General features: G+C 45.2%; 4 protein-coding genes and 1 non-coding gene across 6 annotated transcripts; 2 read left to right on the forward strand and 3 right to left on the reverse strand.

Annotated features, from left to right (window-relative positions):
* Positions 1 to 825: 825 nt before the first annotated feature.
* Positions 826 to 29854, forward strand: RHOQ (ras homolog family member Q). Its single transcript, XM_033144912.1, has 5 exons — positions 826 to 1091; positions 2061 to 2119; positions 20992 to 21156; positions 24568 to 24663; positions 27824 to 29854. Exons 1-5 carry the CDS (start codon positions 944 to 946, stop codon positions 27977 to 27979), a joined length of 624 nt encoding a protein of 207 aa, XP_033000803.1. The 5' UTR covers positions 826 to 943; the 3' UTR covers positions 27980 to 29854.
* Positions 28169 to 72506, reverse strand: PIGF (phosphatidylinositol glycan anchor biosynthesis class F). 2 transcript variants are annotated; one of them, XM_033144911.1, is made up of 6 exons: positions 72408 to 72506; positions 70402 to 70659; positions 68452 to 68543; positions 66956 to 67072; positions 49802 to 49910; positions 28169 to 28534 (listed from the first exon to the last, which is right to left on the reverse strand). In XM_033144911.1, the coding sequence occupies exons 2-6, from the start codon at positions 70627 to 70629 to the stop codon at positions 28421 to 28423; spliced, it is 660 nt and encodes a 219-aa protein (XP_033000802.1). In that variant the 5' UTR covers positions 70630 to 70659; positions 72408 to 72506; the 3' UTR covers positions 28169 to 28420. The 2 variants fall into 2 exon arrangements, with proteins under 2 accessions (XP_033000802.1, XP_033000801.1); XM_033144910.1 differs by lacking the exon at positions 72408 to 72506 and adding an exon at positions 72135 to 72295.
* Positions 72507 to 72592: 86 nt separating this feature from the next.
* CRIPT (CXXC repeat containing interactor of PDZ3 domain) lies at positions 72593 to 79203 on the forward strand. The gene is made up of 5 exons (XM_033144914.1): positions 72593 to 72737; positions 75811 to 75876; positions 76916 to 76970; positions 78001 to 78104; positions 78203 to 79203. The coding sequence occupies exons 1-5, from the start codon at positions 72722 to 72724 to the stop codon at positions 78265 to 78267; spliced, it is 306 nt and encodes a 101-aa protein (XP_033000805.1). The 5' UTR covers positions 72593 to 72721; the 3' UTR covers positions 78268 to 79203.
* Positions 79204 to 82602: 3399 nt separating this feature from the next.
* Positions 82603 to 96999, reverse strand: LOC117044292 (GTP cyclohydrolase 1-like). Its single transcript, XM_033144909.1, has 6 exons — positions 96047 to 96999; positions 90595 to 90704; positions 89338 to 89393; positions 87892 to 87923; positions 85899 to 85983; positions 82603 to 83452 (listed from the first exon to the last, which is right to left on the reverse strand). Exons 1-6 carry the CDS (start codon positions 96396 to 96398, stop codon positions 83326 to 83328), a joined length of 762 nt encoding a protein of 253 aa, XP_033000800.1. The 5' UTR covers positions 96399 to 96999; the 3' UTR covers positions 82603 to 83325.
* Positions 88975 to 89048, reverse strand: TRNAN-GUU. Its single transcript has one exon. It is a non-coding gene; the product is annotated as a tRNA-Asn (tRNA).
* Positions 97000 to 118918: the final 21919 nt, after the last annotated feature.

The raw sequence follows: 118918 nt of genomic DNA on the forward strand, positions 1-118918 counted from the left end.
TCGGCGCTGTCGGCTCTTTGGAGAGGAACCCTCAGCTGCTCTCCGGCAGCGATTCGGCATCGCTCCTCCTTTCTCCGCTCCAGCTAGTCGGAGGTGGCGGCAGCAGCAATAGGACGGCGGGCGGGCGGGCGGGCTGGCTTGTTCATTTCCCCTTTATTTATTTCTTTTTTTCGGAGAAGTGGCGTTTGCAGCCGGGGGGCGGGGAGGTGTGTGCGCGCAGAGAGCCGGCAGCTCCGGAAAGTCAAAGTGGGCTCGCAGTTGCTCTCTCCGGGAAAGGGGAGAGCGGGCCTTCCCTTAGCCGAAGGAGGCGGGCGGCTCGGCTGTTGTTTCGCCGTTGCGCGTTTTGTTTTACGCGGCGCGGGGGAAGCCACCCCCCCTCGCCCTCGCCCTCGGGGCGCAGTGCCGCGGAGACCCGGCGCCGCGGTGCGGATTGTGCGCGCTCAGCGCCCAACTAGTTCCTCTTTCCGCCGGGCAGCCGCCGCCGCCGGAGACACTCGGTCATCGTGCCCGCCGGAGGAGGAAAATCCCTGCGAGCCAAGTTTGGCACCGGCGGGGAGGGCGACGGCGAGGCGGCGCAGGGGAGGGAAGGAGGGAGGGCGAGCCGAGAAGAAATGCCAGCGCCCGTGATTTGTGGCTGAGCTGCTCCCCGGCGAAAGCTCCCCGCCTGCCAGCCAACCCGCCCGCTTTGCCCACCGCTCGGTCCCCTCGTCTGGCACCGATGCGCCACCCCGACGGTCGTCTCCAGCGCCCTTCGTTGCGCGGCGCCGCGTGATCTCCCCTGCTCCACCACCCCAGACGCCGTCGTTCTTCGCCCCGCTCAACGCACTTTTTATCATTATCGTTGTTATTATTATTGGAAAGGGGGAGTCTCTTTTTTTCCTCGCTGGGTGTTCCCCCTCCTTCCTAAAATGACGATCGGTTTGGGAAGCTCCTTCTCATCATCATGGCCAACGGGACGGGGGCGGCGACGGTCATGCTGAAATGCGTGGTGGTCGGCGACGGGGCGGTGGGCAAAACTTGCCTGCTGATGAGCTACGCCAACGACGCCTTCCCGGAGGAATACGTGCCCACCGTCTTTGACCATTACGCAGGTAAACGCGCGTCTCTCCGAGAAGTGCTGAGTAAGGGCGCTCCGTCTCCGCCACCCTCTTCTCTGCCCCCCCCCCCAGCTTCCAGCACCCCAGAAGCAGCAGCAACAGAGCCTAGCAACTTCAGCAAAAACTTTTCCCTTTCCCCAATTCTGCTCTCCTATCTCCCCCTTCCTTTCCCCCTCTTTTCTCCTGCCTTCTTGTAAAGCAGAGGCTGCGTTTATTTTATTTTTTCTTTGGCGGCGGCGGGGACGTCTCGTGTTTGCAATCCCGGGGATCCCCGACGCCCCCCCTTTTTTGCAAAAGGAAAGCAGCTCAAAATGACTGTTCTAAAGCGCACTCATTCCCCCCCCCCCCCACTCAATTGGAGGGGTCTGGTTATGGAAAGGGGGAAGGGCGGTTTGGGAGTGCAGATGCCTGACCCCACTCCAAAATTGTCGCATTATATATTTAATTGGTGGGGGCGGAATAGGGTGGCGTCGCGAAATGCCGTTATGACGGGAGCAAGGGTTTAATCCATGCCCGATAGGACCTTGATAGACTGCAACTGAAAGTTGGGGAGCAAATGGGACAGGGGTTAAATGGGGGGCACCCAATACCCTATCAGTAGCCTTTGAAGTCCTGTTGTGGGCACATGATGTCTGTACACACACACAACGAGGGCACCTTTTGTAGGCTGCAGGGTGTTAATGGGGAGTCTAGTTCTGTTTTGCTCCATCACAAAAGTGCTTCGAAAGTGTTTATTTGGGCAGAGACAGGGATCATTGCTATTTTTAAAAGGTTGCCTACCCATTTGAGATGTCTGTGCTTTTTTTTTTTTTAATTGAGTTTGGGAGAGTAATTGAATCCACTTGTTTGCTCCTTGGTCTAGAGAGGAAAGAGAGAGCTTGAGTGTGTGTGTGTGTGTGTGTGTGTGTGTTTGTGTGTGTTGCTCTGGGGCCCCTGCTTGATATTCTCTTTCTCTCTTTGCAGTCAGTGTGACAGTCGGTGGCAAGCAGTATCTGCTCGGGCTATATGACACTGCAGGACAGGTAAGGGCTCTCCTCCCCCCCCCCCCCCCCCCCCCGATCCAGCAGCTTCAAAGCAACAGGGTGGGTTGGCTTTTTAAAAAGGGGGGAAATAAAAAAGTGATCGGCATATGGTGTTTTCCAAAGCTTGAGCTCTGTTCATGCTTACTTGCACACACTGAATTATTCAAGGACTGCCGTTTATGTTGAGGTGTCTCAATACAGCAGCTTGTAATAATTGCCTCATTTACTGCCTTGTCACAGACCTTTGGAGAATGGATCACGCTTCCCACCCACCCGCCCCCAGTTTATTATTACTATTATTTCAAAAAACAATAATTTCAAGCAGTCGATTTCGTGATCCCAACTCCTTTCGCCCAGTGAAAAACAACCAGCCTTGTGAGATACTTTATTTTTAGTTCCAAATGGCTGGGTCCTCTTTTGAGTTCTGCCTTGCTTCTCATTGGTGAGCGGGCAACATGAGCCTCTGCCTCTGATTGGAGAATAATGGCATCATCTAATGTTATGGGAAGGCATTTTGTCTGATTGTGTTTATTATGGCCCCAGGGACACATTGCTTCCCATCCTGAAATCATTCCTTTGAGTCAAAACATTTGCAAGGAATGACTGAATAGTTTTGGAGCACAGCAGACAGAGGAGGTTTTCTCCCTCTGTTTCAAATTTGTCTGCACAGGAGAAGGAAAACAACAAGAAGAAATCCCAAACTACAGCTTTTGCATCCAGATCAAACATGAGGAATAGTACTGTTGCCAGTTTGCTAGTGCTTGTTGCTTTTAGCCGTAATGGGCTGGATGAAGACATTCCTGTAATTAAGTCCCATGAGCATGTCCTATTCATTTCATTTCTCCATTCTGGGGCTGGGCAATATATCAGTATATCATCCAAAACTGCTTTGAAGTCCATACTGTGATACTGGTTTCATAATTTTTGACCTGGCAGTATATTGTGAATCATATGTGTGTGTGCTATGCAAAAAACCATGATGCAGGAGAAACCGTGAAGCCGGTCAATGCCCCTACAGTACATAGGTAAAGGGAAAGGGACCCCTGACCATTAGGTCCAGACACGGACAACTCTTGGGTTGCGGCACTCATCTCGCTTTACTGGCCGAGAGAGCCGGCATACAGCTTCCGGGTCATGTGGCCAGCATGATTAAGCCGCTTCTGGCGAACCAGAGCAGCACACGGAAACGCTGTTTACCTTCCCACCGGAGCGGTACCTATTTATCTACTTGCACTTCGATGTGCTTTCGAACTGCTAGGTTGGCTGGAGCTGGGACTGAGCAATGGGAGCTCACCCCGTCACGGGGATTCGAACTGCCGACCTCCTGATCGGCAAGCCCTAGGCTCTGTGGTTTAACCCACAGTGCCACCCACATCCCTACAGTATATAGGTCCATCCTTATTTCATACATCATGATATATTGTGATGTTTAAGCTGGTGATAGATCACAGTGTTGAAAACCAGATATCACCCAACCCTACTCTATTCTCAGCATGACGAAGACTGCAATCCTAACCCATTTACCTGGGTGTTCAGTGGAACTTCTTAGTAGACTTGGTTAAGATAACAGCCTCCTTAATCCAGCCCATAGGTACTCATCTTCTGTGGTATCGAACCAGTAATGTAACTTGATATTGTGCCTTCATGCTTTGAATGCAGATGTTCTGATCGAAAATGTCTCTAGGCCCCAAAAGGGTCTGGCCAAAATGTATTTAGAAATCAGTTATGCTGTCTGTGAGGATCCTCTTTAGTATTTCTGTACATCATTTCGGTATATCCACATCACTGTGCGGCACCATATACAGTTCATAAGAACATAAAATGAAACACTGCTGGATCAGGTCACTGAGGATAACATACAAAGAGGCTGCTGGATCAGGCCAGTCTGGATCATGTGGCCCAGCATCATTTCTCCCAGTGGCCAACCAGATGTCTGGTGGAAACCCACAAGCAGAAACTGAGTACAAGATCATTCTTGGTCCTTGCGGTTTCCAGTAAATGGCATGCAGAAGCATTCTCCCTCCAACAGTGGAGGTAGAGCATAACTTCCACCGTGGCTGGTAGCCACCTCCATAAATTTATCCAATCGTCTTCTAAAGCCATCCAGGTTGGTGGCTATTGCTGCCTCCTGCAGGAGTGAGTTCCACAGTTGTAACTATGCGCTAGGTGAAAAAGACGCCATTTCCCACAGTGGCCAAGCAGATGCCTTGTGGAATCCCATAAGCAGGACATGAGAGCAATTGCTTGCATGCTGTCTTCTCAAGCAGCAGGCATGCTGCCTCTGAACTTGCCCCAAGTGGCTGACTTTGGGCCTTCAAGTTTCAGTGGCGCCTTGTGTGATGCCAAAATTTGGTATCTTCTGTTCAAATACTAATAATTTATTATTTATACCCCACCCATCTGGCTGGGTTTCCCCAGCCACTCTGGGCAGCCTCCAACGGAACATCAAAACACAAGTCTATCAAACATTAAAAGCTTCCCTAAACAGGGCCGTCTTCAGATATCTACTAAAAGTCTGGTAGTTGTTTTTCTCTTTGACATCTGTCGGGAGGGCGTTCCACAGGGCAGGTGCCAATCCCGAGAAGGCCCTCTGCCTGGTTCCCTGTAACTTGGCTTCTCACAGTGAGGGAACCTCCAGAAGGCCCTCTGCGCTGGACCTCAGTGTCCGAGCAGAACGATGGGGGTGCAGATGCTCCTTCAGGTATATTGGACCGAGGCCATTTAGGGCTTTAAAGGTCAGCACCAACACTTTGAATTATGCTCGGAAACGTACAGGGAGCCAATGTAGGTCTTTCAAGACTGATGTTATGTGGTCTCAGTGGCCGCTCCCAGTCACCAGTCACCAGTCTAGCTGCCGCAAAGTGATTGTTGCAGCACCCTCTCGGCTCAGCTCCCAGTATGGGAAAACCGGTTGCACTCCCCTAAATCTGCCTCTGCTGCCACCATGACTAGTAGCCAGAGATAAATGTTTCTGCCACAGATTTGTCTTGATTCCATTTTAATGTTGCCTAAGTGAGCTGCCACGGCCACATATTGGGTCAATTACTCAAATTAATGATTTAATTGTGGAAGCTGCCTTATACTGAGTCAGATGATTGGTTCATTCTAGACCGTCTCCATGCAAAACAGATGTTCTACTACTGATCAACACCATATGAAAGTTCTACCTAGTTTTTCTGAATATCTTGGGAGGTGAGAAAGACAGGTTATCCGAAATGTATGGATAACCAGAAATTTGAATAGTTAGAATTGCTCTGTAGGAGCTGCTGTCGTGCAAAGGTGGACTTGAACTGTCGCAATGTATGGTTTGGATTGATAAGGTTTTTATCTTTTAAAAGGTAGTGGATTAATGTACGTGGAACTGGCATTTGGCTAGAAACTCAGAAGTTATAAAACAATGATGGTGTTGGTTTAAGCCATCTACATTTTAATGGCACACACTGCAGTTATGCCATCAACAACTTTTCTCTAGAGCCGCGCTTGCTATAAAACTTTCACAGTTTCAGCAGCTGGAACATTAAGTAAATGTCTGAAAAAGAACGGAGGGCCCTTCTGTAAAATTGCAAGAGGCTGCGGTTCTTAATTAGGAACTCCAGGGGAGCAATATGAGATGGCAAACCCTTACAAGCTCATTTTTTAAAAAGAAAAGAAAAAAGAAAAAGGGAGAGAAATCGGACAGAACTTCTAAAATGGCATTGGTGCGTCTTCGAAATGTTGTTCAGGGGAGTGGTGGCATAAACAAACATAGAATTGTTAAAAAAAAAGCAAAAAACGGAACAAAACAACAGCAGCTCAACTGCAGAAAGCCCGCCTGACATACATATGACTTCTGTGGCCAAAAATGCACCAAAACAAAACCCAGTGGGATACCATATTGAGTGCTTATGAGAGGGGTTATACTCTGTGGGTATTTAGAGCAGTAATGGGAATCCTGCGGTCCTCCAGGTGTTGAACTACAGCTCCCATAATTCCTTGCCATTGGCCATGATGGTTGGGGTTGATGGGTACTGGAGTCCAACAAGATCTGGAGGGCCACAGGGTCCCCACTCCTGTTTTGGAGGCACAAGTTCCCAGGTTCAGAATCTCCAGTTAAAAAGGAAGTTGGATGGTAGAGACAGAAAAGTCCGAGACCTTCAAGATGTGCTGCTAGTGAGAATAATACAGGGCTTAGATGAGCCATGGGTCTGATTCAGCATGAGACAGCTTCAGATGTTCATCGCTGGGAGAGATCATCAGTTGCGTTGGGCTGGGTGTTCAACAATATGCAAATGATACCCAGCTCTACCTATCGGTTAAATCTGAGCCTGTGAAGGTAGTGAATGTCCTGTGTGAGTGTCTGGAGGCGGTTGGAGGATGGATGGCAGCCAATGGATTGAGGTTGAATCCTGACAAAACCGAAGTGCTGTTTCTGGGGGGCAGGGGTGGGTGTCTCCCTGGTCCTAAATGGGGCAGCTGTGCCCCTGAAGGACCAGGTTCACAGCCTGGGGGTCATTTTGGACTCACAGCTGTCCATGGAGACCCAGGTCAATTCTGTGTCTAGGGCAGCTGTCTACCAGCTCCAGCTGGTACGCAGGCTGAGACCCTACCTGCCTGCAGACTGTCTCTTCAGAATGGTACATGCTCTGGTTATCTCCTGCTTGGACTGCTGCAATGCGCTCTTCGTGTGGCTACCTTTGAAGGTGACTCAGAAACTACAACTAATCCAGAATGCGGCAGCTAGACAGGTGACAGGAAGTGGCCGTCGGGACCATATAACACCGGACCTAAAGGATATTCACTGGCTCCTAGTACATTTCCGAGCACAATCCAAAGTGTCGGTGCTGACTTTTAAAGCCCTAAACGGCCTCGGTCCTGTATACCTGAAGGAGCGTCTCCACCCCCATCATTCAGCCTGGACACTGAGGTCCAGCACCGAGGGCCTTCTGGCGGTTCCCTCACTGCGAGAAGTGAGGTTACAGAGAACCAGGGAGAGGGCCTTCTTGGTAGTGGTGCCCACCCTGTGGAACACCATCCCCGCAGATGTCAAAGAGATAAACAACTATCTGACTTTTAGAAGACACCTGAAGGCAGCCCTGTATCTGGAAGTTTTTAATGTTTGATGTTTTGTTATGTTTTGTTGAAAGCTGCACAGAATAGCTGCAGCAGCCCCGTCAAGATGGGTGGGGTATAAGTAATAAATTATTATTATCATCACAGTTCTTTCCTTAGAAAAAAACAAAAAAGAGGTATGGTGGCATTTGTAGAGTAGACCTGCAGACAAGAATGAAATGGGCTGGAGCTAGCATTGTAGACCCAGGGTCTCATTCCCCTTTGGGGAGCCACATACAATCAGTGGGTGGGGCCAGAGGCAAAGGTGGGTGGAGACAGAACCAAAAGTAGGCGGAGTAATGGATGAGACTCTTAGCTTTTTACAGCAGGCTACATTCCAGCCACACAAAAGTCAGATTTCGACACGGGAACAAACGGAAGAAGACACCTTCACCCCGGTATGGTCCCCCTTCATCACACACACAGCCCAACAAGACAATGACAAAAATCTATCAACAGCATACAAATCAATATGGCTAACCTGACCAAATACGCCCACCCACCCCACTCGCACAGGAGACCAAAGAACACCACAGCCAACCACAAAAGAACAATCACGCCCCACGCCAACCCCGACCTCTCTCACCACCAAAGGAGCACAAGCGAACAACAGAGAACCTGCACAAACGACGCTGACACCAAACCCTACACATATTAAGTAAAACAGAAACATCGTCACCCTACCGCACCCATCTCCCTATCCCACCCACCTCTCTCCCCCTTCTCTCCCTAAGGTCTCGATAACAACAACCGATTTGTAAAAATGTTATATGGAAAAATACGAGAGAGACATTGCATTACCTTTGTAAATCAAGAAAATCTTTAATAAAAATATTTTTTTTTAAAGTCAGATTTCACAAACACACACCTCTCTCTGTCTTCTACCTCTACAAGCAAGAAACGTCATCGCAAGTCAAGGCCGCATCTCAGCCAAGCAGAAGCACTTTAGGAGAGCATGGATCAGGGCCAGCATAGACTCTCTGGGGTCATATCCAGCCTTACTTCATTCTTCCTTTAAAATCTTACCAGTACACAATGAGCAGCAAGGGAGGAAACTGATATTTTCGTTTTTAATAGTGGGGTAGAGAAAGTGATAGGTCTGTTATATCAGCCTTGGCCAATTCCGGCGCCCTGTAGATGGTGTTGGACTATGACTCCCATCATGGGAGCTGATGGGAGTTGTAGCCCAACAACATCTTGAGGGCACCAGATGGTCAAAGGCAGTATGTCCTGAGGTGTTAGGAGCTCCATGCTCCTAAAAGATAATGAAAAATAACAGACAATAGCAGATAATGTGATGTTGTGAAGCTGTACTTGAAGAAATCTGGAGTTGATGGTGGTTGCTCCTGCTGTTGATAATCATACTTACTGTTTTTAAAAGCATATTTCATGTGCAAGGCCTTTAAATGGCTTGTCCTGCAACAGAAAGGAAATCCAAACCTCTGAGGTTAAGTGATCTGTAAGGTCACAAGGCAAGTTGAAATCCTGTCTTTTGACCGTCAGTGCAGGTTTCCTGTACATTTTTGGATTGCTTCTCAGCCGCTGTTTCGTCATAAGGTTCCACTGGCTTGAAGCCAAGCTGAGGCAGGGGACTGCCCCCCCCTCTTCTACCCATATTCTGAGTGTGAGCTGTGAGCACTGGCCTCCCTGCTCCCTTTCACACCAGACCCAGTGATTTTTCCATACAAGCCCGCGGTTGGCGGTTGGCACGAAGTCTGCATCTGCAGTTAATCACATGCCTTGGGGAAGTAGTTCTTCGCTTCAGGGAAGTCACTTGCCAGGCCTTCTGCTAAAGCTGGCCTACACCACACGAGTTTGTGTGGGAAGATGGGCTGGTAACACTTCTTTGTCTGTTGGGCAGGTGTTTGCACTTCTCTGATTAAGTCAAAGCAATTCTGCTGCAGCCTTTGAGCTAAAGTATGTCTGGCGTTTTGAATTTGCACTTTAGTATTGCAACCTGTGCTTATGCTTGGGATTTTCAAACTGAAAACAGGGCTTCCAAGTAACATTTTTTTCTCCCAAACTTCCTTAACTGCTATTTCCCTTTTGTTTTCTCTTTAAGTTGTTGGTGACTGTTGTTTCCCCTACAGTTGTTTCTCTCCCCCTGTCCCAGGCTTGAACACCTTTTTTCTCACTGGAGAGATCCCAGCCAACCAGAGACCATGGACTGAATGTCACAGGTGGATTTAAGGGAGCACAACCGGTTTGTCTGGACTAGGCACCGAGCCGAGAGGGCGCTGCAGGGGGTGCCACAACAATGCCTTAGAACAGAAGGGGACAGGTGGGGACAGGCGCCAAATTTTGGCATTGCACAAAGTGCCGCTGAAAGCCCAATGTGACGGTGCGGGAATGCTGTGTCGCCAACTAGATAGGGCTATGTGCGCCTCAGGCACTCGTCACGGTGTCCCGTTGCGCCAGAAGCGGTTTAGTCCTGCTGGCCACATGACCCGGAAAGCTGTCTGCGGACAGACGCCGGCTGCCTCGGCCTGAAAAGCTAAATGAGCGCCACAACCCCATAGTTGCCTTGGACTGGACTTAACCCGCCCAGGGGTCCTTTTTCACCTTTTACCTTATGCGTTCATCTCACTAATGGCAAACAAAGCCAATGAACAGTGAGGTTCCCATAGTGAACATAATGACGCCATCAAGGACAAGCAAAATCTTGTCAGAACAACACTTCTTGAGTAGGTGGACACTTTCTGTGATTTTTGCAGCAACCCCAAAGAAAAGGGGGACTGAACGTTGGCCCCAAAGTGTTTGTGAAAATCTACACACCCACCCTCTAATTTCAACCTTAGGAAAGAGCATCTCAGCGTTCGTCGACTCAGAAATAGAATTCACATTCTCTCCGTCTGTAGCTCTATCAGATACTTTCAAGAATGCCCTGAATGAGGTTTCCATTTGATTTCTGCCATGTGTCTGAGAAAGCCCTAAAGCAGGAGAGGCCAGCTGGTTTATTCTCAAGAGTCCCTTCCTTCTCCAGGCAGCCATATGGAGCTTTAAAGGTGTATTTTGTCATAATATAGACCCTCCTCATGGAGGATCAGAGAATCCGTAACAGCGTTCCCAAACCAGGTGCCCTCTAGATGTTTTGGATTAAAACTGACATCCCTGTTATCAGCAAGGATACGCTGCTGGTTCCTGTCTTCTAGCCACAGGTTCAGTGCCTTATGTGTCTTCACCAGGGCCTTGTCCCGCACATGGCTTCACATTTGGAGATGTACTCACTACCACAGCTGCCCAAATTGCCTTCTCCTGTATCTTAGTGGCATGTGTGCTAGACTTATTCCTTCCATACTTGCATGCCACAGCTCACACGGCCATGCCATATTGTAAACCATGGGTAGGCAAACTAAGGTCCAGGGGCTGGATCTGGCCCAATTGCCTTCTAAATCCGGCCCGCGGATGGTCCGGGAATCAGTGTGTTTTTATTTGAGTAACAGGTGGGTAGCCGTGTTGGTCTGCCATAGTCGAAACAAAATAGAAAATTCTTTCCAGTAGCACCTTAGAGACCAACTGAGTTTGTTCTTGGTATGAGCTTACGTGTGCATGCACACGAAAGCTCATACCAAGAACAAACTCAGTTGGTCTCTAAGGTGCTACTGGAAAGAATTTTTTATTTGAGTAGAATGTGTCCTTTTATTTAAAATGCATCTCCGTGGGTTATTTGTAGGGCATAGGAATTCGTTCATTATTATTTTTCCAAAATACAGTCCGGCCCCCCACAAGGTCTGAGGGACAGTGGACCGGCCCCCTGCTGAAAAAGTATGCTGACCCCTGTTGTAAACAGTTCAGCAATTCCAGTTTCTCCAGCATGGGCACCACTCGCTCCAGCTGTTTTTGTCTAGCGGGATCAGTGGTCAGGGATACCGTAATGGGAACTGTAGTCCAGAAACAGCTGGAGACCCAAGTTTAGGAAACCCTTTTTTAGTCTTTGACTCAACTCCTTGCCCCTTAGAGGCAGAATAAATTTTGCAAACTGCTTTCTCTCTCCCCCCCCCCACCTTGCTAAAAAGCAGAATGAATTGGTGGTAATTTGCTTGACTTATAATGGCAGCAGGATTAATCTTCCCTTGTCCTAGAATATGTTTAACATTGGCATCATCATTATTATTTTAGCTCGCAGAGCTCTGCCTCGTGTATGTCTTGCTCCCCTCTATGGGGTTTCCTTAGCCTCTGACTTTTCCTTTATTTATGTAGCAGCCTTGGAAGCACTGTGCTATTTTGGTTTTCAAATGCAGAAGATTATACGCTCTCTCTCTCTCTTTTCCCCCCCAAAAGAGAAGCAAACAATCTGTCGCAGGACCTTTCCTCGGCACCTTGAAAGATAACTTTGAAACTCCAGCTTTTTTGGGGGGGGGGGGGGGAGAGAGAGAGAGAAAGAGAAAGAGAGAGAGATTAGGGCGGGCGATTTGTCTTGCCTGGGGATTTTGCAGGCCCTCATTAGTGAGCGCTGTTGTGGAAAGAGATTATAAAGTGGATCTGCAACTGCGACTGCCTTCTCCTGCAGCCAACCTTGAGTACACAGGAACTCTTCCCAGATACCCTTTTTAGCAGCGCTAATGGCTAGCCTTCGCAACATGAAGGTTGGCTTCCTTCGGCAGCTCTGACCGATATCTATTTTTGGTTCCTCTTCTAAAAACAGATGGTTCTGATTGAGAGCCTTCTCTTAGGACTCCTGCCCATAAGCTGCAAAGAGCAACAGATGGTTTGCAATGTGGCGATTACAGAACCCAGAGTGGGTCTTCCAGAACGTTTGATCTCCGGTGATCTCAACTGCATTTCCTTGCCCCAACGTTTAGTTCCCCAGGGCCCCTCCAGACAAACTGTTTACTTTGCCTGTTATGATTGTGTCCGGTCTTCATTGATATTGGATTTTTTTGCTGGGCAGTTGTATGACAAGGAGCATTCATCCTTATTTGCTTTCAGGGTGTTAGTTTCCTGTTAACTGTTTGTTTATCCCACACATTTCAGTGCATTTCTTCGCCATCGTTTTATTTTTATTTTAAAGTGAATTTGTTGCGCTAGGCAACGATGTGCTTCACATTACAGTCAAACCTCGGTTTGTTATTTGATATTGATAAAATGTGGTTGTCATTGGATTTTAATAAATAAAAATAAATAAAAATTATGTACACCCTCCCAAAAAAGACCCTCGGTTTTCGAACGTCTCGACTGCCGAATGTTTCAGAAGCCGAACGTCAAAAATTTGGAAGTGAATGCTTCCGTTTTTGAACACGCCTCGGAAGTCAAATGGCTTCCGAGGCGCTTTTCTCCATTGATCCTCGGTTTTCGAACAGTTCAGAAGTCAAACAGACTTCCGGAACGGATTACGTTCGAAAACCAAGGCTTCACTGTACTTTAATTGCACAAACCTGAATTTTCAGTATGCACATAGAATAATAGAATGCTAGAGTTGGGTGGGACCTCCAAGGGCCATCTAGTCCAACCCCTGCAATACAGGAATCTCAACTAAAGCATCCATGACAGGTGGCCATCCAACCTCTGATTAAAATCCTCCAATGGTAAGCCACAGTAGATCTTGATAAGGCTCAGTGCTCCAAAAATGAGGCTTTCTGGCAGAGCTAAGAATTCCCCTTGGACTATTCAGGCATCTTATGGAATCAAACAATTACATCAGGAATTAAACTCAAGATTCTAGTTTCTGCAGTTTTATCGACAGACACTGAAGTGTGAGATGGGTGTGGGTTGTGCTGTTTTACTCCCAGTCTCAACAGATGCTGAAGCGGGGTGGGGGTGGGGGTGGGGGTGGGATCTGTAGTATCTTCCTTAGCCAAATGAAATGAGTCATTGAGTAGTTTTGTTGTTGTTCAGTCGTGTCCGACTCTTCGTGACCCCATGGACCAGAGCACGCCAGGCACGCCTATCCTTCACTGCCTCTCGTAGTTCGGCCAAACTCATGTTAGTAGCTTCGAGAACACTGTCCAACCATCTCATCCTCTGTCGTCCCCTTCTCCTTGTGCCCTCCATCTTTCCCAACATCAGGGTCTTTTCCAGGGAGTCTTCTCTTCTCATGAGGTGGCCAAAGTACTGGAGCCTCAACTTCAGGATCTGCCCTTCCAGTGAGCACTCAGGGCTGATTTCTTTAAGGGTGGATAAGTTTGATCTTCTTGCAGTCCATGGGACTCTCAAGAGTGTCCTCCAGCACCATAATTCAAAAGCATCAATTCTTCGGCGATCAGTCTTCCTTATGGTCCAGCTCTCACTTCCATACATTACTACTGGGAAAACCATAGCTTTAACTATACGGACCTTTGTCGGCAAAGTAGTTTGGACGAATGGGAGATGTTGCCCTTTTCTCATAGGAATAATCAGAGAAAATCACAGTGGGGTTTGTGTGCGTGTGTTGTTGTTGTTGTTGTTTTAAATGGTATTTGCACAGTGTGTCGAATGTCCATATGGTTGCCTGAACCCCTGTAGCGCCGTGTGTATTTTGTCTAAGCTGACATTTGAAGTTGGGAGGCAGCCTTTAAAAGCAGGCATATAAAACACTTCTGGATGGATCTTCCGTAATTAAAAGGCAAATGTGGACCAAAGAAACCGACCTGTATACTTATAAGACTTACCTGTCATTGCCGTTTGGATGCTATTGAAGGCACTTTATTTAGAAAAGTCTGCTGATCACTTAATCAGCAAACTCTCCAAGCAGTGTACATAATATTTCATCTGTGTTTTATTGATCATTATATTATCAGTAAAACACAGGTAAGCTCAGCAAAGCTTTTAAAAAGTGTACATAAAATAATTATAAATAAAATACACTTGAAGTCAACTGGAAAGAAAAACACAAATATACATAAGTAAATTAGATATCTGAGTAGGGCTTTCTAGGTGGTGGCACCTGCCCTGTGGAACGCCCTCCTTTCAGATGTCAAGGAAATAATACCTGACTTTTAGAAGGCATCTGGAGGCCACCCTATTTAGGGAAGTTTTTAATGTTTGACGTTTTATTGTGCTTTTACTATTCTGTTAGGAACAGCCCAGAGTGGCTGGGGAAACCCAGCCAGATGGGCGGGGTATAAATAAATTATTATTATTATTATTATTATTATTATTATTATAAATTAAAAAAGGCTTCAGCTGGCATCTAAAACAATGTAGTGAAGATGTTTCTCTAATGCCAATAGGCATGGAGTTTCCCAGCTTACTTGCTGCCACACAAAGAGATTCGCAGCTTGCAAATGTGGAACAGACATTATTTGGCACCTGTGAAAGTATAAGTTCTATGGATGCCTTTTCCAGACTACTTAAAGAAATAGGTAGGTAGCCGTGTTGGTCTGCCATAGTCAAAATAAAATAAATTTAAAAATTCCTTCCAGTAGCGCCTTAGAGACCAACTAAGTTTGTTCTTGGTAGGAGCTTTTGTGTGCATGCACACGAAAGCTCATACCAATAACAAACTTAGTTGGTCTCTAAGGTGCTACTGGAAGGAATTTTTAAATTTATTTTGTTTTTACTTAAAGAAATATTACAGTATGATGGACTCGGGAGCAGGATTTGAGCTGTGAGCAACAGAAGTAATTAGATTATAATATTGTGGGTATGATTTAACACAGGTATTCCCAAACTTGGCCCTCCAGATGTTTTGGGACTACAACTCCCATCATCCCTAGCTAACAGGACCAGTGGTCAGGGATGGTGGGAATTGTAGTCCCAAAACATCTGGAGGGCCGAGTTTAGGGGATGCCTGATTTAACAGACAGAAAAGGAGCAGAAGAGGAGAAATAGCAACTCCATAGAAAATGGGGTGGGAAGTCGACAAAAATAAGAGCATGTAGTTGCGTAATGATTGTATATGTTGAAAATGTTGAAACTTATTAAAATATGATTGGGGGGGGGGGAGTCCAAGTTCTGCACAACAAAGCGGTCAAAAAGGCGCATACAGGGCAGAATGGCATCTTAGGAAAGCTGGTTCCAAGCATTTAAGAGTTTTCTATACCAACAGTTAGGGATGTGGGTGGCGCTGTGGTCTAAACCACTGAGTCACTTGGGCTTGCCGATCAGAAGGTCAGTGGTTTGAATCCCCGCGACGGGGTGAGCTCCCGTTGCTTGGTCCCTGCTCCTGCCAACCTAGCAGTTTGAAACCACGCCCCCCCCAAAAGTGCAAGTAGATAAATAGGTACCGCTCCAGCGGGAAGGTAAACGGCGTTTCCGTGCGCTGCTCTGGTTCGCCAGAAGCGGCTTTGTCATGCTGGCCACATGACCCGGAAAAACTGTCTGTGGACAAACGCCGGCTCCCTCGGCCTGTAAAGAGAGATGAGCGCCGCAACCCCAGAGTCGTCCACGACTGGACTTAACTGTCAGGGGTCCTTTACCTTTTATACCAACAGTGAAACCTTACATTTGACCCAGCAGCAAATAGGCAGACAGTGCAGATCTTTGAACACGGGTGCAATTTCTTGAAACCAGCTCACTCCTGTCTGCAGCTGTGCTACAACATTCTGCACTCACTGCAGGGAACTCCAGACCAACTGCAAGGGAAGCCCCACACAGAGTGCATTGCAGCAGTCCAGAAGTGAAAATAATAATAATAATAATAATAATAATAATAATAATAATAATAATAATTCTACCCCGTCCATCTGGAGTACTGTGGTCAAGCTGTACTAGTGCAGCCATGGCCGCAGCTGCCATACCAGCTGAAGCTGATAAAAAGTGCTCCTAGCGACAGAAGCCATCTGGGCGTCCAGAAACAAAAGCTGGATTCAGTAGGCCAGTTTCTCATGCATGAGAACCATTCTTCAACAGAGCCCATTTTTTTTCCACCCAGCCCATCACTGCAACCAGGCACCAGTCCAGGGCCAGCACTGTCCCTCCCGATTTAGATACTGTGAAGAAATAGAGCTGGGCGTCATCAGCATGCTGATGGCAACATGCCCTAAATCTCATGGCCACTCCCAGTGGCTTCATATAGAGGTCAGATAGCACTGAGGGTACAATAGTGCCCTGTTATCACTACCAGGGGGGCTGAAAACATGGGACTTTGGCCTGTAGGTAGGACTGCAACCAACAGCTTTCCAAGTCATGTGGCTAGCAGGACTAAACCGCTTCTGGCGCCACAGAACACCGTGATGGAAACCAGAGCGCACGGAAACACCGTTTACCTTCCCGCTGCAGAGGTACCTATTTATCTACTTGCACTGGTGTGCTTTTGAACTCCTAGGTTGGCAGGAGCTGGGACAGAGCAACGGGAGCAGGGTATAAATAAAATAATAATAATAATAATAATAATAATAATAATAATAATAATAATAATAATAATAATTTTATTTGTATTTTGTACGTAGGAATTGGTGTGAGATCAAGTTAGAAGGCAGCCCTTAGAATAACAAATTTTATTTTTCATGTCATATCCAAGAAGCTAAACCTTTGCCCTTGCCCCTTGCAAATCCATCATCATCATTATTATTATTATTATTATTATTATTATTATTATTATTATTAAACTCTGCCATGTGCATTCCTTTGGCTGCGAATTTCCCTTGACAGAAACCAAGGCTGAATCAGGCCCATTACCAGACTGGAATGAGTCTTCTGTATAAGGTCTGCCGTTGGCACACCAGAATTTTTTCCACGCCATTCCCTAAAAAGGGGGTGTTGTGACCAGCTGCTAGATAGTCCAAACCGATGGGATCAGAGTCTGCTTTTTTTGGAGTAACCATATAACCATCTCCTTTAAGGTTGCAGGGACCACCCCTTCCCTCTGTGAAGCATTATTAGCCGCCCTCTGGTCCGTCAACCCTCCTTCGTTAGATCTTGTAAGCGAATAGGGGAAGGGGTCAACTCAACATGGTCGAGTAGGAAGCTGCAAACACCTTTTGCACATTGCCAGGTTGCATAAACTGAAAGTGATTCACAATAGACTGCAGTTGGAACTGCAACAGGCACAGAACTGAGGTCTCTCTGAAGTTGAGCAATGTCGTCCTGGAAAGGTGCAGCCCAGTTGGTCACAGCAGGTTTTTGAGAGCTCTAGGGGTGCTTCGCCTAGTGGGAGTCATCAGCCTCTTGACCACCGGAAAGAGCTCCGCTGGCTGGTTGTTTGAGGATCCCTTGCAGGATGCAAAGTGTGCCTTCTTAACTCTGCAATCGTCCTGGTTTCCCTGTTGTTTGGTAGTTCAGAGTTCACATAGGTACAGAAGTTCATTACGTAAGTGCCAAACAGCTAGCTGTGACCCTGCTCCCTGCCCTCTTCTAAGCCCTGAGGCTCAAGTTCCCAGCCTCAGCTCCTCTCAGGTTGCCACTGCAGAGCTCAACAATCTCCTTTCTCTCCTGTGTGGTTTTTGGCGGCGTGTGTCCCATTTGACTTCACTGGTACCGCCTGTTTGCAAAACGAAGCAGAAGTAGTTGCTGTGCATCCTAGAATCATAGGATTGCTTTGTTCTTTGTTCCAGCTCTGTTTAGTAGGGTCAGTGGAGGGAAGTGGAGCTCGCGGATGAGGACTCTGGCCTTACAGATGTTGCTGGACTACAACTCCCATCATCCCTGACCATCCCGGATGGGGCTGATGGGATGTGGAGTCCAGCAAAGCACCAGGAGGGCATTCAGGTTGCAGCAGACTGGCCTAGAGTCTGCTCTTGTCTTGCCTAGGTAGAGGGAGGTAGCGGTCTGTAGCCTCCAATCTCTCAGCCAACGTAATTGACACACTTTGCAGCTGCTGGAGGGTGGCAGGAGGGCACATAGTGACACGGAGCCTAACCCACTGGTTGGAAGCTACCGTTTTTATTTTATTTTTTAAAAGACTCCTCACACAGTTACAAACTTGTCACAAAATTTCTAGACAGCTAGCTCTTGGCTTCCGATTGCCTGGATCCAAGCTTTGCATCAACGCGAACATTTCCAGAGATGGCGCTATATTGTGTTTACCTGGGCTCAGGTTTATACAGCAGAAGGGCGCCGATATGCTGTAGTTCCCAGCTGTTTGGGACTATAGCTCTCGGCTGTGCTGGCTGGGTGCTGCTGGGAGTCATTTGGAGAGCAGTGGGTTGGTAGCTGTTCCAGGCTGCGATTCCTTGTGTGCGTATATTTCAGAAATCGCAACTTGATGTGAAGCCATGTGCAAGCTGCTCCTGTCTCTCTCTCTCTCTCTCTCTCTCTCTCTCTCTCTCTCTCTCTCTCTCTCTCTTGCTCCTGCATCCTTTCCAGCCAGTGCAGAAAAGCAACCTTTGAAGCTGTTTCTGTGCCTTGTTTTTGAGAGCTTTTGCTGTCGCTCCTATTTCTAAGGCTGCTGCTCTAGCAGGACCCCTCCGTTTCCCAGCCAAAGGAATACGTGGGTGGGTGATTTAAACATGACTTCATCCCCTTTCGCTTCCGCCCCGTGTGCTCAACATATTCCACTCAAGTTCTTCGAATATTTTTCATGCCTCAAGAAGCCCACTCCCTCCTCCTCCTCCTCCTCCGAGCTAGAAAGTCAGTCGAATGAATCTCTCTCTGTGTGCACATGCCTGCCTGAGCAAATGCGGCTGGGGTTTTATTGGGGATTGTTTCCTGGATCAGGGTCTGGTCTGAACTCCTGAGAACCTGAATGTGTCGGAGGAGTTGTGCGCATTTATTTATCTGTTGGAGCCCATGGTTAACCTCCAGATATTACTGAACTGCAAGTCCCGGCAGCCCAGCCAGCATGGTCAGGGATTATAGGAGTTGTAGTCCAATAGTCGGTAGAGCATGAGACTCTTAATCTCAGGGTCGTGGGTTCGAGCTCCACGTTGGGCCGAAGACTCCTGCATTGTGGGGGGTTGGGCTAGAGGGTGCCTTCCAATGATTCTGTGAACTTCTGGAGGGCACCATGTTGGCCATTCCTGTTGTAGCCTGGCTTGTCCTCCACCCCAGGCTACATGAACACCATGATTATGAGGGAGGTCGGACAATGCAAGGAATCTGGTATTAACTGAGAGCAAGGAGTCTGGTATTAACTGAGAGCCAGTGTTGTGTAGTGGTTAAGAGCGGTAGACTCGTAATCTGGGGAACCGGGTTCGCGTCTCCGCTCTTCCACATGCAGCTGCTGGGTGACCTTGGGCTAGTCACACTTCTCTGAAGTCTCTCAGCCCCACTCACCTCACAGAGTGTTTGTTGTGGGGGAGGAAGGGAAAGGAGAATGTTAGCCGCTTTGAGACTCCTTCGAGTAGTGATAAAGCGGGATATCAAATCCAAACTCTTCTTCTTCTTCTTCTTCTTCTTCTTCTTCTTCTTCTTCTTCTTCTTCTTCTTCTCCAAAATCCAGTGTTCTCAATAGATTGGCTTCCCAGTTTAAAAAGAGAGCGCTGTGTTTGTAGCCCTTATGGCTAAGTCAAGATCTTCTTGAAAGTGTTTGGGCAGCCCTTGCTGAAATCTCCAAAGTCAGAAGGGCAATGGGATAAGATTTTTCAGTGATTTGGGTGGGGTGGGGGGCTTCAGCTAACCCCTTGCCCCTCTCTCTGATTAGCAGCATCGAGATAAATGATGCAAAATGGTTTCGACAGAAAGAATAAAGTACTGTATATATAAAAAGAGAGAGAAAGGTCTTCAGCGAGTGGCCTTGAAAACAAGTTTTTGGGTGACCGGACAACATTTAGCTTGAAATGCTGGAGCTAGAGCAGGCCTCTCTGGACCTCTGAGAGGGCCTGGCCTGATCAAACAGGTTTTGCTCTTGTATTCTTTCAAAAACCTGCCAAACCTATTTGCTCAGAGGTGAAAGAGGGACAAAAGAACGATATATGCATACCCGGTTAGCGCTGCTCCTCTCAAATCACTCTTAGCTCTCTCATAAACCAATGTCTTTGGTCTTACAACAGTCTGAAGACTGTATGTTTTGATAAGAAACCTAATTTGTAGTTGGGAGGTTACTTTTAGATTTTCCTGTGCTCTCCACCCATTATTCTGGCTTTTGCCAGTATAATGACGGGGGGTAGAAAGAACTAAAGAATGCAAAAAATAGGGATTACCACGTGCTGTGTGTCACAAGTTAGTCTTACTGCCTCTTGTACATGAAGTTTGCATCTCTATCTGTTAATGGCCAGTGACCTCCATGAACCAACACTACTAATTTTTTTAAGCCATCATCAGCCATCACGCTATTCCGCAAAATTGAGGTAATTCAGTAGATGACCTCAAAAAGTACTGTATTTCGGAAGAAACGTTAACAGTGTTCTTCCTCAGCTTTGTTCTCTACCAGACATAAAGACGGCAAAAGGTGGAGGCTGAAGGCCTTGTGTCGAAATGAGCAGCCCTTCTGTCTACACACAGCCAAGTGCAAAGCTGTAGAACAGATTAAGGCCAGAAACCTGTCTGAGAGGCAGTGTCGTATAATGGTTAAAGTGTCAGCCTGGGGCTGGGTAAGCCAAGGTTTAAAGACCCACACTGGGCCATAAAGCTCACTGCTGTATTTCAGCCTGCTCCAACTTTAACGCAGGATAAAATGGGGGAAAGAACGCCATAGTTTCGTGAAATGGCTGTAGCTGCATAGTAAACCCATCAGGTTCAATCCCAGGCAACTCCGGGTAGGGCTGGGAGAGATCTCTTGGCTGAAAATCTGAAGAGCAGCTGCCAGTCAGTGTAGACAATATTGAGTTAAAGGGGCCAATGGTCTTGACTCAGTAGAAAGCATCTTACTATATGTTCTTTCTCTCTCTCTCTCTCTCTCTCTCTCTCTCTCTCTCTCTCTCTCTCTCTCTCTCACACACACACACACACACACACACACACACTGCCTTGAGCTGCTTGGAGGAAAGATGTAATCTTTTTTGTATTTAGTTTATGGTGAATTTCTAAAAGCATCCTTCTGTCGTCAGGAAGACTATGATCGCCTGAGGCCGCTGTCGTACCCCATGACTGACGTCTTCCTCATCTGCTTCTCGGTGGTGAATCCAGCTTCCTTTCAGAATGTGAAGGAGGAGTGGGTGCCGGAACTGAAGGAATATGCGCCGAATGTACCCTATTTGTTAGTCGGAACCCAGGTAGGTCTGGATGTTTTGTGTTTTATGTAAATGAATGCAGAAAAACACCCCCATCCTGTTCTACTATACTCAGCCCAAATTCCCCTCTCTCAATCTTTTCCAGACCAGGGTCCACATTTCCTTTGGGGCAACCTTTCAAGGGCTGCATGCCAGTGTGATGGGCAGGGCCAGAGGCAGACGTGGGGCAGAGCACTGATTGTGACTGTTGCCTTTGTGCATAAGACTCGCTTCTGCACACACTGAACCAGCCCTCCCCCCCCATCTCCATTGTCCATCCAGGCAAACAAGAAGCATTACCAGAGTTTGCAGGCACGTTCCAGCCAGGCAAAAACACTCAAGAAGAGGGCAAAGCAGGGCTGGTAACGGGTTTAGCTTGGGAGAGTGCTTGGTCCAGGGAGGGGGAAGGAACAGGCAGGAAGGGTAACCATGTCAGATCACTAACTCCTCGAAATACAATTTATCTTCCGGATAGATTGCCCATACAATGCAGAGGTCTCAGGTTCAATCCTGGGCATCTCCAAGTTGGACCCAGAAATCTTGGGTAGCAGTTGCTAGGCAATGTGGACAGTTCTGAGCTGGCTGGACCAATGGTCTGACCATAGCTGTCAACTTTCGGATTTCAAAATAAGGGATCAGCAGCCTCACCTATGATAGTCACGTGGCAGTGGTGGGCGGAGCCAGAAGCAAAAGTGGGCGGAGCCAATGGGAAAATATGCCGAGGCTCCACTCTGGGCGCAGCAGACCACGGCCACCAGGACCGGAGCGGAGAAGACGCCGAAGATCCTGCCTCGTCCTAAGCCCCACATCCCTCCACTCCGGGCTCGCTTCCCGCAGCAGCAGCAGCAGCCGCCGCCGCAGCCGCATGTGGTTCCGGCTGCCCAAGAGCCGCCAAGGAAGAGGCGGAGCCGGCGACAATCCCCTCGCCTGCCTCTCTCTCTCTCTCCTCTGACGCTCCCCCCGCCCAGCACAGGAGGCTGAGGCGAAGCTCCTGAGGAGAGCGAGCGAGCGAGAGGCTGCTGAGGAGAACTGCTCCCCCAGCACCCCCAGGAGGAGGAGGAAGAAGAAGAAAATACCGGCACCGGCAGCGCCGCTCCCGCCTCAGCCGAGTCCCATGGAGCGCGTGGAGCCTGTGCGCAAAGAAAGAAGCAGGACGGAGCGAGGCTGTGAGTCCCTCCCCTCGGCACTTGCAAGTCCTCCTCCTCCTTTCCCCTCCTCCTCCTCCTCCTTTCTCCCCCTCCTCCTCCTCCTCCCCCCTCCTCTGGCTGCTGCCTGTCTGCAGATAGTCTGGCTCTTAGTGACAGCAGGCAAAGAAAGGGGGAGACGGGGAAGGAAGGGAATATACAGGAATATACGGGTTTTTGATTAACCCGGGATTGCAGCGGGAAACGCGTTTAAAAACGGGGGAATCCCGGCAAATACGTGATACTTGACAGCTATGCGTCTGACTCAGTAGAAAGGCGGATTCCTTTCTTCCAGCCTGGGTCCTCCCACCTCCTGGCTCAAGCCACTCCCCCTTTGACCCAGCCCCTGTGTTCCATTTCATTCATTGATTTCACTTAGTCGCTTGTCACCCGAAGGTCTCCAAGCAACTTGCAGCACATGTGCGCGCACGCACACACACACAAACCTATTACCATAGTTCCTGCCATGTATACAGACTTTCCTTGCTGTATATTTCTAGTTTGCAACAAATAGAGCAGGGGGGTTATTCAAGAATAATCACATTTTGGGGGTGATAGAGTAGTCCTCTATTCCTTGTGTGGCCAGCACACAAAAGTGAAACCAGGGAATGGAGAAACTGCCCTGAGGAGGAATTCAAAATTGTGTTGCAAGCCATGCTCTTGAGTTGGATGAACGTCCTTTGTACATGAGACCCTCCCACGCCCCCAGCGATGCCAAAATTTAGGATGAAAGCAAAGATCCGCATTTTGGATGTGCTCTGCATATTGAACACTGGGTGATAAAAGCAGCAGTTGTGGGACGCAGGCGGGTGACTCTGTATCACATCCTGCGAGAGATGGAAAGAAGATCCTCGTGGTTCATCGGCCAGTCTTTGTTGTTGCTGGGGGAGGGGGGGGGAATCCAAACCTCTTGTGTGAGGTGGACAGAATAAGTTCTGGGCTGCTGGCCTATCAGGCGGAAGGCAGACCTGCCTCTTGGGGGGGGGGGGAGATCTACCTTCTTCTGAGACGCTTTGCATTTATATATACTTGAGTGGTCGCTGCAGCACTGTAAGGTCCAGCCCTTATAAAAGTTATTTTCAGTGGAGGATTGGAAAAAGAAACTGAGTTGCAGGTCTTGCTGTTTTTATTATTTTCCGTGTTGAAAAGGGAAGTGTGAAACTGCTTTTAGAGTCAAGATGGAATGACACAATAGGATGGAAAATACACGTTTCCAAAATATGTGTTTGCTTAATAGTAGCAATGCAGAGGAGAAATGGATGAGGCTCCTACCTCAAGGTGTTTTCCTTCCTAACTTATTTCTAAACTTGGAGCCGGCTGGGATCTCTCTCTCTCTCTCTCTCTCTCTCTCTCTCTCTCTCTCACACACACACACACACGTGTATAAACACACACACAGAGAGAGACCCAGGCAGTTAACCCCCCCCACCTCTCCTCCCACTAATTCTCCCCTACGAATGCATAGGGTTCCCAGGCATTGTCCCATCAGAGAGATGTTTAGATCCAGACCTGCTTAGCTATAACATCATGGGGCCTTCACCCTGCAGCAGACCCTGTCCTGGGCTTAGGAACCCTTATGTTTTCATATGTGTTGGAAGCTGCCCAGAGTGGCTGGGGCAACCCAGCCAGATGGGCAGGGTATAAAATATTATTATTATTATTACTACTACTACTACTACTACTACAACTTCTAGTTCCATCTGCAAAATGGTATGTTCTCCACCCGTTTCCACTCAGAACATAGCATAGCTGTTGCTCTCAGATCTTGCCAATTTAACTCAGAATATGGGTTGGATCCAACCTAAGTAAGTTGCACTTCGGACCCCTAGTATTTAATGTGAAGTTAGTACAGTGGTACTTCGGGTTACATACCCAATCCGTTCTGGGGTGCCGTTCACACCCTGAAAAGTACGTAACCCAAGCGTCCATTTTGCACATGCGCAAAGCGCGATATTGCACTTCTGCGCATGCACAGACCGCACGGACATGCGCAGAAGCGTCCGCGTGCCAAAAAACACTTCCGGGGTACCGGAGTACGTAACCCAAAAATACACAAGCCGAAGCGGACGTAACCGGAGGTACAACTGTAATGACTGACTCAAAGTCCCATTAATTTCCCTGGGACCTAAGTAAATTCAATCCTATGTGCCTGGTTTTTGTTTTGTTTTTAAATATCTGAAGTGGATTCTGAAGTGAACGTAAGAAAGTGTGCACGTTTATTTTCTGACAGATTGATCTCCGAGATGACCCCAAAACTTTAGCGAGGCTGAACGACATGAAGGAGAAACCAATTTGTATGGAGCAGGGACAGAAATTGGCAAAAGAGGTAAGATTTAGAGATTTGGAGGCATCTGGCCTGGAGCTTCCTCCTCTGTTGCGTGCTGTATTCTCTCCTTCCCTCTTCTCTTCACCCTTTCTCTCTCACTTTTTTTTTTAAAAGTATATCAGTCTTTTACATTTATTTTATTCTTGCCGTTGCATCCAAAAGGATCTGCAAGGTGGCTTGACATCAATGTAAAAACAAGACATATCAAAACGTAAGGAAACAGCAGCACCGTCACAACAGCAGCACCACCAGCAGCAAAATAGAGCTGAATAAAGACATGAATACAACTTGTTTTCTTCTTTTCCCCAAATGCCCTCCAAACTGACACGGCTCTCTTAACTCCATTTGTGAGGGAGGCTGGCAGCCCTCATTTAGAAGGTGCCATCACTGAGAAGGCCCTGTAGTCCCGCAAATGCAATGTAATTGTGTGTGCATACCTAGATAGCATTAGATGACAGCAGTGGTCAATACTGCTAACACTTGGAATTTGCATTTTACTTTGAGGTGGGTTATCAGAAACAAACCTCTCAGCGCAATGCCATGGGGGAGTGTCATACAGTAGCCTTATCCCAAGCCTTTGCAGATAGTTGTCTTTTGCCAATCGAGTGATAGAGAGATGCCCTGTCAACCAATTGTTTGCATTTGTCATGTGGCACTGATTGAAAAACTAGAAAAATAATTGTGCCTTTTTTTTTTTAAGAAACTGCTTTGTTTCTGAAACAATTCTAAAAATTGCATCTGAGAATGGGAGTCGAGTTCATGACAGCACAGGCACCAGCCAATCAGCGCTGTAGCATGCCAGTTTCCGCTGTAAGCTTTCTGTTTTTTTTATCCTGGAGAGCAAATGGTTTGGGCAGTAATGTCGCAGAGAGCACATTTTCATGATGACCCCAGTGCTCAACTTCATTCTGGAGCGTGAATTCTCAAATCAAGAAAAATGTCAAATGGCACAATTCTTCTTTTCAGACTTATTTAGTGGTAAACCTTTTTGCAGAAAACAGCAGTGACTGGAGGTTGCTGTATTTGGTGCATATGGAGATAGCTGAATTAGCGAGCACAGCACAATATTAGCCGTTAATGAAGCCGGTTTGCCCATGAATAAAACATAGCCTTAATATTCCTGACGAGGGTGGCCCATTCAATACTTTTCTAATAATTAGAAAACGACTCTTCACGACGGAAAGCAATAAAACACATTAACGAAGCAAGCCATTGAGACTTAAAATGTTTAGCCTTACCTTTAGGGCATTCCAAAATGAATATTACTTAAAATATTGGTCGAGGTGATGCTGGGTTACCACAGCTACTTTTGTTTATCGGCTTATTTCTGCTGGAGAGTTTAATCTCTACAAAATTGCCTCCATGATTTCTTTTGCCCGCTCTGCCTTCCTAAAATGATTCAAGATCACATTGCCAACCGTAAAACACACTAACAGAAACATCACTGCTTGGGTTTTACAGTCCTAAGGTCCCATCCCAGGGGACAGGGGAAGTCCCTCTCTGAGCATGGAGATCTGAGTCAGATGCTTCCTTCCAGCTACTGTGGAAACCACCATGGCCCTTATGCTAAAAAATAATGATGATGATGCTTGGGTGGTTGCTCATGAGTAACCAGGCAAGACTCCAAACCGTCCTTTTAACAGGTTTATTGTGCATGCTATTTACAGTGCAGAGCTACAAGTTCACGTCTGTATCAGTCACTCGCAGAATCCGGGAGTGGCCCCTTCCGGCTGTGACCCCAACATAAGAGTTTCGGTATCCCAAATCTCCGCCTCCCCTCCTTACGTTTCACCCCCCCCTGTGCATTTGGGGCACGGAAACAGTGTGTCTCCCTCCTCACCCGCTGAGCGAGGGGAGTGCAGGGTCTCTGCAACATCCTCAGAGCCTCTGTTCTCAAGACCAGAAACTGTCTTCCACTGCCCGCTGGAAACATTGCTGTTTCCTCCGCTGGAAGAGGAGGTGCTGCTGGTCAGGTGGGACCAGGGCTCTCTGTAGCTTCCCGAGAGCCCTTCCACCACCCTGCGCTGAGCCGGGGACAGTTCCCTGACAATGCTGATGATGATACCCCACCGATCTGACTGGGTGGCTTCCAGCATGTACAGAAACATAATAAAATACCAAAACATTGAAGGGCTGCCTTCAGATGTCTTCTAAAAGTTGCATACAGTGGTACCTTGGTTCTCAAACTTAATCTGTTCCAAGAGTCCATTGGCTGCAGGAGCTTCCTGCACTCAAGCAGAAGCTGCATTGGATGGTCGGCTTCCGAAAAACTTTCGCAAACCAGAACACTTACTTCCGAGTTTGCGGCGTCCGGGAGCCGATTTGTTCTACAACTAAGCCGTTCAGGAACCAAGGTACCACCGTAGTTACTTATCTCTTTGACATCTGACGGGAGGGAGTTCCACAGGGCGGGTGCCACTACCGAGAAGGCCCTTTGCCTGTTTCCTGTAACCTCAGTTCTCGCAGTGAGGGAATTGCCAGAAGACCCTCGGAGCTGGAGCTCAGCGTCCGGACTGAACGCCGGGGGGTGGAGATGCTGCTTCAGGTATACAAGGCTGAGGCTGCTTACATCAGAGCTCCAATGTTGAAAGAGACTAATTGGAGGCATGCCAACGGTTGAATTAGGGGTGTGGGGAAGTGTATCAGAACATGATTCAAACCCTGCCCAGGCCCCCCCTGGCACACTGACAAACCAGGGGGGAAACTATGCTAGCCATGGAGCTTTCCAATGGAAGGGAAATTGTTGAAGAGGGAGAAAAATCCCAGAAAATGACAAAGGGGCGTAAGAGTGCTGTTCTGCCCTTTTTTCTGTTTTGCCTATGCAAGTCCAGCAGGGTGTTGAATGTGGCGAGCTGGCCTCCTTTCGTTCCCTCTCCCTCCTCCTGCCCCCTTTAGGAGTGCAGCCTTAATGTGTTTTCTTCAGAAACTGCACCTAATGAAAAGAATTCTAAATCTGTCACCAAAAGACAAAGTGAAGGAGTAACCTCTTTTCCTGGAGGGTTAAAACAGTAGGATGTTTTTTCACAGGGCAAAGACAAAACAAACCTTGACGTGTTCCATAAAAACGAAGGCGCCCACAAGCTGGCAAATGGAGTTTGGGGAGGAGGTATGTGTCTTTGCGTGCCTGTGCAGCTATTAAAGACATTTGTTTTCTTGACAGATAGGAGCCTACTGCTACGTGGAGTGCTCGGCTTTAACCCAGAAAGGACTGAAGACTGTTTTCGATGAAGCTATCATAGCCATTTTAACTCCAAAGAAACACACGGTGAAAAAAAGAATAGGATCGAGGTGCATTAATTGCTGCCTGATCACGTGAGACCCACCGGGACGATGGCCACACATACTGTGAAATATCCAATACTGTGCAAACATACACTTAAAACAACAGCAACGCTCTATCCACAGATCCGAGATCAATTGGGAAGCTGATTTTAGGAAACTGGCATCGGGCAAAATCCAGAATGTGTGGGAGGGAAATCCCAAATCAGTGAAGGAGCAAGCAGCATCTGTTACAAACACTTTATTCAGGCTGGAAGGAAAAGTACAATCTCTCAGGGGTAACATAATTTAGGACAAGCGACAGATGCATCATCATGTTGCCACAGCATGCAAAACGTGCTGTGAGGAGGAGGAGGAGGAGGGCCTGACGATGCTCCAAAAGTGTTTCGATTGCCTTCTGCTTTGACTGTGGTCTTTGTGCAGTCACGACGCCAGGAATCAGCACAGCAACAAAAAATGCCTTCTCTCTTTGCGCCAGCTATCTGCTTTTGTACGTAAGCTGCTTCCTGTTCCAGTATATCCACAAAGGTGCAATAAGGAGACCGGCCACGTAGCCAAAGGTCGCTCCGAGCGAACAGGAAATGGGCCACACCTGAAGGAAGAGAATTGCCACGTGGAGAGAGGGAGAGAAAGGAAGAGATCAGACCCTCGACGTACTTTTAGGAGCACAAGTTTCCCGTGCAATCGAACGAAGAAACCAAAATGCGGTACAGGATCCATTGCAGAGCTCGACCTGCTTTCTCAGAGAATGCCAAAAGTGTTAGCGGTTCATCACGCATCTATTACGTGAACACTAAATGTTGTACAGTTTTTAAACCTGTGTGCATTAAAATGTAACTAGGCTTTCTGGCTACTGCAGATGATGACACTTGATAATTCCCAGAACTAACGTGGAGCATTTTAACCTGCCAGTTTTGGGGGCTGGGCTGCTGATGTGCTCCTGCTTTGCTATTATTATTATTATTATTATTATTATTATTATTATTATTATTATTTCTTCTGTAATAGTGGATTGTTAATATAGCCTGTACTGCTTCCTCTCTGCTTCCCCCCCCCAAGTCATGGCATATTTTCATTGCCGAAAAGCTGTGACAAAAGCGTTTAGCCACAAAGCACAATTTGAACGAAGCATTACCAAGGAAGACCATAGACCAGGAGTAGACTTAAAGTAGATTGGGATCTACTGGCAGACCTTTGGATAATTTCCAGTAGATCCCCAAGGATTTCTGACTCCCAATTGTTTAACAAGGGCAACAACTCTGCAGCCTAATTAGGTTACTGAAGGGTATGGGGAAAGCCTAGGAATGGATATGTCAGCGCTGTGAGACGAGTTCTGGCCTTGAAATGAATTCTTAAGCTGAGATAGAGCCCTTAATTCTTTGTTCACCTCTTTTTCTGAGCTACTCTTCTTCACTTGGTGCTTGCTGGTGGACACCTGGGGATTCTGGAAGTAGAGGGTGTAATGTATGAAAGACCCCAAAGTAGATCTGCAAGCTTGAACTAACTCCATCTCTGCCATACACCACAAGGAAAGCAAGATTCGGTTGACGACAAATTGTCACGCTCTGCTTGAGAGATTGCTAACAGTTGGGGGAGGAAGTCTCTGCAAAACCGGCCTCTGCCTCCCTGCCAGGAAGCACATTGTCTTCCCAGCATCTTTGGGGTTTGCTAACTCTCCCCTCGCCCCTGTACCCCACAAGTGCTTTTCTCCATTGAAAAGGCTACAAGCACCTGAAAGTTGGTGAATGAGGCCCAACAAAATTAGTCAGGGAGCCAAAAGGGGAAGCTGCTTCAAGGAGATCAGAAGCAGAAATGCAGAAACACACACACAGCCAACAAGCTTAATTCAGGTTTTGAAAACAAAGTAGGAACTGTCTGATTGATCAGACAGGGTTCCATTCTAATCCCAGCATCCTAACTAGTGGCCAAGAAGATGCCACTAGTTAGAAACTGATAAACAGCACTACAAAGTAGTCCTAGTTTTTACTCACAAGTAGCTACTGTCCTGTGATGTTACAAGTCACAACAGGAAGCATTTAAACGAGGGATTCCCTCTGGTGTGAGAGGAGAGAGGCCCCCTTCTAAGATTTTACCTGCTACTTCAGTTTTTATAACGTGTTATATAAAAATTAAATTAACATAGTTGGGGTTTTTTTAAAAAATAAATAAATAAATCATCTTTAAATGCATTGCAAGTAAAGTAATGGCTGACTTAAGTCCCACATTCTACATATCAGCTAACTCTGAACCCAACCCAAAGTAAATATAAGAGATAAATGTATGTGCAAACGTTTAAGAACCCCAAAGTGGTTGGCGTAAACTAACCCTGCTCAAATTTCGACTTCCTAAAGGATCCAACTAATCAAAGATTTAAATATCTGCACAGATACAGAGGAGCAAAACTGAATAAAAAATAGGCTCACAGAAATGTCCCCATGCATTTAAACTCTTTGTAGCTCCTAACAAAAAGACTCTTCGCCTATGATTGCAAACTAGTGACACACTACTTGGTTGTGTTCCCTTGGCAGTCCTCCACAACCATGAAAACTACAAACTTTCTACTTCTAAAGCCTCCTGAGATCATGAAATCTGTGCCAGGGAACCAAATTTGCACTCGCACACTGCTCCTGCAAAAGTGTGGAATACAAATAATCCTGGGTGCAAGACTGGTGTATTCCCTGCCCAAGCAAGCATCAAAGGAACAATTGTATGTAGTAGTGAACAGTGTCCGCCAACCTTGCAGTTATTATGCCGGGGCTGTCATCGCTGTAGATTAAAACATAATGGCGTCGTTGTGTGCACTGATGGCAGACTGATGCCAAATGCTGATACTGTCCCAGTGGTTCAACAGTGGCCCACATTTGTTCTATGAACAAGCGCACTGTCTTGGCTCCCTGCCCTGACAGTCAGGTGCTTGGAGTCACATTCAAATTGGGGCCGTTGCATGAAGAGCCCATTGGGCATTGCTCTGAGCTGCACAACTCGTGCTCCTCACAAGTCGTGTCTGCGCATGCAGCAACCACACAGAGAGCATCTTCATGTGTGGGGCTCTACTGTGTGTTAGTATCAAGCAATGCCCAAGCAGACATCCCAAGGAATGGGACACAGGGTGAGGCTATCCCAATCCATGTAGAGGGACGGCGTTTGAATGAACATTTAAGAACTCTGGCGTGGCGGGAAAGCGGTGCCTTGCAAGTGAATGCTGCAAGCGCCAACATATAGGCAGCTAGCTGGGCAATGAGCAATTATTCTAAGTGATAGGTTAGAAAACGTTCTTGGTGCCAATGATTCATTCCAACCTTGACTTTAATATTCTGGCAAAACAGAAGGCTGACTTTCAACAGTGACAGGTGGGTAGCCGTGTTGGTCTGCCATAGTCCAAACAAAATAAAAAATTCTTTCCAGTAGCACCTTAGAGACCAACTGAGTTTGTTCTTGGTATGAGCTTTCGTGTGCATGCACACGAAAGCTCATACCAAGAACAAACTCAGTTGGTCTCTAAGGTGCTACTGGAAAGAATTTTTTATTTTGTTTCAACAGTGAATGAAAGAAGTAAATGATAAGACCCCCCCCCCCACTTTTGAAACCTGATTGCCTCCACCACAACATAAAAGGCCAACTTTTATTAACTTAAAAGCCGCAACTTGTTGAGGGGTGAGGGAGCAAAATATTGTGCTGCAGTCCAAGTTCTGTTTTTATTATTATTGCGCACTCTGGGTACAGACCATCCTCACTGTGCACTCTGCTGTTCTGAGACGAGTATATGCTACATTTCACTCATCTTTACAACAGGCACGATTTGTTCTCCTTGTTTCTCCCGTTCTCCCATCTCCTGGATGGCAAACGGAGTGCAACCCAGGCATGTGAGAAAATGGGCTTTCGTTCCCCAGCTTTTCGCTTCTGTCCCAAGCTTGCATTGCACAAACTCCAGGACGGAAGTATTTGAGGCGAGGAGGCAGGGGAAAGAGCTGGTGGCTTCCACTTCCGCAATTTTTCTTCTTCTATCCATTAATCTTTTCCTCACGACATGTTAATAAAACTTTTTATTTTTGCTACCCGGAATTGACGGCGATGCGGTCTTCCTGCACTTAAGCATCACATTCCTCGGCTTGTGTGTTAGTATAATGGAGCATTATTTGGAGGTCTTTAGGAGTGTAGCGAAGATGACAGCAATCATCTTTTCATGAGGTGCCTTAGGTACTCTTTATTGACCTTGCTTCTGTTTTTCTAGTCCTGGTTTCAGAAAAAAGCTCATGGGTTCTCTCGCAATTGCTTTTCAAACCAAAGATGTGCTTGCTCCCGTCCGTTAACAATGGTGCCGCGTATTTTTTTGCAAGAGACTTATACGTAAGCCAATGCATATTCAACACTAGTATGTTGTGTTCTGTGGCCTAACGGAGGCTGTAACTCCAGTGGACATTTTCATTCAAAATAAAACTTAATTTAATCAGGAACTGACTAATCGTGATTAGAGGATAATCTGGGGCACGGATATGCTGGGTTTTTTTTTAATGAAATAGTGAGTTATCTTCCGGTGCCATTTATCGTTCAGTGGTCAAGGTGGGGGGGAGACTGTGTATATTTGAACCTAACCATGCATCCTTCTCTTAATATGAGCGATGGCTTGATGCATTCCTAGATATCATCACTACTGGATTAAACCCACTCCTATCTGTCCACCAGGAAAGGCCAGGACAAACAGAACAACTCTGATCTCATAGGCACAACTCAGAGGGCAGATTAAGGCCATGGGCTCATACATTACCTCCACCTGCTGCTATCCATGCTTAAGGGAGATGTTGGCGCATTGGCTAAGGCTGGTCTAGTCCCCTGTTTGACCAGGATTCGTAACCCACTTGGCTAAGTTTGTTTAATGCTCGATTAGGCAAGGAAAGGGAATTTGCTGAAGGTAGAAGAAGCAGGTATAGTTTTTTAGATCATGCCAGGGTGGGTTAGCTAGGTAAATTGGTACCCAGGGGCTAAAAAAAAATTTGCCACCCCCCCCCCCAAGGCATGGGAAGGTCAGGTGGTACCCGGCGCGGAAAATTTCTTGTCAACCCCCCCCATTGACAACCCCCCCCCCCGCAAAAATGGTTTTACGTTATTTCATATTTTCTTACAAATGAATAATAACTATAATAAAAAACCCTTTTATTTATATCCCACCCTCCCTGGCCAAAGTCGGGCTCAGGGTGGCTAACACCAGATGCATAACATTGGTATAAAATCAAACAATAATTAAATTACCTCCTAAAAACCTCTCAAAGTCTAATTAGATGGCTTTCCACAGGGTTAGGGTCGGGAACAGTAAGTGTTCTCTGAACTGAAATTTCAGCCTTCATGACACAGGAAAACAGCCAAGTGAACAGCTATTTTGGGGGAGGAGGGTCAAGATATTAACCGATATGCATGGAATTTCATATATAGCTATATAATCCCTAGTATAGTAAGATAAGACCTTTGGAGCAGGCATTTAAAAAAAATCCTTGCTAATTTGTCACCCCCTCCATTATGGAACCTGGGGCGCCCCCCCTTGCTACGCCCCTGGATCATGCAGCCTTTTCTTAGTCGTGACTTAAGAGATGGAATCCTGTACCTGTGCATTTGTCCAAAGAGCTTAGCGATACACTAGAACAGATGCCGCCAATCCAGTGCCCTCTAGATGTTTTTGGCCTACAACTCCCAGCAGCCCCAGCAAGCACGTACTGGCTGAGGCTGCTGGGAGTTGTAGGCCAAAGCCTCTGGAGGCCACCAGAATGGTGAAGACTGCAGCAGAAGACTAGCAATGCGTAGGACAGTTTTCAGAAAATTGGAATTTTCATGGCTTCTCTTTTATGAATCAATTGTCTTGGGGCATACTTGCTATTTAATCTGTGTGCGCTTCAAAACAAAAACTGGAGCTGCCAAGTGCTACTGTGACAATTTCTTTTTTTTTTTAATTTTTTTATTGTTTTTGCAACTTTAAAACAAAACAAAAGAAAAACATAACACAAATACACTATTGTCATTCTATATGGTTTACAAATTAGCATAAACTCCGCCGAGTTTTTTGACTTCCCTCCATCACTACATTAGTTTTACAAGATACATCATTCGTCCGCTTTTTCTTAATTTTACCTGATCATATCTGTCAAAGTATTTCCTCTAAATTTTTTCTTTTTCCTTCTGTTGCTTTGCAAGAGTTTCGTCACACCTGTAAGTGAATTACACATTTCTACTATCTTTTAAATACTCTAAGAATTTACTCCAATCCACATCTATCTGCTGATCTCTCTGATTTCTTATTCTACTTGTTAATCTCGCCAATTCTAAATATTCCAAGAGCTTCCTTCTCCACTCTCCCACCGTTGGTAAATTTGGTGTTTTCCAATTTTGGGCTAGCAAAATTCTTGCTGCTGTGGTGGCGTATAAGAAGAATCTTTGGTCTCTCTTTTTGATCTCATTTCCCACCATCCCCAGCAAGAAAGCTTCAGGTCTTTTTGGAAATGTGTATTGCAATATTTTTTTCAATTCATTATATATGATCTCCCAAAATATTTTGACTTTGTCACATGTCCACCACATATGGTAGAATTCTCCATCTTTCTTGTCACACTTCCAACACCTCTTATTGTTTTTCCTGTACATTTTTGCTAGCTTCACTGGAGTTAGATACCAGCGATACATCATTTTCATGATGTTTTCTTTTAGTATCGTACATGCAGTGAATTTTAAGTGGTAATTCCATAATTTCTCCCACGTTTCCATCTGAATGTTGTGCCCCACATCTATAGCCCATTTTGTCATAACTTCTTTGATTTCCTCGTCTTTTGTGTACCACTCCACCAAATAATTGTACATTTTGGATAACAATTTCTCGCCTCCCTCCAGAATTTCCACCTGAAATTTAGATTTATTTTTGTCAAAATTTCCTTTTCTTTTCTCTTCATTAAATAGATTATATACTTGGAAATATTGAATCCATCCTGTAAATTTGTCTGCCACTTGTTGGAAAGGTCTTATTCTCCATCCTTGCTCGGTATCTACTAACAGTTCTTCATACGTTATCCAATTGTCTTGTGTATTGATTTTCTTTAACGTCAGAATTTCCGTTGGGGATAGCCATCTGGGCGTTTTTCTTTCTAATAAGCTTTTGTACCTCTCCCATACCTCATATAGTGGCTTCCTAAACACGTGACTTAAAAATTCTTTATGAACTTTTACCTTATTTTGCCACAAATATGAGTGCCACCCGTATCTGTTATTAAATCCTTCCAAATCCAAAATTTCTTTATTTTTTAATAACATCCATTCCCTAATCCAAATCAAGCATGACGCCTCATAATATATTTTCAAATCCGGCATTCCAAAACCGCCTCTCTCCTTTTTGTCTACCAGTAATTTATGCTTTATCCTGGGCGGTTTTCCCTGCCAGATAAATTTTGATAGTATTTTTTGCCACTCCCTGATTTGGCTTGTCCCCTTCACCACGGGCAGCATTTGGAAAAGGAATAATACTCTTGGTAAAATATTCATTTTTATGCTTGCTATCCTTCCCCAAAAAGACAATTTTAATCTATTCCATATTTCTAGATCTTTTTTAATTTCTCTCCAGATCGGGAGGTAATTGTCCCCAAACAGATTTATGTTCTTTGGAGTGAGCCAAATTCCTAGGTACTTGATCTTCTTAGTTGCCATAATGCCATATACTTCTTGTAACTCTTCGATCTCCTCCTTGCTCAAATTCTTTGTCAGCATTTTGGTTTTCCCTTTGTTTATCTTAAGGCCAGCCAGTCTCCCAAACTCTTCTATCACCTTCAATAATCTTTCCATGCTCCTTTGTGGTTCCTCCAATGTAATCACCAGATCATCGGCGAAAGCCTTTAATTTAAATTCTCTTTTTCCAATTTTTATGCCTTTGATATCTTTTTCCCCTCTTATTTTATTTGCCAGGATCTCTAAAACCAAAATAAATATGAGTGGGGATATTGGGCAACCTTGTCTTGTCCCTTTTGTTATCTTAACATCCTCCGTTAATACACTGTTGATGATTAATTTTGCTTATTGTTCCGAATAGATGGCTCTAATTCCATTTATAAACTTTTCCCCGATTTCCATCTTTCCTAATATCTTTAACATAAATTTCCATGAAACATTATCGAACGCCTTTTCTGCGTCGATGAAAATCAGGGTCGCCTTTTTATCTATTCTTAGATCCAAATATTCGATCAAGTCTACTATTGTTCTTATGTTATTTTTCATATAACGGCCTGGTAAGAAACCTGATTGGTCACTGTGTATCAACTTATTCAATGTTTTCTTTAATCTTTGGGCTAAAATATCTGTAAACAATTTATAATCTAGATTTAACAATGAAATTGGCCTGTAATTTTTAACATTTGTCAAGTCAGTATCTTGCTTTGGGATCACCGTAATAAATGCCTCCTTCCATGAATTTGGGATACGTCCATTCGTTAAAATCTTATTCATTACTTCCAACATAGCAGGGATCAAGTGTGGTGCTAGATCTTTGTAGTATTTTGCCGTTAGACCATCGGGGCCCGGAGCTTTTCCAATTTTTAATTTTTTGATTGCTTCCTTCAACTCTTCCTCCGTTATTTCTGCATTTAATTGCTCCTGATCTTCTCTTGATATTTTCTTTGGTTTGTTATCTTCTAAGTATAAATCCATTTCCTCTTCTTCCTCCTGTCCTCTCTTATAAAGTTCTCCATAGAATTCTTGGAATGCTTGCTTAATTTCTTTTGGATTTTCAGTCAATTTATCCTTCCATTTAATTTTGTTTATAATATTCTGATTTAATCTTCTTTTTAACTGCCACGCTAATAATTTCCCGGTCTTATTAGCATATTCAAAATTCTTTTGTTTCAACCATTTTAATTTCCACTCTAATTCTTGATTTATTAGCGCGTCGAATTGCATTTGTAACATTTTTATACCTTGCTTTAAATCCTGATCTTTCGGTTTCATTGCCAATTGTTTTTCTTTATCCTCCAACGCCTTCATAATTTCTTTCTTTTTCTTTTCTCTCTCCTTCTTTCTAATAATATTTTGTGATATCAAAAAGCCCCTCATTACCGCCTTGCTGGCATCCCACACCACATTTGAATCCATTCCTTTATTGGCATTTAATTCAAAGTATTCTGCTACTGCTCTTTTTGCTCTATCCACCACCTTCTGGTCATAAAACAAACTCTCATCCATTCTCCATCTTCTCCTGGCACTTTCTCCCTTTATCTCCATGTATATAGCATTATGGTCTGATATAGTTCTTGGTTGGATTTCGACCTTATTTACTCTTAACATTACAACATTCGATACCCAGATGTAGTCAATTCTGCTTGAACTTTGGTTAGGCTCCGAATAATATGTGTATTGTTTTATATTTGGATGTTTCTCCCTCCAGGCATCTCTTAAGCTTAGATTTTCTACTAATGTGAAAAAGGACTTTGGTAATTTACCTTCAGTGGAACCTAATCTCCTTGTCGTTCTGTCCAGCGTTGGGATCACTACACCATTTAGATCTCCCAAAAGAATAATTTTTTGGTCCGAATATTCCATCAAATTATCCCCTAATTTTTTATAAAATTTTGATTTTTTATTGTTTGGTGCGTATATTCCCACCAACAAGATTTTTTCGCCTTGCCAGATAATTTGTACCATAACCACTCTTCCCTCCTCATCCTTAAAAATCAACTTAGGTTCCAACTTTTGTTTTACATAAAGTACTACCCCACGTTTTTTCTTTTGATCTGCCGTTACAAAATCCAAGCCTAACCTCTTGTTTATCAATACTCTTTTGTGTTTTTTTGAAATGTGTGTTTCTTGCAAACATACAATGTCCAAATTTTTCTTGATCAAGACATGTTCTACTTTATTTCTCTTGTATTTATTATTTAAACCATTTACATTCCAGGACTCAATTCTTAAGTTCATGTCCTTAGAGAAAGTTTTCGGTTAAAACTACTTAAGTGTTTAAGTTGTCTTCCTTGGCTTGTTCCTCGCTTTCTTCTTTTTCTTCCGCCTCCTGGTCGCTTTCCTCTTCTTCTTCTCCTTCTTCTTGTTCCTCTTCCTGTTCCTCTTCCTCTTTCTCTTCTCCTCCCACTGCTCCTTCTTCCAATATTCCCAGTTCCTCCTTGCTGTTCTTCTTTTCTTTCTTTTCTCCCTCCAATCCTAACTCCTTCGGATATCTTCTCGTGAATTTCTTCAGCTCTTGCTCGTTTCTTATCTTGAACTTTTTATTTTTGAAGTAGAAGGTCATTCCTTCTGGGAATTCCCACCTAAAGCTTATTCCTTTTTTATTTAAAATTCCTGCTAGCAGACGGTATGGATCTCTTTTTTGTAAAAATCTCGTTGGGATTTCTTTGTAAATGAAAATTTCCCTTCCGCCAATTATTAGTTTCTGGGAATGACTTAATCTCAAAATTTCATTTCTTATATCTAATGAGTTAAACATCACCAGGCAATCTCCTGGTAGTTTCTTTGCTCTGGCCTTGACCGACTTCACTCCTATTCTAAAAGCATTTAGAATAGAGTATTCCAAATTCTCTTGTTTTACATCCAGCCATCTTGCTAGTTCTGTCACCATTCTTTGCCTGATGTTCTCATTTGCTTCTAAAGGAATTCCCCGAAATTTCAAGTTCAATTGTTTCTGTCTGAGTTCAAGCAAGGCTAACTTATCCAACATCTCCTCCTGTACCTTATTCACATCCACTACTTCCTCTTTTACCTTCTCTGTCTCTTTCTTTGATTGTTTTACCTCTTTTTGTATTCTCTTAACTGTGCTTTCTATTGTTTTGGACTTCGTTGATAACTCTTTCACTTGTTCTGTTAACTCTCCTACCACCTTTTCAAATTTCTGATCCATTGACTCTTTTAAATCTTCCAACCTTTTTTCAATATTCTGTTCACTTTGCCTAATTTCCTTTTTAATCTCCGTTAATAATCCCTCCCAATCTTTCCCTTCCTCCTGTTTCGAAGACCTTCTTTCAGTTGGAGTTGCGCTTCCTTTATGCCCTTTCATCCTGCTATTTTCTGTCTATTATTTATTATTTCTGCACCTGTTTTTTTCCACTAGGGGGCTTTCTTTTTAACACAGTTCCTTTTTTTTTTTTTACTTATTAATGCAACCAATTTTTCCCCCAATAGATGGCGCTTCTCTGCAATATACAGTATACAATAAGGAAAGCCCACCCACACTGCCAGGTTCAATACCCTTTACTCGTTACTTTCAGTTTCTTTGTTCTTCCAGCCCTCCGCTACTTTCGTTTTCTTTGTTTCAACCAGGCTTCCCTTTCTCGATATTATGTAGCCAAAATACAATCTCCACGCTCTAATTTTGAGGTTTTTATCAATCAAAGTCAGAGTCACAGATTCCACCTAACCGTCCAGGAGTTTTTTAAGTCACAGTTCTTTTTTAAATAAGTAAGAAAGCGATGATCCAAACCTGTAAAGGAAAATCCCCCCCCCCAAAGAAAAAGCTGATCCTCTGTCCACGTAGTTCCTTAACTTAACTTCTGTCAGCCTCCTTCTTTCCGTCCCTTTCCTCCCCCGTTCTCGATCTTTCAGGCCACCCAGAAGTTAATAATTAAGCTTTGTAATCCTCAGGGGTCCGCCAATCTTTCTGTTAGGTCTCAACCGATGTTTGTAATCCACGAGGCCGATGCCTCCCCCGCTGGCTCCTCCGCTCGCCCGTCTGGTCCTATTATGTAGGGGGACTTTCTTTCCAACCCAGAAGTTTATAACCGGATTTTTCCCCAATGCGCTATTTCAAGGGGCTCTCAAAATGTTCTCTCTCAGTCCGTAAAGATCTATCCGCTCCTTTTCCCCTCAATTTTGCCTTTGTTTAAAAGCACGATACCGGACGGATGATTAAGTGGGAAGGACACTTTCGTTTTCTCCTCTCCCCCTTCACGAGATCTCCGCAGCTTTTTTACCTTAAAGTTTATATGTTACTGTCAATTTCAATCTTCTCAACCCCCCGTCTTCAATAGTATCTTTCCGAGGAGTTTTATAAAAATTTTACTCACTTTCACAGGAACGTTGTCTTTAGTTCGTCTTGCGCAGTTTTTCCGAGCGCCATTTTTTCACTAATGTAGAGACGGACTCCCTCTTTTCGCCTCATACATTTGTCCCGATCTTTAAAATGCCAAATTATAACTGTGGGTTATCTTTAATTTCCAGACACCCACTAAGTTCTTTATTTCCTCGGTCTTACTTGTTTTGGAAGCGGGCTGCTTTTCATCTGGAGCTCGAGGCTTTGCGTCGTTAGGAGGGTACGATGTCCCCGCCTTGTGTCTGCCCTCCGCTCCCTTCTCCAAAGTCCTTTTTTCCAAAAAACCCTGGCTTTGGGAGCACAGCAAATGACACCGCCGGGTGCACTGGACTTCAAGGTAGCCCCCCTTGAAGTAGTTGGGTCCGCACAGCCTTTGCTCGACCCCCTTTCCTCCTAATTACGCTCGGGGTCCCCAGAGGGGATTCTCCGCGCTCCTTACGATGGCCGCAGCTCCACCGGAAGTCGCTACTGTGACAATTTCTAGAGGGTATAGCTTTTTTCTTTTTGCCCCTCTTGCTGGAAAAAGTGCTTTCTGAACCAGAAAAATAAAAATAACTCCCCCATCTTTTCATATGCTACAGTCATTGTTTTTACATTCACCCACATCTTGCTCAGTTATAAATGCCAAAGGCATTGTAATAGGAACAGAGCCTGGTCTTTGGGCGATAAGCTTAGGAATGTTCTTTGACAAACCAGTTCCAAAAAAAAAAAAAAAAACCAGTGGCATAGCTTGTTCAGTAAATAAACCTTGGCATAAACTACCGCTTCTTTTTGTTTTGCAGTATTTTGGGCAGGGGGAGATGGGATGGCCAGGAGCCACAGACCTACACAACTTTTGTGTGCATGCCCAACATGGATTTAAGCAGGATTTCCCATAGGAGCTTCAGAGGTGGCATGGGGAGAAGACAATTAATTGATAAATGTTTTTAAACCCAGTGGGGGCACACGCAAACCCTTGGGTTCACCTGTAAGTAGCTTTTCGGATCCCGGGCACCAGCTAAGTGGTACCACTAGACCTTTTCTCAGGATTGCTCTGCCCGTTTCAATTATCACAAACTATGCCTATATCATTCACCCATGAATCCCAAACTTTGGCTCCATTTCTCGCTCTGGCTACAGCCACCCCGTACACTCAAAGCATGCTTATACCCTTTAAACAATCACGGCACCCCGCTCCACAAAAATATTGGGATCTGTAGTTAAAGCTGCTGGGAATCGTAGCTCTGCGAGATGCTCTCCTAACAACTCTCAGCACCTTTAACAACCCATAGTTCCCAGGATTCTTTGGGGGAAGCCATGGCAGTTAGAATTGGCAGAATGGGAAGCCATGGCAGAAGAATTGGTGCTTTTGAATTATGGTACTGGAGGAGACTCTTGAGAGTCCCATGGACTGCAAGAAGATCAAACCTATCCATTCTTAAAGAAATCAGCCCTGAGTGCTCACTAGAAGGACAGATCCTGGAGTTGAGGCTCCAGTACTTTGGCCACTTCATGAGAAGAGAAGACTCCCTGGAAAAGACCCTGATGTTGGGAAAGATGGAGGGCACAAGGAGAAGGGGACAACAGAGGATGAGATGGTTGGACAGTGTTCTCGAAGCTACTAACATGAGTTTGGCCAAACTGCGAGAGGCAGTGAAGGATAGGCGTGCCTGGCATGATCTGGTCCATGGGGTCACAAAGAGTCGGACACGACTGAACGACTGAACAACAACAACAAATGGCAGTTAAAGTGCTTTAAAGTATATGCTGTGGTTGGGACTGCAGTCTCATACATGCTCATACACCGATTCCCTGTGGTGTGTTGAACACATATGAATATCAGAACTACAGGAAGTTTTCCTACCAATTGTGTCAGCACTGCTTAGGTGGGAAAACCCCACACAGCCGGCCCCATCCACATCGGGTTGCGAGATTCACACATGTTCCCTGCTACTGTAGGCTCTTTGTTTCCACACCATGGGGGGGGGGTGTTCTTTACCACCAAGCAACGTTAAACCAGAAAAGCTTACTTGGACCGGTATACAACCCTGAGCTATCACTGTTTTATAAGATTCAGGTAGGTAGCCGTGTTGGTCTGACGCAGTGGAAAAAAAAAAATTAAAAATTGTCCAGTAGCACCTTAGAGACGAACTATGTAAGTTTGTTCTGGGTATAAGCTTTTCTGTGCATGCACGAACAAACTTAGTTGGTCTCTAAGGTGCCACTGGACAATTTAACTGTTTTGAATGGTTTCAGAAGCTCTCTCCATCACACAAATAGGTCAGAAAGACTAAATCTGCAATCCCCATTATGGAGAAGTTCAAGTGCTTTCTAGTTGCACTCAGCTGTTTGCCAGGATGTCAAAAGCAGGCGTGGAGCTCTTGAAGATGACATAAAACAGATTTGGTGGGCAACGTCAAACGCATGGCATGCAGGCAGCCTTCACGTTTTACCTTTCATATACTTTGTGTTTATGCAAGACTTGGTAAGCTCTTCTCCTGTAAATGAAGGCAGCTGCTTCAGGCAAATAAGTCAATTTATATTTATTGAACTCTGCGATTTTTAAAGAAAATCTATTGATGCCTTCTTTAACTGTCTGCCCCAAATCACCCTTAATAATGCCATTCTTGGTTCCAACTGAATTCATGTCATATTTTGGGTGCACAATTTTATAAGCTATATTAGCTGAGTCATTAGCTGAGGACTAAGTATGCTAGGGACACGGGTGGTGCTGTGGTCTAAACCACAGAGCCTGGGGCTTGCGAATCAGAAGGTCGGCGATTCGAATACCCGCAACGGGGTGAGCTCCCGTTGCTCGGTCCCTGCTCCTGCCAACCTAGCAGTTCGAAAGCACGTCAAAGTGCAGGTAGATAAATAGGTACCGCTCTGGTGGGAAAGTAAACGGCGTTTCTGTGTGCTGTTCTGGTTCGCCAGAAGCAGCTTAGTCATGCTGGCCACATGACCCAGAAGCTGTACACCGGCTCCTTCGGCCAATAAAGCTAGATGAGGGCCACAACCCCAGAGTCTGCAACTGGACCTAACGGTCAGGGGTCCCTTTACCTTTAAGTACTCTAGTTCCCTTTCAACTCTAGGATCCCAGAGGAGCACACAATAATTTTTACTAAACTTTGCCATCTTTTTTATGTTGTGAACCGCCCCAAGATCGACGGATGAAGGGTGGTATACAAATTTAATTAATTAATAAAAACACATTTTCCCATTTCACGAAACAGAAGAATGGGATTTTTTTGCACTTGCCATCTGCTTACTGAGGTTTTCAAGCATTGCATTCTGTGAAGAGACGTGGTCTCCTTTTCATGGAATGCACTGAAACATTTGTCTAGTTACTGAACAAAATGACAGGAAAAATAAAAATTGTTATTCTAAGGGCTGCCTTCAGACTTGATCCCACACCAGGTCCTCACACAGGTCCTTCACTGCCTTCACTGGTTCTGAATTAAATGAGAGGCAGAGCTGGGTATCATCTGCATACTGGTGGACACCCAGCCCAAACCCCCTGATTATCTCTCCCAGTGGCTTCATATAGTTATTAAAAACGGAACCCTGAGGCACCCCACAAGTGAGAGCCCAGGGGTCTGAACACTCATCCCCCCACACCACTTTCTGGACACGGCCCAGGAGGAAGGATCAGAACCACTGTATAACAGTGCCCCCAGCTCCCAGTCCCTATAGATGGTCCAGAAGGATGTTATGGTCGATGGTACCAAAAGCCGCTGAGAGATCCAGCAGAACTAGGAAACAGCTTTCACCTTAGTCTCTAGCCCGCCAGAGATCATCAACCAGCGCAACCAAGGCAGTTTCAGTCCCATGATGAGACCTGAATCCTGACTGGAAGGGATCCAAATGGTCTGCATCCTCCAGGCATGCCTGGAGTTGTTCAGCAACCGCTCGCTCAATCACCTTGCCCAAGAATGGAAGATTTGAGACTGGGCAATAGTTGGCCATATTGGCTGGGTCTATTCACCACCCCATGGAGCCCATCGCCCAGCCCTTCCCATCTTGCTTTTAAGAGCCAGGGTGGGCAAGGATCAAGGAAACAGGTGGTTGGTTTCACTCGTCCAAGCAGCAAAGACAAATCACAGAAGCACAGAATAATAAAAGGAACCTCAAGGGTCATCTAGTCCAACCCCCTGCAATGCAGGAATCCTGGCTAAAGAATCCCTGACAGGGGGCCACCCAACCTCTTTTTAGTGTGTTTAATAGTGGTTTCCGTTCACATGCATCTTGTAGGTTTAAAAAACTAGCCTTCGGCCATGGATTTCTGAGCGGCGCAATGTATGTATTTTGTACTCAATTTGTTTGTGAGAAAAAAAGATAGCATTTGAGGCAGCCCTGAAATGAAAGCCTTAGAATGTCTGTGAAATAAGAGTTGGTGTAGCACAGTGGCTAAAAGTCTGGGGCTCAGATCTCGCATCTGCCATGAACTTTCTAAGTAGCCTGAAGCAAACTATTCTCCATGAACTGCAGCTGCCTTCATTACAAGAGGAAAAGAGTTTACCAAGAAAGTAATTTTAGGGGCGGGGGGGAGGCAGAATGCTACTGATTATGTAAAAGAGCCACGTCTTTTTAAAAGACGGTAAACATTATTTTAGAAGAAAAAGGAGGGATTCGAGACAGCAATCTATTTTTGGAAAAACATATTAAGCGATACTTAGCACGACACATATTTATGAGGCCTAACTATTTCTATTTTCAGCCCATTTAATTTTATTTCCACTTTAATTTCATAGCTCATATTGCGTTACAAATACTCCCCTCTGCAGGAGCCAAATTTTGCTGAAGGCAGCAGTTTTTCTGTTCGCATTTAAGGAAACAGGCTGTTTTGTGCAGATTTGTGGGCGCGGGAAGTTACCTGACTAACACAAATCTCTCTTTGTTTCGTGAAATTTACTGCTTGGTTGCAGGAAAAGAGAAGAAAAGAAAAAACCCTCAAAAGTGTTGAGGGAAACTCCCAAACAAATCACTAAAGGGGGAAGTGAAAAGTAAGGGTGGATTCAATTTACCAGTCACATCAGTGGAAGTCTTGCAAAAGGACTTCTCTTTGTGCAATGGGGCTTTGCACCTCCCCCTGAAATTGGGGTGGTGGTGGGGAGACCCCCCACTTTCTACTGTACGGTAGAAAGTGTACTAACCTATGGTCTGTGTGTGTGGTTTGGGAGTTGCACAGTTGGGGAAAGAACAGCGCTGTCCAGGGTTGTAAAGACAGCGGAGAGGATACCGTATTTTTCGCTCCATAAGACACACTTTTTTCCTCCCAAAACGTAAGGGGAAATATCTGTGCGTCTTATGGAGTGAATGGTGGTCCCTGGAGCAGAATTGCCCAGGGGCCAAAAGAGGATCATGCTTTTTATTTTACAAAGAGAAAAGGGGGTGTTGAAAGGACCCCGCTCAGCAGCTGATCAGCAAGATCGGGTGAGAGATAAGAGTCCCCAGCTCCCTTTCAGCCCCGCCCCCTTGCCCAGGCCTCCATTGTTGAATGTGCTGCAGAGGGAGGTTGTTTGTTTCCCCAGCGACATGTGACTGGTTGATTAGATTATCTGTCTGGAAACTGTAGAAAAGGCTCCCCTTTCCTTTAGAAGCTGCAGAAATGTGAGTTGAAACCCATAAAAATGGGGCTTTTCCTCTTTGCTTCTCCCCCTTTGCAAAAAAAAGCTGCAAAACTTTTAGCTGATCCTCAAAAAACCCCAGGGCTTTTCCTTTTGCCAAAAAAGCTGCAAAACGTTTAGCTGATCCTCAAAAAAAACAAGGCTTTTAGAGGAGGAAAACCAGAAAAATAACAAGGTGCGCCCTATGGTCCGGTGTGCCCTATGGAGCAAAAAATACGGTAATTGGGTGCACTCTTTCCACTTTGGACCAAATTTATGCCTCTAGGTGCTATAAGAAAGCAACAGACATTGTGCGGGATAGTGTGCACCCCAGAAATGATCTTTTCCAGCTTCTGCCTTCTGGAAGGAGGTATAGGGTCATAAAGACCAGGACTAGCCGCCTGAGAAATAGCTTCTATCCAAGAGCGATTTCTGTTCTGAATGCAATGAAAGGCAGTCTGTGAGGGTCTGTACTCAGATATGGGGTAAATTAGGGGAGGTATCAGAGTTTTTAGGGGGTTATTATGCAGAGGTGGGGTGGGTGAGGATAGCAGGTTGATGGTTGTTGTAAGTTTGATGTAGATGTTCAATTTTGTTGTTCTGCGTTGGACAATGACAATAAAGATTATCCTATCCAGAACAGTGTGCGGGGGGGGGGGGGAGCAGGGGGGGGTCATTCCACCTGGCAAGTTGCAACGCTTGCAGAGATGGAACGGTGAGGAAAATGAGAGATTTCAGTAGCGATTTCAAACTCTTTTATTGCCCCCCTTTTTTGATGAACTGACATCAACTGTTGGGAAGGAAGTATTTAAAAAATGAAGCTGGACAAGCATCTTTGCGAGGGATGGGTGGGGGACCCTTTTTCGGCCAAGGGCCACATTACCCTGGCAGAAAGCAAAGGACATTTTGCAAGGAAGAAGAACAGAGAACAGCAGTGAGCTACCAGCGTTAATTTCTACAGTAGCGTCCCATCTCTCGGAATGGTCTTGCCAGAGAGGACAGTCTGGTGCCCTCTTTGTCATTGTATAGAGCAAAACACATGGGGGCATGCTGCAGTGGGAAACAATGCACGAATCCATTAAAACCTAAACCTTTTCCTGTAACCAAACATGAAGTGCCACAAGTTCGCAAGGAAGCCCTCCAGACCTATGTTATTTGGGCACAGAATGACAACAGAATGGCATTGCTTACCATCTCAAATACGTCTGAGCCATTTAGGGCCATCTCCAAATGTCGTCACAGTTCTCTCTTGATTCACAGACAATGTATTTTTGGGAAGCCTCAGATCTCCCAAGGAGGGAAACTTCCGCAACCAATATTTCTTTTGAGTTCTGAAAGTCCGTCATTGATACAAGTTTGGCTTTTCCCAATAAAATCTTTCTGCTCCAGTGGCTCCCCATCTATTGCATCGCCTTGGTCAGCAACTTTTTGCAGCTGTGGGCCTGTCTACCATCCCTCATACCTTGTGGGGGGGGGCAGACTATATTTTTTTTGGGGGGGGAGGGAATGAACGAATTCCTATACCCCACAAATAACCCAGAGATGCATTTTAAATAAAAGCACACATTCTACTCATGTAAAAACATGCTGATTCCTGGACCGTCCGTGGGCTGGATTGAGAAGGTGATTGGGCCGCATCCGGCCCACAGGCCTTAGGCTGCCTACCCCTGGCCTTGGTCTAGTACAATACCAAGATGAATGCCCATTTACAAGCTGCTTTTGCATCATACAAAAAAAAAGACATTCTTTCTATTTGCTCTATAAAAGTGGATATTAAAGAAAACAAAGCAATAACTTTCACAGGGGGAGCTGTGTTGGGTCTGCTGAAGCAAAACCAGCAGAGTGATGTGGCCCCTTCAAGACTAAGAAATGCTATTACAGTGGTATCTCTGGTTACGTACTTAATTCATTCTGGAGGTCTGTTCTTAACCTGAAACTTTTCTTAACCTGAAGCACCACTTTAGCTAATGGGGCCTCCCACTGCTGCAGCGCCGGCAGAGCGCAGTTTGTGTTGTTATCCTGAAGCAAAGTTCTTAACCTGAAGTGTTATTTCTGGGTTAGCAGAGTCTGTAACCTGAAGTGTATGTAACCTGAGGTACCACTGTATGGAATATGATTTTGTGGACAGAGCCCACTTCACAACTGTATGCGGGGAAGAAACCAGAATTGGTTTTGGTATTGATGAATATGGAGCGATTAAACAGCCCCTTCCAAAAGCTTGGGTGGGGTGGGGGAGAGGGAGCTGGTCTTATAGGAAAATATAAGTGCCATGCAGTTTCCTAAAACAGCAAAGAGTTTTGCAGGACCTCAAAGACTAACCTATTTATTGAGGCATAATCTTTCATGGACTAAACCCCACTTTGTCAGATACACAAAGTGGTATTAAACCAACGACTTCATGTTATGAGAAAGGAGATTCCGACTAAACATCAGGAAAAACTTTCTGACAGCAAGAGCTGTTTGCGACAGTGGAACCGTCTCCCTCGGGAGGTTGTGGACCCTTCTTCCTTGGAGGTTTTTAATCAGAGGCTGGGTAGCCATCAGCCATGGATGCTTTAGTTGAGATTCCTGCATTGCAAGGGGTTGGACTAGATGGCCCTTGGGGTCCCTTCCAACTCTACAATTCTATGATTCTATTACTTTGGTGCCCAAAGGATTACGCCACCAAACTGTTAGCCTTTCAAGTGCCGCAAGACTCGTAAGAGCCCTGCTGGATCAGGCCAAAGGCCTATTGAGTTCAGTGATGAACCAGATGCTTGTGGGAAGCCTGCGAGCCGGACCTGGGTGCAAGAACACTTTCTCCACTTGCGACTGTCATCAGCTGGCATTTGGAGACGTGGGGAGGAGGATGAACGCAGCCATCACAATTGTTCTTGCTGCAATGGACTAACGGGACTAGCTCCCTGGAGACTATTTCCGAGATCCCTAAGGGAGTCTCCCATCTACTTCTATTTGAAGCTGCCCATCAGCAGTGGAAAGGCTTCTCACAGTTCAGCCCCAACGCTGTGCAGACTGTGCCACCCGATTGCCACCCCTTCTGCCTGCAGACCAGGTTTAGTGTCCATTCCAGGTCCTGCTTCCTGCCCATCAGCTGATTCCCAATTTGTTTTGTATTTAGATGCACACGGCCACATGTACATGCATCCTAGTAAGGGCGAAGAGTGCTGGGGTGTAGAATTAGACCTGGGCCTCTTTAAAAGACTTGAAAGCAGTAACCCGATCCTTCTCTACTAGCTACTTTGGAATTTTCTAAAGATACTTGTGTGTGCCCTTTACACTTGGAAGGGTGTGTGTGTGTGTGTGTGTGTGTGTGTGTGTGTGTGTTTGCACGTTCGTGAGCGCACAGTACTTGTGTATTCATAGAAAGGGAGAAATCAGAATCAGCACAGGTTTATTTTAATCTGAAATAAAAGTCTGTGTCAATGCCACTAAGGGATCTAAGTTGCAGTATGGCTAAAATAAATTCCTTCCCTGTGGTTGGAGCTGGGAGAACAGGTTCATCCATTTTCACAGATTATTCCCTCTCCCCTCCGCTTGCGAAAGGAGAAAGAAACTGCTTTAGATTGTTTTTAAATTCAGAAAGCTCTTGAACTGACCTGCAGGGGTTATGCAACTCTGAAAGTGGCATCAATTGCCAGTAGCTGCTCAGCCAGCTGCATTTACAGCTTTCCTGCAAGCGTCACATTTTCCTCACCAGCAGCAAAGCTTGCCAGGGCTCTCTGCTTTTTTCGAAAACTGCAAAGTATTGTTTTTGGGCACAGGGCTTGGCCACGCCACTTTTGCAGATCAATTTGGCGCCAATAGCCCGCTCCAGATGCATCTTGTTAAGTGCTTTTAATGGAAGCTGCAGCAGTGCAGGCCACGTTCTCAGATGGCAGAAAAAGCACGTGGCGCTCCCCCCCCCCCCGAGACATCAAGGGAGCAGCGCTGAGAGGCCACGTGGACTGAACTCCAACAATGACATTCCTGGACCATTAACAAAGCAACCTGGAGGATAAGTCTTATCAATGGCAATTTTTGCAAAAGAGGTAAATCTCCAGGTTCAGGGACAGAATACACCAGGGGCTTGAGGAATAGCAACAGGGAAGGCCAACCACCTTCGTGCCCTGCTTCCAAGTTTCTCAAAGGGGCACGGCCGCTCTTGAAAACAGCACAGAAGACTTAAGAGGCACCTCGGTCTGATCGGCCAACGTTCACTCACATATAAGATGAAGAAACCAACCTGCCACGGCCGATCCCAATCCAGTGGAATAGGAAATGCTCCAAGCCACGCCCCCACAACACTGCACATCGCGGTAATCTGTAGACTGCTATCCCAGATGGACATTGCCCTGGGGGAGAAATGGAAAAGAAGAAAAAAAGCTCAGTAACTTTAGCAGGGGGCGGAGGATGCATGCATTAGCCTGGGAAAGAGGAAACTGAGAGGAGATACGATAGCCATCTTCAAACATCTAAAGGGCTGTTGCGTGGGAGATAGAGCAAGCTGGTTTGTCCTGCTCCCGGAGGGTAGGACCCGAACCAACAGCGTCATGTTATAGCAAGCATGTCCAACAGGTAGATTGTGATCTACCGGTAGATCACTGGACGTCTGTGGTAGATCACCGGTAGATCAGTGGCTCCCCCAAAAGAAGCTAAAAAACTTTGGCTCCCCTAAAAAAAGCTCAACATTTTTGCCCTCCACCCCTAAAATGACCTGAACCACCGAAAATAGGGCTTTCCTTCCTAAAAAAAAGCTCAATGCTGCTTTCCTCTTCCCTAAAGAAGCTCAACAACTTTTACGTGAATCCCCCAAAACAGGGCTTTCCTTCCTAAAAAAAGCTCAACAAAAAGGGGGTAGATCACTGCCAGTTTTTAACTCTGTGAGTAGATCGCAGTCTCTTGGAAGTTGGCCATCCCTGAAAGGAGATTCGAACTAAACACCAGGAAAAACTTTCTGGCAGTAAGAGCTATCCGGCAGTGGAACGCACTGCCTTGGGAGGTTGCAGACTCTCCTTCCTCGGAGGTTTTTAAGCAGAAGTTTGATGGCCATCTGTCATGGAAGCTTTAGTTGAGATTCCTGCATTGCAAGGGGTTGGGCTAGATGACCCATGGGGTCCCTTACAGAGATGTGAAGGCCCGGAAAAAACCCGGAAAAATTAGGAAAAAACTGGGTTTTTTCAGTTTTTTTCCTGAAGCCTTTTTTGTTTTTCCCCGAAAAATTGGAAAAATTGGAGGGAAAAAATTATGGAATGATTTATTTTAACATAATGAATAAAATATTTTAAGATAACGGGTTCAAATATTTTATAAATCATTTCTAAAAAATATGTATGGTATCAGATTATTCTAATTACTGTGAGGACAAGCAAGTCCTAGGTTACAAACTGAACTCTCCAATGCAAGAACAAGATACATTTCTTCCTTTAGGAGGTGCTGTTGTCACCAGAAAAGAAAAAGGTTTCAGTTTTGTTTTTGCATGCCTGTGGTATGCATTGGTTCTGTTCCTCTTCACTAGGCCTCAAAGCACTGGAAGAAAATATAGAGCAACAAAAAGGGCCTGAAAGTATATACTTAATTACAGCTCAGAAAATGATTCTGATTAAATTTCATGCCCATTCATTGAAACTTAGTCCCACTTCCTTCTTCAGTTCTTTTTATGAGAATGTTTTTTTTTAATACTGTGGAGAGGAAATATGAATAATTGTTACTTCTGGATTTTTAAAAATTGTTTTGTGGAGGGTTTTTTTGTCCCACATAAACTAGTGAACAGTTCAGGAGATTGTTGCTTCATTTGTTACAAATACAAATAAATATTATTTTAAAAGTAAATTCTGTTTGTAATAATTGTTTGGATACACTATATTTTTAATATGCTAGTTGTGATAATTTTATGCCCATTAAAATTGTCCATAGTTATATTTTATGTTTCTAAAGTAACAGAATGATTTTCAATCTGGAAAAGAAAAAAGAAGTGCTAATGTAGCATTTTTTCCGAAAATTTTCGTTCCCCCCCCCAAAAAAACGGGGTTTTTTCCGAGCTTAAGAATTTCCAGAAATTTTACATCTCTAGTCCCTTCCAACATTCCAGTTCTATGATTCGCAGCATTGGACCTGCCTAGCCAAGGCTGCAATCCCAAACATAGGATCGCAGAATTGTAGAGATGGAAGGGGTCCAATTGGTCATCTAGTCCAACCCCCTGCTATTCAGGAATCTGTTCGCCCAACGTGGGGCGCGAACATATCACCCAGAGATAGAGTCTGGCTTAGGGAGCTGGGTATGTTTAGCCTGGAGAAGAGAAGGTTGAGAGGTGATATGATAGCCATGTTCAAATATATTAAAGGATGTCATATAGAGGAGGGAGAAAGGTTGTTTTCTGCTGCTCCAGAGAAGCGGACACGGAGCAATGGATTCAAACTACAAGAAAGAAGATTCCACCTAAACATTAGGAAGAACTTCCTGACAGTGAGAGCTGTTCAGCAGTGGAATTTGCTGCCAAGGAGTGTGGTGGAGTCTCCTTCTTTGGAGGTCTTTAAGCAGAAGCTTGACAGCCATCTGTCAGGAATGCTTTGATGGTGTTTCCTGCTTGGCAGGGGGTTGGACTGGATGGCCCTTGTGGTCTCTTCCAACTCTATGATTCTATGATTCTATGAGTTTCATGCTGTACCAGCTGAGCTATCCGAGTGTGCTATCCTAGTAAACCTGTTTCCTAAGAAGCAGGTCCCACCAGCTAAGTGAAATGCACAGGGTCAAGCTGCAAAACTGCAGGTGTACGTACTAAAAAACAATAACAACAGTCACACTCGATTTACACACTACCACTGGTCCCTCTCATATGTCAAGCCATGGGGTTTAAAGTGAATTCCTTTTAAAGCCAGACATGGATCTGGATCCTACATAGCTTAAGAATACTGTGAGTGTCTTCCTGATTATAAAAGTAATCACAGTAGAACTTCTTAAAGGATCCTTTGCCCAAGGGGGGAATCATTCAGTGATTATCTTCTCAGCAGTGCTCTCAACACTGTGGATTTCGCTCTCTTTCTCAAGGCCCATCAGGCTGCATCTTTGCTGCGTTAAAAGCAGCTTATGAAAACACTGCCATTTTGACAGGCATTTGGAACATATGCTTTGCCGACAGTTTCACTTGGTTAATGTTGATTTATATAGCTACTGAGGGTTGTAACCGCAACATTGCTAATACCTACAGAGATCAGTGGCTTTAATATTACCACTGAAGTTCTTCGTTTAAATTTCTGATGTTTAATTTATGCTTAAAATAGTTTGTATACAACCGTACCTCGGCTCCCAAACGCCTTGAGAGTCGAACATTATGGCTCCTGAATGATCGAAAACTAGAATTGAGTGTTCCGGTTTTCAAACGTTATTTTGGAAGCCAAATGTCCGATGGAGCTTCCGATTGGCTGCAGGAGCTTCCCACAGCCAATCACAAGCCGTGCTTTGGTTTCTGAACGTTTTGGAAATCAAACAGACTTCCGGAACGGATTCCATTTGACTTCTGAGGTACGACTGTACTGTACTGTATATGCCTAATGTTGTAAGCATACCCTCCAACATTCCTCCGATGAAAACAGGGCAGTCCAATTCCATAATAAAAAGTAATTTTATTATTTATACGCCGCCCATCAGACTGGCTTGCCCCAGTTGCTCTGAACGGCTTCCAACATATATAAAAACAGAATAAAACATTTTTTAAACTTCCTACACAGGGCTGCCTTCGGATGTTTTATAAAGGTTGCATAGTTACTGATTTCCTTGGCTCAGGGGGTCACATAACTCCATACCCTCCAACATTTCCCTGATGAAAATAGGGAAGTCCTAAGGAAAACTGGGGCATTCTGGAATCAAATCAGAAACCGGGACAGCTTCTGTAAATCTGAGACTGTCCCTGGAAAACAGGGACGCTTGGAGGGTCTGTTGTAAGCTGCTTTGAGACCCAGGTGGTGAAAAGCGGGATACAGGTTTTTAAAATACATAAATATTGGCTGAGCACATCTGCCTCTGCCTCACCTGCAAAGCAGTACAGAAAGCTCATCAGATGGTTAGAGTCCAGAAAGCCCCACAGCTGAAACAGACATGGGGCAACTCTACATCGTGGGATGTGGGCTGAGAGAACTGCAGATCAAAGCAATGGAGGCAAAGCCTCACCCCTTTCAGCAAAGTAATAATAAAATTTCACCAGCGTTGGTACCCTTCTGGGACTCCGTGTGGCACCAGGGGCTTTTCCGAACCCTTACGACTCACTGTTCACATGCTGCCATTCCTCCCACTGTGCAAGCTTTTTAATTAAGTTCAGCGGGGTATCAAAGGCTCCTGGCTTAGGAATACTGGAAATCCAATTCAAATCGTTGACGCTTAATTAGATGTAAATCGAGATCCTTGCATTGTTGTCGTCCCAAGTCCTGATAGAGACTTATGTGCAAGAACCACAAGGGACTGCCACTTCCTGGAGCTAGACCCAGATGTCTATCCACACGAGTCTGATGAGATTTATGTTTACTTACATCGGGAATCGGATTTTACTTAAAATTGGTTTGGTTTCTTTCCGCCCCCGCTGAGGAAATAGCTGCTTATGTAACCATAGGATTTGGGGGGGCGGGGCGGGGATGAGAGAAAGATTGCAAGTTGTCAGCTACCTAGTGTGCATGCACACGAAAGCTCCTACCAAGAACAAACTTAGTTGGTCTCTAAGGTGCTACTGGAAGGATTTTTTTTTTTCCGACTACGGCAGACCAACATGGCTACCTACCTGTAACTGGTGCTGACAAAGGTTCATGGTGTTTCATGCAATGGCATCCCGTTCTAAACTGACATTCTGCGGCCTCTCTTTGCTTGACCATCCACATGTTGGCGGACTCCACCTCCCATCAGGCTCAGCCAGCAGGGCCAATGGGAGGTGGGGTCCAACGACAGCCGGAGAGCCACAGGATTCTCCCACCCTGCCTGACATATGGAAATGCAATGCACTCTTCTATCCTTGCACCCTGAAGCCGGATCATTTGCAAAGATGGACCAGCACCCCCGAAACAGCCTGCCGATTATCTTCAATCAGTTGGCAAAGCTCTTTTGCACATTGCACATTGGAGTGGGGGGGGTGGGAACACATGAAACAGCTTTCTCTGCCCCGGCCCTCAAGCCATCGAACTGCGTGCCCCCGTTTGGACCCCTCCCTGATGGTTAAAAACTTTTGGCTGGCCTATGGTTTCTGCAGTTCTTGATCATTTCCCCCCCAGCTCCCTCAGTTGCTGTCATTGCAGAGGAATGGTGGGAGGCACCAGCTGGGGAACCCCCTAAGGGAACCCCCAGAGAAAGATGCCTCTGAGCCAGGAGACTGGTGGTGGGATGACCATGAGTGGCCAGAGGGAGAGGAGGGAACAGACTGGGAGGAGGAGGTGTCGGAAGCAGAAAAGGGAACAGGGTTTGGTGAGCAGGAAGAGACGGTGGCAGAGGGCAGTTCAGACTCTGAGGCAGAAGAGGAGGAGGGCCAGAAGACAGAGGGGCCGGATGCTGAAAAAGCCATGAAGTCTCCCCCTCCTGCTGTGACCAGTTCCCTTCTTTCCTGGTCTCCTAGAACACGCAGAGAAACGAAGAGGGCAGAGCAGAGGGAGGCGGTGTGCAGGCACAGTTTGCGACTGCTTGGGAAAGACCCTGGAGAGGAGGAGTCTTAGGAAGTAGTGGGAAGATAGGGGACTTCAATTCTCGCAACTTGCTTTGTTAGAGCAAGACCTACAGGGAAGAGTTGATGGGATCACTAGGCCTGCACTGTTTTGGTTCCTTGAATAAAGAATTAACTTGTTTTTCTTTTATTGCTGACCGACGCTTGACTGAAGCTCCAGAGGTTTTATTTACTGCTCCTGTCGATTTTTGTATAATATTGTTTTCAATCATGCTTGTTTTTTAATAATAATAATAATAATAATAATATACCTGTTTCCAACTATGGGCGTTTTGCCAGAAATGGGAAGGAAACAACGTTTTATTTTTAAGCACATAACTCACAGATGAGTGCACATGTGTATGCATACAGAAATGTAGCATAGGGAATGAGCTGCACTTTAGAAAGCCTATGTTTTGGACACATCTCTTACAGAACACTGTAAACCATGGACTGCAGATACCAATTTGGAGGAGGGCCATAGTTCAGAAGCAGAGCATCAGCTCTGCAAGCACAGGTCACCTGGCTCAATCCTGAGCACCTCCGAGTTGGGGATGAAAATGTCCCAAACCCTGGAGGCCTACTGACAGCCAGTGAAGACGATATTGAGCTAGATGGATCAATAGTCTGACTAGGTATAAGGCAACTTCCTATGTTCCTATGTCTGAAAACACAGGGGGATAGATATCCTTAGAAGGCTCTTCAATCCAGCTTGTACCAATTTTAAAGTAGTAAATAAAAGTAACCACAATGACTCTTCGCTGTCACAGAAAGGGCATCGCTGGAGCCTTCAGCGCTCCGTGTTTACAGACACTTTGCCATCTGGTTGCAACGTTATTACCGAGGCTGTACGCACAGAAAGAGGGAACATCCAACTTTTCTCCTACCTCAAAAGCGTTCACGGCAGACACAAAATAAGCCCAAATCACCAGGCTGGAATAACATTTCAAATTCCTTAAGTACAGCGGCGCCTGCAAAATCAGCTCCGGCATAAACAAACACTTCTGCGCAGGCGGCAAGAGAATATCTCCTGCTTAGTCTGTAGCTGAATTTATTGCATTAGAGGCTTTGCTTAGACATGGTATCTGCGCTAACAACCGACTTTGGCCAAGGAAGAGAGAGAAGCAACCTAAGCAAAATGCCTCATTGTTATTTTTTTATATATACTTCAGACGTACACTGCAAAAGCCTTGCAGCATTTATAGCTCAGGTCCTGAAATACTTATTGCTTGCTTAGGTTTATGTACCTTTTTCCATGACTAGACAACTGGCCAAAGCACATTTTCTCTCTCTCTCTCTCTCTCTCTCTCTGTGTGTGTGTGTGTTACACATACGGTCAGTTTCTATAATGGAGAGAACTAGCAACAACATTCTGAGAATCCGAGCTGCAAAAAAAGTGTCAAGGCAGCTAAATGTGCAGATGACACAGAAACAAATCACAACCGTTAAAAATCCGCAACAGATTGTGAGGAGCTGCAGAAAGCTTTCATAACACAGAGTGTGGGCAAGGAAACAGCAGATGATACTCCAGGTGGTAATGTGGTGGTGGTGGGGAGACAAACAAAATACATACACAGATTCCCCACCCCAAGTTTTAGCCTCTGAATTAGCAACTGACACTCAGGAAAGAAATCCTGAAGTCATTGTGAATCACCCTGCACACTAGGGAAAGCCTTCTGGAGCAAAAGAGGGAGAATAACCTGGGATTTAACAGCAAAGAAGACACCACAAAATGTGACTCCGTGGAAATCAGTGACGCATCCTAATTCTAACTACCGCGTCTAAGGCCACATTTACACCATACATTTAAAGCACTAAGATGCCACTTTAGACAGCTGTGGCTTTCTCCCAAAGAATTATGGAAGCTGCAGCTTGTTAAGGGTGCCGAGGGTTGTTTGGAGACAACTATTCCCCACTCACAGAGCTACAACTCACCAGGTCCCTGGGAACAGCATTCAAAATTTGCCAGCCGCATTTTGCACCTGTCTGTCGGTCGCTTGCGACCAAGTGAAGATGCTCAAGAGCCAGGATGATGCCTGACGTCTCCACCACCTGGAGATCATTGGATCTGAACTGTTTTCACACACCAGCAACACATCCCTGTAGAATTCTATCTGTCATATTTTATCTGCACAATCAGAATTAATTTCAGGAACAAAAAAGTCGTGTTGCAAAGCTGGTCCTAGGAAGCTGTCGTATACAGAGTCAGACCCCTGATCCGTACTGTCTGGGCTGAGAGGCAACAACTCTCCAGGGTTTCAGAGTGCAGACATTCTCAGTCTTATCTGGAGAAGCCAGGGATTGAACCCAAGACTATCTACATGCAAAGCAGACACTGCTACTGAGCTGTGCCCATTTCCCGAGCCAAGGAGAAGCAAGGGCAAGCACTCCACTTTTCTCATTTTATTTTTATTTTTTTGGCTCAAGGAGCAGCCAGTCATGCAAGTCCTCCCCTGCAGTCTGGAGGGACAGAGCCCAGACACAGATTTACCACTTCACTGCAAACTAGACCATAATTACAAGGAGGCAAAGAAATACTACAAAAGACCCTAAGGACAAAAAAAAAGAGAAAGGAAGAAATGCAAAAAGAAATATGTCTTACAGAGAAGCAAGAGATATTACAGATTTAGGATCCCAGTCTAGTCTGCACAAGCACACCTGGCATCAACGATGCAACTAAACGCCCCTTTGGAAACGCAAGGCAAGCACCTAGCACAGCCTCTCACCTCCACACAATATTGCTGAATTGGGTCAGGGGAGACTTACTGGGATTTTAAAAGGCCCGGGAGGGAGGCGAAGGGTTGGAAATTGGATGATCAACAATGGTCAACTTTGGTTCAGCTAGCTTCAGCTAAGTCGACTGAGTCACGGCCAAGTCGGGATGAGCAAGTTATTATGCAGCCTTATCTTTGACCAAGACGGGGTTGGGGACTTAAGTTGGGAATCAGCAGGCTGAGCCAGAGATCCACTGCCTCCTAAAGCGCTCATCCTAGTGGATCCCGGCATTTAAGACTGTCTGCTAGCTAAGCGTTTATTGCTTTGAGTCATGCTGCCTGGGTCACCATGGGGAAAGGGGGGGGGTTCTTTAAATGGGGTTGGAGCAGCTGTGCCTTTTCTTTGCTGTATTCCTTTTTAAAAAAAATAAAATTAAAAAATGAAGATTATAAAACAAAATAAAGTCAGCAGCTAGCCCGGGCAGGGGGTTGGAGGGAGGTAAGAGGCGAGAAAGGCAAAGAAGGATTCAAATAGCAGCAGTAAGAAAATCGCCAGTTGTCTGTAAGACAAGCAAGGGCTTTTCGTGCAGGCTGCTATTTTCGCCAACAATGCTTGAGCAGTTTTCCAAAGAGGTTTCCTCTCCTGCCTCCATTAGCCCTGACAATCTCTTCACAGCATTTCTTCCCCGCTCTGGGCTTGTGACAGCTGGCCATTAGCTTAGTGACACCGGTTACAATACAGAGATGTCAGAGCACAAAGCAAAGTCCAGGAGTGGCAAGCTGAAGGCGTCCTGCTCCTCGCAGACAGAACTACAGGAGACAGGAGCCGCGAGGAGCAATTATTTAAAGCACAGGATGTGGCTTATTTATATATAATTCTCTTTGTGTGCGTGCACACCCACTTAGAAAGACTGCACCAAACAATGAAAACTCTTAGAATTCTCTGTGCACATTCCATGCACCCCCTGTAAAAAAAGGGTGGGGGTTTATTTTTAAACGTTTGAGTTCCCTGGGACAGCTGGCGACTTCGATGACATGGAGTATGTGTGCAAAATGTCCTTTCCACACTACCAAACCACCCCCATAATACTTGTGCCAACATGGTGCCCTGCAGGCACTACTGGACTGCAACATCCATCAGCCAGCATGGCAAATGATAGAGTCAGTAATCCAACATCTTCTTTGGGGATCCCTGCCATAATACCTTCTCTCAGCTCCACCCCGATAGCAGGCAGCTCTTCCTACCTGCTCTGCCCATTCTTAGCTGCGATTCCTACACTGCAGGGGGTTGGACGAGAGGACCCTTGGGGTCCCTTCCGACTGTACGTTCCCCATGATAGCGAAGTGAAAGCTCCAGATTTAGAGGCTGTGCACAGTACCTCTCAACAGGAGGTGCTCTGGGAGAAACCACAGGGGAAGTGAGATCGCCTTTGGTCAGTGCTTGAATAGCTAACGTTGGAGGCAGAAAGCTGGACCAGATGGAAGGAAGTAACTTACCTAAGACAACAGTAGGGTCTGAGTCCACAACACAGGTACCCAGTACATACCCCACCACCGTTGGTTTTCCCTCTGCTTTCTCATCCCACAAAAGAGTAAGAATTAGAAGAGTTAGAACTCAGCTGCAGAGCACATACGTTGCAGGCAAAAGATCGCAGGGTCAATCTTTGGCATCTCTAGATAGCGCTAGGAAAGACTCCTTGCTGAAACCCTGGAGAACCACTGCCAGTCAGAGTATGCAGAGTAAGCTAGACTGGCCAAAGATGACTTGGCATATGGTATAAGGCAGCTTCCTATGAGAAAAACCCCAGTTTCTCTCCATCAACCATTAGCGTTATCTCCCCTTAAGACTTATCCCAGTAGCACCTGAATTCTACATATAAAAAAATCAGTGTAAGGAGACAAAAGGTACTCAGATACAGAAAATTGGGTCATTGACTAATCAGCCCATCTACTTAGATTCCACCTAAACATTAGGAAAAACTTCCTGACAGTAAGAGCTGTTCGACAGTGGAATTTGCTGCCAAGGAGTGTGGTGGAGTCTCCTTCTTTGGAGGTCTTTAAGCAGAGGCTTGACAGCCATCTGTCAGGAATGCTTTGATGGTGTTTCCTGCTTGGCAGGGGGTTGGACTGGATGGCCCTTGAGGTCTCTTCCAACTCTATGATTCTACTTCCACCACCACCACCCCTTCCTTACTCCATGCTGCCCAAGCTTATCACCCGTAGAGGCAGGCAAATTCATTTTTACACCTGAAAACATGTGCCAGCACCACCAGTCACGGAGCCTTATTGAGTTCATGCCAACTGTGCAAATGTTTAAGGAAAACCTCGACATTTTTGCCCTTCAAGTGGTGGTCATGCTGAATTGGGATGACGTGGGTGGGTGGGTGCACATTAAGACAGAGTGCTTTAGTACACCGGCGTACGTCCTAACAGGCCAAATCCAAATGCTCAATTGACTGAATAGTTCATCCACTAGTGACTTCCAACAAAATGGCATATTGCTGGCCGGGGAACAGAGAATTCAGATTGTTCAGCATGTTCCGGCCAATGCCTTTTTATGCTTAATAGGGGGTTTCCAAATTGAGTGTTTTTCAGAATGCATTAAAAAGAACACCGCAAAATCATTTCACTCCCCAACTATTATTTGCCACTGAAGCATTATAGACTTTTAAGGGGACAGTGGGAATTAAAGGCAATGGGTTGTACTCCAACAGGTGTTCCATTAGCACGAGGACTTTCACCTGCATAATGGACGTCTCCTCCCTCTCCTCTCCCTGCCCTGACCCAACCTGTTGAGGTCTCCCGCAACCTACTGGAGCAGAGAGGGGTTACACTGGAAAGGGAAGTTTATGGGATGACTTTGTTGAATACAACCCGGAGGAATATTTTATTTTTTTGCAAAGATAACAAAAATCACTTAAAGTCAAAGACTGTCAGCGAAACACTAAATATCTTGGGATAATTAGATTTAGTATAGTAGAATGCTACCTTGGCATAATGCCAACACTTACATAAATGTACAGAAAAATGATAATTATATACAAACTAATTTCTGGGTTCCAGTTCCTGCTCCTCCTTCCTTCTTCGGAATGGCCAAGAGTTTTGCAGACACTTTTGCTTCTGTTTTAAACTAACCAGAACTTGTCATGCCATCTGAAGCTGGACAAATTATGGTTAGTCTTAACTACGGTTACAGAAAACAAGCCAACTTCAAGCCGTACTTTATGAAGCTTGCTTGTTTTCACTAACCACAGTGTAGGGTTGGGATGTAACACTAAACTGGCTAATCTAAATCAGAAAGGGAAGCATCCAAGCTCTTCTTGGCAGCTGCAGTGGAGGGGGGCAGGCACAGCACATGATCCTTGCCCTCCTAACTTTAAACCATAGTTTACCATTATGTGCAAACTGGGACTCTTGAGTCTCACTAATGTCACACTCTAACATGGCCAGGGAATGGAGATGGGGCTATGTATGCAATGGGCAAAGAGCTAGACAGAGAGGCAGAAGCTCAGAGTCACCTTCACCCGAAATAAGTTCTAAGAGACTCAGTGAACAGAGTAAGCTGGGGTCACTAGAATCAGAGGGGGGAAGAAATACAATGTAAGTTAAATTGTTATCTCCCTAGACTGGACTGGGTGGCACATAGTTCCCCTTTGTTAACATTTTCAGACACTAAATAATCACAACCATGTATTGACTTGCTGGAAACATGAGCATGCCTTGCACCACGTCATGTACAAGGTATTATTTCTGGTTGCCTTTAGTAACACAGTTCCTACCTCAGAGCTTTCAGCAGTAGGTAGGTCCCTATTGCTCTTGTAGCACCTTGTACCTGCAAGTTAATTTCCAGCCAACTTCCCTGTAAAGACATAGTCAAGTCTATTGCTAAGCGGTCTTCACTTTGAAGACCACAGAGGCTACACACAATGACTTCTACGTTGCATCTTCTGCCATGGGAGAGTTGAGGGTCTTTGTTATTTGCTATGGGTGTCCTGCAACCAACTAAACATTAAGGTTTTTTTTTAAATCCCTGCCTTTGCCACTGTGGGCAGTTGTTTTTTAGGTATATAGCTTTAATAATATTCTGCTGCTGATTTGAATATTCCTATATTTTAAATGACACAATATTTATTGGAGCAATTTTTCCTAACCTGGAGAGATTCTACTCGTGTCATCTTACCCCACGTGAGTTTGTCCTTTTGGCCAAATTACCAAGGAGCATACCTTACAGAGATGGATGGCCGAAGTGTGGAAGTGGGCAGAGTTATAATTTGATCGGATTTCATATGAAACGGGCATGAACTGGACTCATGACTGGATGGCCAGAGAATGGAAGTTGGCATTAACTTCATAATCCAGGTGGACTGCCAAACTAATGACTCCTCATAGTTACTGAAAGTCCTACAGTTTAGTGAAGAACGATCCATTATAGGGTGGTGAGTGCTAAATCAGATAAAAACGTGTGCTTGTATCCAACTAAATCATACTTGGAGTAGAGACCCATTGAATTTAATAGACACGGCTATCTTAATTCCATGAATGTCAGTGTTTTGCTCTCAATACTTGGATGCAACCCACAATTTTTCATGTGTGATAACATCCACACACACAAACACACACACACACACACACACACACACCCCAGACTGTGGTCAACAGCACAATTTTTGCATCTGCCTTCTAGAACTACTGTACACACTGACCCCAACAGAACAAAGCAAGCGCCTGTTTAGCAGGAGACATGTTAATTGTCACTACTTGAAGATGCGCGAAATAAAAAGGACAACTATTTGTAGCCTCTTATAGGAGGACTTTAGCGAATGTATTCTGTAGAGACGATTCAAGTGGAATAATATGTCACTGAACATATCTACCTGATCCAAACCGAAAGTACACAATGAGACCATTTGCCATTCTGTATCTTCGGTTCTTCCTACTCTTTTTCCAAAAGCAGTGCCTAATGTTAGAGCTGAGCCATAGCAACGCTGGGGTTGGGGGTTGGGGGTAAATGAGAAATCAGAAAGTATTTGTTGCACTCCTTCTGTCACGGAAGAGCCTTCTGCTAGTGTTTCTTGAGATGACAGATGACTTGTTAACAAAAGCACTTGTTAACAGTGATTTTGACAGGACCAAACCACGTGTGAGGCGGGAGACAAGAGGAATATCTCAGCACTTTTCCACCACTCTAATGCAGCTGCCAGGTGGGGCAGTGCGGCGGGGAACCTCCAGATTTTATCACAGCAGCTGTATGAGCAGACAGAGATGATTCCTTCTCCTCAGGCAGTTTGCCCAATCCAAAGCAAGCACTTCGGGGGGTGGGGGGTGGGGCTCCTAGAAAATTGGAAACATTTTCTGGAAAATTATCCCGTGTAAATTTGCTTAGGGCAAATTTTCTTTCTTTCTTTTTCCTAAATTTATTTGATATTTCAGATAAAAAAATTTACAGTTACATATCAAACATAAATAATAAGAACAAGATTCCAAGGAATCTCCTGGGCTTCCATCCTCTCCTTTGTGAGTCCTATTATTAATAATTCCTCCTGCATCTTTTATGATGATCCAAATCTTTTACATCTCCCTTGTGTCCAGAATCCACCATTAAACTACAAGTGATATTCCAATCCTATTAACGATTTTAACTGTTTTACAACGGTCTTTAAGACAAGTTATAAATCAGGAAGACCAAAACTTTAATATAAAGAATGGGGGAAATTGCTTAGGGCAAATTTTCAGCGTGAACTGGATTTTTTTCCTGACGCCCTAGAGCAGAGAGGGGCAACAGGCCTGTGGGCCTCCCCTTTTGACCTGGGAGGGCAAGCTATGCCCACTTTCTCTGCATGTGATGTCATATGTGGTATTAGGTGTAGGGCAGATGAAGACACGGCTGAGCTGAAAGGGGGCTGACAGGAGCCGCCAATCAGGTGAACAGTGGTGCCTGCAAAGCACTGTCTGCCTGGCTTTTTAGAGACCCCGGCAGCCAGCTGATTGTCAGATTTTGCAGAGTGCTACACTCCAGGGCTTTGTTGTTGTTGTTGTTCAGTCGTTCAGTCGTGTCCGACTCTTCGTGACCCCATGGACCAGAGCACGCCAGGCACCCCTATCCTCCACTGCCTCCCGCATTTTGGCCAAACTCATACCAGTCACTTCGAGAACACTGTCCAACCACCTCATCCTCTGTCGTCCCCTTCTCCTTGTGCCCTCCATCTTTCCCAACATCAGGGTCTTTTCCAGGGAGTCTTCTCTTCTCATGAGGTGGCTAAAGTACTGGAGCCTCAACTTCAGGATCTGCCCTTCCAGTGAGCACTCAGGGCTGATTTCTTTACGGATGGATAAGTTTGATCTTTTTGCAGTCCATGGGACTCTCAAGAGTCTCCTCCAGCACCATAATTCAAAAGCATCAATTCTTCGGCGATCAGTCTTCTTTATGGTCCAGCTCCCACTTCCATACATTACTACTGGGAAAACCATAGCTTTAAGGGCTATTTAAAGGGCTTGGCAAGGCCTAATAATGAATTGATTGTCAGCACCCTGTGGGTTGTGCCTTTGCCCGCAGAGTTTGATTTCGAAGTGTGGGAATGAAAGCCGGCCACCTGATGTCATTGTGATATCAGGCAATTGGCAAGTGGGTGGCTCCGCTCACCTGTCAAACATGACTCACGCACAGTGTGGGACATAAGGACCCGGCCCACTGGCAGCATACCCCACCACCACCACACACACACACACCTAAGCATGAAAACTTCCCTGTTTTGCAAAGGCCTTCAGAACTCAGGGAGGAGGGATAAAAGAGGTTTGCAAGATAGGATTTCAAATTGTCTGGGGACAGGTTTTTATTGTATTTTTTGTCCTAAGCTACTGGAAAGTCTGATGGTGCCAATTTAAGCAGGGTGTAATTTAAAACAACAAGAAGAACATCAACAACAAAACCCGGCACGCTCGTGTTCAGTCCCTTTCCACCTGATCAATCATGCGACCAAAGCTGTCTGCAATCTTTCCTAAAAAAACATTTCTTCCAGTCTCTTTCTCCATGCCAATATTGAAACCCTATTCAAATGTAATAGATGGAATCCTTCAGCAAAATAATAACCTGTTATTTCCTTGTATTTGCAGCCTGCCTTACTTCCATCTTGAACCCCAGATGTGGTTCCCAAGCAAGCTGCCCATTCAGGCAATAACCAGACCCCACAGACCTTTCAGACTGAATCAATTTGCTCCCCCCCCAACCTTTCTTAAAGAGCACACAGCATCCAGAAAATAAAGCTAAACATTCACCAAAAGTGTCAAGGCATTAGGGGGGTAGGGGTGAGAACTGCTTTCTTATTGCTCTTTGCCACTTTAAAAATAAGAAAGAGAGGTTGAAATCCTATGCTAAAGTTATACAGGGTATGTCTATGTGTGCATCTCCCTATTAACAACAGAATAAGCACAGGTACAAAACGAAGCAGACTCAGTGGATCACATCTAAGGATGAAAGGCTGTAGCTCAGTGGTAGAGTATCCGATTTGTATGCGGATGGTCCCAGGTTCAATCCCTGGCATCTCAAGGCAGGGCTGGGAGGAACCCTTGTCTGAAACCCCAGAGAGCTGCTGCCGGCCAGTGAAGGCAGTACTGAGCTAGATGAATCCCTGGTCTAGCTTGGTATGTGGCAGGTTCCTATCAGAAATATCACTAATCACAAGACTGCGACGTTCTGCCTGATTCAGCTCAATAGTAAGTCTAGCTTTCCAAAACGATGCGATAATTTTAGCAAGAATTACAGCCCTTTCATTGTTTCGGCCTTCAGGGACGCAAGTACTCCTTTTATCCACGTCAATACACACACTGAAGAACGTATAGGAAACAAGGCAAACTGTGAAAAAAACAAGCTTGATCACACTTTTTGGTTTGATTCCAATCCTTGAATTTCTATTTAAATGTTTCAAGCTGCCCATCCCTGCTCAAAATGAGTTTTCAAACTAACATGTACCACATTTCTCCAGTTTTCCAAACAACAAAAAAATCCAACAATGGACGTTTTAATAAATTTAGACACTGTTTTTACTAAACCGACCACCCTTGGTGAATAATCTGCTGTGCCTTTTCTACCTGTTCACATGTAGTCCTTTCTTCAGAAGGTTATAATCATACGAGACTACTTTGAGGATAATGATTGGGTGTTTAAGAAATGTTAGCTACACTCAGCTTGTTTTAATCTTAGTAGTTAATTGGATTTAGTAGTGTTTCCTAAACGTAAGAGAAATACACTCGTGGCAATGCAAAATTAGGAAACTGCTCATTGGTATTTAACTCCTGCGAAATTATTCAGAACATATAAAGGCATTCCAAATGTTTGCTAGAAGTGTGAAAAATATGAAGGGAGATTTTACCACGCTTGGTGGACATATAAAAAAGCTAAGAAATATTGGATACAAATCATACAGAAGATTTAAAAAGATTTCAACTGAAGCCAGAACTTTTCCTTTTAGGACCAATGGATATACAATTAGAAAAGGATTATGGAAGATTATTTCATTAAATGATTACAGCGGCGAGACGTTTATATGCACAAGGATGGAAAGATTTATCATGACTTACTATGGTTGCTGAAATTACTGGACTTGGCTGACATGGAGAAGTTGACATGTTTAATTAGAGAAAAATCATTGTTGATATTTATTAACGACTGGAAACCCATTATGGAATTTTTGCACGAAAAAGAAAGTGAACTTGTGATATCTGGGTTTGAGGACTGAAGAAAATACTGTTTTATAGAAAGTAGAATAGTTGGGGGTTACCTTGGAGTGAATGTTTTGAATGCTTTTTTATGTGGTTGACAGTCAAAGAATCAGAAGCCTTATCCCCCCCCCCCCAATTCTCTTTCTTTGTTTTTACTTAAGATTGGCTTTCTTTATCTTTTTGTGTTACAAAAGATATGTTGTATTTGATATTAATCTTTGTATATCTTCTTTTAAGCTTTAATAAAATCTATTTGGGGGGGGGAATAGTAAAATTAGGATACGGCATGCAGCTTACCCGTTTTTACTGAACACCCTGAGCCACATGTGAATGTTTGGCCCAAGCAAACACAAGCAGTGCAATGTAGTAAATGTGGACAGAAGAACTGCAAATAGGAAGGTCTCCAGCACTGACCTGGAAAAAAGGGAGGCAACAGCATATGGATCAGTGAAGCTCTCTTGCAAGGTCTGCCTTGGCAAACTCAACAGAAAGGATACTTCAATGTGGATTTCAATTTCCCTAAGTTCTGTAATAGACAAAGGACCACACTCCATCATGGACCACCTTCCAGGGACCATATGTGAGTAGTGAGTGGGTCCAAAGCCAAAAGCAGACAGAGTAACATGTTTCTCTTACCTTTACACAGGAGACTATATACAAACACACACACACACATTCATCTATACAAGCAAGAGGCATCTTCACCCACTCATAAGAACAGCAGTGCTGGATCAGGCCAAGGATCCACCTAGTCCAGCATCCTGTTCCCACAGTGGTCAATGAGAAGATCTCAGCACTAGAGTATTCTGCTCTCCTCCAGTTTCCAGCAACTGGTATTCAGAAGCATATTACCTCTGCCAGTGGAGATGGAACATAGCCATTATGGTTAGTTGCCACTGGTGGCATTGTCCTCCATGCATTTGTCTAATCCTTTTTTTAAAGCCTTCCAAGCTGGTGGCCAAATTCCATAGTCTAATGATGTGCTGTCTGAAGTACTTCCACTCGTTTGTCCTGAATTTTCCAACATTCCGTTTCACTGGGTGTCCACAAGATTTAGTGTTAATGGGGGGGGGGACATTTCCTCTTATCCACTTTCTCCACACCAGGCTATAATTTTGAACACCTCTATAATGTCGCCTCTTACTCCCCTATTTCCAAAACTATGAAGTCCCAAACTCTGTGGCCTTTCCACCTAGGGGAGTTGCTCCATCCCCTCGATCATTTTGTTGGCCTTTTTCTGAACCTTCCCAACTCTCCAAATTCCTTTTTCTTTTTAACAGATTTTATTAAATTTTCAACAATATATCACAACAAAACAATAACAAAATAACAAAGATTACAAAAATACAAAAGAAAAACAACAACAAACACAACTATAACACTATAATCATTCTCTTCCTTAACATTATTAGTTGACTTCTTCCGGTCCCCTCCTTCTGCTTTCATTGTATAACATCATTAGTAAATTCTTAACATTATATAATCATCAATCTATTCTAATCTTATTCTAAATCCAATTTCCTTATCAATCTTCTATCTTTATTTAATCTTATCTGTTTTCCAAAAGTGTAGCCTAATATGTCTTCTAGTTCACTTCCTAAATACTAATCTTAACATGCAACTCTCCAATATCCTTTTTAAGGAGAGGTGACCAGACCTGTACACGATACTCCAAGCAAATGCCTGGGTCTACTATGAAGCATGCAAACTTGGGGAGACCAAATGACTCAATACAGTACAGGGCACTTGGCTTCGTGATTTATGATGTGTGTGTTTTATATAAAGCAACTTACTCTATCAGCGGTGCTCCATAAAGAACAATTATTCCATGAAATAGGATACAAGACATGAAGAAGTATACACAGCATCTTAGAAACCTTGCCACCTTTGAAAGAAAGAAAAGAAAAACTTTATTTATATAGTGCCAATGGCACACATGATACTTTATACAAGCAGAAGAGGACAGGTCCCTGCCTCAAGAAGCTTATAATCTAAAATTTGACATAGGGCACAACAACAGAGGAGGGAGAAGTAGGGGTAAACAATGCCCAGCTGTTTCAGCTGCATGTGCTTAAGCCTGATTATAATAGTTAGGACAAAAAGCCTTGTAGTATTATTGACATCGGGCTGCATTCAGCCAAGTTCTGCTCAGGTTAAATCCACTGAAATTAATGGATGTGGCTAACTTAGGTTCAATAATTCCCAACAGATCCTGCTAGTCATGTCCATTAATTTCAGTGGGTCTTCCCTGAATAGAACTTAGTTAAACAGAACCTTTTCTGGGCATCACAATTTAAGAATGATACTGACAAGCTGAAACATGTTCAGAGGAGAGCGCCCAAGATTATCAAGGGTCTGGAAACCAAGCCTTATGAGGAACAGTTGAGGGAGTTGGGCATGTTTTGCCTGGAAAAGAGGAGACTGAGAGAAGACATGAGAGTCACCTTCAGATATCTAAAGGGCTGCCACACAAAAGATGGAGCAAGCTTGTGTTCTCCTGCTCTGGAAGGTAGGACACAAACCAATGGATTCAAGCTACATGAAAGGAGATCCCAATTCAACATCAGGAAGAACTTTCTAACAGTAAGAGCTGTTCAACAGTAGAACGATCTCCTTCGGGAGGTTGTGGATTCTCTTTCCTTGGAGGTTTTTTAAGCAGAGGTTGGATGACCATCTGTCATGGATGCTTTAGTTAAGATTCCTGCATTGCAGGGAATTGGACTAGATGACCCTTTAGGGTCCATTCCAACTGTATGATTTTATGAATTCTATGAAGATGCACAGCAAATACTTTTGTTCATTTTGCAAACAGGCATGTGCCAGTGAAGTCAAATGGAACACACATCAGCAAAAACCACACAGGAGCGAATGGAAATTATTGAGCTCAAACAGGGATTGGTCCTAGCCTTAGATCAGACATAGGCAAAGTCGGCCCTCCAGATGTTTTGGGACTACAATTCCCATCATCCCTGACCACTGGTCCTGTTAGCTATGGATGGTGGGAGTTGTAGTCCCAAAACATCTGGAGGGCTGAGTTTGCCTATGCCTGCCTTAGATCTACAGTTGTACCTCTGGTTAAGTACTTAATTCGTTCCAGAGGTCCGTTCTTAACCTGAAACTGTTCTTAACCTGAAGCACTACTTTAGCTAATGGGACCTCCTGCTGCCACTGTGCTGCCAGAGCACAATTTCTGTTCTTATCCTGAAGCAAAGTTCTTAACCTGAAGCGTTATTTCTGGGTTAGCGGAGTTTGTAACCTGAAGCGTATGTAACCCAAGGTACCACTGTATAACCTTTTTGACAAGTGAAAAGTCAAAGAACTCAACATGGGACATTATAAAGTAAAAAATCTCAAATATTATCACTGCAGTCCTAGACCTGAGATTAGGACCACGAAGCAAAGAGCCTTGTGTTGTCCTAATCTTGTCAAAGTCCTAACTTAGGGACTTCAAAGTGCCCAATCACCTGATGTCTGTCCATCTGTAAAATTTGGCCCATGAGCTTAGGCCTGCAAAGCCAAAAAGATTCCCCAGAACTACTCAGTTCAAAATCTGATCTCAGCCATGAACCTATCAGGTAGCTGGAAGTAAAGCTCTACTCTCCCATCTGGCATACCTTACAGGACTGTCTGAAAGACTGCAACAAAAAAGTGTATGAGATGCATATTTAAAAGACGTGAAAGATACTAAGTGTTAGTATTATCCGACATTCCAAACAATATGTTTTACCAAGATTAAAACTTACCTTATGGGCAAGTGAAGTTCTTCTATTAGATGGATTTGGTTTAAGAATGAAATACAAGACTATATTTACAGTGCCAACACTTGCTGAACAGATGGATAACCAAGTCAGGTGTGTTCCCAAGACTGAGTAGTTTTCCAGAAACAGAGAAGGAATGACAGTTGCTACAATAATGGAGAATATACAGATAACATTGGCAGACAGCAGTCTTTTTATTTCAGTTTCTTTCATGGTGCCTTTAGTCCTGTCTTCAATTTCCACCTGTTGAGAAGCAAATTAAGGTAGTTATATTCTTGTACAAACAAACGGAAATTCTCTTTTTGCAATAAAATATGGCATTGAAAATGTTGCATCTCATCAAGGTTGTCCCTAAATCTGCAGGCATTTCTACAGGTACCTCTAGCTCAGATTTAGGTTCACACAAGAGTCCTGGAGATAGCAACAGTAGCAGCAACAGTAGATCAGAACCATACAAGATGAAGGAAGGGCTAGGTAGAATAAAAGAAACTACATGCAGGATAAGGAATAATAATCACAGAGGGCTACGGGCTCCACAAAGGAAAGTTGGCTCTGTGGTCCCAGTTAAGCTGATTCACATGAAAAAGATAACACTGGTTCAAAATGATTGGTCACTACTGCTTCTCAGACCCTAAGCATCCACCTGTTATAGAGTAGCTGCCAGAACAGTGACACAACCCATCTCTGACCACCCTATGCTTAAAAGCTAAAGGTAAAGGGACCCCTGATCATTAGGTCCAGTCACAGACAACTCTGGGGTTGCAGCGCTCATCTTGCTTTACTGCCAAGGGAGCCAGCGTACAGCTTCTGGGTCGTGTGGCCAGCATGGGGAACCAGAGCAGCGCACGGAAACACTGTTTAACTTCCTGCTGGAGTGGTACCTATTTATCTACTTGCACTTTGATGTGCTTTCGAACTGCTAGGTTGGCAGGAGCAGGGACCGAGCAACAGGAGCTCACCCCGTCGCGGGGATTCGAACCACTGACCTTCTGATCGGCAAACTCTATGCTTTGGGGTGGGTTAGTTCCAACGTGCCTTTGCCTTGGGCAGGATTGGAGCAGACAACCACTTCAGATGCCAGAGTCACAATAGAGTAGCTTGCTCTTAGGAGGATGCAAGTCACTGGTGCAGGCTATGTGTATGCACATGTTAAGCATTATTATGCCCTGGCTTTGCATTGAGTGTTTTGAGTGTGTCAATGGGGAGGGGGGTTGTTGTTATTTTGATTATATATGTTGTGGCTTTATATTTTCAATTTGTTCTGTGAACCACCTGAGACCTCTGGGCATAGGGGGGGTATATAATTTCAATAGATCATAATCATAATACTCCCCTTACAAAGACTCACCAGCACTACCAGGGGTTCCTTGTGGAAACTTATCAAGGGTTTTCCAACAAGGCAGAGGAACAAACAAGGAGACGCAAGCCTTCCTGGCAGTTCCTTCCTTCACTCCACCCTTCACTGCACATACAACCAAAGGGAAGTAACTGGGTGTGTTCTTGGGCAAGCTTGGGCCGACCTTAATGGCAACCTACTGGCGGATCCCTGGGTGATTTGCAGTTAGATCAGCAAGTCTTACATATTGAATTTTGATGTCAGTAGAAAATTTCTCCGTAGAAAACAAAACACGACTCTCCTACTTGGCTGGCTTTGCATCTCTGGCTGGTTTTTAGAATCGGAATCCTGCACCTGTGGCGGCTCAGGGTGCATGACATACCTGGACCTGTGCACGCAGCTTCATCCCATGACACGGCTCCCAAATCCCGTGTTTCCCATTGGCAGCCCTTGGGATTCTAGCAGGAAGGGAAGCAAAGCCGGTCCTGCAAGCCTTGAGCTCGCCCACGTCTGTTCTCTAGGGAGGGAACTCTCACTACGTAGAATAGGCTAAGGGGGCTCGTCGCCGTCCACCGTCCGCCGGAGACAGGGAACTGGGTTTAGGAGGAGAGGAGCCGGGGTGGGAGTGGGGGGTCGTCACCTGCCTCCACCTTACCTGTCCGTCCCCCCCAGGAGCCAATGGGCGGGGCTTCGTAAAGACGGCCCTCCGTCACCAGGAAACGGGCTCCAGCCTCCTCCATCCAAGCGCCTCCCGTCGTGTTCTCTGTGACGTCACAACAAGCGGCCCGCTCCCTTCATCTATCTCGACCAATAGGCGTGCGAATGGGAGAGCGGCTGTTGAACCCGGAAGAGGAAGTGGCGACGCTGAGGCGGCTGCCGGAAGTTGAAAGGACCCGACTCGGTTTGTTTTGGTGGCAGCTGACGGGGACGGCGCTTCTGTTCCGCAGGCTTCGTCGCGGGTGGTTCGCCATGGTGTGCGAGAAGTGTGAGTTTGTTCGGGGAGGGGGCTAAAGGAACGGTTGGGCGGCGGTTAACGGAGAATGTGACGTCACGGGGGCGACGTTTTAAACGTTGTTTTGAACGGCGGAGCCTCCGCGCGAGAGACCCATAGAGCGACGCTTCTCAGAGAGATGGTATAAGGAGACATTTCTGGAGTCTTGTGTGCCCCTCCTCAAGGCATCGCCCTAGAGGAGGGGGAGGCGTCTCTGTATGAGTCACTGTTCTGGCTTTGCCTCCCTTCCAAACATAAGTTAGAGCCCTGCTGGATCAGGCCCTAAGGCAGGCGTGTCCAAAATCCGTTTCGGGTACCAAATCCGGCCCGCTGGTTGGTTTAATCCGGCCCCTGTGGCAGTTTATTTCCTGGGGTAAAATCCTTAAAAAAAACCTTGACAACTTCAGCCCTAAAAAAAGCTCCACAACTTCAATCCTAAAAGAAGCTCAACAACTTTTGGTTGGCCCTTTGGTCGGCCCTCACGGCCCTTCACTTCATCAAATCTGGCCCTCTTTGAAAAAAGTTTGAACACCACTGCCCTAAGGCCTGCCTGCTCCAGTATCCCATTTCCTTACAGGGGCCAACCTGCTGCCCACAAGCAGCAGGTTTTTAATGTTGGGTTACGTAGTGTATGCTCAAATGAATACAGTACAGTGGTACCCCGCAAGACGAATGCCTCGCTAGACGAAAAACTCGCAAAACGAAAGGGTTTTGCGAGTTTTTAGTTGACTCGCAAGACGAATTCGTCTATGCCTGTTTTTCGCAAGACGAATTCGTCTGGCGAGGTACCACTGTAAGCTGGCTTACCTTTTCGCTCTGGTCGGGAGGGGTGATGTCCGCGTCCGCCATTTTGGATCGACTGTGCATGCGCAGTCGATCCAAAATGGCAGACGCGGACAACATCCCTCCCGACCGCAGCGAAAAGGTAAGCTCCGCTGCCGGTCGGGAGGGGGCCGTGGGATCGTGCCCGATGTCGGGCATGATCCCACGGCCCTCTCCCTCCTTCCCGGAGCCCCGCCGCTGCGTTTTAAGACTGCAACGATCGTTGCAGTCTTAAAACACAGCACCGCGGAGCTCCGGTGCCGGTCGGGAGGGGGCCGTGGGATCGTGCCCGATGTCGGGCATCATCCCACGGCCCCCTCCCTCCCTCCCGGAGCCGCGGAGCTGCGTTTTAAGACTGCAGCGATCGCTGCAGTCTTAAAACACAGCACCGCGGAGCTCCGCTGCCGGTCGGGAGGGGGCCGTGGGATGATGCCCGATGTCGGGCATCATCCCACGGCCCCCTCCCTCCCTCCCGGAGCCGCGGAGCTGCGTCTTAAGACTGCAGCGATCGCTGCAGTCTTAAAACACAGCACCGCGGAGCTCCGCTGCCGGTCGGGAGGGGGCCGTGGGATCATGCCCGATGTCGGGCATGATCCCACGGCCCCCTCCCTCCCTCCCGGAGCCGCGGCGCCGTGTTTTAAGACTGAAGCGAGCGAACAGCAGCGCTGCTGTTCGCTCACTGCAGTCTTAAAACGCGGCTTGGCTTGGCTCCGGTGCCGGTCGGGAGGGCCCCCCGGACTTTTTTCCCCATAGGAACACATTAATTAAATTTTAATGCGTTCCTATGGGAAAAGGTGCCTCGCAAGACGAAATTTCCGCAAGACGAAGAGTCTTGCGGAACGAATTAATTTCGTCTTGCGAGGCACCACTGTAGGTGTGTTGTTGTTCAGAGGCCTGCTTCCTTTGTTCCTGGAGTTTATTGCCATTGTGACCAATAGCCTTATTATCATCCACGCATTTGCCTAGTCGCTTTTAAAAGGCATCCCAAGTTGGTGGCTATCACTACTTTTTGTGTGGAAGTGAATTCCATAGTTTTATCTATACCCTTTGAGAATAAGTACTTTTCTTCCCTGTTCTGAAACTCCTACCAATTAGTTTCATTGAATAGTCCCATATTCCAGTACTGTGAACCCTGGTGTGCCTTTGTCTCAGATGGTGTTGGAACATGGAATTTTCTATATATAGAGTTGCAGCGGAGTAGCCTGTCTATATTTATTCATTCATTTGGGTGTTGGATTTATATGTTGCTTTTCTGCCAAGGCACCTTAGGCACTTTTACACTTTTAAAATATTAATCAGAAATGTCACATAGTATAGAGAATTGGGGTTTCCCTCTGGCTCCTGACAGCATGGGTTCCCTGACCTGGGAGCTCCCCTTCTACCTTCAGATTACATACATCTTCAAGTAGCCCCTGGAAGGGGAGTGGCTGTTGCATCTCTGTATGCATCACTTTTCCAGACTTAACTTGTTCCAAGCAGCCTCCACTTACCTCTCCGTGTGGGAGGGCTCCATAATGTCTCTGCAAGGGTCTGTGCTTGGCCCTCTGCATCAGTAACTCATGCAGAACCACAAGTGGATTGGCTGCTGATGGGCAAGTAGTTTCTTAACTCATTCACACACTGAAGCAAAATATTTTGGGACTAAAGAATGGGGTGTGCCTCCAACTTCTATTCAGTAAAAGCATGCCTTACCACCCAGAAGTTTGCCTGTTGGTAGGGGGTGGGGTGGGGTAGGAGTTAACTGTGAAATCATGATGAGGTGTATCATGCTATTGGTGTTCTGATAGTTAATTGTTCATTTATTAGGCAAACTGGGTGCATTGACATCTAACATGCAAGGTTAAAGCTATCAGTGGCTACTAACAATGAGGTATGTCTCCGAATGCCAGTTGCTGGGGCACAGCACTGAGACAGGGCTCTTGCTTTCATATCCCACTTCCATGGGAAATATAGTGCTGAACTAGTTGGTCTTTGGTTGGATCTGGCAGGGTCCTTTGTATGTTTGTTGATGATGACCACTCAGCCTGGTAGGCCTGCATGAGTTTTGTTTATCAGCTATGAATGTCTACTTTTCAAAGGGAATAGTAATAGTAGTGGATTAATAGAATAAAGTACACTGTATTACCCATGTTCAAATAGTTGAACTGATTTGAAGGTGGGCCTAATTAAATATCTGGTGTGTTCTCAAAAGACTTCCAAAACATAGATTGGAATATCACAGCCTTTGCATTTCTGTTTTCCATAGGTGAGAGAAAACTTGGTACTGTAATTACACCTGATACATGGAAAGATGGTGCAAGAAACACCACAGGTATTTCTAAATACTATCTAATCACTGCAGTAGATATTTTTACTAACATTTATTGGTAAGAAAACCTGGAAATGTGGGTAGATGCCTTCAAGGTGCTTTCTTTTTTGCAATCTTATTTAGATGCTTATATGCAAGTGTTTGTCTCATTTATGTTATAGTCCAGAGATGCAATTTGCTACAGATCTGTTATTTTGAGGCAAGTAGCAATTTCCTTAGGCAGGGTAACAAACAGAAAAAAATGCCTCCCTCATGCACTCATACACCCCACACCTCTGTGAGCACTGCAGACTCTTTTCCAATATATACTGCTTTTTTTGGCTCTTTGGACCAGGAGAGATGGCACATATGGATGCCAAGAGCAGTGCAAGAGTGTGCTTACAAACTGAGATAAGCAGTAGGGCTTGGGAGAGACAACTGGTTTTGTGGTGAGGCTTAGGAAAGAGAGAGAAGGGGATGGTGAGAAATGCAGTTATACTGTATAGGCAGTAGGAAATGGAGAAAAGTGGCACATACTTATGACTTGAAAGTTTTTTTTAAAGTAGCACAGAATTTGGATGATGCTTTAAAGTTCTTTTTAGAACTTCCATCAATTTTCTCATTCATTGGGTATTACTCATTCACTCATTTTATTTTATCAACTCCAGTGGCAGAGATCCCACTGCCCATCTCCAGGCTCAAAAGAAGGGTAGGAAAACTCCTTGTATGCCTGGAGAACCTCAACAGGAATTCTGGGTTTGGTACCAGTAACCTGGGAGTTTAAAAAAAATCTTATCAGTGAAACTTTGATTCAGAACTTTAATTGATCAGTACTAATCAGAACTAAATTTGTGAAATGTTCTGATTGAATCGTCTGTATAAATGCAGCATATTTCTTTGACCATAGTACATTATATAGAAAAACTGGGCACCTTGCACACTTGTATCCCCACCTTTTTTGGTTGTATTCTTGGAAAATAAGGGATGTGTGAGCACGGGTCTTAATTTATAATAGTTTTGCAAATTATGTATATCAAGCAATAAACTTATTTGTTCTTTTTAGAAAGTGGTGGGAGAAAACTAAATGAAAACAAGGCATTGACATCAAAGAAGGCAAGGTAACTGAAGTATTAAATTATTATCATCATCATTACCCACTCTTCACATGCAGTTCCTAGGGCACCTTGCAGAAATTAAAATTCAGAATGAAAACAGTTAAAGCAAATTAGGTTCACAGAAATACAGTGGGTCCAGAAAAAGACACATCTCAGGTGTCCAAAGGCCAGGATAAAAGATGGACTCTGTGAGTTTTATAAGCATTCTCAGCCACTAATCTGGCTGCCGCAATTTATACCAGATGGAAGTTTCCAAGTCATTTTCAAGGGTAGCACCACATGGAGCACATTGCAGTAATTCAGTCTTGAAATTACCAGAGCATGGAGTACAATGGCCAAGTCATTTCTGTCCAAAAGGGGCTATAGCTTCCCCCCGCCCTTCCCTCTACACACATCACCTTACTTTGTGCCACCTTCTTGGCTTGCAGTTATTATGGCTGTCATTGCTTCCTCTTTGTGGGCACCAGAGATGTAGCTAGAACAGCTACCAGAGCAGAGGTGAAATAGATGAATGGTGAAGGTGCCATGAGACACAGGGGAAATTAAAGACAGATTGGGAAAGACCCATTGTGTCCTTTTTAAAACCAGTTTTCAATCTCTTCATCTCTGCCTCATGGTCCTTCAAGGGGGAGTGTGGCAGAAGTGCAGCATTGGCAGTTGACTTTTATCTCAGTTGTGTAGCATTTGACTTTCAGACCATTTTTCAGTATCAATTTTGCAAAAATCCTCTGGGCAGGTTTACTGGGCAAGAGATGTGGTAAGAATTTTTTTGAAAACATGTCAAGTATACTTACATAGTTTTAAGGATGTTGGTGTGCAAACTAGTCTACATTTGATAAAGCTGAAGTGAAGAACTGCGTCTGAACAGCTTTGTAACTGGAAAGTTTCTTTTGAGGATTTTGTTATCAGCCAATTCTGTCTTCTCTCTTGTCTACCTTCCCCCATCCTCATCTGCTCCCAACTGTATGAAAGTATGTAGGAAAACTTTCTATGAATAGGCAATTCAGTTACGGTACTTTTTTTTTCTTCCTAGGTTTGATCCTTATGGTAAAAACAAATTTGCAATATGCCGAATTTGCAAAAGTTCAGTTCATCAGCCAGGCTCCCACTACTGCCAGGGATGTGCCTACAAAAAGGGTGAGACATTTGCCATCAATTCTTCTCTTCTTCAGTTGTTTTTGTAAATTTTGGACTAAAAGAAAATGTTTCATTCTCACTGTTCTTCTCGTTAATAGGCATCTGCGCAATGTGTGGGAAGAAAGTGTTGGATACGAAAAACTACAAGCAAACATCCGTTTAATTATATACTACGAACTTTTTCTTGACCAGCTTTAAAAACAATTATCAACGTTGGGAAAAAATGACAGAGACCTTCAGAATTTGCATGGACCTTTAGTTGCACTGTGTTAGTGCTGATTGTAAACCTGGATAAATGGTCCTATTCACACCTGTATAAATTTATAGTAAGAAAACTCTGGTGTATTAGCAACTTGATATGGTCACAATTGCCATTTGGTGTTTTGATCTAGTGATATTAATAGTGATCTGCTAGTGACACTTAATGGTATAAATAGAAAAAATGTTTCAATTCAACTCATTAGGCTTGTTTTGAGGAAAAACTCAAAAAAGCCAGATCAACTTTTTTCTTCACCCCACTGCTATAACAAGAATTTGTAGATTGCAAGTCTATCAGCAGAGGGACTGATGAAATGGCATAAAATGATTTTTTTATGGTTTACTTGCAAATGTATAAAACGCTGCACAACTTAGAACCCACCAAGCCAACCACCAGGAGCTCTGTAAGCTTCCCGGTTTTGTTGCCTGCGAAAACAAAATGTTCTCAAGAAGCTGACAGGTTAAACTACATGTTTGGTGGGCTTCATTCAACTAGGTGAGTCCAACATTCTTAGAACCTGGTATATAACAAGTGTGCTGTCATTGCCAGCATTATTTCCTTTAATCTGGTTTTGTTGGGATGAAGCTTGAAGTTGAATGAAGAAACCTAGAATAAATTAGCCTTTAACTTCATGATTCAAAATTGGCGTTGTGGCATTACTTGTGCATGGATGAAAGAGGTGCTTAAAAAAAGAGGTGACTACCATATAATCTTGGCTGAGGGTGGTATTAGGGTGTTCTTGTGTTATTTTTGTTTCTTAGTGTGTTATTCTTTGATCTGTTCAATAGTTAATACATCCCTTGCATATTGGTGTTGCCATTTTGTAGAGAATAGAAGCAATCATAACCCAGGATTTGATTCTGAAGGAGGAAACCCACCTTGGTCTGGCTAGATGTCGCAGCAGGGCATACCACTTGCCCTCTTGCCTGCCCATACTTTGGAGCTCACTTCAAAGGCTATTCTCTGGGAGCCATCCACCTGAGGTTCGAGAAGAGGTAGCCGAAGAGAGGGCCTTTTCAGTAGTCCAACTCTGGTATACGGTTACCAGGAAAGCTCGCCTAGTGCCTACTTTCAGCGTCAGGCAAATATATTTTATTTTTCAAGGTTCTTAACGCCTTCTGCATATATATTTATTTTATCTTTCTGCTTTTATAATCCTTGGAACTTCAATTCCTGGTTTAATTTCTGCTTGAGATGAAATGGCTGGAACTCAGATGGCAGAAGACTTGGAGAAAATCCATCCAAACATGATTCAGAGCTCATGTGAAAGTTATTCTGTGGAGCTGGAACAGCAACTTATTTGTAAAATGATTTTAAAATAAGAGCTTTGACCTGAATGCCATGTTGATTAGGGAACCTGGAATCAAAACTCTTACTTGGGTGAATATCAGTTATTTCATGGACAAGGTGCGTAAGTGCACTCTGAACCACAACTTGCTGTCTCAAACTTTGCCCTTCCTGGCTTGTAACACCTAGCAGGAGAAATTGACAGGCCTGGTGAGTATGATAGTCAGTGCACTTTTTGTAGCAGGGTTCATGCTGGTGGTCTCAGAAAGTCATTGGGCCCCTCAATAAATAAAATCCCCTGCTGATCTGGACAAGACTATGTGGCGGGGGTTTATGACCAGAGATTCCTATGTCCCCCCCTCCCTATTACTTTTGAAGACTTTAAATATCTTTATTTTCTTAGGCTTTTGATGGTTGAATTTTGGTTCTTTCTGTCTACTGATTTCACTGGTTATTCCATTTTGTTATTTTATTGACGAAGCAGTTTGTACATTTTTATAAATTTATTTTTAAAATGTAACTGCAAGGCAACATTCCTAAACACTGGATTGAAGTTTAAATGATGTGTCTGTAAAAAATAAATAAATGCTGGCCAAGAAAGCTAAATGTGATTGTAAAGCAGTCTGTGAATTGTGTGAGTTTGTAGCTCCATCCAGTGGTCCAAACAGAATGGCTGCCACAGGTTCTCTGCTTGTACCCATGCAATGCTAGTAGGTTTTCTGTCCAGATTGTGCAGAGATGCTTGCCATCCTTTCCTTTGCTCTTGGCACGGTTACTTTGCCCTTCCTTACAAAGGTGATTCAAGGATTTCTTCACTGATTAGGTTAGTTTGTGCCCAGTGCTGACTCCAAAGCGTACATTACTTGGACCAAAAACTACTATTACGATTCGTTCAATCTTAAATTTGTTGCATGGCATTAAGGGGTAATGCAGATACTAAAATACAAGGAAATACAGTACAATATGCAGACTTAAATATGAAGCATGTAATATGGCTATTTTTAATATTTTCAGTACAATAAAACTCTTCAATCTTTTCAGTACAATAAGAGAGTTGGAATGCCAAACTGTAACTCTGCATTATAAAGAATTTAATAAATCTAGTAGTAACACAACTTTTTCGGTTAGTGTACATTTTAGCACCATTTTTACACAGCTATTTTCTCTTACTAAATATAAAAATCAAACTATTAGTTAAGAGGAAAAGGAGATAGCCTAACACTTCTAGAGAGTTCAAAGTTTCTGCTGGTGTGTGAATGGGCAGGTTCCCAATGTTTTCCTATACAAAGAGCCACGGACAACATACAGGTCAGTGCAACCCTGTTTTCCTCTTATAAACACCTGATTTAAGTGAACTGTGTGTATACACAGTATGTACAGGTATGACATAACAAAGGAATATTCTTCAGGAAATGCCAGCGCTTTTTGTGTTGTCTCAAGTCTCTAGATCACAGGGCACATCTCAAGTTTTGTTGTACAGTACTTCGAAGATGATTTGATTGTGTTTACAATACTTTTTATAACATAAAGAGCCACAGCCCTCAAATGCAGTCATAATGGGCCATGAAACACTTAGCAACAATTCTAGCTAAAGAGAACAGATGGAAAGAATCCCCACTTAAAACAAGCTTTCAAGAACAGCGCAATGCTGTATGTTTTACTCTGAAGGAAGTCCTGCCACAGCAGTTCTCAAACGGTGTGGCAGCAGAGAATGGCAAGCGTGGTAGGAAGTCTCAAGGACAATCAAAGAAACATTTAAACATTTCAGCGTAGTATAATATAGAATCATTTTTTTAAAAAAAAATAGTTGTGTTCTATGTTATAAATCGAGGGTCCCCAAACTAAGGCCCGGGGGCCGGATGCAGCCCAATTGCCTTCTAAATCCGGCCCATGGACAGTCCAGGAATCAGCATGTTTTTACATGAGTAGAATGTGTCCTTTTATTTAAAATGCATCTCTGGGTTATTTGTGGGGCATAGGAATTCGTTCATATTTTTCAAAATATAGTCAGGCCCCTCACAAGGTCTGAGGGACAGTGGACCAGCCCCCTGCTGAAAAAGTTTGCTGACCCCTGTTATAAAATCAAGCACTGCTAGCAGCTGTTTCTTTTTGTTTTCCAATGTATTATCAATAAAAAATTAAGTGTGTTGCAAGCAAATTTTTATTCTGAAAGTGTGGCCCAGAGAAAAATGTTTGAGAACCCTGGTAGGTGTGCACTGGATTGACGTCTCAAGAGTCAAGATTCCTCATCCCCTTTTTATTTGTGCCAAGGCACAAATCCCAGTTAGAAAATTGGCAACAGTAATTGGCATGGTATCACCCACTGGATAGCCTTTTGCAAACAGACGTGATTGGTCAATTAGTTAAGTATTTCTATTGTTTTACTTGATTGGGGAGGGGGCAGCTGCCCCTCTGCCCCCCCCCAATGCAGCACAATCTAATGCACTCAGCCAAATCATTGTGCAAGCGGAACAACTATAGCTTCCACAAGTGCAACAGAATGTCTCTTCTCCCTAGAAACCCCGGGCCAGATTTGGCTGGTGCAAGGGGAAGAGAGGGAGGGGACATTCCATTGCGCCCCTAAAAATCATTCCAGCCATGCAACAATTTAGCAGGATTCAACCCTGGCTCCCAAGCAAGCATGCAAAGGTTTGCCACCTTGAACTAATTAACCAGCAATTTATGCTCCCTGGATAATCCGGGGGGGGGGGTGGATTGACACATTGTCTTTTAGCATAATTCTCAGCACCCTAACCAAACTTATCATTCCCAGGATCCCTTAGAGCAGGCATAGGCAAACTCGGCCCTCCAGATGTTTCGGGACTACAACTCCCATCATCCCTAGCTAACAGGACCGATGGTCAGGGATGATGGGAGTTGTAGTCCCGAAACATCTGGAGGGCCGAGTTTGCCTATGCCTGCCTCAGAGTAAGCCAAAACGAGTCAGTCAATAGTAAACCAATAAAAGTTTGTAAGGTAAATGTATTTTGACTGGTATTTGTGCTTTAAAAAAAAATGTGAGGCTCTCATGCCACAAAGGGGAAAGTACCTAAGGAAGACACCAGTAAGGAGTGGGGCCTGGGGGAAAGGGGCCTGGCAGGCTTTCTAGAACCGGAAATACGAGACCTAGGGGGCTACATTTGGGCCTGAGGTTCCCCTAACCTGCACTAGAATAACAGGCCACACCTGGACCTTCCACTGAGCGTACAGCTGATGAAGAGAACTGCAGTCAATCCTAAGTGCACCTACACAACACACCTTTGCAAACAAGCATTTCTTGCATTCACATTTTATGTGCTTAGATGTGCGGCTCTTGTGGTGCATGAAAACTCACGGGAGAGGATGGATCTCTTGCTTTGTTCTCAAAGGGTTAGAAGATGCAGGGTGCAAAGAGGCCCTTGGCTCAGCATGTGACAAGATGCTGCCATATCAAGGATACCCGATTTCTTTGCTGCAAAATGGGAGTTCAGTGCTTGTGCTACCTAGCTAATGTTTAACAACACTCTAAGGCGTTACCCAGAAGTGAGAACAAAGCTGTGATGTAGTTATTTATTTTCTTCTTCTTCTTCTTTTTGCTTTCACCTTTTTTTCTTGGCTCACAGAAGGCAATTACGTCTTGGCAACTGGTTTCGAGTGTGGGATCCAAACCCACAGAGAGCCGCAAGCTGCTGTCGTTTAATTCTTGATCAAGGCGAGAAATTCCTCCCTGGTTTTGGGATCTTCCCGCAGGACTCCAAGCATGGCGCTGGTGACGGTTTTGCTGCTCATCTTCTGAACTCCCCTCATGATCATGCACATGTGCCTGCCGGGGGACATTCAAAGAGGCATTTTTAGTATCAAATTGGCTGCAGGAATCGCTAACACGCATGCCATTGTTGTTTATTTTTCATGGTGAACGATGTCCAAAGCAGCTGACAACCTCAGAAGGTCAAGTGCTGCATAATAAAATAACAGTCAGATTGCAAAGAATAATTCAGAGCTTGCAACATATTTTTGTAAAAAAATAAATAAATGCTGGGTTACATAAGCTTCAAAATCACATGGCGCTATACCAATCCAGGGGTGTGTATGAATTTTTAAACGTTGCCCACAGACGTACAATGCCTCCCAAGCTACTTTACAGTGCAACCCCATAAATATATACTCAAAAGTCAGTCCAGTTAAGGCTATGTGGTCTAGGACAGTGCTGTGGTCTAAACCACTGAGCCTAGGGCTTGCTGATCGGAAGGTCAGCGGTTTGAATCCCCGTGACGGGGTGAGTTCCCATTGCTCGGTCCCAGCTCCTGCCAACCTAGCAGTTCGAAAGCACGTCAAAGTGCAAGTAGATAAATAGGTACCGCTCCGGCAGGAAGGTAAACGGCGTTTCCGTGCGCTGCGCTGGTTTCACCAGAAGCGGCTTAGTCATGCTGGCCACATGACCCGGAAAAACTGTCTGCGGAGAAACATCGGCTCCCTTGGCCAGTAAAGCGAAATGAGCGCCACAACCCCAGAGTCGTTCGCAACTGGACTTAACTGTCAGGGGTCCTTTACCTTTTTTACACATTCCATACATTACGGAAGTGAGAGCTGGACCATCAAGAAGGCTGATCGCCGAAGAATTGATGCTTTTGAATTATGGTGCTGGAGGAGACTCTTGAGAATCCCATGGACTGCAAGAAGATCAAACCTATCCATTCTTAAAGAAATCAGCCCTGAGTGCTCACTAGAAGGACAGATCCTGAAGTTGAGGCTCCAGTACTTTGGCCACCTCATGAGAAGAGAAGACTCCCTAGAAAAGACTCTGATGTTGAGAAAGATGGAGGGCACAAGGAGAAGGGGACTACAGAGGATGAGATGGTTGGACAGTGTTCTCGAAGCTACTAACATGAGTTTGGCCAAACTGCGAGAGGCAGTGAAGGATAGGCGTGCCTGGCGTGCTCTGGTCCATGGGGTCACGAAGAGTCGGACACGACTGAACGACTGAACAACAACAACACTTGTTTTACATTTTACACTATTTACACTGGCTCTGGTGCAGTACCATCGGTAGTGTTCGATGCTGTGTACATGTGACGTCATCCACAGTCCCTGCCTATCCTGTAGTTTATCTAGAAACTCAGTTGCTTGATGTGTTTCCTCCCCCCAAAGCAGCTTCCACTGGATTTGAAAATAAAAACCACTTCCCCTTCGCAGTTATGTTGAGGTGTGTGCCATTGGGACTGCTGCTGCACAGGCTCAGATGGCAGCTTCACCGACAGGAGTTCAGGCGGGGATGCAGGAGTGGGGAGAATGAACAGGTTGGGTGATAACATCCCTGCCTCCTCTCTGGTGTAGAATCATAGAGTTGGAAGGGATCCCAAGTTTCATCTAGTCCAACCCTCTACAATTCAGGAATCTCAGCTAAAGCATCCAGGACAGACAGCTAAAGAATATTGGGAAATGATATATAATGAGATGGGGGGGAAGTTTAAAACAACTTTACCCCCAAAAAACCCGGAGAAATTTCTGTTAGGAATTGTTAATACAGAGGTTTCCAAGAGTCGGGGGGGGGGGTATTTAGGTATGCAGCAACAGCGGCTCTCATTTTAGCCCAAAAATGGAAAGTGAGTGAAGTCCCTAGTAAGGAAGACTGGCAACTGAAGATGATATAATATGCAGTATTAGCAGGTCTAACAAGTAGAATAAGAGAGCAAGAAGAACAGGCATTTAAAAGAGGAATGGAAAATTCTTGCAGAATATTTTGAAAATAATTGTGTACAGTTGAAAACGCTGGCAGTATTAAAGTAAAATTCAACCGTATAACATATGTTGAAGAGATGCAAGATAGGAAAACAGAATTAGATGGGTATATTAAAATATGCAGGAATGATGGCTATATTAAATGAACCTTGGAAGGGGAGGGAGGAAAGTCAACAAATGTATGGTTTAATAGATTTGAAATGTAAAATTTGAAAAGTAAAATAAAAAATGAAAATGAAAGAAAATAAAAGCATCCATGATAGGTAGTCATTCAACCTGTTTTGTGTACAGCAACGTGCAGCTAAGCAAGATTGTAATCCTATTGCTCACCTTTGAGCGAGCCATACTGAAATCAACGGCACTTCCTGTATAGGGTCGTGCTGGGTTTCTTAAGTTGCTTATAGCGTGTTTTTTTAATAGTGATGATATGCAAACTCACCCGCCCCCAGCAAAAGAGGGAAATGGGGAAAATGCAATGAGGGTGTATGTGATGCAACAGTTCCAAGTTGGACAAGGCATGCTGAACTTACGATGCTTCAATGACCACAGCCACTCCAACAGGCTTCAGGGCTTCAGTAATTGCCAGGGCAATCTGCTTGGTAAGTCGCTCCTGGACTAGAAAAATAATGGTGCTTTATGAAAAAAAAAGGCTATGGCCTTTAATCGGTTGGCAACTTCAAATACATGCTCAATGTTATTTTACGGATATATGCTTTGTTTAACTTTTGAATACATTCTTTTCCTTCATAAATTGCTAACTTTGGAATAAATTAACTTATTGACTTCTGAATCATAGAATCATAGAATCTTAGAGTTGGAAGAGACCCCAACGGCCATCCAGTCCAACGCCCTGCCAAGCAGGAAACACCATCAAAGAATTCCTGACAGAGGGCTGTCAAGCCTCCGCTTAAAGACCTCCAAAGAAGGAGACTCCACCACACTCCTTGGCAGCAAATTCCACTTTCGAACAGCTCTCACTGTCAGGAAGTTCTTCCTAATGTTTAGGTGGAATCTTCTTTCTTGTAGTTTGAATCCATTGCCCCGTGCCCGCTTCTCTGGAGCAGCAGAAAACAACCTTTCTCCCTCCTCTATATGACATCAATTTGGTCCGAGCCAATTGTTCTCAAAAGAGAACTTTCAGCTAAGGTGGGGGGAAGGGGGCTTTCACAGGCCAAGGGGGGAAAGACTGTCTCCCTCCTCACATTCAGGGTGTGTGTGTGAAATATTGAGCGAAAAGGATAAAACTGACTAGCGCTCCCAGAGGCAGAGCTAGCTGCTCCAGCACCTGAAGCGGCGCACATGCTGTGCACCGCGGGGTGGGACTGTGGGGGCGAGGCGAGCATCCCAGGGTGGCGCCGCCCATGACGGGCTGCTTCCTGGGCGAGGGGGGAGCCGCACCACTTTGCCAACAGCCTTCCTCCCTTTCCTCTTCCTTTTGACAGCTTGGGGGAGGCTCCCCCCCCCCCGCCAGGAAGCAGCCTGGGAGAGGGGGCAATAGCGTGCCGCCCGCCCACAACTCCCGTGCCTCCCCTGAGCTGTCAAAATGAAGGAGGAAGGGGGGAAGGCCACCAGCAAGGCAGTGCAGCTCCGCCCCTTCCCCCGACAGCTTGGGGTAGACTTGGGAGTCGCAAGCAGGCGGTGTGCTGAATGTCACCCCCCCCCCAGTGATGACACCTGGGGCACACCGCCCCCCTTCCTCCACCCCTGAGCACTCCCCTCTGACTTAGAATTAAGGAGAACAATCCGTCTGAGGAGTTGCTCAGTCCAGGAATTTGCTTTCAGCACTCAACGTTCCCAGTGACAGACAGACGCTGCTGTGAATCAGAGACTGACCAACTTGTCCTGATCTGCACATTCCTGTCTTGGAAGATTTGACTGGCGGGGCTGCCATCTTCCCATTTTGCTGCCCCTGCCACTGCATGTGCACCGTGCTGACCTCCGACTGCCTTTCCCCTCCAGCTCTCAGTATGAAGCGGATATGGTGGGGGGGGGGCATTTGGAGGACCGGAGAGCAAAGCAGCCCTGCTGGCAGTTGTTGGGAATGGGGAACCTGTGGCTCTCCAGGAGTTGTAGGAATTCCACAATATCCAGAGGCCTACAGGATTCTTCAAGTAATTTTGTTTCTCACAGCACACTCGGGGGAATTCATGCGCCCTGAGAAGGGGTGCCTAGCTTCTGCCCCTTCAGGTGGTGTCAGTCACTAACTCCCAGAAGCCCCAGCTACCTGGCCAACAGTCTGGGAGTTGTAGTTCAGGAAGGTCTACACCAGGGTTTCCCAAACTTGGATCTTCTTCTGTTGTTGGACTACAACTCCCATCATCCCTGGCTAGCAGGACCAGTGGTCAGGGATGATGGGAAGTGTAGTCCAAAAACAGCTGGAGGTCCAAGTTTGGGAACCCCTGGTCAAGATGGCGACAGGTTAGCCACTCTTGCCCTAGAGTGACTCCTAGGGGTGGCATTAGAGGAACATAGGGGAGTTAGCAAGAAGGCAGAGTTGCACCGTATTGCAGAAAGGATACAAACCTTGAAGCCTTCGGCTGAATATTTCAACGATTCTGGAGGGAGAAAAGATAACGGTGAGAGAAAAGAAATGGCATGGTGTCCAAAAGAGAGCAGCAAATGGAATGCAAAACAGGAAGAAGCAAGACTCACTCTCAGGTTACAGTTGTCAACGTTTTACCTTCGGAGTACAGTCGTACCTTGAATCTCGAACGCCCTGGAACTCAGACATTTTGGCTCCCGAACACCGCAAAAGTGGTTGTTCCAGTTTGCAAACGTTCTTTTGGAACCTGAACCTCCGATGGGGCTTCTGCGGCGTCTGATTGGCTGCATGAGCTTCCTGCAGCGAATCAGAAGCCGCGATTTGGTTTTCAAACGTTTTGGAAGTCGAACGGACTTCCGGAACGGATTCGACTTCCAAAGGTACAACTGTACTCGTGCTTTCAAATAAAGACATGAGGTAATAGCTTTTCTTGAGGGTGGGGCAGGGTCAAAACACATCAGCACCAACAGCTTCTCCCAACTGGAGACTGCCATTTGGGGTCCCCAGATTTCCTCAGAACAATAATATGTAGGAAATTAAGAAAAGCCCTCCTGAATCAAGTCAAAGACCCATCTAGTTCAGCTCTCAGGTGCCCCCAGGAAGCCTGCCGGCAGGACCTCTGTACAACAGCTCTCTGCCTACTTGTTTTTCCCAGCAACTGGTCTCCTGCAGCAGAGGGAGCATGTCCTCATACTGCCTGCAGTACAGAAATCTGGAGCTGGGCAAGGCAGCAGAGTCCAATTCAATCTGCATCACTGGACTGTTGCAAAAAAGAAAGAAGAAAAGGGATAACCCCCATGTGCGTGGTCCTGAGCTCAGCAGTTTAGGAGGCACACATAGCCAATAAACGAATTATCTCACATCAGTGTTAACATCCCAGATCGCATGTAACCTCTAATTCCACACACATACAAAATGCACACAAGTGTACACTGATGCATGCTTCAAAAGCCTAAGAAGAGTCATGACGGATCAGACACAAGGTCATAGAGTCACAGAGTTGGAAGGGATCCCAAGGATCATGTAGTTCAACCCCCCCTGCAACGCAGGAATCCTGCCCACAGCCACCCTGGGTGGGCTCGAACCACCAACCTTCCGGTTAACAGCCGGATGCGTTAGCCCATTGCGCCACAGAGATAGCAGGTTGGTCCACCGGGTGCAACACCCCATTTCCCCACAGTGGGCAAGCATGGTCTGAAGACAACGATTTCTTGTTATCGCTCTCCAGCAAGTATTATTCAGTGATAAGCTGCTACTGAACCTGGAGGTTCTGTATGGCCATGCTGGCTAAGAGCCACTGGCACAACCTCTGCTCCACAAATTTGTCTTAATTCCCTTTCAAAGCCATCTGACAGAGAGGCCATCAGTACACTTTGCACCGGTGAATTCCGTAAAACAGACAAGAACGTAAGTTGAATAATGAGAACCTTGCAAGTTTGCTTAATCCAACCACTTTCTTCTTCGGTAAGTATCCAATGTGCACCTGCAGATTCAAACGGAGAGGGAGGAATGATTAATACTGGATTCACAATTGGAGTCTATCTCACCAGGGCACAATCCCCACCACAACACACCAGTTGTGTTGCAGGGAATAGGTTTCACCAACACACTCCCTGCTCTAGTCACTAATGCTGCAATTCTGAAATCTTGCTAGTGCACAATTTGTTTCAAAGGGATTTGTGGATTTGCGTTGTTGGTCTGGGTTACAGCCAGGGTCGATAAAAATCAATGGTTTTTTAAAATAAATAAATAAAATCAGATTTTATTTAAATCAGATTTTTAAAATAAAATGCTTTTGGATGAAAAATCTTTCTAAACATAGTTTTCTATTTAAGTTGCATTATAGTCCATCAGGAAATAAGGATTCATTTTAAGTTTTTCATGTGTGCTAAAACTCAGTCTAAGTTTAAAAAAACAAAACAAAACACGTTTAACCACATCAGTTAACAAACATGGATACATATGCTATAATGTTATTGCTTTAGTTAAATAAATTGTTTAAATAGTTATTAAGGAAATGATTATTTTTCTCCTTCCAATAAAATACAGCAGAAAAGTTGTCCAAATATAAACAGTTACAGGTAGGTAGCCGTGTTGGTTTGCCATAGTCAAAACAAACAAAAAATAAAAAATAAAATAAAATAAAATAAATTCCTTCCAGTAGCACCTTAGAGACCAACTAAGTTTGTTCTTGGTATGAGCTTTCGTGTGCACACGTCATGCTCGCCTGCATCACACTGCCAAATTTGGCGGAGGGGTTTAAAGCTCAGTCGAATGGGGAGAAAGGTGGGGGCTGGCAAGACACTGCAAAAGGCTTTGCAGCACAAATTTCCTGCTCCTATTTTGCACCGGCTGACAGCAGGGTTTCAGACAGGAATCTTTCCCAGCCGTCAGGGGAAATGCCAGGCATTGAGCCCTTTGCATGTAAAACACGGATTCCTGGATATGCCTGCAAAGGCTGGGCAATGTGCAGTGTGGACGGCAGAATCTTCCGTCTCAAGCAACTTGGCTGGGGAGAATCCAGCACACACCTGTGAAGGCAACTCAGGCTAAATAATAATTTAACTAATAATAATAATAATAATTTATTATTTATACCCTGCCCATCTGGCTGGGTCTCCCCAGCCACTCCAGCAGGGGGCCAACACTGGTTTAGACCACAAAGCGTGTCCGGTAACCAGTACCTTGCCGAAGAAAGGTACCAAGTGATGTTCACAGAGGGAAAACATATCAATGTCCTTCACGATCACCATCTCGTCGTGGTCCTCGTCGAAAACTGCATCGTTGAGTATCTCTGAAAAGACAAAACAGAAGCTTTTCACAGAACAGCGGGCAAGTGCATTTTGTTCCATCTACCAGTTCTGGCCTTTAATAAAGAAGAATTAGTAATGTTGGGGTGTGGGTAGATGCTAGGAGAGGATATATTTATTAGATATTATCCTTCCTTCCTCACGTTTGTGAGAGCCAGTGTGGTGTAGTGGTTAAGAGCGGTAGACTTGTAATCTGGGGAACCGGGTTCGCGTCCCTGCTCCTCCACATGCAGCTGCTGGGTGACCTTGGGCTAGTCATACTTCTCTGAAGTCTCTCAGCCCCACTCACCCCACAGAGTGTTTGTTGTGGGGGAGGAAGGGAAAGGAGAATGTTAGCCGCTTTGAGACTCCTTCCGGTAGTGAAAAGCGGGATATCAAATCCAAACTCTTCTTCTTCTTCAGCAGGGTGCCACCCATTTGCCAGCTTAAAGGGGGAGCTTAGTATTAGAGGTTACCGCCCACACACTTCCACTGCGCTTTTCTGCTTGTGTGGTGGCACCTCGGTAAAACCACTTCTTACTGTTTGTAGCTGAGTTTTTCCCCGGAGGCAGAGGACAAGAATAGGAGTCATACTCAAATTCACAGTCAAGAGCTTCTTTATTGCTTGACTGGTTGCACAAGCAATTCTGTTACTATTATATACAAGCTATTTACATTCTTTCTTTCTCTCTCCAGAACGGTATAATCTCAGTCCAGTAATTAACAATCCTGATGCAGAAAACTCACAGTTATCAGCAGCACACATTGTCTTACTTCCAACCTTGTTGTCAGCATGCGTGCTGACAGTGTGTGTGTGTGTGCGCGCGTGCGCTTTCCTCCTGCGGAAACTGCAGCCTACAACTTCCTCCCTTATTTGCACCTCCAGCTGACACCAATCAAGCCTAGACTGCCACTCATACACACTAAAGAAAATATCTGGAACCCTCTTTAAAGCTTGCAGGAACGTTTATCTGTTTCTTAAAGAATGTTTTTTTCCTAACACCTAGATAGGTTAGTTTTAGCCTTTTAGTTACAGGTGGGTAGCCGTGTTGGTCTGCCATAGTCAAAACAAAATCGAAAATTCTTTCTAGTAGCACCTTAGAGACCAACTGAGTTTGTTCCTGGTATGAGCTTTCGTGTATCTGAAGAAGTGTGCATGCACACGAAAGCTCATACCAGGAACAAACTCAGTTGGTCTCTAAGGTGCTACTAGAAAGAATTTTCGATTTTGTTTAGCCTTTTAGTTTAAGGAATCCAGTAGTATACTTTAAGGCAGACTGGATTCTCCTGGTATTTTCCCCATTTCTCCCCCTTAAAACAATACAGTGGTGCCTCACAAGACAAAATTAATTCGTTCCGCGAGTCGTTTCGTATTGCGAAAAATTCGTCTTGCGAAGCACGACCATAGGAATGCATAGGAATTTAATTCCCATGGGAATGCATTGTAATTTTCGTTTTGCAAAGCACGACCATAGAAAAATTCATCTTGCGAGTCACCTAAAAATTGCAAAACACTTTCGTCTAGTGAGTTTTTCATTGTGCGAGGCATTCGTCTTGCGAGGTACCACTGTAATCACACAGTCTTGTAAAAGGTGAAAAATAACATTTGCTCACTCAGAAAAAGAGTAACAGAGATAACAGCTTTGTTCAGGGCAGGCTTAAAATGGTAATTCAGCTACAAAGATGTGCTTTAGTCTAGTTTTAAATGGTGTCTGGGCATTGGAGCTTAGACTTAGCAGATGTTCTCACATTTCTGGCTTGCTGATGAAGAGATGAAGAAGACAGAGAAAAGAGAGGCTGTGCCCAGGCAGGTAAGAATGAATATATATATATATATATATATATATAGAGAGAGAGAGAGAGAGAGAGAGAGAGAGAGAGAGAGAGAGCACTACGCCCTTCCTCTGTCAAGGCACAATGGGAGTGTCCCTCTTTCTAGCAAACTTCCAGGGAAATTCTGTGAGCTTCAGCTTCTATTATGTGCCTATCTAGCAAAACATGAATTGTTCGTTTGACTGCATTTTAAATACCCCACAAGAAACACACAAAGAATGTTTAGGTCAAACTAGATAGGCAGGCCTAGAAAAATATTTCAGCACTTCTAGTGGCCACGTGCTGCAGGGAACTGTGAAAATGTTCTCTCTTTCCATTCATTCCAATTTCTTTTCATCCCACATTTCCACAAATGCGATCCAAACATCAAAACGATGAAAACCAACATATTAAAAACAGTAAAAATGAATCTAAAAATGCACTTAAAAGCTATCAGTGGCACTAGAAAGAGCATAAAACAGTTTAAGACACCCAAATAAAACCTGTCAACAAGTGGGAGAAGATTATTTCTCCAGGGAATAGCTTCCATTAGTCCGGCGGCACCACCACTGAAAAGGCCCTGTTCCTAATACCTGTCAATCACATGTCCAGTGAGAATGAGCTAAAACAGCGATGCCTCTTTTAGGGCCCAGGCAGTTTTGGATGGGTAAAGATGGTTCTTAAAGTAACCTGGTCCTCAGCAAGGAAATTGCTAAGTGCCAGTGTCACATTTTTAGTTCTACTTACAGGTAGGTAGCCGTGTTGGTCTGCCGTAGTTGAAACAAAATAAAAAATTAAAAACTTCCTTCCAGTAGCACCTTAGAGACCAACTAAGTTTGTAATTGGTATGAGCTTTCGTGTGCATGCACACTTCTTCAGATACCACAAAACAAAACAAAACAAAACAATTCCTTCCAGTAGCACCTTAGAGACCAACTAAGTTTGTTATAGTGCTGTAGGAGACTCTTGAGAGTCCCATGGACTGCAAGCAGATCAAACCTCTGCATTCTGAAGGAAATCAGCCCTGAGAGCTCACTGGAAGGACAGATCCTGAAGCTGAGGCTCCAATACTTTGGCCAACTCATGAGAAGAGAAGACTCACTGGAAAAGACCCTGATGTGGGAAAGATTGAGGGCACAAGGAGAAGGGGACGACAGAGGAAGAGATGGTTGGACAGTGTTCTCGAAGCTACCAACATGAGTCTGACCAAACTGCGGGAGGCAGTGGAAGACAGGAGTGCCTGGTGTGCCCTGGTCCACAGGGTCACGAAGAGTCAGACACGACTAAACGACTAAACAACAACAAAGTTTGTTATTGGTATGAGCTTTCGTGTGCATGCACACGAAAGCTCATACCAATAACAAACTTAATTGGTCTCTAAGATGCTACGGGAAGGATTTTTTTTTTCATTTTTAGTTGTCAGCTGGCATGGTGCCTTCATATTCTGGGGTCCTGCTTTGGGGATGGGAGCTATTTTAGTCAAAGTAGTACCCCAAATCCCACTGAACCACTAGTATGGGGCGCAAGCAATGCTCATGTAGGATCGGGGCTCCCACTTCAGGTTCCTCAGCCACGTTCTACAACAAGTCTTATCCCTTGAAACGAGAATTGTTTCTGTGTGTTCAAAGTTGCACGTGGCTGTAAAACAAACACAAGTAAACTTTCAACGCTTACTGAGTTATAAACCTTATTCATTCATTCATACACACACACACACACACACACCACAAACCCTCAATTCCAAGATAGTGTTGAATGGCTACATTATAGAAATAATCCAGTAACCCCAGGGACAAGGTTTAAGAGGATTGCTAATCAGCTTGCTTCCAGGAAGCAAAAACCAAGGAGCTGATTGTTACACCCAGAGATTAATGTAGCCCTGAAATGAAAATGGCAAAAGTCTGTATATTTGCTATGTCCCTCAAGAGTTGGCAGTAAAGAATAAAGAGATATAAAGTGTGTCAGCTACAGCGGAGAGAATGTGCATGTTTATAATTTTTTATTGTTGATTTTTGTGAATTTACTGACATGTTCCGTATTTTGTATATTTGTATTTCCAAGTGTTCTCTGTTTCGATGTCTCTGAATGTTTGCTTTATATGTCAGTTTGGGCACACCTTTGCTGCGGAAAAGTAGCATATACTGTAAGTAAAATCGATCCCAAGCAGCTCAGTATAGCATTACAGCCTTGCTGATATTTCAATATTTCCAGGTCAGGCCTATTATAATTATACAATTTATGGTTACCTATTCTCATATACGTATAAAATTGTGTGTGTGTGTGTACACAGGTGAAACTCGAAAAATTATAATATCGTGGAGAGGTTCATTTCTTTCAGTAATTCAACTTAAAAGGTGAAACTAATATATGAGATAGACTCATGATATGCAAAGCGAGATATGTCAAGCCTTTCTTTGTTATAATTGCAATGATTATGGCGTACAGCTGATGAGAACCCCAAATTCACAATTTCAACTTTGGGGTTTTCATCAGCTGTACGCCATAATCATCACAATTATAACAAGCAAAGGCTTGACATATCTCGCTTTGCATGTCATGAGTCTATCTCATATGTTAAACTCCAGTAGCTAATGAAAACAATTGCTTACATAAATGGACTTTTCCACAATATTCTAATTTTTCGAGTTTCACCTATATATATATCTACAGCTCCAAGCACGATCGATGTTGAGGCAGGGTGAGAATTGCTGCTGACTAATTGCGAAAACCCACTTTTTAAAAGAAAGAAAGGCATGTGAAAGAGATCACACAGACACAGTCTTTCAAAAGGAGGAACAATACTGGATATACTTAATAAAGTGATGACCAGATTGTTCAGTGCCAATACAAAAGAAAATGCCATTAGCTCAGTTGGTGGAGCATGAGACTCTTAATTTCAGGGCCATGAGTTCGAGCCACACTTTGAGCAAAAGATTCCTGCATTGCAGAGGGTTGGACTAGATGACTCTTGAGGTCCCTTCCAACTCTACAGTTCTACGATTTTATGAATATACCAGCAGCATTGCAGATTATTTTTAGGGCCCATCCTATTGTAAATTGTTTTAACTGATTTTAATACTGTTGTTTTTTGTATTTTTAATTACTGTAATCTTCCCCAACACCTCATGGTAAAAGGTGGGTAAGAAATCTAAGAGTAATATTTATTCATTCATTAAAAATATTTTTATATCGTAATTCGTTTTTTTTTTTAAACCCACCAGAGTGGTTTACAACAAAGCTATATAATAAAAATGTGCATTTTTTTTTACAATAAAATAATATCTTTTATTGTAAATAAAATAAAGGTGAATTCTTAATTGTCTGCATTTTTAAAATCTAAAATTGTAGGAAGGTGTACAGTATTCTGAATTGTCCCCGACAGAACAGAAGTGATTTTAGCACGTCTTCAAAAGATGAAACAAGGAGATGCACTTATTTTTACGCAGCTTAATAATGGAAGCCTTTAAGGTGCAACTAGACCATTCGCGGCTGTTTTCAAAACGAGAAAAGGAAGAAAGGCGGGTGGGCATCTCACCTCCGACGGTTTCGCGGTAGCCCTTGGTGAGGAACTGCATGGCCTTAGCGGCCCGACGGGGCGTGAGCAGCAGTCCTTCTCGGGTCGGGTCCTCGCCCAGGCCCTCCAGGATGGTGGCGTACGCGACCTCCAGGGCAGGCAGCCCGTCCCTCTCTTCCCGCTCCTCTCCTTCCCTGGCCCGGCTGCCTTTGTCCGACGGCGGGCGCGGGAGCTTCGCCGCCGGCCTCCAAATCTCGCAGGGATTGCTGCCGCCGCCGCCGCCAGCCGCCAGCTCGCTCAACCCTCCAAGGAGGCGTCCGGGGTGGCAGTCCCCGTTTGGGTAGCACTGCGCCTCCAGCCGCGGGCACTCCATGGCGCAGCACGTGCGACGCGCTTCGGAGGAGGAGCGCAGGGGCGCAACCGACGGCACAGCCGACGGGGAAATTTACGACGGAGATTTTCTAATGCTGCGCCAAAGTGCCTGGCAAAGCTGCGGCGGCGGAGTTTGCAAGGGCAGCGCGCTGGTGCATGCCCAAGGGGAGCTCTAAGGGTGTCTGGAGAGGGTCCCCGACGACGCTGGGAGCGGAGGTTTCTGCAGGAGACTTTGGGTCCCCACCTTTTGCAGAGGTGGAAGGGCAGCAGGATCCAGAGGAGGGCTGCTTTGCTGCGGAGCTGAGCTGCGGCGCGCCTTGCGCAAAGGAGTGGAGTGGACGGCTCGCCCGCGGCGTCAGGGTTGCGCCTGATGCAGGGCTGCTCGCGCGCCGGCCATCTGGTATTTATGGCGCCGTTTTGCCACGGCAGCCCTCCTCTTCTCTGTCAGAAGGCGACGTCTTGGGACTGTCAGCTGGGCAAGCTGCACTGAGGCGCCCTTTGTCACCTGCCGTCCCTCCTCTTCCTCGCTTGTAATCGCAGGAAACAAGCTCGGGACACGAGTGTTATGCACGCTGCACGCGGCTAATGCGCGCAACGGCAACAGCAAACTCGCCGCCTTTGCATACGGTCGTAGAATGGTAGAGTTGGAAAGGGCGCCGAGGGTCATCCAGTCCAACCCCCTGCAATGCAGGAATCGGTCCGCTTCCCTCCCCGCCACCATGACAGTATTCCTCCCTCCGTCTCCCCGAGTCCTCAGCTACTGACCTTCCCCAATCACTCAGCTACTCCCTCCCCAGAAGCAGAGATAGCGAACCTGCGGGCCTCTATTGGACTCCAACTCCCATCAGTCCCCGCCAGTGTGGCCAAAGGGGTGCCAATTTGAATAAAATATGGGGGTGTGGGGGGGTAAGCCCCACATTTGTTGTTGTTGTTGTTTGGTCGTGTCCGACTCTTTGTGACCCCATGGACCAGGGCATGCCAGGCACTCCTGTTGTCCACTGCCTCCCGCAGTTTAGTCAGACTCATGTTGGTAGCTTCAAGAACACTGTGCAACCATCTCATCCTCTGTCGTCCCCTTCTCTTTGTGCCCTCAATCTTTCCAAACACCAGGGTCTTTTCCAGGGAGTCTTCTCTTCTCATGAGGTGGCCAAAGTATTGGAGCCTTAGCTTCATGGATCACTGCTTTGTCTTGGCGAAGTGGCTTGAATAACTCAGAGAAGCTATGAGCTATGCCATGCAGGGCCATCCAAGATGGACAGGTCATAGTGGAGAGTTTTGACTAAATGTGATCCACCTGGAGCAGGAACTAGCAAGCCACCCCATTATCCCTGCCAAGAAAACTCCATGGACAAAGACAACAGGCATATAAAAGCCCCACATAGTTGATCACAAGACACAGTGCACACACACCATTTGAATGGAAATGCCCATCAACTTTGGGACGCACACACACACACACACACACACAAAAACATTTTATTGGGGGAGCAAAGGGATTCCCCTAGGAATTGGCTCCTATGATCTCAACTAATTGGATGTTGGGAGTTGTATTCCAAAGAACAACCACAGAATGCCAGATTCCTCATTCCTGCTCTATTCTGCATTGGTCAGAACACACCTGGAACCCTGTGTCCAGTTCTGGGTACCACAATTTAAGAAGGATATTGACAAGCTGGAACATATGGAGAAGGGGGCTCTTGTTTTCTGGCTTCTGCCTGCAGCCTGCTTCCAGCTCTCGCACACCACTGCCCTCAATTATTGTCCTTCTAACTACTGTACCAGCTATGGGATGCGGGTGGCACTGTGGGTTAAACCACTGAGCCTAGGGCTTGCCAATCAGAAGGTCGGCGATTCCCTAAAAAGGGAACATTCAAATTAAGTTCCAGTTTGAAGGAAGAAGCTATAATCTTCCATTAATTAAAAAAAAAAAAAAAAAAAAAAACGCCCATGCTTGGATAAGCATGTGAATGTAAATACTTTGCTTACTTCGTCTTTAGCCGTATGTTCTTCAAGTAAAAAGTTTTGAACAAATGTTTGGACGTTGTTTTAATTTTCAAGAAAAGAGTTAGTATTGCCAGGGCAGTCTTAAGTAAATCTGGCACCCTGGCGCGAAGATCACTCCGGCGCTACTCGCGCACCGCCAGGTTGGGCCAGGCACAACAGGCAGCCGGAGGGTGCGGAGGGGCGGGCGGGGATGCTGCCAGCTGTGCTCCACCTCCACCTCCGCCTGCTCGGCCGAAGCGGCGGCACAGCGCTGCCATCCAGGGAGCCCTGGCTGCAGTGCCGACAGGAGGCTCGCCGACAGCCTCCCCGCATCCGCAGACGAAGAAGAGGTGGCCAAGAGCGCTGCTATCGGCGGGGCTGGAGGGCGCAGGTGCCCTCCTCAGGCCCTGGCGCCTTGCACCAGTAGCCTCAATGGCTTAGACGTCCCTGAGTATTGCAGAAGATTTGGCTTCCTAGCTGTGATTTAGCTACTCTGCCAATACAACACCTTCCTATGATCCTATGACAGTGTCATCAGTGATCCACAAACAAAGGGGGCACAGGAGGTCGAAGCAGTCCTCAGTTTGATGCCTTTTGGCCTGAAATGCACTGGAGGTGCTCTGCTTTGTGTTACCTTTCACTAAACATGTGAGCATGGGCTGCAGACACATGTGAGAAAGATGTGAGCACGGGCCTGCGTAGACGACATCCACGAGCCTTCTGCAAAGTTGCACGATGCAGGCCGATCAAAAGATGAGGCTTGTCGTATCTCCCCAGACGGATGTGGCCTGAAACTGAACCATAATTGAGTTTGCTTTTCAGCACACTGCGTGTATATTTAAAATTAGTAACATGTACGCTTCAGAAAAGCACATCTTCAACCCATCTCTCTGTGAGTAAATTAGATTGTGTGTCACTAACTTGCTGCCCTGGCAACAGATTATAGGCACAGTATGCCAAAGATAAGCACTTTCCATTGACTTCAGTCACAGTGGTCACAACTTTCTTGAATTTCTCTTTTAATCAGTAAGACTGGAAAGTGCTTGACTTTGTGTGGGTCTGAGGCACATAATCCATGGTAGTTGTAAAATTATATATATATATATATATATATATATATATATATATATATATATATATATATATATTTGACATTTTGCTGCTCTTCAGTGGTACCTCATACTGTAGCACCTGCCCTGTGATAGTCTGTGTGAGTAGATTGCACAAAAGCTCTTTGGTACTTCAGAAAGAGAGCCATTTCAGCCGCCAAATTGACAGCATTCTTGCTTAGTTTTAGCTAGCAACAGTTCGTGTATATAATGAGAGTGCTGCTCAAGATGTGGCTACTCAGTTGAGGGCATAGACTGCTAGTCCCTCCTCTGCACGAGGTACATGGTGTGTGTGTGTCCAGAAAAGGGATTTTCGGTGGTGGTTCCTCATGTGTGGAACACTCTCCCAACTGAGCTGCATCTGGCCCTATCCCTCTGGGATAGTTTTAGTGAAGACTGGGGATGGGGAAATCTGTCAATTTCAGTTTATATCTGCGGCTTGTTTTCACCATCTTTCAAATCAGTTCTTCACATTTCCCCAACTATTTGTGGTTTGTTTTTGGGTTGTTGGTTTTTTTTAAAACACAACTTAATTTTTAAAAAAGACAAGTTGACATTGATTGGATGGTGGCATTGTGTGGGTGCTCTCTAAAAAGTTAGTGGACAAAGGGTGGCAATTCCACATTAAACTCCCCAGTGTGGAAACACCCAGAGTTTGGAGATTCATGCTATACTGGTAATGGGAATGAGGCAAACAAGCAAATCCAGTGAGTTTCAGTTGGTCATTCAGAAAAGTTGAACATTTTGTAGCCTTTGCTATATTTCTTGTTCTGTACGCTTGCTGTGGGCATGTCCTAAAACTTTCCACAAAATACCAAGAAGACATACCACAAGCCTACTGATGTTTTTACCCATAAAGACTCCTATTGATGGAGCAAAAGGCTATGAAAATGAGATTTCCTCTATCGTACACCCTCTACCAAAAAAAGAAGGGGGGGGGGGAGACTTTTACGAGAAGTTAAGGCTTGGTTACAAAATGGCATATAATGTGTTGCCTTTGAGCAACCTTCTCATTGAAGCCACTCTCATTTATTGCAAATGGGGGTGAAAAGAAGCATGAAATGGTCATGGTTTTATGAATTATTTCATTCAGAGACCAAACAGACCATGTCACACTCGTGAGGTCTATTCTCAAACTGCCAAAGCTAAGTCGGAATCAACCTTAATGCATGCTGGCGTGTTAAAGATGGGTGGAAAGTTGGAGAGGGCCTTCCAGCAAAATTAGAATGAATCCACGGAATAAACCAGGAACACAGATGGAGGAAAGTTATTATCAGATTTATGTATACATACTTCTTACACAATAATTGTTGTTGGCATCCATCTGTCTCAAGAGACAATGGAGTGCATCTTGGGAGGTGAAGTCAAACCAAACGACCTCTCTGGGGTGCAGTCTTGGGCAGTGTGTATGAAGGCTCCGGGCTGCCCAGAGAACAAGACACACACCTCTTGGCCTTGCCGATGTGGTCCAAATGAGAGCAGAGCAATATATTTGGCACCAGCTTGGCTGCAGGAGTACCAACCAACCGTCTTAGGACTCCACTCCAGATTTGTGTAGGGTTTACTCCTTAGCCTTTCCTTCTTCTGAAGATATCTCCTGAAGATAGCCTGCAAGACAGGATTTAGGAGGTTTAGGGCCAGAGTTTTCCTTCCCCTAGATGGGCTACCTTCCCAGGTTCATGAGCCCCATCTTCCCCTCACTTCCCTCTATAGCATGTGCAGAGAATGTCTACTTGACCGTTGGACCCACTATTGGCCTCGTCCACTCCATCTGCCACAGTCTGTCTTGATATGCAGAGGAAGTCCTGGGATGTGGCTACCGTCGCATCCTGACTCATCTCTGCCTCTTAGCCCCACTCCTCTCTTGCCTCTGAGTCTGAACCACTCTTTGCCACAGCATCTTCCTGCTCACTAAACCCTGTTGCCTCTTCAGCTTCTGACATCTCCTCCTCGCCAGTCTTCTCCCTCTGACCACTCATTGTCATCCCACCACCAATCTGAGCCTGGTTCTGAGCCTTCTCCCCTTGGGGTTTCCCCAGCAGGTGTCTCCCACCATTCCTCTGCATCTAGCCAGCCCATGGCATCTGGCTGAAAAAGCACCCCACACCCTGGCTTAAAGGGCAGTAGCAGCAGCATAATCAGATCACCTCCACCATTACTAAAATGTTGCATCCATCCCCTCTCAACAAAACTGAGGTGCAGGGAATGTGCACAGCTCTTGGATAGCCAACACATTTGATCTGTTAACACCAATTGCACTGAGCAACAGCAGTTAAAGATCCGGGTGCCCCCCTTCCCTTGATCCCACATGCTGAGATGAAGAGGGGAGCATCTTGTGACAGCTATTTCCAGGATCCCCGTTGCAAATACACTTATACATGCTGTTGCATCCAAGAAGCGTAGTTCCGTTTAATGTGACTCTTTTCAATCCTTTCACAATCCCATTTCTTCATAGCACTTACAGTCACACTGTGCGGTTAATGGACATCAGGCCAAGAGGTTTCAGGGCGATGAAGGCAAGGTAAAAGGGATTATATGCATTTTATGTATGTTCCTCAAGAAACATAACAACATTTTATACTTGTGAAAGCATGGAAGGGGCAGGAATCATGAGGTCTTCCCATGATACTCTTTCTCTCAACCCTCTAGAAAAGCCCATTCATTTCATCTCCCGAGACTTTCCTTGTTCTGATAAACTGATGGCTACACATTCCCCGATTATCATACAGAGTTCCGCCTCTTTCATTTTTAAAACTTTTGGAAATACTCTGATGGAAAGTCTCTTAGGATCCAGAGTGATTTATGTGGCATGGTTGCAAGAGACTCTTTGGTAGCAACGAAAAACTTGCTCATACGGAGTCAAATGTTCTCTGCTGAACCTCTCTGCTACGTTTAGTGCAGGTCACATGGGACGCAAATTACTAGAGTGAACTGCACTGTTTCCATCCAGAAGGTATGGTGGTGAAGTGGAGTATAACAGACGGAAAAGCCAGAAAACTGGAATGCTGTTTTAAATTATATTTGTAGGCTGCAATCCAATAGCATAGGGTGGGATGCCAACCTTAGCCAACCACATCCCCCCCAGATGTTTTGGATTAACCCTAGTTAGCAGGGGTGGTGATCCTTGTCACCCACAACACCTGGAGGACACCAGATTGGGAAGGCTGTCTGGGTTGGCAGAGGATTTTTAGGTTGGCAAAAGCTGGGCTCATCAGCAGGGTGGGACAGAGGGCTTGCATCACCATCAATTCCCAGGCATTTGAATGAGAATCAAACTCATCCATTTGTTAATAAATGCGATGTCAGAACCACAAGTGACAGAAGAGGCAAAGCTCTGCAATATATGCTTGGCCTATTGTCAGAGGAGGAATGGTGGAGACTGCCTCCCCAGCCTGAACCTTCCACAGGGAGGAGGAAGAGGAAGACAGTATAGATTTACAACAGGGGTTTGCGGGAGGTCTCAACTCAGAGGCAGATGAGAGGGAAAGTTGGGAAATCATGGGAGAGCCAGAGCAACACCTGGCTGACATGTCATTGGAAGGCATTCCAGACCCTCCATCTCCCAGAACCCGGCAAGCCTTAAAAGTAGGAGAGCAAAGAGCTCAAGGACAGAGGGCATGTAGCAGCACCCATAGAGGAGATGATGAGAATGATGAATGAGGAAGTGGGTAGAGTTTCACGTGGGACAACACCATTCTCCAAGAGGCTGTCTTCTATAGCCTCTCTCTGTAAAGACTGAAATAAAAAAGGACTGTAAGAAACTTTCCCTTGTCTTTATAATTCCTGGGCAACCAGCCGGGTGCCGCTGACAGCATCCTGACACCTATATGAAGTCCTAGGAGTCTTGTTCCTGCTGGATATAGGTGCCAACTCCCTGGGGTCCCACAAAATTCCCCATGAAGAGTCCAGACACCCACAAAATTTGGTGCCAGGGCCATGCATGCTGCATGGCACCCACAGCCCCGGGCACCCACGGACACAGGGCCAAGTTGGCACTCCTGGTGCTGGTTGGGATCTGGGGGACATGCCTGAAGGCAATCTGTAACAGGAAGCAGATACAGCAGCAGGCACAGAATGATCTGTCACTTTAGGAGAGTGCAGGACCTTGGACAGCAACCAGGAACAACAGCTGGCTGAATCCTTACCACCCAGGAATGGCTTCCAGATTCTTTGGGAGGAGGCAGCTCAGCCCCCAGCCCCTGGGGTAAGGAAAGCTTGTTGAGCTGGATTGGGCCCCTGGGCAGGCAGATAGCCACTCCTCCCAGGCAGAGCCACTGAGTGAATATCAGGAACCCCAGATCCAGGAAGAATGGATTTTAAAGTTAGTGGACTATGCCAGGCATAGAGGAAACGCATAGAAAACACAGGAAACTTTCTCTAAGATGCTACATCATCTCAAGAATCAAAGAAATAGAAACCATATATATTTTATACACTTCTCTCTCTCAAAAAAACGAGCTGAAACGGGGGCCTGTCCTGGTCTCCAGTTGTCTCATTATACATCTGACACGCATCATAGAAGCCCTTACATCAACTTCTAAAAGACTTTCAAGGGATTTTTCAATGTGAAACTATTTCTTCATTTAAGACTGTAATTCTTAACAGGATTGATACTACATTTGTATTTACTCATGAGTAAACACATCTTTTTGGTTGAAACTTCCGGCCAGAGTTCTTAATTATATTTATTTCCGTGACATGGCAAAGTTGACAGCAAAAATAAAAGATGAGAACTTTGTTGAAGAGTGGAGGTTCTTTTCAGATTATTTGAGGAAGAAAAACTGCAGCCAAATGAAACTGCGAGCAGGATTTGAATAATAGGCAATGGGTCGTTGGTTTGACTTGGCGGTTTCTTGAATTATTTGCTTTCTTGTATACGCGGCTGCTGAATTTGTATTCAAGAAGTTTGTTAAGGGTGCTGAGAGGCGTTGGGAGGCCCCTATTCCCCCCCCCCCACAGAGCTACAGTTCCCAAAGTTCCTGGGAAGAGGGATTGATTGTTCAACCACTCTGGGAATTCAAGCTTTGTGAGGGGGATAAATTTCAGCACCCTTAACAAACCACGGTTTCCAGAATTCTTTGCGGGGGAACCACAACTATTTAAAGTGGCATAACAGTGTTTTAAATGCACGATGCAGATGAGGCCTAAGTCCGGCCCATTTATTTCAATGGGTTTACTCTGCATAAAACTTAGTTGACTGCCACCCAAATATTAATAAAGGTGTGGATTTGTACTTGGGCCATTATTCTTATTCATCATTACTATTTAGGTGTATTAGTCGCTTGTTCCCAAGGTACAAAACCTTTCATAAGCTGGCATTTTAAGTTGCATTATGGCTATCACCTGAAACATGGCATTCCTTTTCCCCATTTTACGTGCTGGTGAAATAAAAGCTTGCTTTCCCATAATACAGTCCTACCTTGGAAATCAAACGGAATCCATTCCGGAAGTCTGTTTGACTTCCAAAAGGTTCGAAAACAAAATTGCAGCTTCTGATTGGTTGCGGGAATCTCCTGCAGCCAATCAGAAGCCGCGGAAGCCCCATCAGATGTTCAGGTTCCAAAAGAACGCTTGCAAACAATCACTTCCGGGTTTGCGGTGTTCGGGAGCCAAAACATCTGAGTTCCAGGGCGTTCAGGATCCAAGGTATGACTGTACTCTGACTCCTTTAAGATTAGGAAGAAGAAGAAGAAGAAGAGTTTGGATTTGATATCCCGCTTTTCACTAGGAGTCTCAAAGCGGCTAACATTCTCCTTTCCCTTCCTCCCCCACAACAAACACTCTGTGAGGTGAGTGGGGCTGAGAGACTTCAGAGAAGTGTGACTAGCCCAAGGTCACCCAGCAAGAAATCCGCCCTCTCCCTCTTTTCCCACACAGTTCTCTCAATGTGAACAAACCCGCCAGTGGAAAATATGTAGGCTTTCCTTAGAAGGAAAAAAAAAATGGGGACAAATTGTTTTCCAGCAGAGAGAGGGAGCCTAAGTGTTGCCTGGACTACCACTTTCTTTACCCGTAACTATTTGCCATCCTGGCTGGGGCTGACAGGTTTTGGAACCCAACAACATCTGGAAGGACCCAGGTTCCTGACACACTTGAGCACCTTGCCCAGAAACTGCCTGCCTTGCAGCTCCTTCTCTTGCCTCTTTCACAGTGGCAAAATGGACTCACCTTCCATTTCCCTGCTTCCTCCCTTCCACGGCTGGAGAGTGTCATCTGCTGACTGAGAAGTTAACTGCGAGCATTAGAAACTCAGATAGATTAGCCAGCAAATGGCTCTTTAAACCAAGGTTACAGTCTGCCAAAATGGAATGTCTAGTTGCTGTAAAGTCTTATTTTCCAAATGATGGACTGACTCTGATTGATTCTTCAATTAAACACCTGCCAAGTTCAGATGACTACCTTGAGTTACGTTAAGAGCTTTGAGAACTTAAAGAAGTTACTTGATCCAGGGACAGTTGACCACATGGTATACATTGGCAATTTGGTTCCGGAAATTAATTTCAAACACTGGTTACAGATGCAGTTCAAAAGTGATGTGTCTGTTTATTTGAAACAATTGTACTCAGCTCCTCATCCAGAGTGGCTTACATGCAATGCATTAAAGCAAGACAGGATTACAATATTTTTTAAATAAATAAATATGACATAGAAGGGGAAAGGAACAGGGAGGGGAGAGAGGAAAGAAATCAAAACTTTCCCACAATAAAATGCCCTGTATATAGAAAAATAATAGCACATTGGCACACATACACACAAAAGGGCTGGACTCAACCATTCTCCTTGTCATAACAGTCTTGTATGTGCAAGGAATCCATTTTAGATCTTAGAAACAAAGCAGCCTCAAAGGGTGCAGTGCAGGCCAGGAAAAACTTTTACCACTTGATCCTGCCAATGTACAAAACCTAAATTCAAGCGTCACTGGAACAGGCATTTCAGGCTGTTGGGGGCAGGCAGGGGGCAGCTGTTGTTTCTGCTAAAGTCTCTCTCTTTGTATTAAAATCAAGCATGTGTTTTTCGTAAGCACAATACGCCTAGCAGATGACTCAAGACTGAAACTCTGGCTCCTAAATAAACAGATCATTGTTTGTCATTTCGCTTAAATCCCAACGGGTTATTTTTATTCACAGCTTGGATCTCCCCGGAATATTTACAAGTTCACACTATGCAAGCTGATTAACTATGTACACTTATTATAGGCCAGCACTTGAAAACAGGGAGCTCTTCCAAAGGACTGATTTAATTGCCTTTGGAGAACTATTTGAGCGTTGCGGGGCTCCAAAATGCCTGCCCAGATCTCAAGATGAGCTGGTTATAGAATCTCTTGATGTTACCCTTTTTGACCCTGAAAGAAGACCGTTTGCTGATGCTTGTGCCAGTGAACAAAGCATGTTTCCTTAGGCAAATAGAAGAGAATTATTCTTCTTCTTATTATTATTATTATTATTAATATTATTATTAAACAAACACTTGCAGAGTCAGATGTCAGGAACTCTTGTTTGGTGGGACTGGAGTGGCCAAACATGTAGGCATTTTTGCAAAGCATTTTTGCAACTGAGGTTGCTTCGTTTGGAGACTGAGGCAAAGCTTGGGTTGGCATTATCTTCATTTTGTGGGCGAAATAAAATTATAGTGCATAGAACTCTCCAATGGCTCATCTCCTCGCAGCTGCTCACATGAAAATGGTGTGCCATTGAAAAGGTGCTGGAGCCTGCACTGTTCGGAGATGGTGTGTGACAGAATTTGGTATTTAGCCGTATCTGACAGACTTACACAATGACGCAACCTTTCTAGAGGTTAAATCCCACAGGGACACTTTTAAAGCAGTCTGGATGAAATTCCACACCCTCCAACATTTTTCCAATGCAAATAGGGGAATTCTATTCTGCATCAGAAAGATTCTCCCGCGTTTGATCTCGCCGCACACAATAGAATCATAGAATCATAGAGTTGGAAGAGACCACAAGGGCCATCCAGTCCAACCCCCTGCCAAGCAGGAAACACCATCAAAGCATTCCTGACAGATGGCTGTCAAGCCTCTGCTTAAAGACCTCCAAAGAAGGAGACTCCACCACACTCCTTGGCAGCAAATTCCACTGTCGAACAGCTCTCACTGTCAGGAAGTTCTTCCTAATGTTTAGGTGGAATCTTCTTTCTTGTAGTTTGAATCCATTGCCCCGTGTCCGCTTCTCTGGAGCAGCAGAAAACAACCTTTCACCCTCCTCTATATGACATCCTTTTATATATTTGAACATGGCTATCATATCACCCCTTAACCTTCTCTTCTCCAGGCTAAACATACCCAGCTCCCTAAGCCGTTCCTCATAAGGCATCGTTTCCAGGCCTTTGACCATTTTGGTTGCCCTCCTCTGGACACGTTCCAGCTTGTAAGTATCCTTCTTGAACTGTGGTGCCCAGAACTGGACACAGTATTCGAGGTGAGGTCTGACCAGAGTGGAATACAGTGGTACTATTACTTCCCTTGATCTAGATGCTATAATCCTATTGATGCAGCCCAGAATTGCATTGGCTTTTTTAGCTGCTGCATCACACTGTTGACTCATGTCAAGTTTATGGTCTACCAAGACTCCTAGATCCTTTTCACATGTACTGCTCTCAAGCCAGGTGTCACCCATCCTGTATTTGTGCCTTTCATTTTTTTTGCCCAAGTGTAGTACAAGTGTAGAAGTGTAGTACAAGTGTAGAATTCATATATACATATATGCCTGTCACCCTGAGCCAATTACAACCTCTCAGCCTAACCTACCTCACTGGATTGTTGTAAAAAAAAATGTGTGAGGGAAGGGATCATGTACGACACCTTCCACAGATAAATAGAATGGAACCTTGCCAGGGAAAAAGGTAGAAAATTAATACTAATAATAATAATAATGGAAACTGAGAATGATCAGGAGTACCCCTGGCCGTTAGGTCCAGTCACGGACGACTCTGGGGTTGTGCGCTCATCTTGCTCTATAGGCTGAGGGAGCTGACGTTTGTCCGCAGACAGCTTCCAGGTCATGTTGCCAGCATGACTAAGCTGCTTATGGCGAACCAGAGCAGCACATGGAAACACCGTTTACCTACCCACTGGAGCGGTACTTGCACTTTGATGTGCTTTCAAACTGCTAGGTGGGCAGGAGCTGGGACTGAACAATGGGAGCTCACCCTGTCGCAGGGATTCGAACCGCCAACCTTCTGATCAGCAAGCCCTAGGCTCTGTGGTTTAGACCACAGCATGACCCGCATTGTCTAAACCAGGAATATGCCAGAGAGTAAATCCTATTGAAGTTAATGAGACTTAGTTCTGAGTAGAAGTGCTTAGGATTGCAGTGTAAGGCTCCACAGTCTTTACCTAGTTACCTGGGAGTAAGCTCCTTTGAATAGAGTGGGACTTGCTTCTCAGTAGACAGCGTAAGACTCCATTTACACTCCATGTGTTTTCTAAAAAAATGGCCGGCTGCTGAAGCATTGCAATTAAGCAATTGAAAGTGAGTTGGTGACATTTTCCTTCCAAATTATAGGAAGGGCTTCCTATGCCAGCTTCACCATTCCCTTCGTTTTCATTTTCAGTATAAACAGGACTCTTTGCACCCACACACACATGCACCACTTTAAGTTGTTCTGCGAGATGTGGAGTGGAGGAGGAAAACAGAATTCTGGAATCAAATCAGAAACTGGGATGGCTTCTATAATTCCGAGACTGTCCCTGGAAAACAGGAACACTCGGGGGGACGTGAAATACCAGGACAGAGAAAAGAAAGAACTTGGTCAGGCAACGGAATGTGCTCTGTGTAGACCCTGCAGCTAGAGGAGAATGCAGCAGCTAGGCTGCTACAAGTAACACCTTTGTTGATGGATTTGCCCCCGGCTGCTAATACACTGCCGGGCCACATCTAAAGTTTCGGTGTTAGTATATAAAGCCCTTAACAACTTGAGAGGGGGATTATGTTGCTGTTTGTATGGTACTGTATTGCCTTAAATGGAGGTGGGAGAATGAGCTGCTTGGAAACGATGCCTTCTGCTGCCAGGGGTTGGTTTGTTTTTGTAGACTAGATGTTTGGGGCGGGGGGGGGTTTCCTCTCGTAACATTAGAACTCATGGAAATAAAACAAAGCCGAATGTTGGAAGATTCAGGGGGGATAAAAGAAAGTGCTTTTTCATGCAGTGCATAGTCAAATTATAGAGCTTGCTCCCACAGGAGGCAGTAATACCCACTAACTTAGCACTCTCCCCCCTCTCTGCTTGTGCCAGACCTAGACCTAGAAGGCATGGATCTGAGCGGGTTTCTGCTTCACCCTCACTTTCCAAGCATGGGTCCAAGTGGTTGTCCTCTAGCTCCACTCCTTTCCAAGGGAAAACCTGCAATAGATCGGGACAGATGGCAATCATTGGGAGGGGATGGGACCCAAATTACCGCTGGGTCTGATTGAGTGCTAAAGAGCAGTTTTCCCCAGGGGAAAGCAGCAAAGTGTGGGTAAGCCCTTGTGGTTGTTGTTCAGTCGTTCAGTCGTGTCCGACTCTTCGTGACCCCATGGACCAGAGCACGCCAGGCACCCCTATCCTCCACTGCCTCCCGCAGTTGGGCCAAACTCATGCCAGTCGCTTCGAGAACACTGTCCAACCATCTCATTCTCTGTCGTCCTCTTCTCCTTGTGCCCTCCATCTTTCCCAACATCTGGGTCTTTTCCAGGGAGTCTTCTCTTCTCATGAGGTGGCCAAAGTACTGGAGCCTCAACTTCAGGATCTGCCCTTCAGGATCCTGAAGTTGAGGCTCCAGTACTTAAGGGTAAACCCTTAAATGGCTTTAAAAGAAGATTGGAAAGATTAATGGAGGGTAAGACTGCTAGCCACAACGGCGATGTTCCACCTCCACTGTGAGAGGCAGTATGATTCTGAATACCAGTTGCTGAGAATTGCATGCTTTTTCCTCCCTAAATCCTGATTCCCTTTGCAATTGATGCAGCCCTCCTATTTGGATTTCCAAAGCATAGGGGCTCTCTGGATTTAAGGAGGAGGAAGTATTGGACAACAGTAGTCAGAAGAGAATGCTGCAATGGTTGATGGGGAATTAAATCAGCTACTAGTGGTTCAGAACCCGCAGTAAGCCGAGGTATGGATGAGGCCAAAAGCTGTGTCGTGCAAAGGCCTTGCCACCAATTTGCAGGAGGGATATGCATGGCAGAATCCCTGACGGAATTCTTTGGCCAGATACCGAAAGATGTTCTGCAACATTTGAACGTACCTTCCCAACGTCAAGCCCTAAGCGTGCTGCTTGTTTTGAAATCCATTCAAAGGCAGAAGGAGTGCCATCTCGTCATGCCTCCCTTTGAATCTTGGATCCAACAGAACTGCAGCAGCGTAAATTGGGTGGCAACAACACTGAGTTGCTCTGAACTTCCTTGCACTCCTGGTCCTTTGAGGCCCAGTCAAGAGGACAGAAACAAAGGGGTCAATTGTTTTCTAGAACGAAGACTGCCTAGAATTCTTATTCAAAGAAATGCAGTCAACTTTGCTAATGAGTTGCAGTCCCTCAAAACCAAGTTGGCTCCTTTGCAGGAACATGAAGGCAAACTTCTCAACGTTTTCTTTGGAAAGGGAAGAGGAAATGAGCAAGCATATTTAATTTGAGTAAACGTCTTGAGAAAGGAGTGCCATGACCCAAAACACTCAGAGGTGCTGTCTGACTAAACTTTTACAATTCAATTGCTACTTCTAAAGCAGAACAGTACTTAGCTGGAAAGGCTTGCTGGAATTTAATGAGAGGAACACTGTAAAGGCAAATGAAGTTGACCCATAGGCAACTCGGCTGGCTTTACCAGGATAACTGAGTGGAACTGCATCAAGGTTGCAGTCTCAGTCCACAGCTGTGGGTTTGAATCCTGCTCCTGTCAGCTCCACCACTTGTCAGGATGACCCGATGTTCCAGGATGCTGTGTTTAGACCAGTCTCTCAATGGGCGAGTTCAGATCCCGCTAGTTCCGACATCCTTTTCTCCCAGTGCAGAGTTGTGGAGAGCCAGTGTGGTGGGAGCAGGTGGTGCTGTGGTCTAAACCACTGAGCCTCTTGGGCTTGGTGATTGGAAGGTCAGCGTTCGAATCCCCACAACAGGGTGAGCTCCTGCTGCTCTGTCCCAGCTTCTGCCAACCTAGCAGTTCAAAAGCATACCAGTGCAAGTAAATAAATAGGTACCACTGCGACAGAAAGGTAAACAGCATTTCTGTGCGCTCTGGCACTCGTCACATTGTCCCATTGCACCAGAAGCGGTTGAGTCATGCTGGCCACATGACCTGGAAAGCTGTCTGTGGACAAACACTGGCTCCCTCGGCCTGAAAACGAGATGAGCGCTGCAAACCCATAGTCGCCTTTGACTGGACTTAATCATGCAGGGGTCCTTCACCTTTTTACTTTTACCTAGTGGTTAGACCTAGGACCTGGGAGACCGGGGTACAAATCCCCATTAAACTCACTGGGTGACCTGTGGCCAGTCACTGCCTCTCAGCCTAACCTACCTCATAGGGTTGTGGTGGGGACTGAAGGAGGAAAACAGTGTACAGCACCATGAGGGTTGGGTGGGGGTGTATAAATGCAATCTAACAAACAAACCAATTTGCAGGGAATTCTTCCAGCGAGTGTGCATTCTTTCCATGTGCCTGTCTGGGTCGATGTGGCCACATGGGGTGGATCTGAAGTGCTCTGAATGCTTGGCAGCATGATACAGATCATGAGCTTTATTGCCAACTGAGCGAGAATAGATTGTGTTTTCTAGTGCCTACAATAGCTACTTGTGCATCACCAGAAAAGAGGGCAGAGATTTGCATGGAAATTGGACATGCTAATTCCTAAATATATATACAAATTTAGAAACTATTCCTAAAACTGAAATGCAACACATCTCCAGGGAAAACTGTGGCCTGAAGACCTGTATGCTTGATCATCCAGCTGCTAGCGGCTCATGTGCCAAACCTTGGCGAGCAACATCAAGGCCCTTCCTGCTCTTCTTTCTGAGGTTTTTTTTTTTTTTTTGTCTTTCAAGCAGACTTTGACTGTACAGCCCTCCAGAGGTCTGCTCTCTGTATAGTAAGTCACACAGCTACCTTGCCATTAGCACTTGGGCAGACAACAGTGGAAGCAGGAGGCACCTCAATGCATATTCTTGCTAGTTAGCATGTGATGGGGTTAAGACCATAGAGCTGTATTGCTGATAGGCAGACTCAGGTCACAGCAACACACAGTGGTACCTTGGTTCCCAAACTCAATCCATTCTGGAAGTCCGTTCGACTTCCAAAATGTTCGCAAACTAAGGCATGGCTTCTGATTAGCTGATTGGCCCTGAAAACAATGCCAACAGCTGAAACGGACATTCGGCTCCCCAAAAATATTTGCAAACCAGAATACTTACTTCCAGGTTTGCGACGTTTGGGAGCTGATTTGTTCAGGAGCCAAGCCGTTCGGGAACCAAGGTACCACTGTAATGGGTAGAGAAGGCTCTGTGTGGTGTCATTTCCTCTCCTCTCATGGGAGGGAAGAAGCAAAGAGGTATTTCCTGTTCCTTCTCTCTCTCTCTCTTCAACCAGCCACGTTCAGCCACCTGCTCCAGCATCAGGCCTACGTCACTGGTCTGACTCAGTATAAGGCATTTCCCTATGTTGTTGTAGCTCCCCCCCCCCCAATTTTATTATCACAATAACCCTGTGAGGTAGGTTGGGCTGAGGGTGAGTGACTGGCTCAGGGTCACCAAGTGAGCTTCATGGGTCGAGTGGGGTCTTCTGTCTAAAACCCTGGAAAGCTACTCTCAGCTGGTGCAGAGCAGACAATACTGACCTGGACGAGGTCAGTATAAGGCAGCTTCTTGTCTTTCCCCAGAGCAAGCTGCTCTGATGCCTGTACGGAAGCCCTCTTCGCTTTGGCACTTAACATGGTCCTAACCAAAAGCACCCCCAAAATATGCTCCCTGACCCTGTCAGCCTCCAGCCTGAGCCCCTGCTCAGGTTTCCCTGTGTAGCTCTGAGCTTCTGGGACACCTGTCCTGGCCAGCTGGGGGAAGCCTGCTTCTGATTCCCTGGGGATTACCAGGAGCACTTGCACTGACAGAGCCTGTATTTCAACAACTTTTAGCAGTTTGCAAGGCAGACTGTGGCAACATAATACATGAGTGCAGGCAGGCATGTGGACTTTTGACCTCAGAACGAAAACTCGGGGGCCATCCAGAGAAATGCGAGCACTGTAAGATTCACGGCAGGCAAAAGAATACAGTGAGTAAATCATGAGCTATGGGATGTGCTCCACCAACATGTAGTGATGACCACTAACTTGGATGGCTTTAAATGAAGATTGTACAAATACGTGGAAGGAGACCATTGACCACTAGGCATGATGGCTATGCTCTGCTTCCGCTATTGGTGTAATGTGAACAATGGGTTAAATCACGCTGTGCTTGGGCTCTTGTCTTGAGGAGCACACCCACCACATCTGGATGTTCTGAGATAAGGATGCCAGGTGCACTGGGTTGCCATAGCAACACCAGTGGGGTTGAGCGTATGACTTGCTGAATCAGTCACCCTCCCCCATTGGTTCAGGAAATTAGTTCATTCCCCCCCCCCCAAAAAAATATAGTCCAGCCCATCACATGGTCTGAGGGACAGTGGACCGGCCCACGGCTGAAAAAGGTTGCTGACCCCTGCTCTAAAGGGACAGGGAAGAATGAAAACAGGAGCTTCCAGAATACTCTCGGGGTCAGGAGAATTTAAAAAAGCAAAAAGCAAAAACAAAAACAAAAACAAAAAAAAACACCACAGCAACGTGTGGCTGGGCCAGCTAGTTTTACATAAAAGAACACATTCTACTCATGTAAAAACACCAGGCAGGTGTTTGATTAGATGTATATATTCTGTTTTGTTATTCTTTATAGTTATGAACTGAAGAAGATTACACCGAAACAGTGTACTTATCCGGAATGCTGTCTTCATTGCATATTATTTGACATTACAGTGGTGCCTCGCTAGACGAAAATAATTCGTTCTGCGAGTATTTTCGTCTAGCGATTTTTTCATCTAGCGAAGCACCAATGCAAACCGCGGTTTTCGCTAGACGGGAAAAAAAATTCATCTTGCGGGGCAGCCTTCCACTAGACGAATGCCTTCGTCTAGCGAGTTTTTCGTCTAGCGAGGCATTCGTCTAGCGGGGCACCACTGTATAAAGAAATTTCGCTGCATATTATTTGACATTATAAAGAAACATTTTGCCCTACATTATTTGGTCCACGCGTTGCCTTTTTTCATATCCTGCATGTAGCCAAGATGGCACCCTCCCAATGTCGTTGGACTCCCAACTCCCATTAGCCTCAGCCAGCAGGACCAGTGGTTGGAGGCGATGGGAGTTGTAGTCCTGCACATCCAGAGAGCCCCATGTTGGCTATCCCTGCCGCAGAGGATAACAGCTTCTGTTTTTGCTCCGGCCTGTGACCTCCGACATGGTGAGATGTAAATCATCCTCTCTCCTCAGGCTAACTCGGCATGAAATATAGGAGGCAAGAATTTATTGTTCAATTTGCAGCCTGCTGATTGAAGAGCGACTGTATTCATTTCAGGATCAAGCTCTAATTTTAGATCTTGTCTGAGAACAAGGGGGTTGGAGAGCTTCAGGCCCACGTTTCCAAACTGAGTTGTGCTTCAGGACATCTGCCATATTTTACAATTATCAATTAACCCAGTACTAACAATATTTTTATATATAAAACCCCCCACCAAAAAACACCACCACTGCTTATATGACTGTATCAGCACCTTGAGCTGAAGATCGGAGAGCAAAGCATCTCTCATTGTTTTACTACATTTATCAGTGCTTCCCCCCCCCAAAAAAAATGTTTAGGGGTACAGTACTCTCATTTTCCTACTCACATTGAAATACTGCCCCTCAATGAGGCCAAACTTAGATTCACAGAATTTTTAGGGGTATGTGTACCCCTGCGTTCCCACAGGAAAAAAAGCACTGACATTTATATACCACTTGTAAAAAGCTTGAGGAGGTTTGCAAAAACAATACAACAAGGAAACGATTGTTGTAAAAAAAAAAAAAGAGTAAGTTAAAAACAACTATTCAAAACCTTCAAAAAGAATTAAAATCAACAGTAAGCTAAACACCAGACTAAAACTCATCAGTATTCTACAAATCTGGATCACAGAATTCTAGAATTGTAGAGTTAGAAGGGACCATAAGGGTCATCTAGTCCAACCCCCGGCAAGGCAGTAATCTTTTCACCCAACGGAGGGTTTGAAACCACAACCTTGAGATTAAGAGTCTCATACTCTACCAACCAAGCTATCGCAGGGCTTCGATAGGAAAAAAAAAAAAACATTTTTAGCAGGTGCCAAAAAGATTTCTTACAAATGGGGAATGAGTACTGTATTATGCGGCACCTGTAACGGTAGCAGTTCTGCAGATCAGAGCTATTGAGTGGCAGGGCCGGTGCATCCATTAAGGCGAACTAGGCAATTGCCTAGGGCGCCAAAATGGAGGGGGCGCTGGCCAGGCTTGGGGGGGGGCGGGACAGGCTAGCAGCAGCTTCTCCGCTGTAGCGGAGAGGTGCTGCTTGCCCCCTACACCACCCCCCGGCTCCCGCTAAAGCAGGCTTTGGCGGGGGGCGGGCGAGCAGCAGCTTCTCTGCTACAGCGGAGAAACTGCTGCTTGCCTCTCCACCACCTCCCGCTAAAGCAGGCTTTGGCGGGGGGCAGGCGGTGGGGGGCACCAGAGGGTGGTCTCGCCTAGGGCGCAAGAAACCCTAGCACCGGTCCTGTTGAGTGGGCACATATGGGGGTCAGGTGAGTTTAAATGTGGCGGTGTTGTATAAAACAAAATAAAAAATAAGAAAATTCCTTCCAGTAGCAAGAACCTTTGTTCTTGGTATGAGCTTTCGTGTGCATGCACACCTCTTCAGTGTATTGTAAATAAATGAGCAAATAAAAAAAGTTTGTTTCTTTTTCCTCCCTTCTTTTGTAAACAATAGATAAGGTGTAGGGGTGGTGTCTGACATAAGCATAATAAAAGTTAATTGGGGGGCTAATCTAAATTTGGGAGCGCTGGGCGGATCTTTGCACCCCGGCGGCACAATATGCTGAAGACAGTGCTGATCTCTAGCATCTCCAAGTGAACTGGGACAGGTTCCTTGCCTGAAACTCTGCAAAGCCACAGCGAGTCACAGCAGTTATTACTGAAGTAGGTGGACCAACAGTCTGATTCAGTATGAGGAAGCTTCCTACATTCCTATACCCATGTTATTAAAAAAAAAAAAAGCACTAGAACTGAAAAGGGTGAGGGCATATTTGCCCATCATCCCTTAGTTTTCAATTCAGGATTCCAAATTAACAATTAATCTTCTGCAGCATCACTGCAAGTGACATAAATGAAATGCAGTTCCCATTTAGTTTTCACTAGATGGCGCAAACAGTAGCCATCCTAATTTTTGGACTGGTTGGGTTAGAACAGTGAGAGTGGTGGAATATAAATCTATAAATCTATAAAAATCAATGGAAGAATGGCCTGGCTGCCTCTTCTCGCGTCTGTGTTGCAATGAACCCAAAGCTGCTCCTTCACAGGGTTGGAGAGAAATGTGGCAAAGGAAAGTCCCCAGAAACTTTGCTATAGTGAGCATCTGCAGTAGTGAGCTTTCCCCAGACATTCAGCCAATTTTTGCACAGACACTGCTGCCAACTGCAGTCTTTCGTATACGTCTGGGAAATTCCAGACGTATGGCAACCCTATGGGCATCTCATCATGTCTAAGGGCAGAGGCAAAAGCAATAACTTACATGCTGCGCAGGGTGGATTTGATTTAAATCACTAGTCAGTAAGACTAGTTAGGTTTTTTTTGTTTGTTTTTTACAGAAAGACTCATTCTTGCTGGTATAATCTTAATATTTAAAACCAGCTGAAGGTTCCATTTTTGGAATAATAAATTTTCAGAGTAGTTTTTACAGTTATATCAAAAGTTACTGATTTTGTCATACTATTAGAAATACAAAAACATGTAATTATGAAATTATTGTTTATATTTGGACAACTTTTCTGCAGCACTTTATTGGAAGGAGAAAAATAATCATTTCCTTAATAACAATTTAAACTATTTATTGAACTAAAACAATAACATTATAGCATATGTATCCATGTTTGTAAGTGATGTGGTTAAACGATTTAAAAAAGCACGGCATCATGGGGCTATGCAAATAAACACCAAGACTCTCCCCGCAGCTACAGAAGTAGTGGAGGAGGAAAAAAGGCTTGGAGAGGGAGGAGGACCTTAGAGCTGCTAGACAAGAAGAGAAATGCCTGAGCGAAAAGGAGGCACTTCTGAGTAAACTCTGTCCCCACCTCCACTTTTGGTGAAAGAAGCTATGCACTTTTAGAAAGCAATCAGGGCTGCAACAACACCCAGAACACAACTCGCTTCCTTCGTGCAGAGTTTCCAATGCGCAAAGTTGTGCATAATTTCACACTAACTCAGTTCAACCAAAGCTTAAACGAACTCCTTTGGAGCACTGGTAACAGTACGGAGTTTAGAAAGCTCTGCTCTACCTTTTACGACCATTGGTGGCCCGCCATTGGGCCTCCAAAAATTAAGGATAAAAGCCCATCCAAACTGGACATAACGTCCCACTCATACATCGGGAACATTTTCTTTGCGAACATGGCTACAGAACCCGCGACTCTTCTTGATGTTATGGTGATTCGTATCCGAAATTGCTCATTGCACATTGAATCCAGGAGCCACGGAAGCAGAATATGGCCCAGCTGTTCGCAAGCGTGAAAGAAATCTCCAGATGAAGATTATCATTGGTGGTTTCCTCCCCCCCTTCACGGGGCGGGCAAGGAATCGTGGGCAATGCAAATTAGCCTCTGCGACCCTCTGCGCAGGTCCGAGGAGACGCGTGGGTGGGAATGGGGTAAGGAAGTAAAGGCACCTCCCCGCAGTGGGCCCGATCCGCAGTTAGGTGGATGTTAGACTCGCCGGATGTAGAGGAGCTTGCTTTAGAGCAAACGTGCGAATTAAAACTTCGATCGCTTCCCCGTAATCCTAGCAGGTCATTATTACAACGTACCCTACAATCTGTGTATTTCTAATGCATATTTTAATATTGCAACAATACTTGTTTATTCACCCACCGAGGCTGCACTTCCTCCGCTGCCCAGAAAGGGCCTTCGAGGACCGGCCCTCTTGCCAGCAGAACCCGCGATGCCCACCAATTTGGATGGCTTTAAAAGAGGATTAGTCTAATTCATGGAGGAGAGAGCGGTACTAGACGGGCCATTGCAAAGACTTCTTACGTAGCCGGGGGTGCTTAGCTTCCTTTTTCATTATTTACGTTCTTTATAGTCACACATTCACCCAGGGACATCGAATAGCTTAGTTTCCTCACTGTGTCCTTGTTACAATTTTT

The sequence above is a fragment of the Lacerta agilis genome, chromosome 3 (genome assembly GCF_009819535.1).
Source record: "Lacerta agilis isolate rLacAgi1 chromosome 3, rLacAgi1.pri, whole genome shotgun sequence".
NCBI lineage: Eukaryota > Metazoa > Chordata > Lepidosauria > Squamata > Lacertidae > Lacerta > Lacerta agilis.

Bases quoted from the DNA above. Each gene is read 5' to 3' on its own strand.
- RHOQ (XM_033144912.1), top strand. From the start codon at position 944: ATGGCCAACGGGACGGGGGCGGCGACGGTCATGCTGAAATGCGTGGTG. The intron at 1,092-2,060 runs GTAAACGCGCGT...CTCTCTTTGCAG, and splicing joins CGTCTTTGACCATTACGCAG to TCAGTGTGACAGTCGGTGGC. The intron at 21,157-24,567 runs GTAGGTCTGGAT...ATTTTCTGACAG, and splicing joins ATTTGTTAGTCGGAACCCAG to ATTGATCTCCGAGATGACCC.
- PIGF (XM_033144910.1), bottom strand. From the start codon at position 72,158: ATGAAGCTGCGTGCACAGGTCCAG. The intron at 49,911-66,955 runs GTAAGCTGCATG...TTTCTCCCCCAG, and splicing joins AGGGTGTTCAGTAAAAACGG to GGCAATGTCCATCTGGGATA. The intron at 28,535-49,801 runs GTTGGTTTCTTC...CTCTTCCTTCAG, and splicing joins ATTGGGATCGGCCGTGGCAG to GTGTGGCCCATTTCCTGTTC.
- LOC117044292 (XM_033144909.1), bottom strand. From the start codon at position 96,398: ATGGAGTGCCCGCGGCTGGAGGCGCAGTGCTACCCAAACGGGGACTGC. The intron at 90,705-96,046 runs GTGAGATGCCCA...TTGTCTTTTCAG, and splicing joins CTACCGCGAAACCGTCGGAG to AGATACTCAACGATGCAGTT. The intron at 83,453-85,898 runs GTAAGTTCAGCA...GTCCCCCGGCAG, and splicing joins GCTGTGGTCATTGAAGCATC to GCACATGTGCATGATCATGA.
- CRIPT (XM_033144914.1), top strand. The intron at 75,877-76,915 runs GTATTTCTAAAT...TGTTCTTTTTAG, and splicing joins TGGTGCAAGAAACACCACAG to AAAGTGGTGGGAGAAAACTA. The intron at 78,105-78,202 runs GTGAGACATTTG...TCTCGTTAATAG, and splicing joins GGGATGTGCCTACAAAAAGG to GCATCTGCGCAATGTGTGGG.